We start from the raw sequence: 115,087 nt of genomic DNA, 5'->3' as shown, positions 1-115,087 counted from the left end.
GCACAGTCTTGAGAGGACTTCAGCTGTAGGCCAAACTTAGCCCAAGCCTCTACCCCTCCGGGGCCACCTGTTAAGATTCATCAAGCAATTCATGGATGCTGTGCTTATAGTTGCCTCGAAAGGCCACACCAGAAACCGAGGTCAGTTGCCTCCAGCAGTGTGAGTCTCAGCAAAGAGCACCTGACTTGTTGAGGATACACTTGGATATGGCTTGGGTGGGGCTTGAGTTGGGGTCTACGCCATTTTTTTATTGTTGTTCAAAGAATAATTTTTAAATGCTAATTAAAACTATACTGAAATTTAATTTTTTACCATTATCAGATTGGCGGAGTTCAAAAAGTTTGCTGATATACAGTGCTAGCAACCGTATAGTGAATCGGGAATTAGACTGCTGCTAGTGGACATGTAAATGAGTCCAAACTTCATGGAGAGCAATTGACAATTACTATCCAAATTTAACATCCCTCATTTAGAACAGAAATAACTTCCCTTAAGTCTTTAAGGTCTTTGTTTGCCTAATCTATCAGATCCCACATCCCTGTCTAAAATTTAACTTGGTTACCTTGATCCCTGACACTGGATTAAAATCTATCATCTAAACTCAAAGCAGATATGTCATTATTGAGATACTCCTTTTCCCAATGAATTCTTTAGAAGGAAGACATGATATAAAAGGCAAAGAGAAGGAAGTTAATAGGCATTGCTTATTTATTCATTCTGTAGGTGCGTGTGTTGAGAACCTACCAGGTCTCTTAAAAGCCTGCCATGTAGCAGGTACTGTTCAAGGATCTATGGTTGAAGTACTGATCAGGACAGACGGTGGTGGAGCTTAAGTCTAGTGAGAAAATGTGTGATAAATGTTGCAATTGGGAAAGATGGCAGTTATTAGCTGGAAACTTCATATAGTCAAGAGTTAGAAACCTGAAGCTTAAAGAATTCGCCATCCCAAACAGAGCTGGGCAGGATTGGTGCTCAGGCATGGAGAACAGGAAGATCTGGGCCAGAGAGAGCACGGTTCATTAGAATAACTGAAAGAAGTTCAGTGTACCTGGAGTGTGTGAGAGGCAAAGTGGTGAGAGAAGAGGCTGGAAAGGCAAACAGCCTTAAGCCATGGAACCCCTGTCAAGGAATTCGAACTTCATCCTAAGGGCATTAGGAAATCATTAAAAAATTTGAAACAGGAGAGTGATATAATCAGATTTCTAGGTTTTTTATTTGTGTATTTTGGTCTGTTGTTTAATTGCAGTGTGGAGCATGTGTTTGAGGGGAGAAGGCAGAGAGATCAGGTATAATACCCCAGAAGAGAGATGCTTGTAACCTGGTCTTGTGTTGTGACAAACAGGATCAGAGATACTCGGAAAGGAGCAATCGTGGTAAACCTTAAATCTGATCATGACATTTCCATGCTCGAAACTCTTCAAACTTCTCCCATTGTTCTGAGGATAAACTTTCAAAAATTCTTAACATGGCTTAAAGGGACCTTCGTGCTTTGGGGTCCCCCTTCCCCTTGTGCTCTGTCCCTCTCTGTTCCTTGTACGTACTAAGCTCTTCGGACTTGAGGGCAATCACATATAACCTGCCTAGAAATTTCATACAGGTCATAACTTTGGTTCACTGAACAAAGTGGATAATTTAAGAGATATATAGGAGGTCAAATCAACAACGCTTGGAGAGGAGAAGGACATCAAGGATGAAACAAAGGCTTCTGGCTTGAGTTACTGGTTAGTTCAGGGAACATCTAGAGTGGAGGCAGAGAAGATGGTTCAATTTGGCTTATATTGAGTTTGAGGTGGTTGCCAGTTATCCTAGAAGAGATGATAAATATGCAATTGGATCTAAGTACTTAGCACATGCCAGATTCTGTGCCAGACATTTTCACATATATATTATCTCATATAAATAACTAAAGTAAAATGTAGATTAAAAAAAAAAACAAATTAACTATATGATCTAATTTTACAGTAGGCTCTACAATAATTATGTTAATCTGGACTACTCACATCTATTCATCTGAAATGAGAAATTTATTCTGAAGATGTTAAAAACTATCTAATGATTTGAATCACTTCATTTCCAAAGTACCCCTATGGAACAGTTATGGTAAGATGGGTTGGTGAATAATTTCATGCTCATGGAGCAGTTTCAGCCTGTTCTAGACTTTTTCATGAGTAATCATGGAACCCAGCTTATTTTAAATAAGCTCAATAGAGGTCAAAGGGAAAATGTCCTACCACTTTAACTTCCAACAACACTCCTCATTCCATAATACTTTCTAGACCAATTTCCGTAAGGACTTCCACTGCCCGCTTTGAGCAGTTATTAAAAGCCAGATCTGTGAAGTATTTCTTCCACCTAGTTTATACATTTTATGCTTCTTTATATTGTGTCCAGGTACAACATTAGCTTTCCAGAATACATTTCTGCTGTATTCTGCAAAGACTCTTCAAGACTCGATAAGTTCCCCAGAAACAGAACTCAGCTCTTTGCTTCATAATAGTTTAGAATAATGTGTCTCAAAGTTGATCTGTAGCCAAGCGCACTGGCGTCAACAGGGCTGCGTCCTTGAAGCACAGGCTTGGCTCCTTACCCCCAGATTTATTAAGTCAGCATTTCACAAGATGGGCCCAAGAATCTGCATTTTAAAAAACTGCTCAGGTACTATTTATTCACGCTCAAGTTTAAGAATTTGGATAATTTTTTTTAAGTAAAGTAGATAATTCTCATTACACATCTTGCTAACAGAAATAGTTATGGAATACCTTCCCACAGAGAAGTCATATACCAGAACAATAAATAGATTAAATAAATAAATATTGGAATCGTTTGTTAAAAACAAGAGACTGAACACTTTAATTAGACTTTACGAAAGGTTTTAAAAGATGCTACCTACCTACTAACTGCTACTAGAATAATTGCTAGCGAACTGAGTTGCAAATGTTTTACATGGAACTACTAAACACCCGATAAGTATTTGCTGATTACAGAAAATAATATGTAAATTGTAAGGGGTAATTTAAAATTAAGATGTTTTCCTGAGAAGTGGGAAGATTCACATTTCAAAGTAATTCCCATGTTATAAGTTTTTAGTTTTTAGATTTTGTTTTCTTTTTTGTTTGTTTGGCTTTTGGCAAGTGCTTTTCAAAGATGTTTCCTAAAAGGAATAGCAGAACTGACTCATTGAATTAAACTCTCAATTATCACCCACAAACCTTTATCCAATGTCTGAATCATTAGTCATAGAAAGACGGTATAATTGTATAAATATGTATGTATATGTTTATATACATTTAATACTCAAACCATATAGTGATATTTAGTGTGATGAAAACTCTTTTGTTTTCCAAGACAAATAAATATATTATTTTAAAGATATGGGCCAAATCAAGGTATATGAGACTAGATCTTTGCTTAATCTGTATTTTGTAAATTTAAAAAACAAAAAGAAGAAGAAGAAAAAATCCTTTCTGTGAACTTTTTCATTCAAAAACCTGTATTTTTTTTAAATTCAGATACTAAAAGTTTAATCTTTAAGTACTTTCCTTTTGCAAAAATAAATAGAAAATTCTATTATCCACCAATTAAACATAGGTAAGAAGTAACAGACATTGAACAGAAGAGAGATACATATTATGCATGCAAGGAAAATTATAACTTGGGGTGTTGTGGGGGGTGTGCTTTGATGTATAAAAGAACTATTGTCAATGTGAGACAAAACCTCCCCAGTACAGAACAGAGATAAAAAGGAGGGAGCTTCTAGCAGATCAAGGTCAACCGAGATCTATGAATAACATAAATGCTATTAATCTAGTACCGAATGAATTGCAAGAGTTCAGCAGGGTATAGTTATCTGGCAGAGTTCGTGGCAGGAGTGTTTTATGTCACTTTGTATTAGATAATGAGCATATTCATCAAGATTCCTAAATACTATCCAAACTGGCATAGAAGAAGCTTTAAGGAGCTTGAGAGAACAAATCAAAGAACTAGATCTGAGGCTCAGAAAGGTAATAGGGATGTTCAAACAGTGCAGCAAGTTTAGATATCTGCAGGCATCCGTACAATTTCACTCTGCAGGAAACAGCGTGAGAAAGGATTTCTTAGTTGGATAGCTAGCAGCTTATTATGTATAATGTCGCCTCCCTCATTATGTCCTAGTTTACTGGTGAGAAGAGATGTAGACAGCAATACCTTAAAAGACTGTATGCTGAAAAACATGGAATTCTTTTCCTCTTATGACTAATTTAAAATACAAAATAGTTAATTCTCCTTTCTTCAGGAAAACTCAATATAAAATCACTAAGTATCATTCTTTTTTTTTTTTTTTCCAGATCCCAATCTACCTAAATGTTTGGGATCCCTTTCATCCAAGTCTTATTAAAATATATGTTTGTTGAAATATATAGTAAAATATATATATTTACATTCCAAGCCCATAGCTTTTAAAAGCCCAGTTATGAGGAGTTGAAACAAGGAAAAAGATGGGAAAAGAAGAAAAGGAAGAACTGAGAAGAAAAAAGAGACTTGTAACTGATGATAGTGTTAATCCAACAGAAAATAGGAGAAAACACAAGAAAGAGAAATAAGAAGAGAAAAAGTAAAAGCAAGGAAATAACATAAAGATGAATTTTTTAAAGTAGACTACAAAGTAATACACTTCTAGCTAATGGATTGCACTTCCATCAGCCCAATAAGGCATAGAACCTTACATAACTGCACTGAAAACTCAAAAAGAATAAGCACCCTAGATTACTGTCCTATAAATGACATCTTATTTTGATTGTAGCTGGCAAGATGTACTGAACACCTACCATTTAGACCCTATTTCAACCTTATTCATTCATTTATTCAACAAATATTAAATGCTTTGAATTAGGCATCAAGGATACTGCACTGAATAAGACAGACACATTTCCTGTCCTCGTAAAGCTTATGGTTTTCAGCTCTACTTTGATGGTTATACTGAGCGGACAGTGCTCTCCAAACCTCATGTCTACTCAACCTCAGAATGTGACCTTATTTGGAAATTGGGTCTTTGTATATGAAACTAAGAACCTTGAGATTATGTCAACCTGGATTTAGAGTAGACCTTAAATCCCATGACGGTGTCATTAGAGGAGCAGACACAGAGGCACAGTGAGGAGGAAGTGATGGGAAGTTGGAGGCAGAGATCGGAGTGATGCATCCACAAGCCAGGGAATGCCAAGAATTGCCAGCGCCTACCGGGAGCTAGGAGAGAGGCACGGGATGGTTCTTCCTCGGAACCCCCAGAAGGAGCCCACCCTGCTGACACCTTGATTTCAGACTTTCTGACCTCTAGAACTGTGAGAGAATAAATGTCTATTGTTTTTGGTCACCCAGTTTGTGGTCATTTGTTAGGGCAGCCCTGGGAAACTAACACAATGGTGAAAGTCAGCAGCCAGACTGCAGCCTCCCTTATCCCAGAGGGCCACTGAGCATGTGAGTGGCCTGAGGAAACAAAGGTGCCCGTCTTTAACAAAATGCTCAGTCAGGGACCAAAGAATGAGGGTGGGTTCACTAACAAATGTGCAAACTATTAGGGTTGGAAGGGATTTTGATATTGTCTGGAGTCATCCTATTTATTTTAGTTTAAGAAACTGATGTGATCTGTCGTTTGGCTTTCTTTCTCCTTGGCCTCAAGTGAGATGCAGATGGTCTGCCCTATCTCAGGCAGGAAATCTCTGTCTGGCTGACACCCTGAATGATTCAGCTGGATTCCCGGGGGCGGGTGGGGGATTTCTTGCAAGTAAGATAGCAACTATAAAATCCATTTATTCTACAATTATTCTAGAGTACCTACTCCATAAGACACAATGGGAGAAGCAAGAAATATGAAGTCCTGTCCTTTAGAACACATACACAATCCCAGATATGAGACATTACTTTTAAATCATAAGTGAAACGGGTGTATTTTTTGTTTCTTTGGGTTAAAACTAAAGACTCAAAACAAGGCAGAAGAAAAGGAAACTGCGGAACATTCCATCGGTGGCATTTAAAACCAGGGCAGGACTTTCTTCTCTGGCTCATAGTGGACCAGTTCTCCTACTTAAAAAAAGGAGAAAAGCAGGACCACACATGCGCGTGCGCGCGCATGCACACACACACACACACACACACACACACACACACACACACACACACCTACTTACTGATGTTGAAGAACTATGAAAGTAGCCTAGAAATCGAGGGAGTCGAAATCCTTGAAAGAAGGAAATCTCTTGAGAGGCTAGGCAGAAGGGGGCTGCTGATGGGCAGGGAAACTGAGCAAAACTTTGAGCAATGTCATGGGACAGGAATGTCAAAATTGAGAGTTTAAGACTATCAAGAGACCCAAGATGAGAGAAGCCAAGGTCCTAGAGAGAAGGGAAACACAGGAAAATAAGCCTGATAGTCCGAGCCACTTTTCCTCTTGAGACAGTCATCCACTTGTCTGTGGTACAAGCCAAGAGATAGAGAAGCTGATCCAAAAAGTGCCTGCTAAAAGGCTGAAACACTAAACAGACCTATTGGCAGTCTCACTGTGCTGGGAAGATTAAAAAAAAAAAAAAAAAAAGGAGTTAAGGGGCTGCCAAAGCAGAGGTGCCCAGGCAAACACTCCAGGGTTTCACTTGAGAGTTTCTATACCTTAGAAGGGCAAACCCAAAATAGTCAAAGCCTTAAAGACTGAGATTCAGACTCAAGTCAGTTTGCTCCCCTGATTGGATTAAGATGATCTGCTTCTCTACTAACTGCCTTTCAGAAGCTAAATAATATTCTCTCTGAAAATTTTTCATACCCAAGTTCCAGCCTTCCTTAGAAGATTATCAGACACACCCAGAGATAGGACTAAGAGAAAAAAACTATAATAGAACCAGACCCAGTTGTGATTCAGGTACTGAAATGATCAGACCCAGACTGTAAAACAAGGACAGATTTTTTTCCTGCTCCACCACAGATAGTTCATAAAGGATCACAGAAGAACTTGTAATGCATAAAATTAGAGTGAGACCTTGCCAGGAATCTTGGTAACTCGGAAAATGGGCTTCTCCTTTGGAGGCCGTTGTTCTGCATGGAGAGGCCTTGTGAAAAGGAGGGAACTCAGACCAGTGCCCCAGAGGCTCATTCCTTTACCTCTTAGTGGTTACTCACGAAGCCAGTATCTCCCCAAACTCCTGGAGTCCTGAGTTGTTGCACGGTACTTTTAAATGATAAGGCTGAATCGTGTGCGTGGTCAAGTGAAGAACAGGGGCTCAGAATATCACCTGAGAGTGTCCTATGAGTTACAGTGGAGGGCGAGAATCTAACAGACTGTAAGAAGAAAGAAAATGGAGTTCCTACATACATTGAATTAATATCCTTTTATTTTTATTAATCAGAGTTAAAGGAGAACATAGGACAGGGCACTCTGAGAAGTTTAGTCCTCGCTCCTATCTTTTCATGCCCCCAAGTTTATTAAGTTGCAAATTAAAGAATTAAGAATAATAATAATAATAAACTCCCCATTACTTAATTCAGTTTACTTTCTTTGGTGTTTTCTCTTTCATCTCTCCTTTCTGGGTTCCCTCTAGGAATATTGTTTTTTACCTTCTTCCCCTTAAAGCTGTGCACACTGTCCCTCCCATTCCCTAAGTCCTGGCACAAGACTGTGCCTGAAGTCACAGCTTCTGGGACCCAGATAAGCATGAAGGGAACTGAGGAGCTCCCGGCTTTCTCCAGTGCCCTGTCAATCATGCTCTGACCTAAGCAAGAGCTCTGCCCCTGACAAGTGCACACATGGGCAGTGAACCCTTTGCTCCCTTGTACCAGAACAAATGACAGACTTTGCTCTGGTCGCCACATCTGTGCTCGGTGTGTGTTTGTAAGCCGAAACAAAAGAGAGGGTTTCTACCCTCTCTCTCTCTTCCCGTAATTACTTTTAGTGGTGAAGCAGTTAATGTGATATTCCTCCTCTTGGCTCCAAGTTTTCATTTTTTATTGGCACTGTTTTATCCCTGGAGACAATAGCAGATTGTTTCTGCTGTGCGCAGAAGGATCTTGTTCTGGCAGGCAGGCTTTCAGTCAACAACTTAACATCCTCGGCAAAGAACGTGCGTATGCCTTGTTCGAACCTGACTTTCAAGTGTCTTTTATAAAGACAATCATCCTAATCACAACCTGCAAAGGCATTAGGAACTTGCACAAAACTGAAACCAAAAATGCTCTAAAGAGAGTCTGAGGGAGAAGAGAGTGAGGAAGCTCCAAAGGATAGGAGAGTGAGGCCACCATCAGAAACCTTAGACCAAAATGCTCCTGACCTCAGACTCTCTTCACGTTACCCCATTAGAAAAAGCCCTTGTTTTCCTCATACCTCTGACCTAGGTAACAGCCTTAAAACAGCTCTATTGGGTAATCTCAACTGCAGCAATCACCCCAGATGAGGAGCTTTCCTGGCAGGAAGGGAAGGGATTCAAAGCAATTCGGAACTCCCTACTGGGGCCTAGGGTTTGTCCCAGCCAGCAGTTACCCCCTGAGGCCATGGTTCCTCCCCCACTAGCGGCCAGTGCACTGTCACTGAATGCCAGGGGGAAGAAAGCACCATCTAAATCACCTCCAGGAAAGGCTGGGGTTAGAAGGCGTGTGGGGACAGATAACACAAAAAATCCGAACTAAGAGAAACAATTACTAAGACCTTTATATGGTCACAGTTCATAAAGCACGAAGCATTTTCACCGACCATGGCTCAAAAATGTATGTGAAAAAGACAGATTTTAAAGATAAGGAAACAAACTCATCAAGGTAAAAGACTTGCCAGAGGTCATATGGCTAGTGAACTACAAAGCTAGTTATTAAAATAAACTTTCCGGGAGAGAAAAGACAAATCTGTCATGCAGAAAAATTTCAAGTAGTTTATGGAGAAGCTCTGCCCTCGAGGCGGTGGAGCACATCCCCCTCTCCTCAGGTGTGGGCTGCGCTCAGTGACAGAGCTCACAGTGGAGGTGGCTAACAAACAACCTCGAGCAGGTGAGCAAGGTCAGTGTCAACAGTGGTAAGGCATCTCCATAGCATGTAGCCTTGATTTGATGTGACGACAGTGGCACTTTACCTCTGTGGCCTTTTCCCCCCAAAACCCATAACCCCAGTCTAGTCATGAAAAAATCATGAGACAAATTCCAAATGAGGAATATTCTACACCGACCAGTCCTCCTCAAAACTGTCCAAATTATTAAAGACAAGGAAAGTCTGAAAAACTATCACAGCCTAGAGGAGCCTAAGAGACATGATGACTAAAGGAAATTTGATATTCTAGATGGAATCCTGGAACAGAAAAGGACATTAGGTGTGACCCAAGGAAACCCGAATAAAGTACGGACTTTAGTTCATGATGATATATCAGTAGTGGCATATTAATTGTAACACACGTATCATACCAGTGTAAGATGTTAATAATAGGGAAAATTGCATGCTGGATATGTATGAATGCTCTGTGGTATCTTCTCAATTTTTCTGTAAATCTTAAACATTTCGAAAATTAAAAGGTCATTTAACTAAAATAGGTTCTCTGCCCCAACCCACACACCTTTCCATAAAGAGCACACTGTTCTGCCTCTTATTAAGCAAGCGTTTCCTTGCTCTGCAATTCATTTAATGTCTAGCTCCCCTACCGGACACTAGATTCTGAGAAGGTAGAGACCGTACCTATTTTTGCTGGGCATTAGACCCCTTGCATTTGCATACTGCCTGGCACATAGTAGGTGCTCAATAAATATATGCTGAATTAATGAAACTAAGTCCAAAGGTGTCTAAAACTGGTTTGTCTAAACACAATAAATTCAAATATTCGATCCTAGGTCAAAAGGATGCTAAAATATTTAAATTATCGAGATGAGAAAATAAGATCCCAGAGCCTATTTCAATCGTTAAAGTGTTAATTCCAGCAGTGGAGTTGAATATGGACATTTAAAAACAAAGGAGAAATGAGAGCAAGATTATAAACATGAGTTGGAGCTCACGTCACAAAGAAGAAAAACAGAATAGTCAGTGCACTTCAAGATACATATGAAACGATGTAGTGTCCCATTAAAAGCCGGGTTATCGGTGTGTACTCACAGAAATACGATATTTGTAGGCCCACAAGTTATCCTTTCACTCTCCTGGCTTCTTGGCTTTATTCAAAATAGTTTACAGCTCGAGATTGCCTGCAGAAAGAAGACAAATATTAAGATAATTACAGGATAGATAATACTCCATATGAGGAAAACTTTAAAAGCTGAGAAAATTTAGCCAGAAAAGGGAAGAGCTAATAAGTGACTCAATAACAATTACTGAACATACACCAAGTTTTTGTAATGAGAGATCTGACCATTTCTGTGGCTTCTCAGAAAACCAGAGAAGAGGAAAATGAGCTTAAATTGCAATGAGGCTTTCTCATCAGTAACTTTCTCTTTGATATCCTAGATAGGTTTAAAATTAGAATAGTCAACCATTTGGCATACCAAGAAAGAAGAGTGGCCGTCATGAAAATCTCTTATGCACTTACCAATCCATGATTCTACTGTTTGACTCTGTATTGACTCCGAACATGCATTAAACAATGGCCAGAATTCTTTCTTCCATCACCAATCAAACCGCAAACTTCATGTGGTCAGAAACCATTTATGTTTTGCTCACCTCTCTCCTCAGCACCTAACTTCAGTGCCTGGCAGTTGGTGCTCAATAAATACTTGTTCAACAAACAAGTTAATAAGTAAATCAGCCTTGAATCATGAAAAAGATGATCAATTATAATCTGCTGTTTTAGACTTATGAAAACATGAAGTAGAAGAACGAAGACCAAAAAAAGATCTACGGCCATGACACTCTGCACAAGCCCAATCCCGTCTGATCTCGGAAGCTCAACAGGGTCAGGCTTGGTTAGTACTTGGATGGGAGACCACCTAGGAAGACCAGGTGCTGTAGGCGTAAAAAAAAAATTAAAAAAGAAAAAATAAGGGATTGTAAGCTGACAAGGTCCTTTCAATCTGTGAGGTCAACCAAGAGTTGCCTTGCCTAAAAAGAAAAAAAAAAAAGTTGCTATCGTTGATTTCTATTCAATCATCTAAAAGAGCTTAAATATTCTTTTTAAAAGGCTAACAAAGTGCCTGACACATTGCAGGCCCTGTGGCAAAGGTATTTAATATATAACCCATCTCACAAGCCCTTCTACAAAGTGACACTGATCCATCTCCATTAGCGTCTGTATTCCCTTTTCTTGAACCTAGGCTCACCTTGAAACTGTTCTTAATGTTGCAAAAATGTTGCATGACTTCTGAGGCCAGGTCATTCAAGGCAATATATGGCTTCTGCCTCTTTCTCTTTCTGTCTTTTAGGATGCTTACCTTGCAACCCAGCCACCCTGTTGAGAAGAACCCCAGGCCACATGGAGAAGCCACATGTGGTGGCACCAACATTAAGCACTAGGCATATGAATGAATGAGCCTTCTGATGATTCTAGCCCCCAGGCACTGAGTCTTCCACTTGGGGCCCCAGTCATCCTGAAGCCATCTCTCCCATGCTGTGCCTGAATTTCCAACCCACCAAAATTATAAAAGGTAACATATAATTTTTATTGTTTCAAACCACTAAGTTTGGGGTAATTTGTTTCACAGCAATAGGTAACTAATTCATGTACTTACTAAAAATGTTTATTTGGCTTATTCTTTGAATATCCCCAGTTTAACTGGTCAAATTTGCTGAATGCCTACTCCTATGTGTCTGTCACAGTATTAGGGACTATGAATACACACAATTGAGTAAGACAGGCCACTCCCTTCTACTAGCACCTATAAGAGGAACAAACACAAAGTAAAAAGTTACTTTCAGAATAATACGATCTATCGTATTTATTACATAAGTGAGTTCTTCCTGGCTCAAACTCGGATCCTGAACTGGGGAGCTGGCGACTGCTCTGGGTGCCTATTTATTTGAACTGATTGATATGTGGTTTTCCAGCTTTTGTCATGATAAAGGGAACAAGAAATGTGGCTAAAGAAGGAGGCAGACATCATGTTTTCAGTGGGCTGAGGCTCTTGAGGAAGCAGGGAGATGCAGAATGAGGATTGGTAACTGTTACACACCCCAGGCCTGTTCTGAGTCTTTCTGAGGGAGGAGGAGACTAAAAAGTAGAGAGAGTTAAGTTCCTGAAACATCTTGTGAGACCCTCAGCAGCATCGGAGCTGTTAACGGCCCAGGTGGGAAAGGCACCATCTGTAAGACTTCAAGTGTTACTATGTTGTTTATTTCTCATTGAATTAATAGGTTTAAAGTTGGTTTTTTGTTGTTCTTGAAAAATATACGTAACATTTACCATTTTAACCATTTTTAAACGCACAGTTTGATGGCACTGGGTACTTTCACGATGTGCAAATACTGCCACCATTTATCTCCAGAATTTTGTCATCATTCCAAACCAAAGTTCCATGCCCATTAAATGATAACTCCGCATTCCCCCTTCCCCTTAGCCCCCGGCAACTACCATCCTGTTTTCTGTCTCTATAAATTTGGCTATTTGAGATACTTCTTCACAAACTCAGGAGCCTCCCTGGTGAAATCTGAAACTGGTCCTGAATACAAAGGGCAGGGAGAGACCCATGAATGTGGCAGGTTTAACAAGCGAGGGGACTTAGTTATGAGGCCCATCTTTTGTGGCCGCAAGACAGGTAGATCTCCGCCCCCTGGCAACCGGAATCGTAATCATATATGCAGGGGCCTTGATGGGGTTAAGTCATGTTCACAGTTGGGCGGTCTCAACAACACATTGGTCTCTCAAGGCTGCGTCTTTGAAAATGACTCTGGCTTTGGGAATAGTGGATGGAACAGGGGAGGGGTGAGGAGCCAGCCTCTGATTGCCCCCTCCAGCTCATGGGCCAACTGGTGGTCACATCTTCTCAATGACCTCCTCAAGCATTATGAGTGATACCACGCAAATTTACCCTTTTGTGTGTGGCTTATTTCACTTAACAATGTTTTCAAGATTTATACATGTTGCAGCGCAATCAGAATTTTATTCTTTTTTAAGACTGAATAATATTTCATTCTATGTATATACCACATTTTGTTTATCCAGTTATTTGTCGATAGGCACTTGAGTTGCTTCCATCTTTTGACTTTGTGAATAATGCTGCCATGAACATGGGTGCGCAAAGAGCTCTTTGTGTCTCTGCTTTCGATTCTTTTAGATCTATACCCAGAAGTGGAATAACACTATATCGTTGATCTCCTGGATCACTTTCTCAGAGGTTTCCTCAATTCTGCTTCTCTAACCTTTGCTCGACCCTGTGCAAAATCCCATTCTGCCTTCTCAGTGCTCGCTGTAGGGGTCTGAGCTGTTGGGACATATCTTACAACCACAGAGACTGACTAAAGTAAAAAAGTCACATGTCGCCAGCCTCAGCTGGGCCCCCAACACTGCCCAATAATTTTTCCACTGTTCTAGAGCTCCAGGGTCCACCACTTCGATGGCTATTCCAAACCTTCAGCACACTCCCTCAGCCCCACAATTTCTCGGCTCTCATCTCTCAATACCTCTCTTCATCTCTTCTGTCAGGTTTCCCAACCACCATCACATAGCACCTTTATTATTTTTGTCCTAATCATTTTCCCTGGGACTATCGCTTACATACTTCATATTTTTCTTTAAATCATTTAATTTTTAATTTATTTATGTGCAACAACATCCAGATATGTACTACATAAGATATTTTTTTCTATAACACAAGTATTAAAAATGTTCATACATGCACCACTTATATTATTACCATCGGTAAGTACACTATAATTTGGAAAACTGTGTTTAGTAAATGAGAAGATTAAAGGCATCGAGCAAATGCCTGCTCAACCCCTGTAAGCACTCCTAGATCCATACCCAGGAGATTCCACCACCTTGAATCTTAATTCTCACCTATTGTCCTACTAAGAAAACCTATCCTCCCAGATCTTGACCCCTTTCAGCTCTTCCTGCTCCCAGCTCTCTCCCGAGGACTCCATGGCCTGTCTCTGCTTCAGCCTCTAGGTCCTTCTGCTGTATCCGCCTCTAACGTTTTTGCTGAGCAGCACTGAACTGCCTGAGCATGGGCTGCTTTCTCTCACCTCCTTTCTATTGCTCAGGCTCTTTGCTCTTCCTGTAATTCCTTTTCTCTATCTCCTCTCTCCATTTCTTTTTTTAAATAAGAATCTGTGGACATAACAGAGAATAAGAAATTTGACTTATTTCTTTTATGACTTCTAATTTTCAGCGGACACAGCATGTGGACAAGTTATATAAATTCGCTCAATTTTACTACAATCCCTCATTATGAGTCATCACTCTTTTATAAAACTCTATTATTTTTTAAAAATATTTTTCCATTCTTTACTTGCATCAAATGCCCTGTGCATTTATAATATTGACAATAACACTAATAAGCCCAAGAGCTCAGTTCTGAGTACAAGGTAAAAGAAATGTGTCAAAAATGTCTTTTGCCACAATATAAAGTCACTCTCAGTAGATATGACATATACTTAATATGTCACATAAGTTAAATATTTAAACCATATCTCATTAAAATAAAACTTCTCTCTAATTTCACCAATAGATAGCTATCAGGCAATATAAATATTTAGAAAGTTCGTTATACTTAATATAATAATCTTTTGATTATCAACTAATAAGTATAGAATTACTATAAATAATATAAAATTATATTATATACTATAACAAAATTACATATATAATTACTATTTACATAATTTTATTCAAATTATTTAACCAATGTAATTTTTCCCAGATGACTTCATATGAGTGAAAACTGTCAACAAGATTTTTGTCCATATCCTGATATTTTCAAAAACAAACAAAAAAGCTAAAACCTAAACTCAAAGCTAATTTTTAAAATAATTTGATTATGTTTATAGGAAAGATATTTCCTGATAGAAACCTAAATCTATGCTTTTTATATGCTGGACAGGAAACAGGCAGCTCATAATTCACTCTGCAAACTTTTAAATTTTATAAATAGAACTTTATAAGTAAGACATTTACGTTTTCTTCCCTTCTACCTAAGTGGTATGCTTATAGTCTCCAAGGGAAAAGAAAGGAGAGAGAAAAATCCAAAGTACTAGGATTGGCTGTAGTGACGGGTTTCCTCCAAGGGGCAAAGCATTGGGCCGTTGGGCCCAGACAGGTCATTCCAGGAAAGAAAGCAGGGAATCAAAAAGTAGACCTGTGCCGGAGGATGCGCTGTGTAGTAAGTTCTCTCCAAACACTGCATTATTTTTTTTAAATAGTATTTTACAGAATTGGCAAGAATAAGCCATAAGAGACTACCCTAGGATTTTAATTTCACTTTCAAGTAGCCCCAACATTTTCTTATAAGGAAACACATCAGCAGATATAAATATTCTCCAGAGCAGGTTTAAAATGCTGTCAAGAATAGCTTCACTGAAACGCAGAAACATGAAAAGGCAAGAAACATTTTAGGGTCAGAGATTTTTCATAATGATAATGTGTCCAATCCACTCTGAGCAAGCATAACAATTATAATACTATATGGCCACTGACCTGGCTTCAAAATATATAAAACAAAAATTAGCAGAACTAAAATCCCAGGGTACTATCGCCAACTAACAGGGAAGCCACAGGCTGCTTTAAAATTTCAGGGAAATACAGCAACTTTTAGCAAACAATGCACGAACTAGTCATTCAAAGTAGTTTCATAGCTTCAGCATTAGATAGCACTCCATTTGTTTTCATGACACCATACTTTTGTGAAGCTGAGTTTTCAGTGATTGCTGTGATAAAAAAGCAAGCACCACTGGAAAATTAATATGGAACAGGAAACAAGAATTGCGGTGTTGAATCTGATTCCAAGGGTTGAGAATTTGTCTAGTATCCAACAGGTGCACACGTGTCATTGGTAAGTAATTGTGCTTGTCTAAGAATAAATTAGATAAAATACAAAATTATTTTTCCTCTAAAATAAAAGGAAAAAGGGCTAGGTTGTACAGGGGTACCTCAGCAACCTCTGTGAGCTGATTTCAGAAAGAACACTGTGATTGGGTGTGATTGTACGTGTTTGAAGTGGGATGTGAAAATGCCTTGTATATTCAGTAAGAAAAATAGAGGGCAGCCCCCCAGGAAGGACCCTCTGATATTACAGTAGGGGTCTTGTTACCTAAAGTGGATTTATTTCTTTCCATCAAGTGAAGATATCAAAGTGGATTTATTTCTTTCCATCAAGTAAGTAGGAGCTGAAACACTCTTTTTGTTTTAAGTACCAGAAACCAATCTAGCTAACCGAAGCAAAAAAAAGATGGAAAGGGTTTAGAAACTCTTAAGGAATCCAAAGATTCTTGAAAACCAGGCTTTCAAGACTCCAGTCAGGGCTGCTCTAGGAACCTCACTCATCAAATGAGTTTGCAGAGTCTCAGTTACCCAAAATTCCGAGGCTCTGTATGTTTAAGCTCTGAATTTCTGAAAGAGAGAATCTGATTGGCTCAGCCTGGGTCAGTTGTGCACCTTTGGACCAATTTAGTTATGGCCAGGAGACTGTAGAAACACGACAGCTGGAATAACACCTCCCAGTGTTAGGTGGAAAGTTCTTCTTTAAGAACCAACCAAACGTAGGGGACCCGGTATTTGGGATATTCGTTTTCCCACAAAGGGAGAAAAAGCACAGTTTTCACCTACTGGTTCCTCTGAACCAAGGTCCTCATTTAAACTTAGTTTTATGTTACAATATTTTTTTTCTCCACGAAGGAAACTACTGTAACAGCACTGACATTTATGTCACAAGAACGCTGTTGAAATTTGAGCAGGAACCCCTTCTAGATGTAATAAATCTTGATGGAACTAATCTATAAAATGAACACCGCCCTCCAAAAGGTTGATACTTAAACTTTTATATGAATTTTAAGATATTTCATTTTATTTGAATGTGTAAGGTTGTGATATAAATTTTTGACTAAGTTTTTATGCTAATAGCTATGTAAGGAGATTGAATCTCAGGTTACAAATTCAAGTGGGAAAACTATTTTTCTATAACTAAACTTATTTTGATTCTTGAGCTCTCATTCCATTAATGACATAAAATTAATGCTAGTCAAGCAGAATTTGCTCAGCCAATTTAGAATGTTTTTCCCATCCTCTTTCTATTTCTCTGAGATTTGTGTCCACGATTCAGAAGGACCTATATAACATTCAGGCATAGGGTCGGAGGGCACTTGGGCCTGTTGTCATAAGCCCTTGCTGGGATTTCCTGCTGGTCCTCGTTTAGACTGTTCCCTAGTATGAGACATCTATAGTCCCAAAGTACCCTGGCTATAGTCCCAGCTGCTCCACAGTCTAAACTCCTTGGCTGTTCCTCTATATCTCTCCTGTCCTACCCTTGAGGCTCTGCATGTCCTACAGCCCTCTCTGCCCGTTTCTGTGCCCTTCTCAAGGACAGAACAAGGTTTTAGATGCTTTCCCTGACACTTTGCCTTAACACTGTGACTCACATCACAATGTGAGAAATCTGTCACTCTCTCATAAACAGTTACAAAGCTACGTATGGAGTTCTTCATTCTCGTAACTATGGCTCTCTTGTCTACCCTCTTCTTGTAACTTTATCTAGTCTTGGTGGGTGGACTACCTGGATCTGTCCAAATTCTTCTATGCCTCGTTTGCAGCATTGTCTTACTTCAGTTCTTCAGAGTACTGATTTTTGAGACTGATTTTTTTAGAACCCAAAACTCGTTTTTGCTTCAACTGCTCTATCCCTGTCATGAACGTCAATGTGTATTTGAGAATAGGAAATTGAACAATGAATTTTTTTCCTTAGTCAAGCCCCTTGTTAGTCCTTGCATTGCTGCTCTAATAGCCAAACACTGAGAACTGTTAGTATTACCTTCCCTGCTGCCTGACTGGAGGGTGTATGGTACGAGTCACAAGAAGACCAAGAAAAGAAGTATAGATTAATATTTTAGGTCATTATCTCATTGCACTAAAGAAAGGTTTGCAATTATTTTCGATATTTCATTTCAAAATAAGTATTGCATTAAAAATATAAAACATTTTCCTAAGCTTACCATAAATAAGTGATATAGAACATTTGTTAATGATGTATCAATGAACAGTAAACCTATTCATGAAACCTCTGACCCATTTTTATTTTGGGGTTTAGTTTTGACATATTGTGACAAATTTAAATTTGGCATATTTGTTAAAGATAATGATGTTAGTTAAAACATTTCTTAAATATATTTCCAGTGGGACAAATATAACCAACGAGAACCCAAAGGTTTGCCCTGCCTGCATGGATATAGATCAGAACTGCAAGGATTCCGTGGGCATCAGCCACAGCGAGGGCTCTTTCCACTGAAGGCGCATTTGCAATTTGCTGAGAGCTAAATATTCTGATCTATATTGGACCAGGCCCACCCAGGCTGCCTGCATTCAGCTTTTCGACGCACTTAATCTATCCCAGTCCCTCCAGCACCATTTCTTTGTCTCTCAGGTGACTTTTTCCTGTTCTGGTTTCCAGAGCCAGGTGACCTAAGTCATCCTGGCACATGAGTCCTTATGTAAAAACGTGAAGGAAGAGGATCACGACTACACCTTGTCAACTCATCTCAGCTTGTAGCACTGCCAAATTGAGGGCTAGAGCTCACTTTTATTTTATTCTAAATGCCAGTGAATGGTGCCACCTCTGAGTGTCCTTTACCCATTAGTCTTTTCCTCACATTCTGTCTGCCAAGTGAGGTTTTTTGTCAGAGACATAACGCAGAAGGCAGCACTGAAAATCACTCAACTACTCAGCTGGACCATTAGTCTCTAGAGCTGACCAAAGAGCCATGATCAGAATTGTATCTTCATCCTTTTGGCCACTGTTGACAGCACTAATGTGATATTTCATACAGTTTATAGGCCATGATTTGCCACTGCTGGACAATGATTATATTCACTATTTTATTATTATAAGCCTGTTATGAATATCTTTAGAAGGTGTTTTTTTCTTCAGTTGAATTTTTTCTATTTGATAAATTCCCTAAAATGAGATTATTAAAACTACTACAAACTATAATTATGATAATTATATAAAAATAAAATTTAGGATAAAATATCGTTAAGAAAAAAAGAGAACACAATTTGCCTGAGAAACTGCAATAACTATGCATGAGGTCAAGACCTGGAAGGAATGTGCCCAAATAAAAATTGTATCAAGATAATGTTAAATTTTGCTGGAACTTTTTAAAAAGACAACTTTAGTATTCTAATTGTAGGGGCACTTGAGTTTCTCATTGAAAAAGTATTTATTCTTATTCTTTAAAGAGCATGTGGAAAAAGAATGGCTTTTCTTCAGAGCATTGTAGCTTTTTAATAAATAATCAAACTATACTTGTATTGTTTGCATTAAATCTCAAAGTACCCTGTTTTTATGGTACTGCTCTTTCTCATAAATATGCACATTTAGGGGGTTGTAATACTGGTTGATCTACTGATTAAACATATTTTAATAATAATTTTTTCATATTTTAGTCTTCACTCATTCATATTTGAATTTAATTTACATCTTCTGTGTAAATTTCAGAGGAAAAAGAAATAAACAGTAAGAAGGAAATAACACTGAAGGTTACATGGATTTGTTTTGTGTGGACAATAAAATATTTCCTCTACTTGTAAAATTATCTTAAAAAATAGCTAATAGCATTAATGCACTCTAGTTGCCTACTATAAATCAAAATAAGAGCGATCTCAATCTTTTCTTATTTTTGCTTCCACGTATCACTATGTATCACTTTATCCTTACTTCAACAATCAGTTAAGCTTTAGCATTAAATACGTTTTTGTTTTATGTCTAAAAACTTCCACATAAGTTAAAGTAGATACCATTTAAAAAAATCAAAGTGTCTAATTCATTTCATTCTGAAATCACAGTACAGTTGACCCTCTGTATCCCCAGGTTCCACATGCATGGATTGAACCAACCATGCATAGAGAATACGTACCTCAGAGATATTACAGGTTCTGTTCCAGAGCACCACCATAAATCGAGTATCACAATAATCTTTTTGCTAGTGGAGGGTCTTGCCTTCAATTTGTAAAAAATGCACATCTGTGTAACACAATAAAGTGCAATCAAATGAGGTATGCCTGTACTCAGGAAAAAAGAAACGTTACGTTGTTGCTGACATGTACTTTGCAATTAGGTCTGCTATGGTTGTGTTTGTATCGAATATCTAAAGACATTTTTTTCCTGTCATTATTCCCTAAACAATACAGTATAACAACTATTTACATAACATTTACATTGTGTTAGATATTATAAGTGATCTAGAGATGATTTAAAGTATAAGGAAGGATGTGCATATCTTATATGCAAATACTATGACATTTTATACAAGGGACTTGAGCAACCGTAGATTTTGGGATACGAGGGGGTCCTGAAGCCAATCCCCTGTGGATACCAAGAGACAGCTCTACCAAATGCTGTAGACTGCTGCTGTGAATGCTGTCTTTTGTTTTTGTTTTTCATGGTTTTTTGCTTTAGAGTTAATTGTATTGTGTGTGTGTGTGTGTGTGTGTGTGTGTGTGTGTGTGTGTGTGTGTGTGCTGTGCTGTGCTGTGCTGTGCTGTGGTGTGCTTCCCACCCTCGTGAGGCTCAGCAGGGAAAATAAAAAGAAAAGGAAATTACAACAAAGACGTCTGCTATCAACTTGTATTTGCCAATCCGGAAGGGGCTTTTACAAATAGGCCACGTCATTAAAAGTTTATATGGTAAATTCAGGAAGGCTCATTCTGAGAGAACAAGAGTGAAGGATTTTATAGAGCATTCTGGATGCACAGATGCATCAGGCAGAACTGGAAGCTTACATAATCCTCTACTCTCTCAGATACTCATCTACCACTCAATAAACATTCGGTTATTACTTACCTTTAAGTAAACGCATCTAATCATTTTTCTTCTCAAGGATCAAAAAAGACAACTTGGTTACAAATAAGGAAGTTATTTATTCCTCATCCCGCTTTCCAGATATGTGAATGCTAAAGAAAGCCAGACCTGAGGGGTGAGAGCGATGTAAACTAAATTAAGAAATTCAGCAGTACTTTTTAGTCTGTTTATTTAAGAATGTCATCTTATTCATATTAAATTTTTTTCAAAATTCACCCCAAAATCTGTGAAATGATCAGCAACAATATACAATAGAGATGAAAATTTTAAAGATTTTTAAGAGCATTTTTAATTTTTTACTGATGCAGGCACCTAAATAGATGTTCTATTTACTTAATAAAACATAAAATACTTTTCCAATAAAAGCTAAAAAAAAAAACTGCCTCCAAAAATGTTGCTAGCTTGATTTTCCAATTATCTCTGGAAAAATTCAAGGTATACAGGTCCCATTGCACATCTGGACTCTGTCGTCTCATAATTCAAGACCACTACAGTATTTCATGTTTCTCAGGATACTCTTGCTCCCTTCGCTTCATCCTCCATCCTTGCTCTTATCACCAGGGCTCTGTCTTTCATACGTTCGGCACAGCTTCAAGCTCAGGGCTTAAAGACCATAGGGATTTACCTGCTTCTCTCTGTTAGCATTCTTGAAATACATTGAAATAAATAACCAATGACTGTAATCACTTGGATTTTTCTACAGTGTAAGTTACTTGTAAGGTTAAATACTTACTTCCACGGTCACATGAGGATTTCTTGACTTTTTTTTTTTTCTGGTTTAGATTTGAGTAACTAACTGCACAATTGAAATCCTTGTTATGACAAGTGATTTTTGAATGAAACCTGGACATTTTGTATTATGTTATGTGATTCTGGTTCTTATTTAAACCTGTTTTAGTTGGCTTTCTCTGGTGGCAGAAAGGAACGGCTGCTTTGTTACTGCCAGATGAGTAGAAGTCCAGGTCCGCACTTGGCCGGCACTGACACTCAAGAAGGGAGCTCCCTCCTTGTAGCTGAGGAGAGAAGGGAGTTCCGGCTGCCCGCATGGTGTCCACTGACACTGAGTGGCGTGGCCTTGTTATCACTGGCAAAAGGCCTGACTCTCCACTCAGAGTCCTCCGACACCTAACGCAAGCCCCCTACATGGCCTTCTTAGCCCAGAGGAAGGTGGGGTGTCCTGTCGCAGCCTGGTGAGTGTGGAAGTCTAGGTTCCCCACTTTGTCAGTGGAGGAAGGAATGAGACCACATTTTTCTGTGTTTAGCAGTTGGGTGGCTATCGTCCAAAAACTTTCTGTCTTATTAGGTTGCCCTTTCTTGGTCCTCTGGTAGAGAAATCAGTTTTTCTGGAGCCTATTTGCACTGGTGCCTTTGGTGTGTCCAAGTCACTGGCTTCTTCTGCTCTATATCTGACATATCCAAAACCAAAAAACTCGAGGAGCTCTTTCCTGTGTCATTCCTGGGTCCAGAGTCCCCATCTGGTCTGCCTTCTTCTCTCCATTTTTTTCTGAGGTGTATTTTATATAATCTCCAGGTATAATTCTAACAAAATATGTACAAGACCTATATGAAGAAAATTATAAAACTCTGATGAAGGAAATAAACGAAGAACTAAATAAATGGAGACATTTCCCACGTTCATGGACAGGCACATGCTATATTATCAAGATGTCTATTCTTTCCAACTTGATCTGTAGATTTAAAGCAATCCTGCCTAAGATGGACTTTCACATATTGGGTCAGAACTGCTTTGAAAGCAAAATATTTGGGCTTGAAGTTAAATGGAGCTTGTGATCATTTCACAATGGTACAGTTTCTTCAGATTTTGTTCTAGGTGAAATGAAATCGGTTAAAGATTGTAATTGAGGACTCCTACTTCTAGGAAATGGAGTAGCTATACTTTTCCTATTCTTCCCACGAAGTACAACTAAAAACCTTGTTTTTGCTACATCCTGCATCAAAAATGCACTACAAATTTTGATGGTTTTGATTTTTATTTCGTTCAAAATATTTTAAAATTTCTCGATATTTCTTCTTTTATGCATGTGTCATTTAGAAGTATGTTTGAGGATTTTCCAGTTATCTTTCTGTTACTGATTTCTAGTTTAATTCCATTGTGGTTTGAGGACAGACATTGTAGGATTTCTATTATTAAAAAAATTTTAAGGTGTGCTTTGAATGTCAGCTATCTTGGTGAATGTCCCATGTGAGCTTGAGAAGAATGTATATTCCGCTATTATCAGATGAAGTAGTTTATGGATGTCAGTTATATCCAGTTGATAGTGTGGCTGAGTTCAACTACTGTCACATCCTGGGACACATTTTGGTCCTGAACCAAAGGAAATTAATCTCAAACCCAAATCATTTTGGTCTTCTCTAAACCTACCCAGGCTGGATAGTCTTGTAAAACCCTGATCCATTTCTTCTCAATAACCTGGTTCCAGAGAACTTCTCATCAAAATGGCGCTATAAAATCATAAAGCAAGACATTTAAATGCTGCAAATATCAGATCCTGGAATAGCCTAGCTCCCAAAGGCCTTGAAACCACAAGTCATCTTCATTTAGAGACTAAAGAAACAAGGAAATAAATATTGGTTTCTCAAGAGAAATAAACTATGTCTGCAGTACTCTCCTCTGAGAGCTGTCTCTTGGACTACAGAGCAAAAGTCACCCTATCTGAGACATAATACTTGAGACAAGAAGTTATGCTGACATCACAGATGCAGGAACATCCTAGCAAAAAATGTACGTGGAAAATTATGTAAGAGCATACAATAAACTGTTAACAGGACACTTCTGCAGAGAGAAAAGGAGCTGGGAGATATGTGAAAAGATATGAGAGGTCTTTGTATTTGGAGAAGAGGGTACCTGTGCCACTGTTGGCTTCTGAAGTCAATAGTATCTGCAGTGGCAAAATGAGTGGCTCGCAATGACCCGTGAAAAACCTTGAATTTTTAAAGGTGCTTATTACTGTGTGTAAGGCACATTGGAGGCTATGAAGTTACAGTAGCCTAGATCCTGCTCTCAAGCAGAAGTGATGAGGCATGAATACAATTACTGTGGCACACAGTAGAAAGTGGTTGAAAAAAGAGATGCAGATGAAGAGTGATGAGAATAGGAAAGACAATTACTTCCTTCTGAGGAGGATCACGGAAGGAGAGCATCATGCAAGAGAGGGCGAAGTATGAAAAGTTTAAACGTATTTGCATGTTTCTTTTAAGATCTAGTTCTAACGTCACCTCTGTAGTAAAAGGGTGCCCTGATTCTCTCAAAGTTCAGTTGCTTGGACCCATGATTTTTATTCCTATATCACACTAGTTTATTTCCCCATTTATAAACCTTCCTCCATTAGACTCTGAGTGAAAGGGCAGAATGCATTTTACGCACACAGAGCCTGGCACTAGCACCAATCCATCCATCACACTCGTTCATTCGATTTTTCCAGTTCCGTGCTAGGTGTTGGGAAGGCATGCAAAGTGGAGTAAGATATAGTATCTGCCACTGAGGATAATAAACAAAAATGAATAATGACAGTGCAGTATCATAACTGCCTTGATAGGAATAATGCACAGGGCTAAGGGAACCAGAAGGACCAGAATCAGAGTATGAGGATAAGAGAGAAAGGCCTCTCCAAAGACACGGTGTTTAAGCTCTTTTTGAAAAACGTGGAAATAGGGTAGGAGAGGGATTTCATGGGGAGGCAAGAGCATCATCCTTTAAGAACTATAAACAGGCACTCAGAAATATTTAATTGACCAGAATTATGATCAGGGGAGAGTTTAGGGGACTTAACTCCCATCTAAGTATTTCCCTTTCACAGTAATAGACATTTCTGAAAATAAACCCAGGATTAAGAATCCATGATTATAGGAGAAAGCTGGTGATGCAATTTATCCTAGAATTAGAAACCACCTGCCCACCAACTTATTTTCTGATCACTTCCCAACCAGGATTTCAGTGTACTGGCTCCCTGAGTAAAAGCAATAAGTTACCAATCATCTCATTATCTCACAGTGAAACTGAACGACTGGCCTCCAGGCCAAGAGAGACCTGTGCGAGCTTCTCTCTTCCTACCAGCTGGAGTGCTTTATTGCTCAGTAAACAGGCAACTCCCTTCCTCTCTTTGTGTGATCATGTCCCTTAATATCCATTGTCATCTAAACAACTTCTGCTTTAATTCCTCTTGCTGCGGAGAAGATATAAGGAGCCAACGCTAGGTCAACATGATCCTATTATAATCATGCTTCTCAAAGGGGCTGGCAGATACAATGCCCACATCAGGCATGGGCTTATTCCAAGTCCTGAAGGCATTTGCTCACGCTAACAGGCAGCCTGGTCAGGAAACACACCGAGCAAAGATGTAATAATGCCTAACTTTTTCTTTTGCGTAAATCTCACCTAATCCTCAGGTACATATTTTGCTTCCCAAAAAACAGGTAAGGAAACTGAGACTTTGGTTAAGCAAATTGCCTGAGCTTGCATGAGAGTTTATATTTGAATCCAGTGTTAGTCTGGCTCCAAAACCCAGTCTTTCTGTTACAAAAAGCTGCCTCTCTATAATCTATAGGTTCCTTAAGGATAGAGAAGGGAACATGCTAGTGGGAAGAAATTCTATTTTTTCAGGTAAGACAAATCAGCTACATGATAATCCAATTCTGCTTGCTTTACTGGATTACAGAGAAAGAAACTGCCTTCTCGGCACAAACAATTCCATTCTGCCACAAGGAACACAAACTGCCCTACAGAGCCATGTTTCATGTATAAAGGCATGAAAACCAGAATGACTCTCATTTAAGAGAAGTCACAAAGCAAGAACTCAATAAATGTTCATCAACTCTTTAAGATCTACTTTACCTGCCTTTCCTTTCTTTGTAAGTCTGACTGATACACTGATACCAACGCTTGTAACTTTCTATCACCTGTATACCAGGAGCTAGATATGGAAGATGAGAAAGGAATCACTACTGGTACGTACTACTGAGACTCAAATTCCAGAACTTCGAACTATGGGAAGGAAATGTGCTGTCACGGGGCAGATATATTGCACTGGAACTTCTGGAAATTGAAGCCAGAGTGTTAATCCCGCCCCCGACCCCATCCCCACTCCAAACTCAGTTGATTATAATGCAACATATTAAGTAACAATCACAGCTAGAGAGGTCCTAATAATCATTCCATCAGGAATTCATCCCAGGAGATCCAAAAGGATTAGGGAGATATAAGATTCAGATGTCTTTTAAAAGTTCATAACTCTCAATGAACTGATGCTACATGTTTTTCAGTCTGCACATTTTTAAAATCTGGATTTAGGAAGTGATACTTCACACTTATTCGATCACCATCTATTATTTTATTAGGATGAGATGTCACCAGTATTTACTAATGATTAAGAGTCTTTAGGTCTTATCTCTGAATAAGATGGGAATTAAAATTTTGGAGCCCAAATTCCATAGATTCTATAGCCAAACCAAACCATTATGGAAGAATTCAGATGGCTGAGAAACTAACTTGTTGATGCAAAAGGAATAAATATATTTCCACGCAATGCATTTATGCACACGTGTATAAATACATTGTACCTCTGAAGAGTTCATGCTTTCCAACAAGGTTATTTGCCACTTTTCATATTCTGAGGGCAGAAGCTTCCCTCTAAATTTCTTCTGCGCTTTGGGCAAACTTTTGTTTTAGTCGCTATCCAACCTAATTTCACACCAGTTATTTTCATCTCAGATCTTGAAAGGTCTGCCATATGAACACGTGAGGCAAGGTAGTGATTATATACTGTGGATCTTAAACTGATTTTCAAAAGGATGCATCACAAGCTCACATTTTCACATCTATAGAACTTTATTAACAAGTAAAACACATCAGCATGTTTTATATATGGGCAAGGACATTCCTATAATACTATATGGCACGATATCATCTAACAGTTGAACTTTATCAAGAATGAGGTTTTAAAAAATAATACACTGATATTTCATATGACTATTTGAAGAATAACATTATTAAAATAACATTTAACAGCAGTTTGAAAATATAAAGCTCATTGTTTACTATTTACCATAAGCTGGAATCATTCAAATACAACAATTTCTATTAAAAAAAGAAGATACTATGCATATTCTACAAACCTAACAAATGGTTGGCTAGGAAAGACTGTGACAATAATTGGCCCCTGCCCTAATACCGCAGTTCCTTCCTCAAAGGGCAGGAGGTTTAGGCAGTCACTTCTCAGTCCAGTACACAGTTACACATATGGTAATCATATAATCTGTCCTCTAAATTTTAACACTTTTGAAAGGAAGAAGCCCTATTTAAGCTGAGAAAATGGGAATAACCAGGACTGTTCTGAGCAAGATCAGGATATCTGTCACTCTAGTTAAATACAGTATCAAATGCAATATCATTACTTTTGTGCTTTGGGGGACAGTACGGACCAGATGAAAAATAAATTAAGGAATCCTAAATTTTTCTCCAATTAAACATTTTGGACTTCACTTTTCCTGTTATAAGAAATGTTAGTGATTATTGTTTTAACAGGTTAAAATTCACGAACAATCTCGAAGGCGTGAGATATTGCATATAAGCTCGAAATAAAAGGCTATGGAGATTAGTATTTTTCCTAATAAACAGATTTTCATTTTTACTGAGTGTAACAGGATTTGACTTTACTTTTAGATTTCTAAAACATATCCTTAACACAGAAAAATATATTTTTAGTTTATTTCATAAATACATAAAAATGAATAATCCTGGCCACAACTAGCTTATTCAAATATAACAGAAGTAACTTATTTTCATTAATTTCCAAGCCCAAGTTCACATTCATTCAAAAATTTAGACACCCCAAGAAGGGTTTTGATTTTCAATCTCTAAGGCAGAGTGCAAAGTGGTTAAGTGTCCCCAAAACATCCCAGCAGCTGTTCTATCCACACTCACAGAAAATGAAGGGAAATATGCAGAATTTGATAAATTTGAAAGGGGATGTTAAGTTTTTAAAAATAATATTCCAATTCCCCTGCTCGGATGAGATTTAAGGCTACCACTGAACTGTACAAATTATAGAGGATTAGGTAACATGCACACTTGAATCTTATAGACCTGGGGGAACAAAAATCAAAACAACAAGTGAAGTTGCGATGTTGGATCAAAAGTGACATATCCATATTTGGAAATCAAGGATGAATACCACAAAAACTAAAATAAACTTTTACTAAATTGAATGTAATGCCTGATCTAATATTTTTAAATTAGCATGCATCATAGCTTAATTTCATTTGAAAATTATTAAAAGAACAAAGTATAGGTCTATAGAAAATTAATGAGATAAAGAGGAGATTCGGCATGAGTTTATATTTCTTATAAGTACATTCTAATTGTAATTAATTTCCAAATCAGGCAACTAAATTAAGTATTGTTTTATTTACCCCATGGTATTGTGTTACTTCAAGGGGTGTAACATTAGGTACTTAAATCAACAATAAAAATTTTCTGCAGGAGAGGAGGCTCAGTGAAGGGAAATAAAAAATAGGAGGCTCAATTAGCAAACATAAAACTGCATGTTTTATTTATTAAAGACAATGAAATAAACAAGAAAATACAGATAAATACAAAAGATGTTGTAAAACATAATAGATTTTATTTTTTCAGAAATGGAAAAATGTCCCTGAATAGTTTTAGATGTATCTTTTAGTAGTAGTCAGTGTCTAATAATAAACAATCAATTTTATGTTCTATTTAGCTGTATTAAATGATTTCTAAGTTTAAAGATGAAATAATTCCCATCATTTTGAATGTTGGCTTTCAAGAGCAAAGATATAACTGAAAAGAAAAACAGATGAGACATAAAATGATTTGCAAAATGTAGTAGCTTGTGAATGTAGATTCCAGTTGTAATAATGATCACATACAGACACTCTCGCAATACACATATACACCCCACATCCCTATATTCCACAGATACATTTCTCAATTCAAGATATGATTTTTACAAGTTAATCCTACAATCATAAAGCAAGAAGCTATTAAAGTACAAGTTTTTATTTGCTAAATTTAACAAACTAAACATCTAAAAGTTATTAAAATGATACTGAAAGATACTTTTATTGGCTTTTTAAAAGACAAATGCAAATGAGGACATCTTAGTCAAAAAATTAGTTTTCAAAAATGTCTTAAATGAAATAAATATAATATCTAATACAATCTCTTCCTGTAAGAATCTCTAAGACGGGCAATGCTAAAAAGCCAAGCTTCTCATTTGATAATCCCTAAAACTGGCATGTCCCTTAAACAATTTTTTTTTCTTATAAAGAACATGTAAAATACCCATATTTTCTTATAATTTGCCCTAAAAGAAACTATCTTTAACATCCAAATTTTCTCTATATATTAAGTTCACTTAATTTAAAATTACTAAAAAGATATCTAGAGACAATTTCTAAGAAAAAAATGTGGAAAGTAACTTATGCATGGTTATTTACAGAAAGAGCTTTGCTAATGATGTAAAATCATATTCAAAACTCTGACAAAGCCTTTCTAAAAATCAGCACTGCAAATTTCAAAAAATCTTTATACCTAACAAAGGATGTTTCATGTATAGAGTTACCAGATGAATCTAACAACCAGAAACTAAAGCATTTGACATGGTTAATTTCATTTTTTATTATATTAAACTTCAGGTCAGAAGTCAATGGCATTTACATGCTGGAAGACTGTTGTTTATCACTTAACTCTTTCAATTATATCACTGATTAACCAAATGTGACTGGACTTCACTGCTACAACTTTATGGTTTCTTTCAAGTGTATGCAAATCTTTTAAATGCGCACATATGCAAATGTGCAAAACAAATGAAATATAAATATTTAAGAGAATGAACAGAAATGGCTATTAGGCATAAACCACCCTGCCATTCAATTTGAGAGCTCTATCTTTTCTTGACTAATGTGTCTTCTGTTATTAGTGGTCTTCTATATCCTATTAAAGTTGTAGGTTTACAGATGATCTGGAATTTCACATTGGCATAAGAAAGGAATGTATGGTTGATGCAAATCTAGGAACAAAGAAAGATTTAGTCTTAAAATGTATTAAGTTGCAGTTATATAAATGATAATACTATAAAACCCCAATTTACAAAGTATACCAAGTATGTAATTTTTTTATAAAGATGACAGAATAGCCTATATCAGAATATATTCCCAAGTTTAAAGCTTCTATAGGAGACCATCTAAAGACATTTACATTATATTTTAGACTCTTGAAAATGCAAACAAGATAATCATACTGACTACCCACAGAAAATCATTTAAATTAGTATAATTACTTTGACTTTTATCATACAGTTAAAACTGACAAACTCTTAATGTCACTGCATGCAAAGACATTTTACTCATTAAAGAGAAAATGGGACATCTTTGCGGGGAGATCTTAATGGAACATTTTAAACTATAATATACTATAATATGATCCAGAAATACAATTGTATTCATTGTACTCTACAGTAGAAATAAACTGTTAGCTTATGTAAAATTCATATAAGTTAAAAATAAAATTTAAGCAACCAAATCACAAACCATATAATTTATGTATAAAAAGAAAACTTAGTATACAACAACCTTGAAAAGCTTTGTACTTGTGGATAAATCCAGAAATTAAGTGTTTTAGCAGACCGTTTGTTTAAGCAGTTCAAATACTTTAAAAGTTCAAATCATTTATAGATATGAATTGTATGGTACTTGCTTTCAAAAACAGGGTAGAAAGTAGAGATGAGGTCTCTTTATGTAAAAATATCACTACCTCCACAATAAATAAATGCTCTCACTATCTACATGGCCTCCAGAAACTCACTGGATACCTAGTAAGACCTTTGCTGATTTCTTTAATTATTATTTACGCAAGCTGTAGCCTTCATTGTTAGTACAAACTGGCACATGTTAAGAAAACAATAACAGAGCTCCTATTTTTTTCACAAAACTTTCTTTCCTTGATCTAGTTTGTTAAGATCAATGCATGGCAAACTGCTTTTCAATCACAGAATTTTTTTGTTCTTTTCACCAGATGTCGAAGTGGATTTCACATTGTTTCATGCAAAATGCCCATCCCTTGTGTGTAAATGCTTTATCATATTTTTTCATGTCTTCAAATTTTTTGCTGGTAGTTACTTCATAAATATACTGTGGTCAAAGTTTCAGTTTACTCATTATACATTTTAAAAATTAAAATTTATGAAATTCAATTTTAAAAATCTATGTGATCTTTAAAAGTTCACTTTATTAAATTTCAATAGGCTGATTGTTAACAATATTAAGTGTGCTAAATCTGAGTAAATAACATGAGTATACATCAAGCATTTAACATGCATCTGGTAAATTTTAATACATAAAGGGAATAAACAGTTAATACATTAATATTTCTTACCTCTATAATAAGAAGAAATATCTTGTTCTATGAGCAGCTGCCATACTTTCAGACATGTTTCTGACTTTTAGATAATTAACAAATCCTCTGAAGAAAAGAAGCAGGCCTAAGAAGGTTAAAATAATAGAGATATTATTTTCTTATACAGAAAGGGGGCATGATATATCTAAAATAGACAATTATAAACAAGATCCTCTTGGATTAAGAAATTTTATCTATAGAATTCCATTCATTCCATAGTACATTTTGCACTATAATGATAACTCCATCATGAGGAAACAGAACTTACTGCCACCTAAAAAGTCTTTCGATTTATTAAGCCTAAGGATATCTGAAGTAGAAATTAAAGTAAAGCAAATCCAGCCATGAAAATCCAGAATTACACAAAAATACATTTAAAAAATGATAGTAAAGTTACCTAATGCACTTAACTGATTCAACTCATAGAAATCCCATTTTACCAAAATTTTCTATTAATATAGCTACTAAGCAAATTAAGGCATATTTACTTATATAAAGTATTCAAGAGAGAAAATGTGTATGTTAATGCTAACAACTGTGGGGTAAAACCAATAAGCCTGACTAGCAATAAATATATCAAGTGTCTGTCATCAGTGAAATCTGTATGTGAAGATATGTGCATTATGTAAAAAATTTTAATTATTAGTTCTTATTTTCAAGTAAAAGCAAAAGACTAATTTACAATAAAAATTAAGATAAAAATCAGGAAAGACTTGAGAAGTAGCCACTCTAGTAATTTCTTAAAGGAACTGAGTTATATCTATCTCAGCATTCTTCTCTGTAAAAACAGTACTTTTAAATAATAACCACTTACATCACAGGTATCTAATAATTAATAAAACAATGCCTGTGAAATGCTTCAAAGCTTCAGATGGAAAATATTAACTAAGTATAAAAAGCAGTACCATTAATAGAATTAAATTTTTGATATACTTAAGCATATAATTCTAAGGGAAACATTTATTAACCCCAGTAAATTTTTAATCAGGTAACTGCAGGGGACAAAAACAGAAGATCCCTATGCAGGTAACTTTTCTTTTACAAGGAAGAAGAGTTTGTCAATTTAAAATGTAAAGTCTCAAACTAAATTTGTACCCCCAACTCCGAGTAATCAAAGTACTAAAAAAAAGAAGCATGTTTATAATAAAGACAGAAGATATATACGATGACTTAAATAAGTATTATAAATTTCAGCTGAATCTGATCCCATCTGCTTCCCAGACCTTAACTACTTCCGTTTGTGACTCCCACTCTGAATTCCACCACGTCTTTCCAGATGCTGTTCAAAGATAATGGGATTGTGATCCAAATGTAAAAGTATTAATGAAAAGTGCAAACTAAAATTATTTGTGAAATCGCCTCTTTTGTCTATGAAGCTATTGTTTCTAAGACACATTTTGTTCTCCTCGGGTATTTTCTAAAATAAACCAATTCATACCTAGAAACCAATCACTCAGTAGCTACTGCTTCTGAGTTCTACAATGTTTTCAACATTCTGCTCATGGATTAAATTTTCACGTTGCCCTAAATGTTCGATTATGGCTCTAATGTAGAAATTGCACTTGTCCTCTGCATTCCTCTCTGTCCCACTCTGTTATCTTCCTAAGATCCTCAATCCCTTAATAATATATAAGCAAATATACTCATTTAATATGCTTAAATACCTAAACAGACTTTATACGTTCTTTCACTTTTAAGTAAGAATCTCAATAAAAAGCACAGAATTCAGGTAGTCAGAATACAAATAACAATATAAAATCTGGCTAACCTCCGTATGTCTTAACTCCCCCCAAAAATCACAACACTAGAATAATTTTACTATTTTTATTAAAGAAAGAATCCAGATCTCTAGTGACCTTAAATGACCACTAAGAATTTGTGTCCCACAAAATCCTACACATCCAATAGCAGGACGAAAATAACAACTCAAGGAGAAGACTGCCACCTACTGAAATGCCATTATTTTCTAGTACAATTAATTTTACTAAAGAAATGTAGGCTTTAAAATTCTATATAGAAATAAAATGTGTCCTTCATGTCAGTAAATAAATTTGAAATGTGCGTTAAAGGTAAATGTAATTTTTAAGATTAACTTAATTATCATACATCTAAAATGAAAAACACAAGGGAACAAAAAATAGAAATCCATAAAATTTATCAATTTGAATAACACGGCATGCTTTATAAGAAGATAACTTTTAAGAAAAGTACAGTGATTATTAGGCATGAAGCCTTTCCTTATGTCTCTCTGGCTGATTAATGATTAATGCAGGGCAAATTTCAAAAGTATAAAGAATGTTTCAGTGATCCAAAAATAAGAAAATGGATAGAACATTCACATTTAACTATCTTCCTGTCAACATTTTCTAAGATCATTAAAAGAAATTACGTACGTATATTTTCCAAGATAAAACTGAAGACAATTATTTTTCAATCATGTTAGTATTTTCAGGTTTTATAGTGTTCAACTGTCATTCAATCTGTATTCTTTAAATTGAATAGCTCTGTATTTTAAATCTAAGAAATCTGTAGTATTATGTAGAATTACGCGAACAGCTGAAATGATATGTGTTTGGATATGAAATTTTACAGAATAATTATTTCCACATAAGTTGTAACACAATTTATAACTTACAATTTTAGGAAATATCAAAAATAAAACTAAATGCAAACTAATCAAAGTGAAATGCACTGAGAATAGGCTTACCAAGTACAAGAAATATCCACCAAAGCCAATATTGTCCATTAAAATATCCAGTAAAATAGTCAGAAAACTATGGAGTAAAAAATAAACATATTAATCATATTTATGTACCTAATTTGAAAATCATAGATTAGCCTCAGTTTCAGAATGATTTACTTTAAGTAATCTCTTAGCACTTAAAAATAGCACAAAAAGAAAAACAAGAAAAAACAATGACATATATATAATTATTTGATTAAAAAAACATGGCAAACAAACATATGCAAAGTATTTTAGAAACAAAAATTAGTTTCAAACTGCTTGTGAGGAAAAAAAGGTAAAAGCTATATATCTGAATCCAACATTTTCTCATTAAAAAGTCCACGTCAGTTCTTTTTTCATAATCTCTCAAAGCCATGACTACCATCCCAAATACACTACAGCAACCCGCTGCTTCAGATATTAACACCAAAAGCCACATTAGTTTAATCTTATCAGATGGGGATGTTCTGCTGACCTCTAAAAAGAAGAGCTTTTGACCTTCTGTACACCCCCTACTGTTAATCACTGCCAAGAATACCAGGCACATAAAGACCCCCAGCTCATTAGAGTCTTTTTATTTTCAAACTAGTTGCTCCAGCATTCAGTTCCTAACAGTGAGCTGAGAACAGCTAAATGAACCTTGAAGTGGCATTTCAACAGTTCCTATTAGTGGCCATGGTAGGCAGTTTCATATTCTCTGTGAAATAAGAATATAAACAGGCATAGATAGAGACAGGGTTTGATAATATTGGACAAAGGTACTTTTCTATGATTAGATTCTAGTCATTATGATTTATTATATTTTTTTATAAAATTATTGGGGTGACACTGATCAACAAAATCCAGTAAATTTTAAGTTACAACCCAAAAGTATGTCATATATATATTGCATTGTGTGTTCACCACCCATAGTTGACCCCTTTTACCCCTCTTTACTTCCCCTCACCCCCACTTTCCTCTGGTAACCATTAATCATTTTTAAAGTTTTTTTTTAAAATATCAACCTAATTTTCTTCAGTTACTTTGGCTATTACTCTTTAGCATCTAATGATGCATCAAATAATTGTTTTCAAAAGTGTTTATTATAATCTATTCTAAAACTACTAAAAATTAGCTTGTTTTATCTACTATTTCCATTGGTCTCCAAACTGAATCTGATTTAACTAAAAATGATTTTGTTCAGTATAGATTTGTCTTCCAAACTGAAATTAATTAAAAGTATCTATTTCCAACTTTATAGGTCATTATTTCCAACTATTCATTGGCAATTTCCATAAAAGCTTAAAATCCTATACTTTTGGTAGTAACAAAAATGCTTAAAAATTATAAGTAATGTCACTATTGAGGAAAGATAGATACTAAAGATTATCTAACTGTTTTTTAAAGCTTTTAAGTATTTTCACAGGAAGTATTTACAATTTGTAAATGAATCATGATCTAAATTCTCAGGCTCAGAGTTTTAGAAATTTCAAAGTTTAAAAAATTCCTAATACCATTAAAGATGCAAATCCCCCATTCACTGACACCTTTAAAATGTACAATGAACGGAGAACTAGAAAATTGGGAAAATATAACTTGTAAAGTAGGATTGCACTACATTATTTTTAATCAAGTGATTAATAATTAGAAATAGAAAGTTTTCAATTAGGTTTTAGAAACTATAAGGACAAGAAATAAAGAACCAAAGCAATACATTTTTAACTTTCTAATTTCAAAATATATTTAATATATAGTCTTAAGTGGCAAGAGGCAACCAGAAAATTAGAACAATGTCATTCATCACCCAAGTTATTTAACTAAAGCTATTCTTTATTTACTCCCAAGTGAAGAATATCATTACCTTCACCTCAAAGTCAAAGAGAAAGACTCACTATGTAAAAAAAATAATGAGCTTTTGGGCTCATTATTAAGTTATCAAAAATGCTGTAAAATACTAAAAATCATATGGCTGAGACCAATTGCTGTTTCTTAAAATAAATAAATAAGTTATGTTGACTGGCCAATCACAGGCAGCAGAAATCAAATTGTAAAAAATAAATTAACCAACAAGAATTTATCCGATTTTATTTTATTAATATAATCCAGTGTTTTATTGTTTACATTCTGTTTACTTTAAAAAAAAACTTGTTTTTAATAAAACACATATACATATTTAAAGAAACAATAAAAACATCAAAAGCCTTACTTACACACACACCAAAAAAACATCAGAATCTTGGGCTAAAGATATTTACACTAAATCTGAAGTTAATGACAACTCAGAAATGAAAAGGAAAGCAGCAGTATGATTTACACATTACTTATTGTCTAATAAAAGGAAACACCAGGCTTTTAGGAGAAAACCTTTCTCTTAGCACTGACTTCCAAGGAAAATTTATTGCTTGGTGCATTATAATAAAAGTCAAAGTACAGAGGCAGTACAGAATTAGGAGAACAGGCACTGAATTGAGACCAAGCTAAATCCAGCCCACATAGAAACTGCAGGACATTAAGCAAGTTATTAGACTCTTTTTATTCTTAGTTTAATCATCAATAAATGGTTGGATTGTCACCAGCATCACTGATACAGATAGGGTTAAAGAATTTAGTGTTTGTAACAAATTATGCCTGGAACATAATAAAGTACTCAGTGAATGGCAGCTATTATTATTTTATACAAACGGTTTTAAAAATTCCTTTTCTTACATCAATTCTCAATAAATACTACTGGTATAATATTAACCTTAACTCAGTAAAGATATTTTAAAGGGAAACTAAATAGTCCTGGTGATCAAACTTGATGCAAGTACATACTTTACAAAACTTTCAGGAACTCTTTAAGTTCTAGTTATAAAGTTCCCCATCTTATCACATTAACTGGAGTTGATTGCTAGATAATATAACCTAGGGTTCGGTTCTAATGCTCATGATGGTAACCCATTTTACATTTTTTAAAAATGAAATTAGAACTCAAATCTGCCAGGGGGCAATTATTACAATGGCTCAAGTTTTAATCATTTCAGAAGAAGCCAATCCATAGGTCTTAACCAAGAATCAACTGATTAATAACCAAAAACCTATGATCTGGTTTTAACAGAGGGAGTCAGATAAGATTACTGAACCCTGCCTGGGAAGTGAATAAATAAGTTTAAAAATAATGAAGAAACACATTAAATTCACAGTTTAAAATATTTTTGGTCTACGGCCATGCCACCCTGAACAAGCCCGATCCTGTCTGATCTCGAAAGCTAAGCAAGGTCGGGCCTGGTTAGTACTTGGATGGGAGACCACTTAGGAAGACCAAGTGCTGTAGGCGTAAAAAAAAATAAAAAATAAGGAATTGTAAGCTGACAAGGTCATTGAGGTCAACCAAGGGTTGCCTCGCCTAAAAAAATACATGTTTTTATAACAGGCACTATTTTAATCAATTTGGTAATGTAAGTACACAAGTGTCTGAAGTACTTAAGAGCAGTTGACATATCAGCTATGTGATTCTACTGACAATCACAGGAGGATGTGACTCATTCAATTAGAAATCAATGTTTAAATAAATATGATTTATAGAAATATATATTTTATTAAATGTATATTAGCACTTAAATATATGGGTAACTTTTAAAAAAAATTATGAAACAGTAAATAAAGCCACTTTTGAACATTCTCCTAGGCCTTATCCTAAAGAAACTAAAAATAAAACTGTAAAAAGAAGTCAAAAGCAGCCTTCAAGAAGCAAAGGTGAAGAACTGGGAAAGGTTATGCTAACAATAGTACTGTCTATGCAACTATTACAGAGAACTATGTTGGACTAGAAGAGTTGTTGAGATACGAGAAAGAAAAGGACTTAATCCTTGTTGTCTCCCTACGCACTATCTTGTACATAAGAGGTACACAGAGGGTGATTTCCAAAAACAGCAGGAAAATGAGAAGGCTTAGAAAGAACATAAGAAGGGAAGACACTGAGTTCTGATAGCCACTTGAAAGACCTATACTTTACTTTTGATCTCTTAATGTTATGAAAAAAAGAGAGAGAATGAGGAGATATTTAAGTCCATGATAATTTTACTAACCAATAGAAATTTTTGTTTTAACTGATTTTAGGCATGCCTGTACCATGTCACAATAGTGGTAGCCACGAGTTACTGAGCATGTATATTTGTGCAGCAACTTGGCAAGATACTTCAATTATATTATTTCCATACCTCACAAAATTCTTGAAAGGCAGCTATTATCAGCCTATTATGAAGAAACTAATGCTCAGAACAATTTAAAAACTTAAAGTTAGAATAGTGATATAAAAAAGATGAGATTCAAACTTAATTTTTTTCTGCTTTCAAAGCTCTTTCCATGTACACACAGTAGTCCTCCCTTATCTGCGAGGGTTATGTTTCCAAGACCCTGAAACCACAAGCAGTACTGAACTCCACATACGTTTTTCCCATACATACATACCTATGATAAAGTTTAATTTGCAAATTAGACATAGTAAGATTAACAACAATAATAAATATAACAATTATAACAATATCCTGTATAACAATTACCATAGACTGTACTAAGAGTTAGGTGAATATGGTCTCTCTCTCTCAAAATATCTGGAATTTTCCACTTAATATTTTTGGACTGTGGCTGACCACAGGTAACTGAAACAGCAGGAAATCAAAACTGTAGATAAGAGGGGACTACTATATTAACAGGCTATCATAAACACAGTTATAAACATTCACACCACAGAGATCACTATAATAGTTAAGTCTAGAAGGTATAAGTCTCAAAATAATTGAATTTATATGCATAAAATGAACAGTTATGAACCACACAGGGAATTTCATATATTTTTAGAGATAAAAGTGACAGAGGTTATTATCAAGACACTCACCCTGACAATAAGGATCCATTTGATCAATGAAAGGCCAAATCCACAGATGGCACCATACCTTCCGGCTATGGTATTGGTGATACAGAAGGATAAGCAAAATCCAAGCCAGTTGAAAATAAATGCCACTAAAAGCAATAGAAACAGTTCTTTTAAAACCCATACTTTGGAAACAAATTAAGAGAGACTTGATATTAACAATACTTCACTGTTCAATGGAAATAGCAGTCCCCTTTCTTTTAATTCTGTACCAATTAAACCTTCTTTACAGACTGTGTTTTACCTTTTGCATGTTATTTACTATACATCAACAGATGGGTAAGCTTGGTTTCTTGTCAGTTGGATCAATAGCAATAAATTCCTTAAAGTTTATCACCAATGGATGAAACATTTTTAAACCAGATAAAAACCAGGTCACAATGTAGCTCCCATGTGATCCCACCCAAGAAGCTCAGCCTAAGCAATAGCCAACTAATCAGCCAATATTAAAGATGAGCCAAATAAATTATAAAATCAGGTTCCAAGAGCAGATATCTTCATTGCCTCTTCTTCCTCCTAACAAAACCTTGTTTTATCCCTTCCCAGACTCTCCGGGGAAGGCTGGACCCTGCACTTAGCCCCAAAAGGTGGGTCCCAAGTCATCTGGGAAAATCACAAGAGGCCAAAACTCCCTGCCAACAATTTTTTTTTTTTAATAGGACTTCCGAAAAACATTTCCTGGTTCTTAAAAACACAGCAAGTAACAGTGGCTCTAAATTGATCTGTTGAAGCTGGGTGATGGATAAATGTAGATTTATTATACTATTGCCCACTTCTATGTAAAAAGAAAAGAAGAAATGGCCCTCGCCCTTTCCACTAGATGTTTGAACATGAGACCTAGAACTGCTGCAGGGATCTTGCTATCAGCCTGAGTATGAAACCACCTCTCCAAGTGCGGGAGAGTGAAGAAAAGCAGAGCCACCACACTGATACTTTCTGTGCCTTTGTACTACACATCCAAGCACTGCCTATCTTGTGAGATAATCTCCTAATTATTTAAAACAGTTGAGTAAGGGTTTTCTATTACTTGTAGATGAAACCATTCTGAAATAGGTCCTTGAGATATAATCAGAGTGCCCTATTTGTGCTCAAGTTGTCAACATTACCAAAATAACGATAGTAATAATATTAATAAAACTTCTAAAGATCAATGGTCCTGTTCAGTGCCCATCCTCCTGCCCTATATATCTCAAACTAACCCTCAGAGAGAACAAAGTAAATTACCTAGAGAAATTCTGACTTTTCAGAATTCTGAAGACAAAGGGGAAGCACATTAGGTTAAGATTAAATGGAGTAGCTATTTCTTTGAAGAAATTTCCCTACTTTAGTTAATTTCTTCCTTCCTAATGCTTTCTAGTCTCAGCTTTCTCAATCATTTATGGGAAGCTGTATTATACAGTGAAATAGTCAGAAGAACAAGTTTTGAAATAAGAGAACTGTATTTGAGTCACAGCGTACTCAGTCACTAGATATGTGACCTTGGATCCTGCTGACTTCTGTGAGCCACTGTCCACAGTTCCCAGATCTGTAAGTACCCACTTCACAAAGTTGATAAGAGGATTAAGTGAGATGATGAATGTAAAGAGCTTAACATAGTACAGAACGTGGCACATGGTGATTCCTGAATAAGTGTTAGTTATCATTATTACCTATACAAAATGATCTCTTCACCTTACAGAGTAGGTCCTATCTTTTCTGGAAAAAAAATTTCAGGAGACACCACTGGAAATAAAGCCTATTTAACTTTCCACTTTTTCTTTTTTTAAGCCTAGATATGGATCAGTATTTTGCTATCCTCTATATGTGTGCTATCCAATGCCACGAGTCACACTGCTTCTTCCTTGTGCCCCAGGAACTCTTCCTCCTCTATAACGGCTATTTAAATTTAAGTCAAATAAAACTAAATAAAATTAAACATTTAGTTCCTCTGTAACTCAATCCACATTTCAAATGCCCAATAGTCACATGTGGCTTGTAGCTACGATATTATCAAACAGCAGAGATATAGAATGCTTCCATCATCATAGAATATTTTATTAGAAATAGCTGCTCTATATCTCATTGGCTAATATTTGTGTTAGCTATGTAGGAAAACACATAACACTTAGCTAATCAAAAAATAATTTTATATCTATTTAAAATAAAGAATTTACAACAATGAATAGCAGTAGAGATTCCCAACTGGTATGGCACATACGAGTTTGTGACAGGCTGAGCTATTTCTCTCCTTGGCCCTCAGGGCAGGCAGGCGAAGTCTGGGTCAGAAGACAGAGTGCCACCAGCCCTGAGCACCTTCTTCCTTTATTCCAGTGTGCTGTCAACATTTTATCATTTTGTAATCATGCTGTTAAAATATAGGAAGCACTGAGGCAGAAAATAAAAAACAAGAAAATATTCCAAAAATATATTCTTACCTTTCAGTATGTGTACATTTAGCTTTGGGAAAAAAATAATTCAAACGCTGTCCAATTAATTTCTTCAAAATCAGACTTACCTATATCTATTATTCGTATCATTGTACCCACACCAGAAATAAGATGCAAAAGAACAAAAAGTGTTTACTGAGCCATCATGTTTTCTTTTTGCTCTCCACCAGTGGTACGGATTCCTATAAACTGTGCTCATATGATATAACTTGTTATGGACTGAACTGTGTTCCTTTAAAATTCATAGATTGAAGCCCTAATCCCCAATGTGCTGTATTTAGAGACAGGGCCTTGCGGGAGGTAATTAAGGTTAAATGAAGTTATAGGGTAGAGCCCTAATCTGACAGGACTGATGTCCACATAAGAGGAACAGACACCAGACAGCTCTCCCTCCACATACATGTATAGGACAGGTCATGTGAGAATATGGCAAGAAGACAGCCATTTGCAAGCCAGGAAAAGAACCTGCACCAGAAACCAAATTTTCTGGCACCTTGATCTTGAACTTCTAGCCTCCGAATCTCTGAGAAAATAAATTTCCATTTGTAAGCCACCCAGTCTGCGGTATTTTGTTATGGCAGATGGAAGAGACAAATACATAATTTAACCATCTTTAATTGGTTTAATCACTAAGATAACAGTGAAGCTGGTGACCACTTGTGCATAGATAGACTCACTTTTTATGTCCTTTGGCCTATAAGATAGAAAGTAAAGCTGAATATATCTTAAAAGTACAGAAAAAAAAGAATCATTCAATTCTGGACCCTCTATGACATGTCAGAGTTGGGGGTGTGGGGAAGAGAATTTAATAAAGGTACTCTAAACTGTAAACATGTAAAATCTATAAAAGAAACAATGTGTAGTAGAGGCAGGAGAATATATAGAGGCCTAGGAAAGAAGAGAAGAACATTTTTCTTTTAGCTCTACTTCGTTCATGCTACATTTCCCTGGAAATCTATGGTAAAATAAGGAAGCTTAAAAGGTACAGGGCACCTAACTCCCCACAAAGCAAGGCCAAAGATAGAACCCAAAAAAGCAACACACTTATATAGCCTATATTCCTTAGGAAATGTAAGATTTGGGGACGCAAACAGCAAGGAAGCAAGGAAACAAACTCAGAAAAATTAGTGAAGTATGCTTAGTGCTGCTCTGATTCTACTTCTCCACATTCACCTTCAGAGTGCTCTTTTTTGGAGGAAAGCAAATCAGGAAGGGTCAAACAGGTTAATGACATTTGAAATAAGGCTGACGACCACATTAAATCACATTACTTATTACAACTAAAAAAGGTTAATTCCCAGTTAAGGATGGAGAAGAATATTACCATCACCTTCACTTAATAAAACTCCATAATTTGTGTATTCATATATTTTCACTCATTTGATCCTCACATTAGCTCTTTAAGAAGGGCAAGGTAAGAATTAATTCCATTTTACAGAAGGACAAACTGAGACTTAGAACAGTTAAGCTCCACATAAAGTCGCAAGGCAAGAAAGTGGTATAGCCAGGAATGGAGCATCACGTCTTTTCCCCCCTTATATAGTTATCTTTTTACCATCTATACCTCCCACTTACCCAGAAAGGTTAGCAAGATAACCTAGAAAGCAATATTGTACACTATAGTTTCTCTATTAAACAGTATAAGGCTATACTTTCAAATTTGCAATAACCACAAGATACTTATTGATTAAAAAGGGGGAAACAGTACTTCATAGTGAAGAGAGCTGGCAGACATCAACTTAACCTGAGAATTAATATCACCAGTAATAAAACATATGTAGATCATACTCTGCCCCCCCTCTGCCACCCCCTGATATGATGCACTAAGGACACATCATTTCTGTAGTATTTCTGGAGAAGGGAGAGGGGAGAGATGAATGAGGAGAGGGGATGGAGGAAGAGGGAGGGGGAAGAAAGGAAAAGAGAGAAATGCATAACCTGAATCTAATCATGAGAAAAAACTAACCAGTACTCTTCAAGAAGAATCAAAGTCATAAGAAACGAAGATTAAGAAACTATTCCGGATTAAAGCAGACTAAGAAAACATGGCAACTAAAATCAACATGCAAGCCTGGATTAGAATACGGACCAGAGAAAAGACATTAGTGGGACAACTGACAAAATTTAAATAAGGTTTGTAAATCAGTTAGTGTATTTTGTTAATATTAATTTACTAATGTTGATTACTGAACCAAAGTTACATAAAATGTTAACACTTGGAAAAAAGCTGGATGAAAGTTACATAGGAACTGTATTATTTCTACAACTTTTTCCTAAGTTTTAAAGTATTTCAAAATAAAAGTTTTAAAATTAAAAACCTTGATACCTGCTTTGATAATAAACAAATGAAAATCACAGATGAATGAATATATACATAATACGAACATTGAGAACTTAATTTTTTGATCACAGAAAAATCTTCATTACATATAAATGTACCAGATTTCCAAGAAAGCAAGTTCTCAGCAAAGAATAATCAATTTCACTATACTTAATTCTGAACTTAAACAGGGGTAAATTTTGGTCCTATTCTTAGGCTTTTTGTTTAAACTATCAGCCATTAAGAAAGACATGAAACTAATAATTTATTAGTTTTAAGACATTTCCACTAAAATTATAATCAGATAAAAATTATTTCTCTTATAAGTAAAACAAATTCAATAAAATTTAATACTTCACAAATATTATGAGTTTCTTAAGGTACAGTTACAATTCTTAGGTGTTCCCTTTCTAGATTCATTTACAACATGTAATGTCTTCTAAAAGCTATGTAAAAACACAGCTTTGCATGCATAGAACAAATCATTAATGTATTTTTTCATTATGTGTCATATGCAGACAACTCCTTTAATAACTGTAACTTACCTACTGTGACTTGTCCACAGTAGGTAAATTTACTGAATAAAGATCATTGATCATTAGGCAAATACAAATTAAAACCACAATGAGATACTACCGTACACCTATTGAAATGTCTACAGTAACTCTCATTCACTATTGGTGAGAATGCATAGCGGTATAGCCAACTTTGGAAGACAGTTTGGTAACTTCTTACAAATCAGAATTCACATTTCAAAACACTCTTTTCTCTTCAAAGGTACAACTAATTTAATTTCTCTTTAATTATGTTATCCTCAAGTCTAAAATGGGTGTAATGCAGATGATTAATTATTACTATAGCACACTGATTAACATATGATACAAAAGGCTTGACCCTGGAAGAAAAAAATTCTAAATAGAGCCCATTACATTCATTTTTAAGTACTAGAGTTCAAGGTCATTTTCAAATACTGTCAATTATTCAATAAGCCAAATATTAATTTCTAGCTTTTAACTGATAAATAACTAAATTCTATTCCACTCTCTTAGAGAGAAAATCCGTTAGGCATATAATAGGCATTTTGTAATGACACTTTTAGGGATTATGAGAAGCTAAAACATTATCAGGGATACATATATTTCTTTCTTTACATTTTCTGAACATGAACATGCAATTATCTTACTCAGTTTAGGTGTAAACTTTCTTTAGAGTTACATGTGGTAAAAAACAGAAATGTGGATGTTGAAAACAGAAAAGGCAAGAATTAAACCAACGAAAGGTTGTAACTGAAATATTCTTACTGATATAATGTAGTTTTATTTGTACAACTTATATAACCTGAAATGCTTAAGTTATAAACCAAGTAAAGAAAATCTATTTCTGAATCTTAGAAATAGACAATAGAATAGAATCTATATACTAGCTACTGGACAGTTTAAGGAGAATGGAAAATACAGCAAGTTGCAATTTGTAGAATGGCCACTAGATGGTAGTGATTACAAATAAATCTATGCTTAGTAAAGCAAATAAGCTCAGGCACTGGCCTACAATCCACCAGAAAACAATATGTAAAGAAATAAAGATGAGAAACAATTTATAATTTTACTCATAATAGTGCAATATTTATAGAATAAGCAAAAAAATATAAATTGCAGAAACATAATTCAGTAAAATTTTAGTAAAAGTCACAAAATTTACATTAAATATATTAAATATAAACACATATTTATATTTACATTAATTAATATATGATCACTGGCCAAAAATAAAGTCAACTAAGCTTCTACATTGTAATGCATTTACAACACTGTTACATCAGTGAAATGTTTTCATATCTAAAAAAATAAAAACTAAAAAGATGATAGTAGGGTTTAGTAACTACAGAAATGAAGAAATAATACTTAAGCTTTGAGTCAAATAATTAGATGGTATAAAAAACATGTTTTTATTCCTAAGAAACAAGAATTTATACTACAAATAATACAATAAATTTAAATTCGTCTCTAATTAAGAAATCAATGTTTACGTGACTTCTTGTAAACAAAATATGCTACAAAGTGTGTTATCAATGTAAAAGGTTACCAGCTGAATCAAAACTAAAAAAAAAGCCAAGGTTCACTAGACTAACAGTAAAAAACAGTATTTATAGCCAAAATGTTTATTCATTTCCTTTTCATCACACTTAATATCGTATTTAATTAGAAATTGTAACTAAAACAAGACTTAAATATTAATAGATTTGAAAAGAAAACTATAACTGCCAGCCCACTATCACCCCCATTTCAGAGTGGTTATCTACTTCTATTCTTCACAAGATGAAATAAAAGGAGGCAAGAAATCATTCCAAAATGGAGGAAAAGATGAGTGAGTTTCCAGACTCAAAAGTAACTCAATTCGGGAAGTATGTATTTTCTATTTTTAAAGTTGAATGTGGCACTTTAAATAAACTATTCCTTGGTTTTATTATCAGAATAAATCATAAATTAAAATGAATTAAATTAGCTTTTTATCAAAGGTATGAAAACTTGATCATTTAACTAGGTTGAAAGCAAAAATTAACCATATCGTAGACTAATAAATTTACTTACATTATTTAATATTAGGTTTCCAAAACTTATTTTAGCAAACAGTTTATTGAATTTCACAATATTAGTTATTGAGTTTACTATGTGCTAGTTAGGAATTGAAATAATAGAGACAATAACAGTCATCCCTCAAGGATCAGAAGTCTACTTTGTAAGTCAAATATCAAGAATTTTGCAACATTTTATAAAATATTGCTTAGGTTTCTGGGCTTCTAACTACTCACCATTTCCCCTAAATAAGACTTACTCTTTCATATTTCTGTGTCTCAAATCACATGTGTTCTAGTTGCCTAAACTATTTCCTTTTTCAACTTCTCTGATTTAAAGACACTCAAATGGCAGTCCTCTGTCCCCAAAGCAGAATTTATATTTTCATTCTACATGTTCCTCAGTGTTGAATGGACATTCATCCTTTCTCATACAAACACATATTTAGCATAAATATGTCTGTATATCTCTATACAATGAGCATCTTAGCATAATGACTATAATACATAAGTATCTGCTAAGTGTTTAATAAATTCTAGGATTTGTATTGTAACATACAATCATACTCAGCTAATAGGGGGAACAATTTACATTTCAAACCTGGTAGATACCTGCTAACGACACTTGCCTTTCTTCACTGTCTATAGTATTTTAAATATACACAAAGCTAATATATGCAACAACAACAAAAAAGTTTGCAGAAAGATGATCACTTACTAAAAAATGCCAGCATGAAAATCCCATCATTGCCCACTCTGAGCTGGTCTGCATCACTGAAGTCATCTCTTGGTGGACACTCTTCCTCCTGATTCTGCAAAACATACAACAGTAGAACAGCTCACTAAAAGAATTATAACTTTATTATCTTAAATGTAAGGATAAGAATTCAAGTCTGCGGCCATGCCGCCCTGAACATGCCTGATCCCCTCTTATCTCAGAAGCTAAGCAGGGTCAGGCCTGGTTAGTACTTGGATGGGAGATCAGCTAGGAAGACCAGGTACTGTAGGCGTAAAAAAAAAAAAAAAAAGAATTCAAATAAAATCTACTATCCTCAATTTGTTGTAGAGACAAAAATAATGAGTACAATGTCTAACATATAATAAGCACTCAAAAATATTAGCAAGTATTAATTTTTCATGGGCATGCCTGAAAAGAGTAACTTTAAAGGTAAACACAAAAATAAAAATTGAATAATATCGAATTAATGAAAATAATATCAAGGAAGACAGATGTGACACTGCTGCATTAAGTGTCAAATGGGAAACAGGAACTTTCATAATCAGTGGTAGAGTATAAATTGGTACAATCTCTGGGGTTCGCAATGTGGCAATATTTATCAAAAATAAAAATGTACTCACCCTTTGACCCAGCAATTCAGCTCTTCAAATATATTGTACAGATAGATATACACATTTTTTCCCACTTAAATTCAGGGTTCCACACTGTGTGTGGAGGCATCAACTGGCCCCCCTTTAAGTTATCCTGTAGTAACTGAGGCTCAGAGAAACTGGTGTGAGAAAGTGCTAATACTCTGGCTACTACTACTGATGTGAAAATAAAGTTTTTGTTTCTAACTCAGCAGTGTCATGTCTTCTGCCAGCATCCACAAAACTAACAAGCTAATCAGGTAGCTCTACTAGTAAAATCTCAGATCATTCACAATTCTTGACAAATTAATGAAATAAGTTATTAGATATATATCTGGTGAAATTCAAAAGGCAATGTAAAAATTTTAAATAGAAAAAAACAAAAGTTCTTAATATTCTCATGTCAGTCTCTAAAATACCTTAAATGAAAATCATTTGTATATCTTTTGTGTACAAAAATATACTAACATATTAATGTATTTGCTTGTAAATGTAGAGAACTTCTCTGAAAGTATATACAAAATCTGTTATCACTGATTGTCTCTAATACCCAATGCATATTGATGAAATATCCATTCTACACAAGACTTAGCTTCCTGGTAGCTGGGATATACAAGAGTACATAAAGATGCTAGCTTTTCTGGAGTCTATATTCCAGTTATGGGAGCCAAATAACAAACAAAGACATAATATGTTATTTATACAATTATTAAAAGGTATAAATGCTCTGGGAAAAAAAAAAGGAAAAGATGGTTTAGGAACGCCTTGAGCTTATGGGTTACAGTATTAAATGTGATAGTCAAGAAGCCTCACTGAGATATAACACTTGAGCAAAGATTTAAAGGAGAATAAGAGAGTTAGCTATTTAGATATCTCAGAGAAGTGTTTCAGGCAAAGGAATAAGCCAGTGCCTTATGAGGACCTAATAAGTAAGGCCCTAAAGTAAAATCATACCTGGCACATTAGGGAAACCACAAGGTTTGACTAGAGTAAATAAGAGACCCAATGAAGGACTTTGGATTTTACTGGGATACTGGGAGGTATAAAGTTTTGACCAAATGAGTGACATGACCTGATTTACATATATATTATCTCCACGTTACATATACATAATCTCAGTTGGGTGTTAATGTTTCAATTTTTAGTGTACACAGAGGACCAGAGAAGCTAAAGGCCCTGCCCAAAATCACATAATTAATTAGGTCAGGGCCGAACTTGAATCCAGGACACTGACACTCTTTCCATCCAGCCATGGTGGTCTCACTTACATATATGTTGTTTTCCTAAAAGAAAAAAACTTTCAAAACCACGTTGCTCATATTTGGGTAAAAAAATCCTTAAACTCTGCGAATGTATCCTAGGCAACCTTCTTATGGTATATGTAATGACTGGCAACAATTAAATACATATTAATAAAATTTTATATAATTCCAAGTTAACTGATGAAATAAACATTGAAGTACAGTATTAGCCCCCAAAACCATTGTCAATATGATGGCAAAAATATAAATATTTCATACTCTTTTGAAACAGCAGTCCAGAGATTTTATCATAGGACATCATTTTTAAAAAGATAGAAGACATATGCACAAAGATGTCTTTTACAAGGTTAACACCAGCACGCAAACACACACACGACCTAATTGTTCACTAGAGAGAATGGCCACTAAATTATAGTATATCGAGTCCATGGAATTTCATTCAATCATTAAAAGAACAAAAAAAATTACATAAAATGTTTAAAAATAAAAGAGTATTTGCAATAATTTCAACTACCTTAAATATTGATTTAAAAATCCTAAAATTGGTAAAAGACACCAAAATATTTTAAAATAAGAGCTGTAATAGATTCTATTCTAGTATTTTCTTCCTCTTAATTTCCCACACTGGTTAATGTAAAGAAAGCATTCATTAACTTAATTAACCATTATTTCTTAAACACCAACATGTGGCAGATAATCATTTGGTGCTGGAAATGTAAACACATGGTCCTTGTCCTAGAGTTGCTCACAATTTATCAAATGGTAATTTTTATGTCAAAAGACAAGTTACTGACATACAATTTAAAACAAGTTACAAAAAAAGAACCCTACCAGGTTATGAGACTGATGAACAAGAACAAGGCATGTTCTAAAAGTTTTATAATGTGAATTATTTGAAATTCAAATATTTTCCCTAGAAATATTAAAAATGAGTAACCTGTAATATACATGCAACCCTAAACATTAGAAATAGAAAACAGTGGAAAATAGCGTTTCCAAGTCTCCTGGCCACCTATGTACTCCCAATGAGAGTGGATTCAAGAAATAAGCTTTTCAGCTCACCCAGCTGATTTATTTACAACTAACTACACAGACATACCTCATTTACTGTACTCCACTTTACTGCACTTCACAGATGTTTCATTTTTTTACAAACTGAAGGCAAGACCCTTCACCAGTACACAGATTACGACTCACTTTATTGCAATACTCACTTTACTGTGGTGATCTGGAACTGAACCTGCAATATCTCCAAGGTATGCCTCTACTCAAATTGCAAATAAGACTGGTTTTTTATCTGAATCAGATATAAAAACACACTCAATCATTCTTTGCAGAAAGAGAGTCATGGAGCACTGGGTTAGAAACCGATGAATTTAAAAGGTTTTTTACAAGGACCTAAGTTTGTCTCTTATGTATAATTCTATTTTGCTTTCCATGAAATTGTCCATAATCCTCTCAAGCTAGAATTAGAAAGGTATCAGAAGCAGGTAAAAACAGAAAACTTCTCCTTCTAGACATGTGCCAGTTCAGGCCGGGTTATCACATAACTTTCTAAAACAACACACTGGAAATGATGACAGGGAAGGGTTGGAATAGTTACACTCCAGAGTTTTCTCTCCAAAAGGTAAAATCATCTTTATCCTTTTCTCAGAGCACAGAGAGCAAGACTTAATGCTTACTACTTTCTCTTCAGAGTTCTATCCTATTGCATGGAAGTTAGGGCAGTAAGGACAAAAGGTCCACGGCACCCTTTAAAGACCTTTGCCATTTCCAAGGTCTCTAGGGAGACATCACCTCAGAAAAAGAGTTACTGTCCCTCTACTTCATTGAGAGTGTGTGCATGTATACATATGTACAAACATGTATGTGCTAAGCAACCTAGAGTTGATTTTGACAGAAGCTCTATACTTCATACATCTATCCTCTTCCTCTTATGATTCTCCCCTCCCAGCGTCAAAAATCTTTATTGACTGAGCTATATTTATGCCACTGTCTTAATAGGGACTTACTTTCTCCCTAAGAATAAATAATTTGGAGTTTACTGTCTTTACTTACGTGCCCAAAGCTATTTATGCTGACATTTAACTATGAATGTTGGAGGATGACAGTGGGAGCAGGTATGGAAAGGGTTGTAAATGCTGATGAAAGAAACCCAACCAGGAAAAACGCTCACTTACCAGAGAATCTACTTGCTGGCTTTGGCCTGATGGTGCAAAGAGGAGAATGCTGTACATAGAAATTCTCTCTCAGCCCCTTACCTAATTCTAACTTTCCCAAGTGATTTCTTTTTCCTGAACAAAATAGGATGAATTCAGGGATCTAAAATAATGTCTCAAAGTCTGAAGCAAGAAAAAAGGCAACAAACCCTAGTCTTGCTTGCAGCCAAACTAAAATGTAAATAATATCTGGCTATATACTGGCATACATGCATTTCATTGATTCTCCATTACTGAGACAGCCATTCCTTTCACCAAAAAAAGAAATTACACATACTTATATCATTGATTCTCTCCATTGCAAAGACAGAAAAATGAGGAAGAAAGGGCAGGTAGAATCCTTGACCATCATTCAACATTCTAGAATAGCATGTGTTAAAAGGACCAAAAAAAAAGCGAACTGACAAACATAATTTGAAGGCTTTTAACTTATTTATCTGTGCTTTTTAATATACCCTGAGTTCATTCATAGTTTCTAGACTATGCTAATATATAAAACGTGAATAGGAAAAGAGATGATTTATGATTATAGTGACAGACCATGGAACGTAAACTATTTAAGGAGAGAAATAAGGACATCAACAGTGTAAAGGTTGATGTACTTGAGGTCTGGGTGAAGGAGGACTATTAGAGTGGGGTTAACTCGGGTGAGTCAGAATGATGGGAGGGGAAGGTCACCACATGAGACGTCTGAAATCAAAAATTTAAGAAATGATCATTGTTTTGGTAAAGATAAGATCTAGGATGACCACAAGCTAAGATGGGATAAAGGGGAAGATCAAAAGAAAGGGAAACAGAAGTGAGGTCAAAGAATGAAGAAGGTGAATTTAACTAGGAGAGTGCCAATTTCACTAAAAAAATGATGACACACAAAAGTATTAAAATACTTTTAAAAAATCTACAGGCACAAACACTCAAATACAGACTACTATTTTTGATATTGCTAAATGTACATATTAATAAAAATAATATTCCTCTCAAAAAAGGAATTTTTCTTACTCTTTGAGAAGTTTCTGCGGCTACAGCTGCCATTGCAGCAGCTTTAGCCTTCTCAGCTTCATCATACGTAGGAAGAGAGGTGGCAACACTGTAGGGAGGTGGCACAGGATAAAACTCACTGTAAACTTCTGTGTCTGAAGAGAAAACATTTAAAAAGGATAACCATTAAAATTAACTATTTGATATAATTTTTATAGCCAAAAACATAATTTAATAATTCACAACAGGCCACTAGAGAAGTATTAGTGCTTTGTATTCCTATGTTATAAGCTATATATATTATTTTAGTCCTATATTTATTATAAAGAAAAAAGACTGATAAATATTATCTAAAGGCTGATATACAAAAGAACAACCTCAAGGATGAAATTTTGAAAAGGAGTGCAAGACAAGAGAAGTAAGCAATAGTGCTATGCTGAAAGAATTTATTTTACTTGCGCATAATCTCAATCAAAAAAGTGAAAATATAGGAATAACAGCTTAAATACTAACCATTTAATATACTAGTCTATGTACATTAATCTTAGCAACTCAGGTTCAGAAAGATTAAGTGATTTGCAAGTATCACACAACCAATTAAGTGGCAGAATCCAGGGATTTCCTGACTCCAAATACTTTGCTCTAATAAAATGAGGTTAATTTTTATATACCTCAGTTTTAGCAACTGCCCTAATCACAAAAGCAAACTCAGTACTTCTCTTTGTCAAAAGATTAATATTTAACTCTTTTTTACTCTTCTCCCTTTCTCCTCCCATTTTTCCCATTAGCTCCTTTTGATTTTCTTTGTACGAATAATTTTTATCTCCCCAATATTTGAAATATGATCAATCTCCAGAATTTTATTGCAATAAGTAAAGACTGCTTATTGGGGGGGGGGGGAACTGTATCATTTATTGCCAACATAAGTAGTATAAGTAAAATGATACTGGCCAGTCAACTGATGAGGCTTAGGCTAGAATCAGTGACATGAAAAAAACAGGTCTATTCTAAAAATAGTGCATACCAAAATGTTTGATATCACTTCTGTGATTTCCTCTCTTATAACTACAGTATTTACATTCTCTATATTGGTTTATAATTTTCTCTACCTTTATCAAAATTTCTTGCATTTCCAACATGAAAACAAACACATTTTACTTTAGCAAAACTTTTCCTATTGTCTTTTATGTATATGTTTTAAAATAAGTTTTTTAAATGCTGTCTATAAAAACTAAAGTTAGGTCATTTTTAATGTAATGAGAGGAAGTGGTAATAACAATGCAATATAGTATGTCATCGTATTATCTACCATAAGGCACAAGAGTTATAAATCTTACAAAAGACTTATTATTAGGATATAAAAGCAGTCGAGTAAATAGATTTCTTTATTTGTGAAGACCAGAGTAGAAGTAACATTTAAGTGAAAATAATGGTTATGAATGTTAAGGCAATAACATTAAAATGACAGATTTTTTAAACTGGAACAATGACATACAGAACCCATGGAGATTAGATCTTTTATATTAACAACAGATATGTAAGTTTTTGAAACGTTTCAACATCTAAGAGAGAAAAAATATTCCCAGTAACAGATGGAAGTTGGGAAGCAGCAGTATACTGTCTTTAATTTTCACTTGTTAATTTTATTTTTTTTCTTCTACCTTTTAAAGCAGTGGTTCTCAACCAGAAGATTTAAAGTCTGGGGAGCTCCAAACCCAGCTCCTCTCCTTGGAAGTTATGTTAACTCAGACAAATCACTTAAACACCATGAAGTTCTACTTCTTCATCCATAAAACTGGCCCAGCAAGGCTATTATTTACTATTAAGGGATGAAACAGATGAGCATTCAAGAGGACTCTGTAAACTGTGAAACATTCTACAAATGTCACCTATTACTAATGTAGCTAAGATCTATGAAACCAGCTATGAAGTTACCTACTGAAGAATATAATCTCCACAGAAAACTGACACTGACCATGTTTAAAATAGAAGAGTGACCAAGAAGGTGAAGAAAAATAATATCAATAGTTTTCATTAAACAGAGACCCAAAATTCTAGAATTACTCAGTTCTTGTGTTCTATCATAGTCATGAATGGCCTATTAGCACAAGTGTAAAACATAAGAAAGTCCAGTAATGATAAAGAATATTGTAATAATAACAGAACATCTAGATATTAGGCTCAACTTGTTTTACAGTTGGAATTTACCTGCCTTTAAAAATGTCGTGCTACGTCATCAAAACTATTCTAGATCATAAAAAATGATAAGTTTCTCAATTCATTTTATGTTGCTTCCATAGTATTAATACCAAAACCATAAAGACAGTACATAAAATTACAGATTCCAGTAATAAAGCTACAAAAATATTAAATAAAATTTTAACAAATCTATATCCGGAAGAGATTAGAATAGAAAGACAAATAGAATCTATTCCAGGACTACTGGGATAGATTAGCATAAAGAAGAAGAAATCTATTAATAACATATTTCATTACATTAAAAACTGAAGGAGAAAAAAATAACAATATAATTTTATGATGTTACCAAAAAGATGACTCCAAGGTTTCTGGCCTGGGAGACATTTATTGAAATGGGAAAGAATGTCAAAGGAGGAGGTTTGATGGTAGAGGAAAAGGCAGTATGCAGTTGGTTGTGGTGGTTTTAAACCTTATTCTATTCTTTGAAAACCATCCCATCAAGAGGTGGAGACTAATTTCTTGATAGTCTTGAATAACCACTAAACTCAGTGACTCACTTCTAACAAGTCAAATGTGGCAGATGTGACACTGTATGACTTATGACGCAATGTTGTTAACAGGTGATGTTAACAAAATTGGCTTTCTCTCAGAATGCTTCCATTTGGCTTTCTCTCAGAATGCTTCTTCTTGGAATCCAGGCTCCATTCAGTGAGGAAGCCCAGGCCACAACAAGAGGCTGCATATGCATGAGGCTGATAGCCTCTGCTGAGGTCCTAGCTGAAGCCTGCGTCAACTGTCAAACATGTGAATAAGAAAGCCTGCAAGGTTCCTCCAGCCCCAGTACCATCGGATAACAATTGTGTGAGATCATAGAAGAAAAGTGCATAAGTAAGCCCAGTTCACCCCCAAAACCATGAGAATTAATAATAATAAATGACTGTTACTTTAATCCAGTAAGCCTGAGGCAGTTTGGTAGAAGCAATAGCAAAAGCAGCCACAATGAAGAGATTACAATTTCACTTTGAGTATCGTCCATCATCCAGGCATGGGCATCAACAGAATTTTCTTTCTTCAAGATTACCGTCAAATAAATCTAGGATAGCAAACTCATTGCACTACTCTGGAAACTTGAATAGTTAGCCGATAATACATTTTAACAAGCACGAATCCAGCTGTTAAATCTTAGAGCCAAACACAAACCTGATATAAACCAATACAAAAACTGTGCATCAAACTGGGTGCTGAACAAGTATATTGATCAAATAACATTATATACAAATAAAAAGTATAAGCATTTACTAATTTAACTAGTGAGAACACCTCCATGGAGAAGATGATTTTCACTAACTACATAAAAAAGTAAGTGAATTTGGTGTAAAAAATATTGAGTCTTTTTACACATCCCATGTGATCTACATAAAATTTGGACAAGTAAAAATGGTAACCAGAGAAAGCTGGCATGCGTATGAGAAAAATAGATGACATTAATTATAGAATAAGAGATAAAGAAGATAAAATATTCTAATGAAAGATTTTTTGCAGTAAAATGTTTCTCAATAACTGATCTTTTAAATGTTTCATAATGAACATATAAAATATTTAGGTTATCCATAATAGTATACAAAATAATATCTGAAATACTATATAATGATTAAATTAGCATTACGGGGGGCAGGGGCGGATATAAATTGTGGCCAGAGAAAGAGAATTAGATACGGGTAGTTCTTCAGAATGACCTGAAAGGATAAGATGAGCAAGCAAGAATCACTGCTTTATTATCATGTGTACGAGATAACAGTATGTATACCTTTTACCTCCATTAATAATACATTCCCACTCACACTCATCATTAATAATCTGTTTTATAACTATGTAAGTAGGTAAACACACATATGTAGATCTACATGTGTATATGTATGTATATGTTTATTTCTTCCAAAAGTTATATGCTAGTATATAGAGAACAGATTCTCATAAGCATAAGAAAGTTTAAAAATCTACTTTTAAATTAATTTTTTAAAAGAACATTGAGACATACAATGTATGAGATAAATATTTTACAAACTATCCTTGGGAAAAACTTTTTTTAAAAAAATGTATAAAATCAAACAAGCTCATAAAGAGAGATGATAACTACATAGAAACATATTGGTAAAAAACAAACAAAAAACCTAAACTATTAAAAACATTATTTACTTCATTGATGTTTCATACTAAAACAATAATACCTGAAGTTGTAGGTACTTCCACAGTAATACTACTATAAGGTGGAGGAGAAGGGTCGGTTTCAAGTCCTGATGCTGAAGGAGCAGTCTGCATGATCTGTGGTATTGGATTTGAAGCTGATGGTTGCTCTATAGCAGATGATTCTGAATTATCCTCTTCATTGTGAAGCTAAGAGAACAAAGGAAAAAAGAAACATTAATGTAATTCTATTATTTAATTAACACCAATTTTTAAAGATTGTTGCAGGCAAAGGATCACTTTTTATCTAAAAAACAAAACAGCATTTAAAAAGATGAACAAAATATTGAAGAGACAATCAGTCATTAAGAAGTTTAGTTCTATTATATTAGTATCTAGAATAACTGGAAATGTAAACTGAATTAATGAAATGACCATGTATAAACATTCCAAAATGTGAAATGCTCTAAGGAGGCTTTCCCGTGTATCAAAAAAAAAAAATAGTCATTAAGCAAAATGAGTCAACGTGTATATAAAATTCTGGAAAAATGTCCTTCACCACGAATGCGTTGAAAGTGCTAGTTAATAAGTTGAGATCTTCAATCATTTAACTCGTTTAATCCTCACAACAAACCAATGAGATAGAAAATGCTATCCCCATTTGACAGATTAAAAGAAAAAACCTGAAATATCAGGACTTTAAGTAACTTGTGAAACATCACAACAGCTAGGAAGAGAAAAGCCAGGAATAAAACACAAGTAGTGTGGCTACAGACTTCTTACTCCATTTACAGCAAACTTTTAAATGATCATTCACTAAGAGCTGATACTAACTACACACAAGCAAACTAATCTAAGGTGAACCAAGAACATCAATACTCTAAAACGTGACTCATTAAAAAGCTACTATAATTGATCCTTAAATATATTTGGAAAAGAGCTCCTATTAAAATATATTTAAGACACTTTTAAAACAACCAGAACCTTGATTTGAAGAGAAACTACAGGCTTTCGACATTCAATTTTCGTTTTGATTTTTTCCTGTTACTTTAAGAAATTCAACGTTAAAAACAATCCCTCAAAGAAATTTTATCTGTACATATACAAACCTGAGTGTTGTGATGTAATGAAACAAACAGACATGCATTTTTGGAGTTTAGAAAGAAGAGCATGCCAATTCTTCCTCCATCTTTTAGGGGCTTTGATAAACTTATCTTCTGTGTGCCTCACCATCTCCACACGTTAAGTTCTCAATGCAGCCAAAATCTTCATAGAATTGTAAATAATATTTGGAAAGAATCTAGTATAACACCTAACAGAGAAGACAGGTAATAAATGCTAATTCCCTCTTCTTCCCCCTTATTTAATATACTTTATTTCATGAACTTTATTATTCGAATAAGTAGTTACTCACTCACCTATAAGGAACAAAAAATTTGAAAAGTAAAAAATGTTAATTTACTTCATTGCTGTTTGCATGTGTCTTGTTAAGTGATCACACTAGCAAAACAATTTTGTGAGTTAATAAATGTATTATAAATTTTAACAAAATTGTCAAAAACATACCTAAAATCATTTTTCAAGTTAATAAGACAAACTTTCCCCATAACACCAAAGTTTGTGTAATAAAATACACTCAGAGGAACTGAATTCTAAAGTCGAATAATCATAAAGTGAACTCTGTATGAGTATTACATTTACTTGCAGCACTTTTCCAAGCAGGTGCTAAATGACCATCCTCCTGACTAGCAGCACCCTAGTCCAAAGCATGTGTCACAAAGCACCTCTCATGTTTCCCATTACAAGGTGCCCAGGAGAATTCCTAGTTTAGTCATCCTTGATCATACTTTTAAGAGCAAAAATGTTAGATGAGCAAAGTAAGGCAAATAAACGTCAAGTACAGATATACGTTTAACAATATTAACAAAACAATTCAGCAACAGTGAAGATAACAAAAAGAGGAAACCACTTTTCCAAACTACTGTTAATGCTGCAAATGTAGATGAACTGTACAGAAGAAAAATATCCTGTATGACAAAACATTTCTCCTCTAGTTCTTCACAAGAAACATTCCTTATGCATCAAATACATAAATATGCTCCCCTTCATTTTTAAAACCTGTCGATTTATTCAAATAACTACAATAAAAATAATAACTACAGATACTTTTACATATGATCTCAGAAGTAAAGCTCTGGAACCTGTAAAACATACCCTAATTTATTTCAACTGCCATACCTAACACCTCCAGTTTTATTTTACAAAACGGTAATATACAGTGAACATTTGCTATCTGCCAACAGTGAAATTCAGTCAATAATCTCTGCCCACTATAGCAAAGACTTTCCAGTTTGCTTTAAATACAATACTGTAATAATTTTGGCGCCTTGATAAATTAACCTACTTTAATTGCCTTTTAACTAAATCCATATGAGGGTTCGAATCAAATTATGTCTTTATCAAATTAGACAATGCCATTCATGGAAAACTTTCATTTAGCACACTGTCCAATGGTTCTATTTTACTTTTTTTAATGGTTACCTAAAAAAAAAAAAAAAAAAAGGAGGGAGAGGGAATGGAGTGGGATCTACATATATATACAGTAATGAACCAGGCTCTGTGTCCTACCCATTTATACATCACCTCAAAAGTCATCCTCCCACCTTGTCCTATTTACGAGCCTCTTCAAAAAAAATGTGGGCAAAAACATATAAAAAATGTCTTTAATATAGTGTCCAGGGTGATGAAAAGTTGCATACAGAACCACAATTTTTTTTAATTTTTTAGGTGAGGTAATCCTTGGTTGACCTCACAGATTGCAAGGACTTTGTCAACTTACAATCCCTTATTTTTTTTATATTTTACGCCTACAGCACCTGGTCTTCCTAGGTGGTCTCCCATCCAAGTACTAACTAGGCCCGACCCTGCTTAACTTCTGAGATCAGACAGGATCGGGCTTGTTCAGGGTATCATGGCCATAGACACAGAACCACAGTTTTTTAGCCTGAAGGGAAAAAAGTTGACAAGAGGGTTTTGTTGTTGTTATTGTTTTATGCCTACTGCACCTGGTCTTCCTAGGTGGTCTCCCATCCAAGTACTAACCAGGCCCGACCCTGCTTAGTTTCTGAGATCAGACATTGGCTTGCTCAAGGTGGCATGGCCATAAACCATGGACCGTGGCTCCATTGGGGTGAAAACCCAGGATCTCCTGAGTGTAAAGCAGACGTGCTAACCACTATACTATGAAACCACGTCCAAGAGGGCTGTCTTAAATATATCTGTAGCCACTCTTTATAGATAGATATATAGTGAATGTTTTCAATGATAAGAAAACTGTAAGCATTATAGTTAACTAGCTGGAAGTCCAGCCTTCCCAAGTATAAACTATTATTTCTTTTACTTTAATAGGCATGACTCCTATACTGTAGTCCTTCACTCTATCTTAAGGTAATAAAATATTAATGTAATAACCAGAAGCTTTGCTTTTGAGAAGGTAGGGAACTTCACTCGATGCTTTCTAAACATACCAAGATGAGAATGTATGCATACGCCATAAAGTGTTGTTCAGCGAGAACTGCCCTATACCAGAGCCTGGTGGATTAGCCAGTACTATCGCCTTTTTTTCATTTTTCTTCTTGTTCCTTTTCTCTTCTTTTTTTGTTTCAATTTAGGCATTGTCGGAACTTCAGGGAGATAACTAAGATTTTTAAAAGTTGTTTTAAAAAAAAGCATCTGAAAAGCTGATATATTTTGTACACTACCATATTCTGACTATATTTAGTACCAGAGGGCAAAACTGGGAAGAAAAGTTAGTAGCTGCAAGGAGATCAATATTAGCTCAATAAAAGAACTTTTAAATTTTTTTAATTAGAATTTTTTAATTATTAGAGCACCAGTTTTTCTCTGGGGCAACAAATATTTTCAGGCAGTTTGGATGATTATCTGGCAAGGCTACTGTATAACTAGGATGACCATACACCTGTTTTTCCCCAGACAGTCCACTTTATGCATATTGTTCCAGGTCCCCACTCAATTTAACATTTCCTCCACCCCTTTCAGTCTCAAAAAAAATTGTATGTCAACCTACATATAGTAGGATTCTTAGTATGATATTAGAATAGATGACAATGGTTCCTTCTAACAACAAGATAACAAAACTCTAGTAAAAGCCTATGGTAGTCTCTATCATTCAATACTGCTCTATTTAAAACATCTGATTTAGAAAAGAAAAGAGATTAGGGTTGCAATAAAATCAACTGGTAGAGTTAAGCTATTCATTTTAGTAACCCAAGAAGAAAGTGAGCGACCTTACCTATGCTCCAAGGGATAAGATAAAGTAATAGCAAGTGCTAAGGAATCGCTGCAGACAGCCCAAGCATTCAAAACCAACAGCTCAGAAGATAGGTTTCCATGAAACACTGATGCTTGGCAAATGGACCTAGACTTTCTATCAAATAAGTGAATCATAGCTGTCTTCCTCATGCACACACACATATACCATTACAGAATTTCTTAATTTTAGGATTTTTTCCCAAATATATTTTCCACTAAAACTTTGCTGCCTCTGGACACTTCCGCTAATGAGAGCTAGCATATAACAAAGAAAAAATATAAACAATTAGGAAAGAATATATATGTAACAAATTAATATTAATTTAAAAAAAAAAAACTGCAAGCTAGCAAATCATGCCTAATTTTCAGATTCTTCTTTTGAAAGTACAAAAGTTTAGTCATGTTGCTACATTTCATAATACAAGCATATTTCTGCTAGTAAAAATCTTTTGTTAGTACAAGAGAATATCATCATTTCATGGTGTTCCACAAAGAGCACCATGAGCTCCAGATGCTCCATCAACTGAACAGGTATGCAAAAAGCTGTTTAAAACCAAGTGTCATCAGATATTTTATCAAGACACAACTAACTTTTCTTTTAAATAAGAGTTTCTGTTTCGTTTTTAAGCTGCTATCGTCTATTCACGATAAGTGAAAGAAAGGTAGAGAATAGATACGGTATAACTGAATCTTTAAAATAATAAGAGATATTATTTGTGTAATAAATATGGCTAATTAAAATTTCTGGAAGGATACACAAGAAACAGCAAAGACCTGCAGGAGGGGGGAAGATATTCCATCATTCTCTACTATTTGAATTTTTCACACTAAACATAAATTCATTTGAAATTTTTAATGAAACCTCTAATTTCTGGTTTTGCATGTCTCAGAAGCAACAACGTTAAGGCAGACACTATATAAGCTTTTTTCATATGAAATATTATGTAATATCATAATAATAGTTCCTATAGGTTAATGCATATGCAATTTCTCTTGAAAAATGACACAATCTAGAATTATAACACAAAAAGTATAAAGAAAGCAAATCGGAAACTGCATCTGTTTTTTTAAGGTAAATAAAGAAAGGGATAATTAATGTGGAAATAAAGTGATTAAAGAATAGAAGACAAAGTTTATACTGCCAAACTAGACTTTTTCTAAGCTTCAGACCAGTATATCTATTCATTAATTCATTTTTTTAATTAAAATCATTGGGGTGACATTGGTTAATAAAATCAAATAAGTTTCAAGTGTACAATTCATTTCTTAAAAGAAAATTAAACATAATCACATACAAAACGGACTCTGGGCTGTGTATGTTCAATTCTTTGTCTCCCCTATTGCACTGCCTAGCTAACTTCAAGCTAAACAACTTGTTCAGATCTCAGGCTTAAAATCAAGTTCTCAGGAAAGCCTTTCTTATCTCCTAAAGGTAGATTTGGATTCTCTGACATAATCTTAAAGTACCCTGTTCTTCAGAGCAGGTATCACAATAGCAATTATTTATGTAATCATCTACAATCTCTTTTCCCAGCTAAAGTAAGAGCTCTACAAAAGCCAAGGTTGTATATGTCTTTTTGAACACTGAAAATAAAAGCTCCAAAGTCTTGGTTAAAATTAAAAGAAAATGCAATATAGGTCACCGTCATAGTAGTATAAAATGTAAAGCCTTGAGAGAAAATAACCTTGTTAACTTAAGTATTTTAAGTCTGTAACAGCCAGTTATTACCTAAGTAAGTGAAAGGAAAGGAGAAAGAGCATTTTCACATTCCAGAGACCTCCAAGGAACAAATACGCCAAACAGATGGATTAAAGATCTTATATAAATTTGTATTTTCAACCTCTGGTTAAATTCCTTTTTATATGCTAAAACTGCAATTAAATATGCCAGAGCCTAAAATTCCATCTTTGAATACAAACTGCTCTCTATATGGCACACTCATGAGTTGCATTCACTGTCCTTTAATTACAAGACAAATACTTGACCTGATTCTTAAATTTTTATAAAATATCAACAGAAAGATACTCTTTTCAAAATTCTATTTAGTTTACTCAGATTTTACCTAAGGAAGACCTGTCCTTTGATATTGTCTTTATCAATAGGACAATATGATTTTAATAAAGATTATTAACAGCTTGTTCGATCTCATAGCCCTCAAAAGAAAAAAAGAAAGAAAAGAAAAAAGACTGACTAGAAAAATATCTGAGTGTGCTGGGTTGGCACCTTTTCAAACTTTCTTTCATTTAAGGTTGTCTGCCTTCAGGGCGCTGCTCCCCCTGCTGGCTTCCACTTACCTTCTCAAGGTCTCCTTATAACCTATCAGTCTAGCTCACATCAACTTAGCATGAGAAGAACATAATGTATGCCTATAAATGTCTATATATTTCATCATAGGAAATTGTTCAGCCTCATCTTTGTGCTTTTATACCAAAATACATGTTACATATAATACATTTTAAGTTTACTTTTTAAATACTGCATTTTTCAAAGTCTGGCCACTAACTTGGGTTTCTCTCTATCTACAATGCAAGCAGCCTTGCCAAATATATTTATTAGTGACCATACTGTGGTCTTAAGAAATTAGGTTATCTGTGGTAGACATGTGATTATTTCCCTAAAATCCTTTTCACCCCTCTTTCACTACAGAGTCACAGTGCAGGGGTTCAGAAGAAGGCACTCCAAGATGTGCCTTGGTGGTATGCAGATTATTCTGAGCTAAAGACAACCAAGGCCGTGCAGACTTAAAAAAAAAAAAAAAAAAAAAAAAAAAAAGCTCCTACCTGCTCCCTATCTAGAAGAATTTAAATTAGGAGCCTGGCCCACAATAAGAATTATCACCAGAAATGACTTTTTAACCTATCTATATGGCAGAGCAAACTAATAATTACTGAGTATGTATTCTCTCTGCAATTACCTTCTAAAGCCCCAAAGTGTAATACCTCACCTCATTCCTAGCTTAGAATGTCTTATACACTTTGTCTCTAAACTTCTCAAGTATGCAGGGTTCCCATACATGTATACATAATTAAATTTGGTTATTTTCTCATATTACTCTAGCTCATGTTTATTTGATTATTAGACCAGCCAAAAGAACCTTGAGACTACAGAGGGCAAACTTTATTCTCCCCAACAAGAGCAATTTGGGTGGGACTGAACCCACTCTACTCCATGACTAGTCCCTGACTATCTAGGTCAATCTGGATAATGCTCTTCTTTGGCACAGCAACTGGTTCCCAACCAGCATGGCCTTCCTCCTGGGCAAGATGCCTGAGTCAAAGGTGAGCAATAAAACACGCTAAGATGATCCACTCCAAGGACTTCCAAAACTGCTGCGATCGTCAGCGGGAGAACTGATGACTAGAAAGGAAACAGATAAAGTTAGGAGAGAAATGAGACCCTCTCCACCTTCCTCAACACAGCTGAGGAAACACCACACACTTTTAGTATTTGTGTAAATCAACACAGATGAATAATTCCAAGACAAACCTGCCTTCCATCAAATTATGCTTTATTAGAAATAATGATACAGAGCAATTTTAGTATTTAAGATTTCCTTAACTGGCTTGGGGACCATAATTTAGTAACCTCACTAGAGAAGATGCTCTTGTGCATTTATAAAAGCCAGAAGAAATTATAAATGATAATGTTTTAATTTATAAACTATTCAAATCCTGAATTTCAAAATAGCCCAATGCTCTGGTTTTCACAAACTAACACACTGGTATCCTACCGAACTTAGGCACTGATGAGCATAATGGTAATGGCAATTTGTAATGAAAGGTTTTATTCCTTTCTCTTTCCTTAATCAAATTACATAAAAATGCTTTGACGGATTCTTCAGAAAGTTTCTGATTTGCATGCACCAAAACAAGTCAGAAAACGTAGTAGCTGCTAAAGTTGAAAAAGCAAAAGTGGCTTAGAAGTATAATTCATAATAAATAACAGAGTTCTCAGACATTAAAGATAGCAAAAATATCAAAATAGATATCATCAGGCTTGAAATATGTCCCCTTTCAGCAATCATAATGTGAACATTCAAGAGGCTTTAAAAGCAAAACTATTCGGGCACAAAAATGGAAAACAAGAGCTAGTAAATTCTAATTACAACCATTTCCTTCCAGAAAACTACCAGTTGCAAGTTTATGCTGTCCTTCATGAGGCCCTGGAGGCTTAGGGACCTTGGCAACCTCTAATTGGATTTAGGGATGTTTCTACTTTCCCAATCAGATAAGCTTCTGAAATTTAGAAAATATGCTTTATTCACAGAGTTAAGGACATAGAGTAAGCTCCACATTAAATGCACAGTCCCCCAACCCACCCAGTTTTTCTTTTACCAAAAGGCAGGAGAGAGCTTAGTCAAGTAATGGGTGCACTGAACATCTCAGGATCATATATTTCCATGATTCCCAGGTGTTTTACACATAGTAGGAACTTGAAATATTTAATCATTCAACTTTTGAGGGCAGTCACCATCACTCAATAAGCAAATATATGTTCCCAGAAGTTTAGCTAATTAAACTGTTTTCCAAAAACCATAGATCACTGAATTACACATTCTAAACAAGAATATAAATGCCAACCCCACGTCATCCAAGTCTTTAGAATAACTACTCTAAAGACGGTCATTCTTATCACAGCTAGACAAGACTGCCAACATTAGTCACAAAAATGACAAGGAGCTATATCCTCTCCCACACAAAAACAGAGTTGACAAGGCGAAGGTCACTAGATTAGAGACAGAGACTCTTTACACAGTGATGAAAGAGGTATCAGTGACAGAGCACAGAACAGTAAAAAGTATCCAGAGGACTTTTATTCATCAAAAAAAAAAGTTTACTATTGAAGAATATAGTACAAAAACTAAAAAGAGGCACAAAAAGGGTGATCTATTGATACAGGTTAGTAAAAATAAAAACTCCAGGAAAAACAAATATTATTGGACAAAGAAAATTAATCGGCAGTACACAGGAGGAACATAAATTAATAGAAAAATAGTTCTAATAATTAAAGAAATAAAAATTGTGTGTTAGAAAGAAATAGAAATAGAACTGTTGCTACTAAGAATAGAAATTCATTTAAACACCCGGAAGAGCAATTTGGCAATTCCTAGTAAGGCCAAACATGGGTAGTACTCAGTAATTCTACTTCTAGATGTCAACTCTAGAAACTTTCACACTTGCACATAAAGAGACATGGACAAGAATGCTCACGACAGTACTGTTTGTAATTCTGAGACACTGAAAACAACCATCTGGCCAGTAGAAAATAAATATTATTCCATGATTCATACAGCACACACACACGAAAATTTTAAATTGATGAATTAGATATGAACCACCATAGATAAATCCTGAAAACATGCTAAGTGAATATAGCAAGCTGAAAAAGTATAAACCAGCAAAATACTATAACAAATACAATTTCACATAATTTAAAACTAAATATCTACTTTATACAGACACACATATGTAATAAAAGCATTCACAGATATATACACCAACTTCAGACAGTGTAATGGGAAGAGAGAGGGGCAAGGCACGAATGTAGACTTTAGTTTATCTTTCTTTAAAAAAATTTTTCAAGATCTAAAACGAATATGGCAAATATTAACATCTATTATCTCCATGATGAATATAACTATCTTTTAAATTGTTTTCTGTACTTTTCTTTATGCCTGAAATGTTTCATAGTTTTAATGTTTATTAAAAAACCAAAGTTTAGCTAGGCAAATTGTCTTCCATGTATAAAGTGTATAGCACCCATGCATCGTTGGAAAAAACTACTCTATGATGAAAACCATGCAATTATAAAATTGATCAAATAAAAAGCAAATAAAGAGAAAAGCAATGGGAAAACATATGGTGCTTAGCACTGTATCTTTTTAAATATAGAACTAATGCTAAATATAGAGCTAAAGACTAAATGCTGGTAAACAGAGAGCAAACATTATATACCCCTGAAAATATAAAATATATGCAACATAAAAATCAGAAACTAGGGAAAGAAGAGGTGAGAAGTAGTATTAGTACCACTCATCTCATATTTCAAACCAGGGACTTAATCTCGAATATTCAAAATTAAAATATGCTTATCAATAACAACCCACTTTAATATTTTAAAATATTTTTAAATAAAAGTAAATTAAAATAAGCAGTTTTTAAAATTACTCCAAATTCTTACTGATTTTTATACTCTTTTCTTAATTTTCATGAAATCCTACAGAACCTAATGGTTCTGTAGTTTAAAAAGAAAACTTCACCTAGAATTCAGCAATTCTTTAAGGTATTCTCCTTGTTAAATTAAATTTAAACAAAATCGTATTTCATATTTTCATTTCTAAAAATAGCATAAATAACATTATCTCATTCTTATATAATCTTATCCCTATCTATGAGCACAAATGGAATGATGTTCTACAAATATTAACATAAATTATTTTTGGCTGGTAAGATTTGGGTGTCTAGATTGATTCTTGCTTTGTGCTTATGCCACCTGTATTTTAAAAAATAAGTATATATCATTTTTTATAAAAATAAAAAAGGTTACAAAAACATTCACACTTTAGCCTAGTAATTCTCGCTTTGACTACACTCCAAGAAAACTAATCAGAAACTTAAGAGTTTCTTTTTTTTCATGATTTCAAGTATTCTTTATTAGATTCCAATTGTGTCACATAAACGTCCTCTAATTTTAATTTTTTTCATCTAAATTGATTCTTGCAATCAGGAAGAACGCACTTATTTTTTTCTTCTTTTAACTTCTTTTCAATCTAGGTGCTTGAATTTGAAGTTTAGATAATAAACATAACTGTTGTAGTCATGGTTATAATCACTTTTTTTTTCCTTTCTTTTTTCAATTACAGTTGACATTCAATATTATATTAGTTTTAGATGTACAGCATAGAAGTTAAACATTTACATAATTTACAAAGTGATCCCCCACCCATTAGTCTAGTACCCACCTGGAACTATAAAACAGAATTTCTTTATAAAGCTGTTCATCATAATGTTGTAATAATAGAAAACTGGAAATAATCTATTCATCCAAAATAAAATAAAAACACTATCAATATAATAGAATATTATAGAGCCATTTAAGATGGTGTTTTGAAAGGATACTTAATAACGTAAGGAAATGTTCATGATACAGTGTTAAAGAAGTTAACAAAATTGTGTATATGTATGTGTATAAAACATATATTATTCCAATTTTAAATAAGAGAAAAATGTTAACAGTTTCAAAACGACAACAGGCAAAATGGATAGCACTACCAGTTGTTATTTTCTTGTTTTTTTTTTAATTTTCTGTATTTTTTCCAAGTTCTCTAGAACAAAAATGAAAGTAAAAAAAATTCTCTTGTTCTTAGTGTAGAACAGAATGTGATATGTTAAAAGACATTTCCATGTATGCTTAAAGGAATAAGCTTCTGTAAGTTAGAAAACTGACATTTGTGAAATTTCTCACAGATTCCACACCCATTCAACAACCTTTTATAACCATTATCATCTTTACAAGAAAAGAAAGTCGGGTACATAAACTCAGATATTATCATGTTTGTTATTTTCCATCAATCGGTTAACAGTACTAACACACAAAGTCACAGCAGCATGTATCTATTTTACTGTGATGATTTTCTAATGAAATCCATTTTTGAGGTCACAATGATTCATAAGGGCTTTTTGTCTCCCACCTAACAAGAGTTTTATTCATGGTGCCCTTTTGCCTTAACTAGTTGTTAATCACAGTATATACTGCCTACATAATCTACAAAGGCATTGTGTTTTCATAGTAATATTATCTCTTAGGACTCCAATTGTAAGGATGGCACACTAACATCGTAAGCAACACGCCACCAATGTTCCAACTGCTTTATCTGACAATCCAACTGATAAAGGACTCGGCAAACTCCACAAACTCCACATGGAAATGCTCATTAAGCACCCAGCATAGCAGCAGTAAGCTACTGTGGCAATAAACGTTGTTAGTTGTCTTCCACTTTATGTGTAAACAGTGGTTCCTCAATCCAAATGAAACTTTAGAAATCAGATAGTTTCACAATATTTAAGTGCTATATAGTAGGAAAGTGCAAAAATAATAGGGACATGTCACAAGGACATAAGAATAGATGGAAGATGTTCCCACTAGTCAAATCTAGGGTGATCTGAACCTCAAAATAAATAATGATAAGGTAAGATTATAACCAATAGAATAAAATAAAAATCCATGAATTCATATTGACATAAATAAATAAACTTAAGGCAAGGGAAAGTTTTTCCTTATAGAATTCTAAATAATAAATGTAGAACAAATGACAATTAGAAAATCACCATTTGACAACGACCATAATTATAACTCTTTTAGGCAATAATAACCTATGAATTCTAAAACCAATGAGTGAAAATATAATTTTTTTAAAGGACATTTGTGGGGTATACTACAAAATAACTGACATGAACCTTTCTAAAACATTAATATCATGAAAGATAGAAAAAAAGATTAAAGAACTGTTCCAGGTTAAAAGAGACTAAGAAGTATAATATCTAATCATGGACTAGAGCCTGATCTAAAAAAAAGGTTTTTCTTTTGCCATAAAAGGCATTAGTAGAAAAACTAGTGAAATATGTTTAGAGATTATAGTATTGTTTCAATGTTATTGATTTTGATAATTGCACTTTAGTTTTAAGAAAATGTCTTTGTTTTTAGAAAATATACACTGAAATATTTATATAAAGGGATAGCATGTCTGCCATTTACTTTCAAATGTTTCAGAAAAAGTATAATGTCCATGTGTGTATATATATATACATATGTACATACATAAAAAGAATATCACAAGCAAATGTGGTAAAATATCAATATTTGAGAAAACTGGATGAATGCTATAAAGGAATTATTTGTACTGTTTTCTCCACACTTTTCTATAACGCTAAAATTATTTTAAAATAAAATGTTATAAGCAAAATGAAAAATATAATGCATAAAAACAGATTAACTTAAAACTACAAACCAGCTTCTAACAATTCCCACTCTATTGCTAGAAGCCTTATATGATCATTAAAAAGCTCTATACCTTCAGTTACTTCACAAAATGATTTTTTAACATTTAAACAAAATCCAGTTTTCCCAGATGGACTACACTCCTCAAAGACCTTTAAACAAGAATATTAATACTCAGCTCAAGATACTCTTATCTGGAACAAGACAACAAGGAAGTTTTGGAATATTGCCAATTCTAGATCAAGAGCCTCTCTTGAAGTTCACATTGTTTATACAGCCTGCCAGACCCTCTCTCATCCTGATCTTATTTATTATTACTATTTGCGAGGTTCCAAATAATTTCCCAGTAAGACTTATTAGCCAGCTCCCTAGCCACAATATCATCCTCTCTACCTTAAATCCTACTATAATACAAGACAGCTAAACCGACTTAATATCTCAGCTATAAAACAGGACAGAAATGATATCCAGAGTTGAGTAGTCCAGTAACTAGAACATTTCTCTTCTTCCCTGACCTGAGTATCATCCAGAACTGTTTCTACATCTTACTTTCTGGTCACGATCTCCTGCCTTTTACCTTTCTCACTCCCTTATTTCCACTAAGTCTATTCCTTGGGCCCTCCCTTTGCTGCCACTTGGTTACTTTCTATTCTATGTAGCCTGGACTATATAGTGAAAATCTTGCATGACACTCACCCTCAGTTTCCTAGTTCCCACATTCTCTGCCACACCTATTCCACTGACACCCAATATGGGACGAGTCTGTCTACTATCTCTTGGTAGAAGAAGGGAAACAAATCCCATAACTTTGTAGGTTGGTACCAGTACAAATTGAGTTTCTAATCCTAGTAGGGCTGTCAGAACTAGTCGTCATCCTGGCAGGTGTTTCAGCTCCACCGCTCTCCTACTCCCCACTTCCAACTATGAAACTCTCGGTCAAAATCTTTGCTTCCTAATTCACAGAGAAAAAAAACAGGTTTTCAAGCAAAAATTATCCCCCCTGAATCTCTAAATTTAGCATTATGGCATTCATCCTAACTTATATTCTTTATTCCTAAATGCCAGAGAACTGTACAGAGATAATCCTGCCTCCCAAAGTACTGTTTTTCCTTTAAATAACATGTCTCCTTTTCTCTACTTCTTTCTCTCTATTCACATATATATTCTATTCACACCATACTTAAAAAAAAAAAAAAAAAACCTGCCCCCAGCTAAAATTAAATATTTTTTCTCGTGATTTTTGAACTATTTTCATCTCTCCCTTCTTTCCTTCAGATCCAAAAAAGATCTATCCTCATTCTGTGCACTTCTAATGCTCATTTCCACCCTAATACATTACCATCTGGCTTTCGCTTAAACAGCTCTTGCTAAGAATGTTGACCTTCTAACTGTTAAACCCAAAAACCTTTTTTCTGTCCTTGTCCTAAAAAAAAATCTTTAATATATTCAACACAGTTGAGTGTATTCTAACTGGTTTTTCTTAGCTTCCAGAGAACTACATTCCATTCTGGTTTTCCTCCTACCTTTGACTATTCATTCTGTTTCATTTTGTAGTGGCCCTGATTTTCTTCTGCCAATTTTAAAGAGTCTTAGCTAAAACTGAATCCAGAGCTATAGATATTACCTCTGGCAGAGGTACTGGACAGAAACTGAAAGGTGTGTAACTGGTTTGATTTAGTTTCATTTGCAAGGGCATAAGGCCACTACGCCCATGTGATATTGTTAAAGTTACTATTAAAAGCATTCATCATTTTAAAAATTAGTACAGTGTACTCTGGTTTGATTTCACATTTTTTACATGATCAGGTAGTTGCTACACAAATAAACTAAAAAAGAAGATAATTCGATGCCAGAAGACCTAAATTTAAGATATAGATCTACCACCTGCTAGCTGCATAACCTTGATCTTTGAGCTTCATCTTCTTTCTGTGATTCGTTAATTTTCATTCAGTCGGTCAGTCAGTTATCAGCTGCTCAACCAATTTTACTAAATAATATGTTCTAGGTACTATTTTGGGCAGAGGAAACAGGCAAAATCCCAATCCATCGATCCCTAGAATGTCTAACTTCTAATGACTAAGAGCTCTGAGGCAAGGCCATAATACAGTGTGACTAGGGCTACAACACAAGAAATAAAGGAAAATAAAAGTTTACATATTCTATCATAAGTAAACTAGAGAGCTAAGACCAGCAAAGAACCAGGCCTGAAACACCAACTGCTTCACAGAAAGTTTTTTCTTCCCTCAGAAAACAGAGAAGCTAGTAAGAGAATCCTCAAGCAAAACTACACAGAGTAATATCAATTATTAAGATGCTGTTATTGATGATTCATCCAGGAAGCACAACAAATGCCAAGATGCAGGCAATAGTTAAAGGGCTCATCCATCAAAATGTTATATGCCAAAGCAAACCCTCAAAAATTGGCTGATAAATCTAAGAACATAATCTGAATAATTTCATAATATCAGAAGCCAACCCACCCCCCTTCTCTCTCTCTCTCTCTAAAGTAGCAATCATGTGCCCCTATACTGATTCACCCTATATATTTATTCCTGTATAAATAATACTTATTCTCGTGTTACAATGATCATTATAATGCCACATTTCTAAAGGTACTAGTCAATACAAAAACAGTTACACCAAAGTTTTCCACAAAACTTTGCATAATTGGCATTTTCTAGAAAAAATTACATGAATTCTATTACTGCATTAATTTGAACTAGAAGTAATGATGCACAAGACAAAAATATATTATAACTTTAAAGAAACCAGAGCAAAAATACTATCCAGAGAGAAACTGAGTAGGTAATTCTCTGTGGTACTCAAATTCCAACTGTCAGCACACATGGTAAAACAAATTTACTAAATAGTTTTGGAGGGGAAAGAAAAAAACCCGGGTATCTAAATGTTTAACTTTACATTTTGCTTTAAAGAGAAATCTTTGTTAGTTTAATAAAACACTGACAGACAGACTTAAAACTATTTCATTATACAATAACTTGCTTTTAACAAGATCAACGAAAAGCACTGTATAATAATATATTATGTACAGATAAATGAAATAACAAAATACTGGTACACATATTTTTGAGCCTACTCAATCACCAACACTGGGCTAAGAACAGAAGCACACTAGTTAAGTTAGTACACAGGAACTAGAATAAACTTTTCAAAATTGAAACCTAGGCTCCAGCACTTACTAACTCTGTGACTGCCTAAGCCTCATTTTTATCTATAAAGTGGGACATGTTTTCTCATGGCTTTTGTAAAGACTACAAAAATTAACACCCGTACATACTTAGAATAATGCCTGACATAGTAAAGGCCCAATAAATGTTAGATTTTTTTTTTAAGTACTCTCTCTCTCTATATATATATCATCTACGTTAGTTCCTAGAATAATCCTTTGAGGTGAGTATGATGGAACAATTTTAAAGTAAACTGACATACCTTGTTAGAGGCAAAGAAAGATTCAAACTCAGTTTTCGATGACTCTAAATTCAAGGTTTTATTTCAGGATGCCTCCAATAAAAATTTACAGGTAGTAATCTACCCCGCCTCTATGAGTGCTTTTGTTGATTCAAATACACACATCTTTAAATCTACTCTTCTACTTCTCTTTGATGCTACTATTCTAATCCAGGCCACCATTATTCCTTACCTAAAACTACTGCTATAACTTCTTAACTAAACTGTAGACACTGACATTTGGGAAGCCATGAATGAAAAGGTTAGCTCACTAAGAAATGACCCAACACTGAAAACCACCAATCAACATGTCAAAACACAAAAGCACAACATAGACTATAAACAGGCAGAGAAGGAACACCGAATTTAAAGAAAACCTCCAACGTGAAAGAAAAACAAAACAAAAATATTAGGAAGAAAGTTAATATAGGAAGTAAAAAACAAAAATCTCAAAAATCTAGTTAGCTCAAGTTCCAGAATGACAGTGTAGGGCCCCTACAGTCCACTCTTCCCACTGACAGTAACTATAAACTTGCAACAAATTTTTTTAAAAATTAAAAAAAAAAAAAAAAAAAAACCCAATTACCTGAGCATTCTGAACTAAAGAAAATAGAGAAGGGCAGTTAAGACCTGGAGAAGCAACCTACACAAGTGAAAGTGCCTCCCCCTGCTTTTTTTTTTTTTTTTTTTTTTTGCAGCTTTGCTCTGAGGCAGAACCATAGCTATGAAGAAGCACCACGGCCTAGGCTACTAAAACTCTAATAGAAACCTTGCAATTTCTAGCCAGAAGCAGCAAGGAATGGAGTCCAGGCAGGCCAGAAAGTGAGGGGAAATCATTAACCCTCAAACCAGGCATGTGTAGGACTGACCCAAACAGATTAGTAAGGGCCTAAGAAATTAAGCATAGATTTGAACCACTAAACAGAGTGTGAGATACTGCTTACAATCTAAAGTTGAGTTGACTGCCTCTAAAACAAAATATTTATATTCTCCAAAGGACCATAGCAAAACTCATAATATCCAGGATAAAATCTGAAATTACTAGAAATACAAAATACTAGGAAATATAAATCAGACTCCAGGGAAAAAGCAATCATGAGATGTCAATTCCATGACTCAGATTATAGTCACCAAAGACTTTAAAGTAGCTATTATAACTGTTCCATTAAGTAAAGCAAAATTACCTTGAAATCAATGAAATGACAGGGACTCTCAGCAGAGAAAGAAAAAACTACAAGAAGAACCAAACAGAAATTTTGGAATGAAAAAAAAAATTATGTGAAATAAAAAATCCACATGGGATCCACAGTCTAATAAAAATAACAAATGAAAGAGACAGTGAATTTAAAATTGATACAATGATTGATAGAATTTACTCATTCTAAAAAAAAAGGGATTGAAGAAATAAATAAGCAAATACACAAAGAGCCACAGAGACTTTTAACATTTATAAGGTCTAAAAAAACATGTAATTTGAGGCTCAAAGGAAACAAAAAAGAGAATGAAGCAGGAAAAACTTCTGAAGAAATAATTTCTATAATTCTTCAAAGGAGTGAAGGAAGTAAATTTATTAATTCAATCTCAGTGAGGCTAAAATAAATTCAAAGAAAACCTAGGTACGTCATAATAAAACTTCTAAAAATCAAAGATAAAGAAAAGTTATTAAAAGTATCCTGAGGAAAAAAAATATATTATATACAAAGAAACAATGATTCAAATAATTACAAGTTTCTCAGCAGAAACCATGGTTATCAGAAGAAAATGGAACATCTTAAAGGGCTGAGAGGAAAAAACTTAGGCAAGAATTTTACACTGAAAATATATATATACATACTTCAGGAATGGTGGCAAAACAAAGACATTTCAAATAAAAGAAAGATAAGAGAATTTATTAGCAGCTGATCTGTACTTTAAGAAATGAGAAAGGAAGTTCTTAGGCTGAAAATAATAGATAATAGAGAAATTCGTTTTTTTGAGATGCAGAGAGAGCATAGGAAGTGATAAATGTCTAAGTATATATAAAAGATTTTTTCCTCTTAAGTTTTTAAAAATATGTGTTACTATTTAAAACAAAAACTATAACATTGTTAGAGTTTTCAATGAAGGTATAGGTAATATATATGATAACTATAACATCAAGGTTGGTGGGGGTAGAGAGTTCACAGACCTATAAAGTTACAAAGTCTGACATTTTACGTTAAGTGATATGACATTAACTTTTTACTGTCATCATACAGCAAGCAAAAAAATAATAATGTAAAGAAGAATAGCTAAAAAGGCAACAGAAATATTGAAAGGGACACTGAAATATTTTTTAAATCAAATGATCCAAATGCAGCAAAAAAGGGTAAAAGGAGGAACAACAACAAGCAAAAAAAAATAGAAAGATAATGGTAGAAGTACACCAACCATATCAATAACTGCATTAAACATAAACACTCCAAGTAAAAGGCAGAGCTGTCAGAGTGAATATAAAAGCAAGATCCACTTACGACTACCAAAAAAAGACACAGTTAAAAAGATTCAAACCAGATGAAAGTAAACAGAAAAAGATATGCCGTGCAAAAAATAAAGAATGGCTGTATTAATAAATAAAAGACTTGAAGACAAAAGAGTACAACCAGAGATAAAGAGATGACATTTCATAATAATAGAGCCTCAAAATATAGGAAGCAAGAAAATGAGATAATTAAAAAGAGATAACTCCACAATCATAGATTTTAAAACCCCTTACTCAGCAACTAATAGACTAACACGAATACAAAAATCAGTAAAGACACAGATCAGAACAATAGGATAAACCAACTTGATCTGACATTTATAGAACACTATATACAATAATAGAAGAGTATACATCTTAAATGCACAGACTACATCACCAAAATAAATATACTGGGCCATAAAACAAGTCTCAATAATAAAATTAAAAGAAATAAGATTAAAGTGAGTGTATTCTCTTACTACAAAAAAAATTTTTGAAAATTTTAAAAATTATCTAAGAAAATCCCAAATAAATGGAAAATTAACACATTTCTATTTATACATTGTTCAAAGAAATCACAAGAGAAATTAGGAAACATCTTTACTGAGTAACAAAAATATTACATCAAAATTTTCAGGATATAGCAAAAAATGAGAAGAAAGCTTATATTAAGGGGGAAAAAAAAAAAATCAATGACCAAAAATTCTACCATTAAAAGCTAGAAAAAAGTAAAGTAAATCACAAAAAAGGAAAGAAATAATAAGGAAATATGTAAATGAGGTCAAAGCAGAAATCAATAAAATAGAACACAGACATTTAACAAAGCCAAAGGCTGGTTGGTTCTCTGAAAAGATCAACAAAATTGACAAAAATCGCAGACTATTCAAGAAGAAAAAAAGAGAGAAAGCAAATCCCTAATATTAAGAATGAAAAAGGGGTTATCACCAGAAACCTACAGACAGTAAAATGATTTTTTTAATTATGAACTCAATGACAACAAATTAAACATATATATATATATATATATATATATATATTTTTTTTTTTTACCTCGAGGCATTTTTTTCTTGAAAATCTACTGGGAAATATGTTCAACTAAAATAAGGGAGTAAATCAAAAGAGGCTCCGCTTAGCAAAGTTATGAAGGAAAAAGTCTCAGTATCACAACTGTGCATCGGGCCTACATAACAGTACAGACAGAAACAGGAAGATGGAGGGTTCTAGGAAGAATGTCTTCAAAGAAGTAAATAAAGAAACTAATTATCTGAAGCATTTGACTACACAAAAAGAAAATATAGCTGAAGAGCAAATTTCGAAAAAAACACCAGAGGATATGCAAAGAATTAACAATAGAGTCACAGAAAAATAAAGATTTAAAAATTAGAAAACTCCATGAAAAATTTAAAGTTACAGAAAATACACTATCTGACACAGTAAACAATATTTATAGTCATAAAATGTAAATACTAATTTCTGATTTAACTAAAAATTAGTTTTCCATACCTTTAATCCTCACAATAATTCTATGAGATAGATACCTGTATGATCCTTATTTATAAATGAGGAAGCTTTAGCAAAGAGAGGTTAAGCAATTGGCCCAAGGTTATATTGCTTGTAAGTGAGGAGCCAAGATTTGAACTCACGATGTGAGACTATGAAATCATCATTTCGGAAGGGAAAGCAGGCCATGTAAGAAAAGTAAAACTAATAAATCAACAAGTAACTGAATACTGTGTTAAAAATATAGAGTCAAACAAAGGAGTTAGAGTTAAAGGTTAATTTCTTTTAAGGAGAAAGGCTTGGAGGAAAACAGGGATGGAAAAGGAGACTGCTATTTCTCATTTGTCTTTTGGTACTCTTTTTAACTTTTGAAACTGTATACTTGCATTATTTTGATTTAAAAAATATATGCTGGTCAAAGAAAACCTGTCACAAGCTGAATTCAGCACAATGAACTAAGTTGTGGACCTTCTTTCATTTATTAGCTAGGTAATTAACTAGCTATTCCTATACCTAAGCTTTCCATGTCTTGCATCACAATGAATAAAAGAAAGTTAACTATAATGAAAGTTCTTTTTCCCAGGATCTTTGATACATTTTAACTCAGCTGATACATTTAGAGCAATAAAAAAAAATTTGTCCTCCAAGCTTTGCTGGGTAACTTTGAGCAGATTCTCTCTCAGACAATCTGCAACAAAATGAGAAGGTTGAAGAAAATGATCACTAACTACTTTCACAATATGCAAACAGTTTATTTTCCTTCTTTCCATAAGTAGACCAAATAACCTAACCCAACTATTTTGCAAGTGCAAGCCATCAATCAGATGAGAAATTATAAAAATACCAGAATTCATCTAAACAGATTCCCTGGCACTATTCTGTAAGCAAAGTACATACCCTAATTATGGAAATCAAAAATATCAACATTGTATAGGCTAGGCAATACATTGTTACTTTTACATGACAGAACTCTATAAAACTGTTCACCTTATAAATATATACCAGTAACCTCATGCATACTCTTGAAATCAGTTCAGAAAGACATTCACTTAATTTCTTCAATAAGTACTATTTACTGCATACCTGTAATGGGCCCACAAAACTATGTTATATACTATTATAAATAAAACATATCTATGCCCTACTTCCCATTGAGTTTACAAAATAACATACCATGGAATAAGGACTATGATAGGAATAAGTGCACAGTGTTAAAAGAACACACAGAACTTGTAAGTAAAGGGTGGGAAATGGGAGGTGGGGAGGTAGAGGGGTGAGGAAAGGTTTTCTGGAGCAAAGAACATCTAAATAGATTTAAATAAAGAACAGGAATTAGTCCTGGAGGAAGGAGGAAGAAAAGAGAAAAGGAGAATAATATCTTCAAAAGTCAGAAAGCAAGAGAGACCACAGACGGTTTGGAGTGATGGCTGGAGAGGGGCAGAACAAGATAACAAGGTCTCAAGTGTTATTTCAAGACTCTTCCCCTTTGGGGAAAAATCTCACAAAACATCATGCTGATATGGGTGAAAGCTTTACTCAAGTGAGAACAAATGTTTTATAAAAACTGTCACTATTGGATTTCTTCAGTCTGACATTCAACAGGCTACAAGTCCTAAGAGCCTCAAAATTAGTGAAGAGGTAAAACCATCCAGTTTATTTCCTTATTCTCAAAGCCTCTGCCAAACAGCATGATTGCTTTACATAATGTAATAGGTAATTCTGGAGAAATATCATAGACAAACTAAACCACAGCACATTCCTAAACTTAAAATGTTAAATTGTTCATGCTCAAACAAATCTTAAAAGCAAGCAAGTCAAAACCCTGAAATTATCTGACAGTACATCTTAGATGACTGCAGCATTTCCCAACTTGCATTTGGCATGTCTTTAACAAGAATTTTACCTACACCTTAATTCCAGCTAAGTGATCAAACTTTTGAAGAAACCATAACAACATGGCATGAAAACACAGACGCAGGCTGATTTACAATCATGTGATAGGTAGGCTAGCCTTAATTACAATGATCTTGTCAGTAAATTTACATTTATTAAATGTCAGAAGAATGCATTCCATATTTAATCTAAGGCCTACATACATAGAATATGCATAAAATTCTAAAATAACACTACTAATACAGAGACAGAATGCAGATCTAATATTAAAGAAAAATAACCATAAAATAGTCACTAAGTAATCAGTATAAAACAGATGAGGAAAATCAAAGCAGTACCCACAACTCCAGTTAAAGAAAGTACTAAATAAGCAGGGCCACTGCATATGACTTCATAGCTTATTTACTGAACTGTAGGGGGTGCCAATCATATGTATGGGGGAGGGGGGAGAGAAGGGGAAAGAGCAGGAAGGGAGGAAGAGAACGGGGAGGGAGGGAGAAAGAGAAAGACACTAAGCAATATATACATGTTAAGCTGTAAGGTAATAAAAATAATAAACCTTAGAGAGCCAAAGTCTCAGTAGCAATGAATATAAAAATAGAAATTAGAATAAGATAACATACGCAAAGTTTTGAGTCTACAAAATTGGTCTTGAACGTTTTTATCAAATATTATCAAAGCGCCTACCATATGCCAGGTACTGAAAGAGACAGCAGACAAAAAAAATCCCTATCCTCATGAAGCTTACACTTAGGGAAAAGGTGGGGGAGGTAGGAATTAAATAAGAAAAATATTTAGAATTTCAGTTGGTGACAAGTATTATGGGGGAAAAAAATAAAATAGGGGGAAAAATTAAAATAGGGAATGGTATTGTGATGGGGGTGTAATGATTTAAATAAGGTGATCAAGAATGGCTCAGTGTGGTGAGCAATCCAACAAAATGAAGTTTCTATCAGGCATGAGAAACTTGTCTACCCCATTCTCACAGAAAATTTTATACTCTATTCCACTATTCATTCATCTCCACCTCAATTCTAGTGACAAACTAGGTGTCTGCTAATTACCAGGTACAAGTAAGTGATGCGAAAAAACTTTATCATATTCCTAAGGGTTTATTTCAAGACTAGGTGAAATAAAAAATTAATGTGCCAGAAGTATCCTACAACAGGCCCAAGCTTCAGGCCTGTATGAGGCACATTCCTATCACTCACCTCAGGGGTGGGTAAATTATAGCCAGCAGGCCAAAGCCAGCTCACTGTCTGTATCTATAAATAAAGTTTTATGGGAACACGGCTACATTAATTTGTTTACATATTTAGTATGAATACTTTTTCACTACAACAGCAGATGTGAGTAGTTGTGACAGACCACATGGCTTGGAAAGCCTAAAATATTTACTGTCTGACCATTTACAGATCATTACCACCACCACCACTACCACCCCCACAATGAGACTACTTTCAGGGGCATCTTTATGAGCACATAACAGGTATAGCCACATGGAAACCTGCTTCAGGAGGGCCCCATACTTTTTTAAAGCTCCGTGGTCACCATCTTGAAATGCTTAATAATTTTATTTTTGAATCTGAGTTTTAAACGAGAACTCCAATAAAACAAAAAAGCATGTGCCAGCTTACAATCTCAGCTCACAAGCAGTTTGTCTACCCAGGAAGGATTCTCAGTCAGCTGAAACCCCTGGATCGCCTTAATCTCTTCATCCTGTAACCATGAGTATGGCAAGGCAGTGGCCATCCACATCCCAGTGTGGCATCACCATGACACATTTGTATGTAAACCAGCAGGGTCTCTTGCCTATCACCAATTCAGGTATTAAGCAAGTCCTAATGTGGAGACTACAATCTTTGGGGGGTTGTCTGTCTGCTGTGAGTTGAGAGAGGATCCTGCATTTTCATTTAGTATTGAGACTTACAAATTATGTACCTGGACTTGACTGCTTTCTTGAAACAAAAATTAAAAACTAAAGAAAGCTATAAATGAGTTCCATTCTATAAAATTCAGCATAAAATTTATTTGTTTTGTCTCATTCCACCCTGAGCCATTCTCCTTTACCTTGTTCTAGCCACACAGTTTTATTCGCATTTCTTAAACCAACGTACTCATTTCCACTACAGGTCATTATCACACCTGATATATTCATCAACTATAACATTTCAATCAAGTCTCAGTCTGAGTGTCAGAGAATGAATGGAATTCCCAGATTATCCTGATTCCAGTCAACTGAGGCGGTCAAACTGACTGATGTGGCATATCATCTCCAAAGATGGCCACCATCAATTCCTTGCCTCCATGTATGCACATGCCTCTCCCTCACTGAGAGATGAAGTTTATTTCCTTTCCCTTTAAATCTGAGGTGGACTTATGTCTACTTTAACCAACAGAATGCAGTAGAAATGACATTCTGGACGTCGAAGCCTGTATCTTAAGAGGAACAGCAGCTTCCTTCTACAATATGAGAAACCAAGGTCACATTGATAGGACACGTGAAGAGGGCACAGAGAGAAGTAAAATGATCCAGTCAACAGTCTCAGCTGAGCTCCCAGTCAATAGTCAGCATCAACTGCTAGCCAAGTGAGTGAGCCATTTTGGGTGTTCCAACCCAATGAGTCCCCAAAATAGCTACAGTCCCAGCTAACATCACATGGAGCAGAACTGCTCTGCTGATCAGAGCCAACAGGAGGGACTCTTGAAACATAATAAAACGTTTGTGTTTGGAGCAGTTTGTTACAAAGCAATGTAAAACTGAAACACCAAGATTTGAATATCAGATCCATCACAGCTGAGCCTATTATTTAACCTCTTGATGTCTCATTTTTCTCATTTGCAAAATGAGGATCACAGCATTATCTATTTCACAGAAGTGTCCTAAGGATTAAATGTGCTCATGTGTAAAGTGCTTAGCAGAGTTCTCAGCTTATTCCCGACATAATGCAAAGTCATTATCGCTCTACTGCTACAAACAATGTATGATAGGATGTATTATTAATAATGATAGCATGTATTATTAATTCCATCAACCAGCTTCATCTTCTTTAAACCACCTATTACTACCTAAAATTATGCTTATTTATCTGCCTCCTCTTCACAAAAGTATGAGCCATGAGACAAGAATTAACTGTCTTGTTCACCAGCACCTAAAACAGAATTTGACAGATTAAAGATACTTTCATAAATTATTATATATTGAATAAATGAAGAAATGAATCCTAGGTCTTGATATCTAAAAAGTGCTCCCACACATTATTTTAAGCATAAATCTGACAAGAGGCACTCAAAACATAAAATAAACACATAAACTCTATAATGCAGTACTGTCATGACATAATGCCAATGCATTTACTTGTTACTGCACAAATATTACACCATTACTAGATTATGTACTGCTCAAATATGCCTAAACTATGAGTAGCATTTGATTTAGCATTATTCAGGTGTGCTAAAGTAGTTTACTCATTTACATAATTTTTTTTAAAAAAATGAGCTGCACCCAAATCAAATCAATGACACGCTTATAGTAAATATCAGCAGATGCACAGAAATAGCCAGAGAAACTTTTAATCTGCTGTCCATTCAAAAACAAATTACCTTGGCAACACAAATTAACATACTAATCTTCAAACTGTGGAAATTTGGTATAAAATATACCTGAATGTGAATTTCCTCAATTACAATTTTTTAAAACCTATTTTAAAGATGAAATAAAGATCAGACATTCACAGAACCCTCAAACATCTCTGAGGAAAAGCACCAGTTTAGAAGGTATAAAGACACACAAAAACATAATTCGGTATGACAAGTTCTCCAATACTGTGATTCTCACCTTTTCCTCTGCCCAGATGATGACAGATACAAGAAACTCGCCCTGCCTCCCTCTTCCAATTATAGTTTTGTAGGAGTTTTTACCTTTAAGAACAGAATTTTATGAGGTAAACAAACCAGAAGGGTGTGTGGTACAGAACTTCAGATGAGAAATAAACATATGTGAAGAGAGAATACATTATGGTTGAAGACCTAATAATAAGTAGGTTCTGCTAGACTCCAGAAGTTAGTGCATAAAAATTAAGAGGTGGGATTGTTAAAATATAAGGAAAAACCAATACAAGGAACTTGTACATATAGAAGAGAAATTCATACTTCAAAAATCCAATAAGCCCACCCAAATAGCTAAAATTAAAAAGACAGACACCAACAAAATTTTAGAAAGGTAGTGGAGCAACCACAACATCCATACATCGTTCATAGTGAAAAATGGTACAACTACTTTGGGGAAAAGTCTGGTGGTTTCTTACAAAACTAAACACACACCTACCCTAGTGCCCAGTAATTCTACCCAAGAGAAATGAAAACATATGTCTACAAAAATATTGTTTGAAAATATTCTTAACAGTTTTATCCATAATAGCCAAAAACTGGAAAGAACCCAATGTCCAAAAGAACAATGAATAAACAGAGGTATAATGATACAATTTATATAATTCATGCAAAATACTATTCAGCAATAAAAAGGGGTGACCTACTGATATACACGATAGCCTGGCTCAATCTCCAAAACTTGACTCAGAGTAAAAGCAGCTTTGCAGACTATATGCTGTATGATTTCAGAAGAGACAAAACTAATTTAAGGTGAAAAGAATCAGAATAACTATCACATGGGGAGTAAGAATTGAAAGGGAAGAGCCATGAGGGAACTTTCTAGGGTGATAGTAATGTTCTGTATCAGGGGCCAGTAAACTTTTTCTGTAAAGGGCAAATATTCTAGGCTTTGAAGACTGTCTCAAATTCTCAATTCTACCTCTGTAAATGAATAAGTATGGCTGTGTTACAATAAAACTTTGTTTACAAAACCAAGACTTGGAACTTAGTTTGCTGATTCCACTCGATATTTTGAAAGTCGTCTGGGTTAAACAGGTGATTTGTCAAAACCCATCCAATAAGATTTGTTCACTTCACTATTTGTCAATTTTACCCTAAAGAAAAAGAATCTTAAGGAAATATTAAACTCTAAGCTAATGGTAAGCAAGCAGTTTGCACTGAGGTACATTTATATCTGCAACTTACTTTGAAAGCATCAAAAAAGTGATTGACAGGTGTACAGTAATACAAATATAACAAACTGTTGGTAACTGTAGACCCTACTTGGTTTATGGAAGCTAACGGTACAAGTCTTCCAACTTTATATATTCGAAAAGTTTAATATTAAATATGGGGACAGAGGGAATTTAATAAGATGTCACTGAAGATTTTTGAACAAAAAAAATGAAAAATGTAACTTACATTCTATAAATATGACTCATGTAATGCAAATGATACCCTGAAGGAAGTTCAGATGAAGGAAGAAAGTAGTAACTAGGCTACTACAATAGCCCATGCCATAGAAAGCATCAATATTTAAGGAGTTAAGTACAAATTAAGTTCACGAAGAGAGAAAAATCAGAGCAGAAAGTTTCTTCTTAACAAGGTAGGAGTTTCAAGGAGAAGATTCAAAGTGTCAATATGACAAAAATGAAGCAAGACAAGAGCTGAAAAGTATCCTAGATTAGATTAAGCAATGGACAACCCTGATGATGTAAAAGAGGCGTGGTAAGAATATAAATCAGATAAAGAATACTGGTAAGTTAAAAAGAAACAAGTGAAGATCAAAGGAACTGAACTGGGCCAAGAAAAGAAAATAATAACTAAGAGCAACATAAGGTGAAAGACTGCAGTACTTTTTTAAAGTGGAAAACAAAAGTGAATAACTGCACCTAAAAACTCAACGTATATTATCTCATCCAGAATACGTTCTATTGGGTAAGGCAGTTCACCGTGGGCCTGAGTGTCCCTGAACATTCTTGTTGAGTGTGACAGTCTGTAAAGCTTATCCATTTCCTGATACTGAGTGGATTCATATAATAAGTCACAGAGGTAACAAAGAAGGTCAAGGTTACCACAGCATGTTACTGCCCTCCCAGGGAGAGGTGAACTAGCTTGTTTGTTGTTTTACAATGTTTGCTGCTTGCTAAAAAAGTACTTGCACCGTTGCTCTTGAGTTCCTCAGTTGTGACCCACTAGTGCATCCATGTAGACCCATCACGCTCATGGGACCTGGGTGCAAGGAAATCTTACACAAATATGCTGATATTCATGCAGCTGGTCGTGATAATGCCATTTGTCGCTGACCTGGGAGTCTCCTGTTCTCTGCCAGCAACCATGAAATATTAACAGATTAACTTATTAGCTTCTAAATATGGTAAAATAGAATTTAAAAACTTCACAATTCTTGACATGAACAACAAAGAACTAGTTGATATTCAGGTTACTAAATAAAACAAGACACAAAGTGGTCACCAATAATAACTGAAATATATAAAATATTTTATACTTTATTTTATATTATTCATAACAATACTTATTTTTCATGTACCAGTCTCTATGCTCTAATATGTATTTATAAATTCTCTAATAATCCTAATGAAGTGAGTACTAATATGAGGAAATTGAGGCTTCAGTTCTAAGTAACCAAACCAAGAGCTCATAAATTGTAAACACAACCTAAATAAAAGCCCAGATGACTCTGTAACTTGTGTTTGTTTTTTTTTAATCATCAATAGTCAACCTTCGTATTAGCTGATTTATCAAGGGCAACTCTCATTCTCCGGATACAGAGCTAAGTATATAGATCATCACAGAAAACGAACATTTTGGAAATGTCAATATAATCTTAAATTTTTCTTTAAAAATCTGTGGCCAAGATTTAAGAGTTTGGTTAAACAAATCCAAATCAACAACTTCATAGCAGAATTTCTCATGGTTTTAATATGTGAATGTATGTTTTAATATGCTAATATGTTATAAATCTTCTAAGACTCTTATCACTCAGGAATACAGTTTGAGAAACCTACTGCTGCAACATAGAGTGCCAATATAACAGAATACCTTTGAAATCTTAGTAGTAGTAGCTTGGTACAGGCACATAATCCTCTAAAATAGAAAACATCAAAGTTAGAATGTGGCTTAACAGCTTCAAGTCAACTACTTCATAGTTTGGCAACACTGCTCATTTCCTACCAAAGAAAACAATTTCTCATAACACAATGAAACTACATATAATACCTGGCTTTTTCTGAAATTAGATGGGTAATGGTCAAGGCTTTTTGTAGCTCTACCCAATTATCCACTGTTTTACTTAACAAAATTTGTACCCTTTTTAACTTGGGAAGGAAAGAAGACACCACAGAAAAAAGTTTCCTCATAAAACTTGTGCACTGGTTAAAGGTAGTAAGTCATTCTGACTGTTCTGGTCATCACTGCTAACTTTCCAATATGGAAAGCTAAATTTTAACTCTACCAGCAAGTGATAAATTAACATTGCATACCATTTCACCCCTAAGCATGCTTGCCTATCTCCTACTTCAGTCATCACTTAACACTCAACAACTGAAATTGTTTACTGCTCAAGTTTATTAAACTTTCCAGAGTTTTCAAAACACCTGAGCTAAAGGCAGCCACACAAAACAGTTGTGTTGAGCCACAACTGCAGATTGGTCCCTGGCTAAATAGTCTACTAGAGACCAATTCAGCAGCTTCTCTGACATATACCTAGATATAATTATTGATGAGGCCATTTTTCAACAAAACCAGGAGTTATACTAGACAGATGAAATTACTGTATAGTAACAGGAATTAAAATCTAAATTTAAACTATGCTAAGATTCTTAAACACTTTGCCTTACAAGAAAAACAAATTTATGGCCCATCTACTTAAATCATGAGTAGTATGATTTAGAAGGACTGATTTTTGCCCTTTGCTCTGAAAGAATGCCTCCACCCATTCAAAGTCTAAGACACATTTCCAGTTTGGAAAAAAAAAAAAAAAGAGCATTAAAATGTAATATTGTCTACTTATTTTGAAATGAGTTGTAAAGAAAAAAAAATACCTTAAAACTGAGAGAACAAATGTCAATATTTTGGCGTTAGGCATTTTAAAAGATAAGTCAAGTCTTAACTAGTGATAACTACTGAAAGCAAATGTGACAATATAATGAATTATTTTAAGGCACAGCTACATCACTTAAAAATGTTTAGTGACTTGTGTATGAGAACATAGTTGATTCTCGTAAAACCCCCAAAGAGAAAAAATTCAAATCAGCTAATGTCATTAAGGGAAACAAATAAGAAACAAAAATACATTACAAAGAGAAACAAGTCCCACTGGTAATAGTATTCAATATTTATCTACTGTATTTTATTTTTGTTAATATCTGCAAAAAAATAAAAATGCTTTCATAAAAAAATAAAACCACCAAAACTGTATACACTGACACCTTGAAAAATGCCCTACCTGCTATCAACAATATTTTCCAAACTGTCCAGAAAATACTGATAAGTTTTCACATAATTCAGAATATGGATCATTTGGAGGTACAACAGGATGTAAAGCAGATGAAATGGATTTCATCTTTCAGTAGCCTTCATTATTTGTCAAAACACTTATTAGAAATTCTTAACTCACAACTGTTTCACATGTGCAGGTAGGTTTAAAAGGTGAAATCTAACATATATACATTTGTAAAATGTCACAAACAGTACTATTAATTGCAACATCAGCGCTACATATTGTTTTTCTCCTCTCAATAAACAGATTTAACTACTGACTCAAAGTTTACAAAATAACATGTTACCTAGCTGCAACAAAATAGTCAACTATTGCTGAGTCCATTTTATTAATAGTGTTACAATAGGAATTTCCAATTAGAAAAATTAGACACTGAAAATAGAGAAAAACTTTTCACTCATTTCAATATACAAAGGTTTATATGGTTAAGCTGGAAAATATTGTACTTAAGGAAAAATAATTTTTCCAACAAGATTAGCATTTTTCTAGTAAAATTTCCTGTTTCTCCTCGCCTACCCCCCCCCAAAAATGGGAAAGAAAAAATACATTCACTTTTAATATTAACAAAATGGAAAAGGACAAAAATGACAAAGGTTAACTAGAGCTGACAGACGAAATCAGCATCACGACTAGTCTCTACAGTTGCACAATTTTTAAAGCTACATTTGTTTTTTGCCAAATCCACATCCTACCCTACGTAATGCTTACATCCCCTTTCCCCACACCCACTCCGTTTATGACGGTGATAACCTTTGCAGAAGGTACGTTAAACTCAGTACCATTTTCAGTAGACAATCCACTAGAATGTCTCAGAAGTCACTTGGTCAGGGAATAAGGAAATGACCCAGAAAGTGAGAAATAAAACAGATATAAGTTTTAATTGGGGGGTGGGGCTACAGCAGGGTGTAGGATGCGGGTGAGGGGTGGGGAGCTAGGAGGAGACGGGCGTGGAAATGGAAGGGTCTCAAAGGAGTCAGAGACAGCCTCCACAGGAGGCGTGAAGGAAGCAGGTCCGGCCAGAGGAGCCTCTCCCCTCTCCCGCCCGCCCCCCCTCCCCAAAAAAGGCCAGCACGTCACCTCCGGGAATAATCCGAGGCAAGAGACTCGGCGACACGAAGGGAGACAGTCCCGGGATTCCCGGGGGCCGGGGCGGGGGCCTGGAACTTACCACCTGGTAGCGGCCAGTCCCGGGCTGGTGATGATCCATCCTACCCGGCTCGGGACCCGGCTTCCCAGCCGGCGAGTCTCCTAGGTGCTCAGCCCCCTCGGCCACCCCAGTCGACGACGTCGTAGCCGCAGGGCTCCTTCCGCCACTGTTTGTGCCGCCGCAGTCACCAGGGCAGGCCGCTTCACTTCCTGTCGCTCCCGCAGCAGCCGCGGAGACCTCCGCCTCTGCCGCGACGCGGTGATGCTCCGAAGCGCAGCGCGTGCTACTGAGCATGCGCGGGATGGTCGCGCATGCGCGCTGGGTCCTCCGGCGTCCCATCCGCGACGCGAGTTGCGGGGGTTGGCTGGGTGGGAGGAGATGGAAAAGTAAGACAAGTCAGAGGAGCTGTCTAGGTTGTCACCCTGTCAGGAGTGGGCGGTGGCAAAAGGAACGGAGAAAAAAAAGTCCTTGATTGGTCTTTTTTATTGGACGGTGTGATCCCGCACCCTGGGGAGTGCGGGATCACACCACGGCAGAAACAGATGTGGAGGACAGAGCGAACGCATTCGTAGAATACCTGCGGACAGGTCATTTACCGACACTTCTCTTATTACTCACCCAACCTAAGACAATGCAGGGAGATCCATCTCTAGGACATTTCTAAAATGCTCAAAGTCATTAGTGAGGTAAGAAATATCTTTTAAAATATTTTTTGTTTCCCGCTTGGTAGTGAAAGACAAGAATCCCAACAAGGACTCTTCAGCCATACTCATCTCAAGGAAAGAGACCTCTAGAGCCTCAACTTACTGGAAGTATACAAGAAAATATTGAGATAAGATAGGACCATTTTGTTTTCATACATAAATAATTTGGGAGAGTTGAACAGCAAGAAATCACTTTGCGTGCAACATTGTGAGACTATCTCGGTGTCTGGTTAACAACACATAACCTGTGTCCACCTAAGAAACCCGTAGAGAATTTTTATTAATTTGAGCCAAACTGACAACGTGTGAGAAAGATCTCAAATACTCCAGTGAATAAGAGTTTTGCGGCTGCTTTTATGCATTTGAAATTAAGGAAGGGACATAAGGCAGATTGTAGAAAACAAGGCAGGGGTTGGATTACAGGATAGTTAATAAGACGATGTGCTCTCTTGAGAGTTACTACCCCTTAGAGATGTATTACTTCTGTTATTTCAAAGGTGTGTTAACCTAAATGCACAAGAACAATAGACAGGGCTAGCATAAATTCTTTCATTAACGAAGTTATAGGTCTGACTACCCACCAAGACCTGTCCAATTAGGACTTTATGATCAAATCACCCTGTGAGGTTACTTTCCATAGAACCCCTTTTGTTCTGTCCACGTGTACTGTGTGTATCTCACAGGGTACAAAGCATGTTTATCAAGTAGAAGAGTATGATGGGGCAGCGTAAAGTACATTTTATACCCTGATTTTGGATTTTAATAATATCTACAAGATAGCTTCACAGCAATGCTTATAGTAGTCTATGATTGAATAATTGGGTATATAGCTAACCAAGCTGACACTGAAAACTATCCCATGTTTATGTAAATACTACAAGCTGAAATTGTCTCTGTATGATAAAGGATAAAGACAGGAACAAAAGAAAGGGAGGAGGTACCAGAGAGTTAGCTTAGAGGTAAAAACAAATTCCCATATTAAGTATTTCCTAACAGCTACATTTTCTATACGTACTTTTATATACATGGAGTCATCATCAGGCAACAATTAGAAAAGATTTGGATTCTGATTAACCATCTCAGTGCTAACACTGTTTTATTTAGCATTTTAATTGTTCCTTTGTTTAATCATGAACAACAACTGTGAGCAAATTAACAGCTATTTTGCTTTAGGAGATACATATTTTACACTGGACTAAGTCATTAGTTATTGAAATGGCCTTTAACTTGAGTATAGAAGGCTGTTCTCTGACCGTACATAATGAACATTATGTGTTGTTATTTGTCTTCTTTTTTTCTCAGCAGGGCTGATAATCACTTTCATCATAGAAAGTGCCATAGGGTTGGCACTGAGAATATTGACTATTATAAAAAGTTTTCTTGACTAACTAATGTATGATCGTGTTGTAAGAAGACAAATACTATATGTATACATGTGGGTGTGGGTGTGTGTATAAAATACTGGGAGAGAAAAATGTTGTCTACACTTCAAGGTTTCCTTAACGTGGTAAAAATTGTTTGCCATCTTTCTTCTATAACAGCAACCAGGCCTCATTTTTTAAATAATCTTGTCAAGTAAGAAATGTCCAAACCTGTAGATAATTTTTATAAGAGTTTATTTGAGCCAAACAAAAAATGTGTTACAAAAACACACACACATAAATATTAACACATAGACTGGAAAATCAAAATGCTTTTGTTTGAATGGGACAGATGATTTGTCTCACTATAGGCCCTTGAAATTTCCTTAGAACTCAATTGTCTATAAAAGACAATTTCATGGAGTTATAAAACTTTAGAATTTGTATGGCCCTTCCTGATAGCCCATCCCAAAACCTTCATTTGAAGGTGTCACCGTTGCGGGTAATCTAGGTTCCTTTTGCCTCGCTGGCACTGAGAGCCTCGGTCCTTTCCACCAATGCAATAAAGAATTACAGATCAGTGAAGATTAGGAAAAGTAAGTTTAATTAAAGTATATTTCAAGAGAGAAATATGCTATAGAGAGGGCTATAGCTTCATAAAGGTGGGGAGGTCTGTCTTATATTTGGGCTGATAGGTGATTACAAGGGTGGTGCTAGCTGATTGAAGGGTGAGGTAGTTTTGATTGACAGTTGACTGTTATATAAGATATTGTTAACTACATGTGTTCCTCCCTGGAATTCAGTCTGTTATAATTAGATTCATGAACTTCTGGCTATATGCATGATATTATAATGATGGTGTAATGAGGCTGAGTTGAAAAGAAGGTCAGAGTACTCCTTACTGCACATTTGTTGCTGGCCTAAACCGATTGCTATGCTATGGTCATTTATATCCTTGTACTCTAGGATGCAGAGGTTATTGTTATTTGAAAAACGAGTTTTTCTCTGGGAGGGCCGAAGGGTGGCCTCTTGGGTTGGGCTATCGGCATTGTCATTTCTATGGTTATGGATCTGGGCTTTTGCTCCTGTTGCTCATGGCTACCTAACTGCCTAACAAAGGTATGGAAACTGAGCCTCAGGTAAATGCAGTCATAGAGTGATATCTAGCTCATTCCACTTCCAGCTGTATCAAATGTGGTAACTCATAAACAGTCCAAAATACTCCATTGAGTGTTCCCACAAAATCCAACAAGAAACAGCCCTCCAAAATAGTACTACTAAAAATCAAAAATATAGAACTCCAATACAAAATGAACTCAACATGTCAACATTTTTTATAGAAGAAATGCTATAGTTAAGTGTATTACAATCAAAAAGGATAAATTCTAGAATAGCTGCTAAGCCTTTCAGGAGTTCCTACTCTGGAACAAGTAAAACATGTATTTTTTAGAATACAATAAGTGGGCTCTCCAAAAATATCCAGTGTTCCCCGCTTATCAACAGTTTCACTCTCTGTAGTTTTAGTTACCTTTGGTCAGCTATAGTCCAAAAATATTAAATGGAGAATTCCAGAAATAACTCAAAAGTTTTAACCTATATGCTGTTCTGAGTAGCATGATGAAATCTCACACTGTCCTGCTCTATCTGGCATGAATCACCCTTTTGTCCAGTGTCTTTGGCTTTTATGTGCTACCTACCTATTAGTCATTTAGTAGTCATCTTGGTTATACTGTTGAGGTATCACAGTGCTTGTGTTAAAGTATCTCTCATTTTGCTTAATAAAGGCCCTAAAGCGCAAGAGTGGTGATGCTGGAAATTCAAGTATGCAGAAAGGAAACTGTAAAGTGTTTCCTTTAAGTGAAAAGGTGAGTATTATACAATAGGATATTTTGGGAGAGAAAGAGAGAGCTACCACATTATTTACAAAATTTTTGTTACAATATATTATTGAGATTGCTGTATTTTATTATTATTATTAAGCTCTTACTGTGCCTAATTTATAAATTAAAATTTATCATAGGTATGTATGTATACAAAAAACATAGTGTATATAAGGTTGGGTACTATCCGCAGTTTCAAGCATCCACTGGGAGTCTTGAAACATATCCGTAGTGAATGAAGGGAACTAATGTAGTCTTGGAAAACATATAGATACCTAACATTAGTTATGTGGAGGAGGAAGAAACTTTTCTCTATCTTCAAATTTCTTTCAGCTGGTCTAACAATCAAAGAGAATGAGATAGATTTGCAAGGGAAAATGACTAAATTGAATTATATACATTTGTATGGATTTCCATATATATGAGAAAGTCAGAGACCCCACATTGCACTAGACGTTCGAGGGTAAAAAAGAAAAATGTGTATTTATGACATTCTGAGTTAGGGATGAGGTAAGGTGCCTTGGGACTTCAAAGGGTCATTGCAGAACAAGGAGAAGAGCAGATATTTAGTAAATAGAAGTTTGCCCTGCCCTACAAGGATGTCAAGAGGTTATCTCTGATAATCTCTTATTATGGGCAAAACCCCTAATTCAAGTTCTTCAAGGTAGTTGAGGGGCAGAAGTTTCCCTTAACCCACAGGGTCTTTGTTCCCGCTAGCTCAAAAAATCTGCATACCACCGAGGCACATCTTGAGGTGACTTGTGCTGAACCCCCACATATGTATTTATTTTTTAATATTTCCTGAACCCCCTAAAATGTACACATTAGGATAAAATGTTTTATAGCTCAGCCAGCAAAAATCCTATAGCATAAGGTCAATGTCCTATGAGTAATGTTGACATAAGAATGTACAAACTTGTCGAGAATTTTCAAGAAAATTTATTTGAGCCAAATAGAGAATACACCTGGAAGGAGGACATCAACAGACTGAGAAAAACGCTTGTCAGAATGGCAGTGTGCAGCTTCTCTTATCCATTTTGAATTAAGAAGGAAATGTAAGGAAGATTACATGAAGGTGGGAAAAAGCAAGGTGGGAATTGAATTATAAAATAGTTAACAAGATCATGTGCTCTCCAGGGTGGTTTTGATTATTTAAAGGTGTGTTAACCTAGGTGTTTTTTGCTTCTGAGTGGTCTGAAAAGAGGCATTTCAAAGGCATGTTAACCTAGATGCATAGAAACAACGGACAGGGTTTGTTTAAGACAAAGATAAACCTTTTATTAAAGAAGTTTTATGTCTGGTTCATGACTACTCACCATGACCTGCCCAGTTAGGAATTTATGATAAGGTCACCCTGTGAATTTACTTTCTGTAAAACCCCTTTTTTGTCCACACAAGGTGTGTAATTCATAATTGTACAGCTTAAAGATTATTCATAACTGAAACCCATGAGACCAGTACCCATATTAAGAAATAGGATATTTCCAGAACCCTAGAAAGCCCTTGGCTCACTTCCTCTCTCTACCTGCATATAAAGTTTAGCCATATCCTGACTAGTAGCACCATAAATTAGTTTCAAATAATTTATAATTTTGACTTTATATACATGGAGTCATACTATACGTACATTTTGAGTATGATTCTTTTTTTGTTAACTTTATATTTGTAGGATTCATATTATTGAGTATAGTTGTAATTAGTTCATTTTTATTGCTTTATAGTATTTGTAGATGAAAAAAGAGTTTCTAGGGCAAGTCACCTCACAGGGTGATCTGATTATAAATTTTTAACTGGGCAGGTCATGGGGTCATGGCGTATAGTCATGCCCCAGGTGTATAACTTCTTTAGTAAAAGGTTATCTTTGCCTTATGCAAGTGTTGTCCATTGTTTCTGTGCATCTGGGTTAACACACCTTTGCAATAAGCTATAACCACCCTCGAGAGCACACAGCCTTGTTAAATATCCTGTAATCCAATCCCAACTTGTTTTCCCTCACCTCCATGTAATCATCTCTCCTTAATTTCAAATGCATAAAAGATGCTGCAAAACTATCACTCTCTGGAGCATTTAAGATCTTGCTTCCTGGTATATGTCATCATTTCGTCTCAAATAAACTCATAAAAACACTCAACAGGTTTGGACGTTTCTTATGTCAACATATTCCATTGTGTGACTATATCATACTTTATTTACTTGTTTTACTAAATGTATACAACTGATGGACATTTGTGTTGTTTCTAGCTTGGAGTTTGTTTTAGTTTACTAGGGCTGCTGTAACAAAGTACCCAAAACTGAATGGCGTAAGAAACAGATATTATCTCACAGTTTTGGAGGTTAGAAGTGGGAGATCAAGTGTCAATGGGGTTGGTTTCTTTGGAGTGATATGAGCAAGAATCTGTTCCATGGCTCTCCCCACTAGCTTCTGGTGGTTTTGTGTAATCTTTGTTGTTCCTTGGTTTGTAGCATTACACCGATCTTTGCCTTCATCCTCACATGGCATTCTCCCAGTGTGCATGTCTGTGACCAAATTTCCCCTTTCTAAAAGGTCACCATTCACATTAGATTAGGGCCCCACCCTACTTCAGTATGACCTCATCTTAACTATTAACATCTGCAACAACTCTATTTCCAATAAAGTCACAGTCTGAGATACTAGGGGTTAAGACTTCAACATATTAATTGGAGGGAGGGGCACAATTCAACTCTTAACAGGGCTATTGTGAACAATATTGCTAAGAATATTCTTGCACATGTTTTGGTGAATATATATATTCATTTCTGATGAGTACATTCCTACAGTGGATATGCTGGATTGTAGAGTATATGTTCAGCCTTAGTAAATTCTGCTAAACAGTTTTCCAGAATGGTTATATCAATTTTGGCTCCCATGATTAGTATATGAGAATTCCAGTTGAGCCACAGACTCACAAACATTTGATATCATCTGTCTTTTTTATTTCAGCCTTTATGATGGGAATATAGTTGTATCTCATTGTGATTCAATTTGGATTTCCCTGATGACTAATACAATTGAGCTCCCTTTTATATCTTTATCGACTGTCTGGAGATCATCATAGCCTACTGTACATGTGACCAGCATCCATATAAAAATTCTCGACAGGTTTGTATGTTATGTCAGCACTACCCATAGGACATTAATATTGCCTATTTATCTCTTGAATTGCATGACATTTTCTTGGATTTGCAACAACTCATTATTTTCCCATAAATAACTGGTGCTTTGTCAGATAGATATAGATAGATAGATAGATAGATAGATAGATAGATAGATAGATAGATGATAGATGATTGATAGATAGATAGATAGATAGATAGATAGATAGATAGATAGATAGATAGATTAGATAGATAGATGATAGACAGACAGATAGATAGATAACTCCTTTTATTCCTTTTGACATTAGGAACCAGGCTTCATGTAAGTAGACAGGTATAGTTGATTTGCTTTACTTTCTGCCTCCTCCTCTTATGCATGTGTTTACAATACCAAAGGTGGGGGTTCATATTCTGTAATAGGAAAAGGAGGAATAAATTGCAAAACTATCCATCAACAACTGGTCTTTAAAAAAATTTTCTTTTAATCTGGCCTTTACTTTCGGGGAGTGAGAATGTGCATGTTTCTCCATATGAGTGTCAGACTGTTTATCTCTCTGTGTCCATTTCTTTCAGTGTTCTCTTCAGAAGGCTTTATCTATTTGGCCTGCTCACCTCTCTTCTTTACAGTTTTTTTTTTATCTGGGCTTACTTCTCCTACCTTGCAAAGCTTGCTTCAGAGAAGTATAGGATATGTCCACTTGCAATACTTAACACAGAATCTTGCATAGAGTAGGCCTTCATTGTTGATTTGTTGGCCCTATAATTGATTGAAGCCTTCATTTTATTGCTATACAATAGGTGCATAGCATTTGTTCATAGAATGCTCTTGTTTTTTAAGAATTTTAAATATCAACAAGGACATATTCCAAGAGGTAATAAAACTATCATACTTTATAAATGAAGCTTAGACAATCTCAAAGAGTTTTCCATGACATTTTCCCCAATTTACTCTAAATGTAAGTAGAACTAGGTTTGACCACATAAATGACATGTCATTAATAACCTCCTTCCTACTTGCATTTATTATTATAGATAGTCTTTTATGATTTTTTTTATTGTGGTGCAACACAAATAACAAAATTAACGATCTTAACCATTTTTAAGTGTACAGGACAGTGGCATTAATACATTCATATTGTTGGGTAACCATCACCATTATTCATCTCCAGAACTTTTTCATCATTCTCAACTGAAACTCTCTACTCATTAAACTCTAACTCCTTTTTCTCCTCTTCTCCCAGCCCCTAGCAACCACCATTCTACTTTCCATATCTATGAATTCGATAATTCTAAGTACTTCATATAAGTGAAATTATACAATATTTGTCCTTTTATGCCTGACTTATTTCACCTAGCATAATGTCCTCAAGGCTCATCCATTTTGTAGTATGTATCAGAATATTGTTTCTCTTTTAAGACTGAAATTTTATATGTAAATATAGATATATCACATTTTATTTATCCATTCATCCGTCAATGGACATTTGGGCTATTTCCACCTGGGTTATTTTATTTAATCATCACAATTACTACCTATGGTAGACCTGAATTTAAAAGCTGGTTCTATAGCTTACCAACCCTGGCCAAGTTGAATTTTTCTTTGCATATTCATTCCCTCATTTGTAAAATAAAAATAAAATCGCTCACCTCAGTGGACTGAAATGAGGATTTAATAAGATAACAAAATACCTAGTATAGTGCCTGCCATACGGTGGATATTCAATAAATGGCAGCTAGTAACATGATTCATCTTAATAGTAACAATTCAAGAGTCTGTTTCATATCTTCTAGGACTAGTCTAGACTAATGTATGCAATGTATCTCTTGCTTCATAAAAAGTCATCTTAGGTCATACATACGTGGCATATCCAAAAGATATTTTTAGCTTCTGGAGTACTGAAATCAATGAAGGATAACAAGAATCATTTGTGAAACATGTACTTTTTATTCCACCCACAATCTATTTGCCAACATCAGAGAGATTAAAGTGTCAGTTCAAAGAGTTCAGTTTTATGGAGTACTAATGATTTGTCTCTTCAAGGAAAAAAATGTTTAATTTTATTTATCTGACAAATAAGTAAAATCATTTCTTTAAGGAATTTGAGCTTAATAACTTATTGGTAATAGAAGCATCTTCAGACTCAACTAAGACCAATCTCATTCTCAGGGTGAGCATCTGGGAAAGTAAATGGCCAAACATCTCAGGAGAATTTTTTATGAACTTTTATAATAATTTAGTTTCAGATTATTTCTAATATAAAATACTAATATAAACCATGAAGAACTTTTAAATATGCCTTATCATTTTAATAGCTAAAGCTTTATAATAAGCTTTTTTTCTGAATATATAAATTTTGAATATACAAAAAAACAGATAGACAAAGATTTATTTCTGGGGTTTTTTTTCTAAGCATAGTTTTTTGAGAGGCCAAGAGAAGGAAACATAGTGAATGAGTCTCCATATTCAATTTTATATTCTTTTCCCAGTTAACCTTATACTACAGTACCCCACATAGGATTTTTCCAAAGTAATGAGAAATTCTTTATTAACATATTGCAAGAGAGTAAAATAGCAAAACAATTTGAGAATGTGTACCTACACCTAATAGGGTTGGTATAAGAATAAAATTTGTTAATCTTTAACATTAAATACATATAAAATTATTGAATATATATAAAGTATTTTAATAGTGCCTCACATATGCTAAGCATTCTATAAATGTCACCTACCTATTATTATTATCATTAACTATTAAATACCCTTAATGTGGTACTCAACAGAAATCTTAAAACAAGACATATAATAATTGACTAACTACACTTAAAATCTGTAACGTTATTTATAGAAAAATCATTTATAATGCTTTCTCAGTTTAAATTTTAATATCTATAAAGTATATCAGGTCAAGTAGTATGACTTCTAATCCCTAATTTTTAATTTATGGACTAGGTTTGTGATCTTATTTTTCACTTGTCAAATACAGATACATCTTTACCAAAAAACATAATTTGTCAGAACTTTTAATGAAAATTGCTTAAAAATGCAAGTTAAAATCAATACAATTTAAACTTCTCTTCGCTAGTCTACTAACCACTTGTTCATATCAACCAGTTCAACAGCCATATAGGCTAGTGGCTACCATGTTGTACAGAGCAGACATCGAATATTTCTATCACTCTAGAAAGTTCTATTGGACAGAGTTATATTATAATCTCTAGGCAAAAAGTGGCATGTTTGGATTATGCATCAATTCATGAGTAAAGTGCTTTTGCTCCAATTTCATTTAACTAATTATACAAATTTAGTAATTTAAAATTTTTTCTAATATGATCCAAGTTTGATATCATTTGAGACCTAGACCTAGATTCTCTATGGTAAGGATCAAATACAAGAAAAGCAATACGTGTGTGTAATATATAGATTTTATTTCATGTTTTTCTTCATTAAGTGAAAAGCTTCTCTCGCCATACTTAACAAATGTTTTCTTTTTAAATAATAATTTAACAGATTAAAACATTTTTATAATGAAAAATCACAACTTATTTAGAAGTAGAGAAACTAATATAATAAACTTTCCTGAATCCATCACCCAGTTTCAACAATTATCAATCAATGACCAATTTTTTTCATCTATAACCTACTCTCTCTCATCCCCCAACCTCCACTGGATTATTTTAAAGCAAATATCAGACATAAATTTCATTTGGTCTGTAAACATTTTAGTAGATATCTCTAAAAGATAAGAACTCTCTTTTAAACATAATCATAATATCCATTACCGTGGCTAAAAAAATCTACCTATCAGTAATTCTTAATATTATCAAATAAATAGTCATTAAACAAACAAAAAGAGTCAGTTAGTTTTTCTGATTTTTACATCAGATTTCAAGTTTGAGAAGCACATGTGATATTGTCATCAATTCAAGGTTACTGATCATTTTGTGTCAGAAGCACTATAGATCAATATTCAGGAAATGAGAGTAGTATGTTTTACTAACTATTTGCTCACAACAAAACAAAGCTTCATAAATGAACTTAAAAAATAATCAATAGAAACAAAAAATACTTAAGCTATCAAATTATTCAAAGTAGGCCAAATAATCCTAATAAGGTAAACAAATTACTTCCTCATATCCATTAGAATGGCTACTATCAAAAAACAGAAAATAAGTGTTGGTGAAGATGTGAAGAAATTGGAACACGTCTGTACTTTTGGTGGGAATATGAAATGATATAGCTGCTATGGAAAGTAATATGATGGTTCTTCAAAAAATTAAAAATAGAATTACCATTTGATTCGACAATTCCTTTTCTGGATATATACTCAAAAGAATTGAAAGCAGGGTCTTAAAGAGATATTTGTATACCCGTGTTCAGGGAGCATTATTCCAAATAGCTAAAACATGGAAGCAACCCAAGTGTCCATGATAGGTGGACATATAAACAAAATGTGATATATACATACAATGGAATATTGCATACCTTAAAAAGAAAGGAAATTATGACATATGCTACAGCATAGGTGAGCATTGTGGACATTGTGCTAAGCAAAGTAAGCCAGACACAAAAGACAAATACTGTACAACTTCATGTACATGGGTAGTTAGAGTAGTCAACATCATAAAGACAGAAAGTAGAATGGTGGTTGTCAGAGACTGTGGAACGATAAAATGGGGAGTTATTATTTAACAGCATAGAGGTTCAGTTTTGCAAGATGAGAATTCCAGAGATGGATGGTGGTGATGATTGCACAACAATATAAACGAACTTAATCCCAGTAAACCATACACTTAAAAATGGTTGTGATGGTAAATTTTGTTATGTGTATTTAACTGCAATAAAAAATTTGGAAGAAAAACAAGTGAACACGCTACACTATGCTATTTGCATACAGAGACAAGATAGATTAATAAATATTTTGCATATGTATTTGTGAATCTAGCATAAACAAGTATATAAGTGATTCCTGTATATCTTGAAGGACAGTATTATATAGGAACTCGTTTTTGCTTAGAGATTTTCCAATTTCTAGTTAATATGGAAAAATTTATTAATAGTACAAATGTAAGGAAAACATAAAAAGTTGATGATAAATACCTGCACTGGTGGATCAAAATAAGTTGTTTTGCTTCTCTAAAACATCCTATTCACAGGCCAGAAGAGATAGAGAATGGATTGTGAAACCTTCGATCAATTTAGCACAGAGATTCAGATATAGGGATGAAAAGAGAAAACATACTGTCATTTGGATTGGAGTTACTAGTTGAATTTACTGGATGCATTAGGAAATTTGATAGCCATCGTAGGATTTTATAGTAAAGAGAAAGATAATCAAAGGAAAGGCCAAAGAATCAAGGATACAGATAACAAATAAGAACAGGAAACATAGCTGAATATAAACCCAGTTGATTCTGATGAAGTATATGTGTAAATTTGAGTTAATTTTATTTTTAATTTTTTTAATCTCTAAATATATAAAATAGGCTATATGAACTCTGAGATCCTGTCCATTTCTAAGTTTAATAAGTTTCAATAAGTTTTCTAAGTTTCTAAGTCTTTTGAAATTTCTAAGTCACTTATATACTTATACTTTCTAAGTCTTTTGAAATTTTAATTTGCATTCTAACATACCTTCCATGGGAAATAACTTGTTGGCTTTTTAATGTTTTTAATTCAATGATCCAGTAATTCATACAGGTATTTTTTCTTTTACAAAGTGCCTACAAAAACATCTTACGCCATTGTGGTATATTGTGCAGTCACATGATGAATCAGACACCTTGCCTGCCTTCAAGGATCTCAGAATCTGTAGCAAGGACAGACAGGTATACAGGTAATTTTTTTATCTTAAAAAATAAGGATGAATAAGATTAGGAAGTAGGCTAAATGAGTTCCAGGTAGGAGGAGCTCTGAAGATGCACAAGTAAAACCCAGGAAAAAGAATGTACGGTGCCTGGAGAAATTACAGGCAGTTAAGTATTCTTGGGGAGAAGAGTGACGAGCAATTGGGCTGCATGGTTAGAAGTGGCCACATACTTAAGAATTCTACTTGGCATGCTAAGAAATTTGGATTTTATCCTGAAGGCAAAAGAAAGTCAGTTAAAAACTCAAATGAGGAATATGACAAGGATTAGGTGGAAGTGTATTCAGGAGGTTGGAGGTACTTAGGGCAACTGAAGGAAAGTGATAGTCACACTTACCTGGACCAAAACAGGGACTATGGTCACACAGAGGCAGAACTAGAGCCCAGAGATATGGAAGAGTTAGAATTGGCTAGATGTGGTGAGGGTCCCACCCCAGGATTTAGTAAGTGGGACCAATATTTCAATAAAATTTCCTAGGTAATGCCATAGTTTAATTAGGTGTGGGACCCAGCAGTGCAGACTTCTTCTCAAGGAGTTTGAATGTCAAAGAAAAGGAGAGAAGATGGCAGTTAGAGGGCTGAAGGGCTCCTTTGGTTAAAAATCAAAAAGCCTTGACTGTTCACATGACAAAGAAAGAAAGAAGACCAGCAGGAGGGGAGAAGCTGGAGGAGCCAAGGTCATGAAATCTATTTTGCAGGGAAAAGATTTCAACAGAAGGAGGATCTCAGTGCAGAGACAGGAACTAAAGAAGAAAGGATAGGAACAGAGACACAGACAGTTAGAGAGAAGGGATAGGAACAAGGTTGAGGGAATTCTACCTTGAACCCCCTCCTTCTTTCTCAGTGATAATAGGTGGTGAGCACCCAGTACCCTTTCTGTAAAGGCTAAGGTTCATGAATAGTAAGGACCATGTAGATGAGAGCAGGCTCACAAGAGAAAGATAAAAGCGCTATTTTATCTCGGGGAGCCTTGTTGAGGAAAAAAAATTGTATTTACACTGGTACCAATGGGCACATTCTGATTTTCTTCTTAGAGGGTTTCCAGATTTAGCAAATAAAAATGCAAGACACCACCCCCCCAGCTAAATTTGAATTAAAGATAAACAGTGGATAATTTTTTAGTATGACTTATGCAATATTTGTGACATACTTAAACTAAAGAGTTATTAGTTATTTGAAATTCACATTTAACTAGACATCTTGTATATTATCTGGCACCTTATATGAGAACTAGAAAAATCAGATGTATAGATTATGACTTAATACTTAAAGTTAAGGTTGAAGTTTTCTATGAAAATCCTCTTGATTTTTAATGTTTCTTTGCGAACAAGACGTACTGTCAGCAGCTGACAGGGCCATAAACACATGCTTATATATAACATGGCAAAAACTCAAGCAAGATTGATTAGCTTGTAGCTGCTGAGTTGCTTTTTCCTATCTGCTTCTGCCCTCCTTCCAGGCACATCTACCTTAACCTCTGACTCCGGGAATCAGTGTTTTCTATCAGTGAATCATATGTTAGGTTTTTGTTATCCAGATCTTAAAAAATCGTTTCTCTTATATTACCCTAAATCAGCTACCTTGATATTAGCTTTAAAAAATAGGGTAACCAACTGTCCCGGTTTGCCCAGAACAAAAGGTTTCCCAGGATTTGAGATTTTCAGTGCTAACACTGGAAACATCCCAGGCAAATCGAGATGGTTGGTCATCTGCCTTGACCATGGTAGATTCTTCTAAGGCAATGATGTCTCTATGTTGATTATTAACCTTTAATTCTTACAAATAATTAAAATTTTTCCTCCTCAAAAACTTTGTCTTCATTACTTAAGTTATCTTTCTCCTTTATATAAAAGGTAATAATTTATAAAGGAAAAGGTACATTTTTCGTATTTTATGCCATATCTCAGTTCTTAGAACATTGTTGGTGGAAAATGTCAATTATAAAACCATAATTTTATTAAGCTAGTTATTAGTGCTGCCATTTTTAAATGATTGGGTCAAAAAAAGAGTTCTTCCTTATATATAGGCTGATTTTATCCTTTATATGCCAATTTAAAGTTACTCTATGATCCATGAATAATACACAATGACACAATACATGTATTTATCCGTATAAATTTGTCCTGAAGGCAAGGGGAAATGCAAGATATAAATGACTGGTAACCTGTATAATTTTCAGAACTCATAAATTTTACTTTTGTATCTTGAATTATCTTCACACAAACTTTAATGAACCTTGCATTCCACTGGTGCAAGCATATCTTTACCACAGGGCAAAAACAAAGAAATCATAATTTTGGAATACTGCTTAGATCAATTAAAACCTTCATTATGATGGCAATGTTAGGGTCCTGATTTAGTTATGAAAGGCTAGCTGTCAAACCAATATTGATTGTCTTCTTACTTAATAACAAAACTTTGATTTTTTTTCCAGGTAGCAATATGACCAATTAAAAGACTCCTTTTACAACCTCCACTGAAGCTAGACACAGAATTCAGAAAGTCTCCTTAAGAAAGAGATACCCATCTTGCATGAACTCTTTTTACTGTCTTTCCTTTCTCTTGCTTGCCTGAAACTCAAACATGGTGGATGGAGCTTCAGCAGCCATCTTGGGTCATGAGAAAAACCTTTAAGCTAGAAGCCATGGCTATGAAAAGCATGGATTTTCATAGGAATATAAAAATAGGTTTAGTTTCTGATTACTACGGCGCCACCCTATGAGATCTAGACTACCACCCCCAAACTTCTTTTCTGAGAGAAAAATAGTTAAAGATCCTGTTATTCTTATGATTTGTGACTAGATATCAAATGTAAATCCTAACTGATAGAACTGTTAATTGTGAAAATTAATAAAGGTGAGGTATTGCTTGGATTAGTAATAATAGTAAAACTTATTGAGTGTTTGCTGTGTACTAATTTCTGAAATATTTTTTAAACATTATTTAATCCTCATAAAAACTTTATGAAGTAGGTATTATATATACTCCATTTTTCATATGGAGAAACTGAGCTCAGGAATGTTAAGTAACTTGCTCAAGGTCACAAACTAGAAAGTAGTGGTACTGGAACTCAAAACTGGACTTTGGGTGATGAGCATGCAATAAAGTATACACACATTGAATTATTATATTGTACACCTGAAATTTATGTAATGTTATTAACCAATGTTACCTCAACATTTAATGTAAGAAATAAAAGACTGTTACAAGAGCCCTGGCTCTAAATTTCTCAAAGGTGAAAGAAATATAATCCTAGTAACAAAGCAAAGATTCATACAACTCAATAATTCATACAACTCAACAATAATAATAATAAATAAAATCCAATTAAGAAATGGACGGAGGATCTGAACAGACACTTCTTCCAAGAAGACATACAAATGACCAACAGACATGAAAAGATACTCAACTTCACTAGCTATTGGGGAAATGCAAATCAACACCACAATGAGATACCACCTCATACCTATTAGAATGGCTATTATCAACAGCACAAGTCATAGCAAGTGTTGAGGTTGTGAGGAAAAACGAACCTTCATATACTGGTGGGAGTGTAAATTGGCACAACCACTATGGAAATCGGTATGGAAGTTCCTCAGAAAACTAATAGAATTACCATAAGACCCAGCAATCCCTCTTCTGGATATTTACCCAAAAACCTGAAAACATTTATCTGCAAAGATATATGCACCCCAATGTCATAGCAGCATTATTATTCACAGTGGCCAAGACATGGAAGCAACCAAGTTTCCTACGATAGATGACTGGATAAAGAAGCTGTGGTACATATACAATGGAATATCACTCAGCCATAAGAAAAGATGAAATACTGCTGTTTGCAACAACGTGAATGAATCTTGAGATAATCGTGCTAAGCGAAATAAGTCAGAAAAGTTGAGAACCATATGATGTCATTCATATGTGGGAAATACAACTGAAAGCAACAAACAAACATGATAAACAAAGAGAAACTCATGGACACAGTGGATTTGTGGTTACCAAAGGGAAAGGAGAAGTGGGGAGGTTGATACGGGGAAAGGAGGTCAAATATTTGGTGACCGAAGGAAATCTAGCTTTGGGTGGTGTACACACAATGCAGTATACATATGACATATTGTTAAATTGTACACTTGAAACTGATTTTATTAACCAATGTCACCCCAATAATTATAATTTTAAAAAGCTAAGATTTTATAATTTTTAATACATCAATCATTTGTGAAATTATCATTGTTTATCATGAGCTTTGCTCTTTAATAGAAATTATGTAGAAATGAATAAGACATCCCATTTTTATAGCACCTACTTTAGGAGAAAAGAATCATCTAAATATTCCTAGGAATCTGCTTAATAATCCTAAGGAAGTTATGAAATAGAAAAAGTTATCTTTCCGAGCCCTTGAATCCTCTTTAGTTCTTTCCTAATCTCCTGTTACTGGGAGAGCTGTTACCTGATTATGCTATACAGGATTCTAGAAGGCTCTGTTCACATTGTAGTCATCATTGATTTGTGGCTTTCTGGCAGATGGCAGTAAAATGTGAGAAAGTGTTTTTTTCTAAGTTTCACAAGGACATTTCACAAGGACATTTGGGCTAGTGGCAAGGCTGATTACATGCTTCTGCTCCTCTACTCTGGCCACTGTGACTTGTAATCATGGACCGTGGCTTCATTGGGGCGTGAACCCAGGACCTTCTGCATGTAAAGCAGACGTGCTAACTGCTACATTATGGAACCACATCCTTCTTTGTCATTTTTTATGGCATTCTGTTTTTGTTTTTATTTTTTAGATGAGAAAAGAGTTAAAATAAGGAATATAGAAAATAGAATCATTTCAACCAAGCTGTGAAAATTATTAACATTATGAAGTTTGTGCCATGTGGAAAGACTCCATTTTTGTTCTAACTAGCCTAGAAAGTTAAACTTTTTTGACATTTCCGGTCCTGTGTTGTTACAAGCAAGGAAGGCAACTACCGAAATTACACTTTTGAACACATTTGTGTCTTTCCACAATGCCAGGTTTATTAAGAGGAACGTTTTCAGATAAACCAACCAGGTACCCACACAAGTTAACATGGAATGTACAAAGTCTTACACGACAGAGCAAAGGAATAAAAGTCCTTAGCATCTCCAAAGCGAGCTCTGTTGGCTGGCAGCACCAGCTGTTCAGTGGTTCCAAGCCAGTGGCTATGATTATGGGTCAGAAGGTCAGAGTTTTCGGCTCTAGCACACCTGTCCATTATGCTATGTGGTCAGGCTTGTGCATCATCTGTCTGGTGTTCAGCTTATATGGATCTTAGAAGGTGGGATCCTTATGCTTATAGCCTCCTGCAGATGGGGGCTTATCCAGAACAGTGAAGTTTCTGTGGTTTGGGATGGTCCAGTTACACTCTAAGGGGGTCCCCATTATGTGCCAGTTGACATTACTGTCATAGCTCCTATGGAATCCGTTTTGTAAAATCCAAAGAGTCCTTATTTCTTTATGCTCTATACATGTGTCAATGCCTGGATATACATTTGGACCTCCAGGTAACCCTCTAATTAGTCCCTGAAGGATTCATGTTCCAGGCCTCCTGATTACCCTGTGAAAGACTCATGTATACATCCATCAGACATCCATTATCTAGCCCAGCCTGGGACTGACCAGATCTCCTGACACCCATCTTCCTGACCACCTGGCATCCATCATCCTGACTGCCTGATATCTGTCCACTTGATAATTGTCCTAGGCCAATCCTGGGCTAAGAATGCAGGACTGATACTTCTCAATAATGTACTTTTTACTATAAGAACTTTTAACTTTGCTTTCTTCTTTGAACTCTTCTGGGGGTTTGCCTAGCTGTGTATCCCATTTGCAAACTCCAAGACTCTTGAATAAATATCATTTATTTCTAGGAAAGCCTCCAGATTCTTTTTGAGTTCATTCAACATTGGAGTACAATGTCTTGGAGGAGGTTATATATGAGGCAGGATATTAGTTTTTGGAGATCAAGTCAGGAAGAGATGGTTGACAACTCTCTTTGGAGAAATATGAGGAAATAATACGCTTACACACTTTCTAAGATCACCCAGGAGAAACGTAGGATCAGATTTCTTTCTTTTTTTTTAAGTTTATTTGGGTAACATTGGTTAACACAATTATATAATTTTTGGGTGTACATTATAATTTGACATCTCTATATTCTATTGTGTGATTACCACCCAGAGTCCAGTTTCCTTCAGCTACCACATATTTGATCCCTTTTACCCACTTCACCCTCGCCTAAGGATTAGACTTCTTACTTCTCAAAGTAGCTTCATGACTGCCCTTGTTTGCATCTATGGAACAAGTGTTTTTGAATTCAGATACAACTCGAATATGTAGATTAGGTTACAGTAGGCATTAGACAATCTAATGGATGGAAAACGGTTTCAAACAAAATAGACTATTTTCTCATTGCTGAGCTCTCACCAATACCAAAAGACCAATTTAGATTTCATTTTGTCTTCTAATTTTCTGGCTATAGGATTCCTTAGGTTCAGAGATAATTCACAGTGCTTCACAGAAATGATAGCTATTTGCTCAGTTTGTTTTAATATTATGCACAATAATAATTGAGATCAACACACTTCATCTGTTTCTTTGTTGTTTAAGACCCTTCCTTTTAACTGGGCTAAATTTACACTTTGTAGTTCTTTTTGTTTGTTTGTTTTTTGTTTGATTGGGTTTTTTCGGTTTTTAAGTCTTTCCTAAAAGACCAACCAAGCAGCCAAAAACCTTTACATTTTATCTAGCTGTCAAATTAGCCTCAGATTAGTCACACTCTCTCTTTTGTTATTCTTAAAATAATCTAACTCTAGAACAGTTTGGGCAAGGGCAAATATCACAGCCTCACCCTTCATTTCGTCTGGTTAGCCAACATTTTTATACAGCTAGAACTGCATTTAATGTAAAAATCAGGGGCACCTGGAGTGTTGTTTAAGGAGAATAAAGGACAATCTGACCCTTTCTTTCAAAGACAAAAGAGGCTAGCATGTACTGATTATACAGACACAGATCAGAAGCCTGTTTCTAACAGTGGCTGAGCCACTTCCTCCCTCAGAAGAGTCACTGTCCTGAGTCACTGCCCCACTGTTGCCAGGTGCTTGTTTGCTAAGTAGTAACACACTCCACCCCCACTTCCCCACACAGAGTTCTGGGGAATTGCCCTGATTTTCAGCTCTGCTGTGGTGGTTTGTGACTCATTGTCTTTTGTCTTTAGCGACATTTTAAGGAGACAGGAATAACCCCTTTTATTTTATTTTATTTTATTTTATTTTTGTCATTTCTCTTGTAGGCCTCCTTTTATTTATTTGAACACAAGCTATAATCAAGTCTAAAATCAATAACTTTGTTTTCAACGCCATTTATATAAAATTGGCTTTCTATTCTGCTTCTCAGTTAAAATATTTTCTTTCCATAGTGGGTAAAAAATAGTGCAGGAGGATCTTATTTCCCATTAGATGCTATCAGTAAGTGTCCAAAATAAGGAATAGAATTGCAATCCCAGGAATTTTATTTAGGATCTGTTTACCCTTAGCTTTACATACAATACCTCTCCAGGAAGACAAGGATTGCCAGTGCAAGCCAGATTGTAGCATCTGATTTTTGCACTATTCTGCAATACCAAGTGATTTTTTAAAAAGATTTTAATTACAGTATATTTATTTCTTTGTTTTATTGTTATTGCTTAAAACTCATCATAATGAAATATCCATCTTTCAAAATTTAAAATCTCCTTACTAATATTTTATGTTAGAATTCTTGGCATACTCATTAGCAATTTAACCTCCCATAAGGTGGAGAAACTCATGTGGATGGGCAATGGAAGATATGTCTTTGTGTATGTACTTCTATCACCAACCATGGAGCCAACTGGATTAGAGAATTTTAAGCAGCTCAATTTTGTTGGAACATAAGGTGTGAAGGTGGAAATGGCAGGAGATGATGTAAGAAAGTGTTAAAAGAACTTAAATTTTATTTTAGAGTTTGTCATAGGTCTAGAGAGAAAAGCTGGGTGTAATCTAATTTTAGGAAATCTAAACTCTAAATTACATCAATTTTGCTACATTTAAGAAACAATATTTCAAAAAAATTAGAGGAAAAAAGTTTAAGGTTCCTATGTAGTTCAAGAAATATATTTCTCATTATATAATTCACACTAATACTGAGTAGATATTCTACATTATAGTGTTATTGGTTTAGTATATGTGTAAATGAATGGGAGATATCAAAAGAAACAATGTGAGTCAGGAAATTTTTTGGTAATCTCACATTTAAATGATATATATATATAGTTTTGAATGGAATATTATCTATACATACACAAATCATATATAGCACATAAAGCATATAGCATATGCTTTTTTATGTAGCATATAAAGCATATAACAAGACAATGTCAATAGACAGCAATATGTCCAAAGGATGAATTTAGATTATTTTTTAAATACCATACATAGCAACTTGTTTCTTTCTTCCTTCCTTCTTGCTTCCCTTCCTCCCCGCTCCTTTCTTCCTTCCTTTTCTGTTATATGTGACCAAAAAAAAAATTTTTTTTAACCATTAGTTAATTAATTTAGGGCAAGGGGCAGTTTTTGGTTCTTGGGGTTGGGCTTTTTGGCGGTTTCCTTTCGGGCTTGCCTTGTTTGTTGCTTTTTGGCGGGTTGTTCTTTTTTGCTTGGGCCAATGAGGCATGATTGTGGTGTCATTGCACATATAACCTATGGACCAGGTAACAAGATGGCATCTATGACACAGTGAAAAACTCTACCTAGGACCTGGATGAAATGCATGTAATATAGTTTACTTAAGACAGTTTTAGAAGCCATCTAAGGTAATTATCCTGGAGTTTCAGGTGGATGTGGTTTAAATAAGAGCAGCAGCAGATCCAGGTTTTGTGGAGGCTGAAACTCAATTTGGGAGGAAGACTCTACTTAAAAAGAAATAAAACTGACAAATGCAAAACTATAGTCTCTCCCAAGGCCTTAGAAAAGGCTTATGCAAGTAAGGGACTCTAAAGCTTAAGCTTAAGTCTGCCTTTCTCCAATGGGCAACTTTACCCTGACATGGCAGGACCTTATCCTGGACAATCACAGAACCATTGCCATTTCCCTAACACATATCCTCTAAGAGACTCAAAAAGCCACATTTTCTGCTCATCTGTGCCACAGAACATGGGAAAATGATTTAAACAACAATTTTATCAACTCTCCCAAGATGATTACATAACTAGTACCACTCTATCTAGATGCATAGCAAAGAAGTTAATTCACTGCATTCAATAGATGCCTTAATGCAATAGTGCAATAAGGCCTAATTCTCCCACAGAACTAGTTGAGAAAGGGTGCCGTAGCTTCATATCTTCTGTTATTCTTTGCTGAAATTTTATCACTAGACATTACACAATAAAATATATAAGACAAATATGTCAGAATGCTCATTTTTGGTTTCTTCAAAGCCAATTTCTATGAAACTAAGTCATCATTGTAGAGCATGGTCCCAGAAATAGTGTGCTGGCTGGAAAATTACTGCTTGGCTATCACCCATGGGAACATAGGTTATCACCCATGGGAACATAACATTCTAACAATAAGCTTTCTGCTTCTGTACCCCGACTTGCACAACCGACTTGTGGGTTGACAGTTATTAAATAGAAGAAAAATAGACTTTTGTGTTCAGACAGAATGAGTTTAGGGCTTAAAAATCCTGTACCTCTACATTTTGGGTCTCCTTAATTTGGGGTCTGTGTACCCCTGGCAGCCCCAGCTGGCTGAATAAAGAGTGTGTTTCCTATAACTCACTGGTTTCTGGTGGTCCATGTGTCTATTGGGGGCTCGCGGCTACAACAATAGGGCTTACTCAGAGTGGACGCATGTAGGCAGATATGCTCCTCTGGTTAGTATCAGAGGAATAGTATCAATAATTAGGGCCAAGAGAGAAAGATGAGGTCATGAAAAGGAAGTGAGGAAAAGCATCAGGCACCATGGTGGTTAGGAAGGTGATATCAAATCTAAACACAGAGGAAATGTTGCAACCGGTGTGTGCTGAGGACACAGTGAAAGCACACTTCTCTCATTTCCCATGCTGTTCTAATGTTTTCTCTCAAGGAGAACAATCTTTTGATGGACAATCATGAAATGAATATTAGCAAAGAATAGAAACCCACAATTAAAGAAGAGTTTTCAAAGAACATGCCAATCCTCTAAAGAAGATGAAATCTCCTAATCTGGGTAAGTTCCATGTCACCAGTGGGACATAAAGCATAGTTACATATTAGCTATGCCTGAGGGAGAAGACATCTGGGAAGGATTCTCAGAAAAGGCAATGCTTGAGATAAATCTCAGAGATAAATAGAACATTGTAGATGGACAAGGCAGGGTGAAAAGGTAAAGCAGTGTAAACAAGAACTTGCATGGGTATCAGTGATGCTCGAGCAACTGTGAAAGAGGGATTCAGGGCAGGAGGAAAAGATTATACAATGTTCAGAAGAGATAAGATCATTCCACAAAGTCTAAAACAGTTGATCCCAAGGAAGATTCTAAATTGGATTATTGAAGAATGCTTCATGTCTTTCTAGTTCCCAGCATGGCTTAACTCAAAAAGATCACATTCGAAACTAATCTCTCCAAATCCCACAACCTACTATTCATAACTGGTAGTAGCAGAGAGTGTCTGTGTGCTTACAGGAGGGGGAGGGGAGGAAAGAAGAAGAGGGGCATTGGCTAAGGGGCTGCAATGGAAGCTAGTATAACATGATATCGGGGGTAAAAGCAGGTAATGGAAAGGCTATGGCAGTGGGAGATTTTAAGGCCAGATGATTGAGGAAAGAAGAAGAAAAAAATGTGCCAAGTTTCAAAAATGTTTTTAAAAAAGCAGAATACAGTACCAAACATATGGGTCTCAAGATAATAATAGCAAGTGCAATTTGGGATTAAAAATGAGAAGAAGGAGAGAAAGGGGAGGAGACAGAGGAAGCAGGTCCTGAAGAGTTACCCTAAAACACTGGTTCTTAAATTGTGGACCCCAGATGATTATCACACGAGAACTTGTTATAAATACAGATTCTCAGGCCCTGCCCCAGAGCTAGTGAATCAGAAACTCTCAGGTGGGATCCAGTAAGCTGTATTTTAACAAGCCCACTAGGGGATCCTGGCACACACTAAAGTCTGAGAATAGCTTCCCCATTGTATCAGCTGGAGTTTGCACCTTGCTTTAATGGAAATAGGGACCTCGGTCTAACTCCAAAGGCCAGTTTCTGTCTTGACTGATGTATATTAAAGGTTTATATTTAAAAAACATCCACATTTTTTGGCATCATATTTAGATTTCAGGGATCAGACATGGATCCTTTTGTTAAAAATATCTGCTGCAGAAAAGAATGTCATTTTTCTCTAACCACCAAGAGTTACAATGGGCTTTTTATAGCTCTGAAAATAACCTAAAAAGAGCAAAGTTAGTGAACTTGCTGCTGATTCATTTGTACCAACCAATAAAATTTATGAACCATAATCAATTTTACTTCAGCTATTATGTCATGACATTAGGTAATTATTTACAACAATGCTTCACGAAACCTTAACGCACTCAAGTATAAAGGTTGCTATTTGTGTATGTCATAATAGATAATAGGTTTCACAGCATATCCTCTTCTTTTTGGACACAGAAACTTAGAGAACAGAAAGTACACTATAAAACAAAATACAATCTGATTTAGTACACTGATTATTCTCCTAGCAAATCCAATCAGCAAAAGACTAATTGATAAAATAAATAAATAAATAAATAAATGATTTCCTTCTCAAAGGGTTTACGGGTCAGGGTCCAGGATACAGAAAACATGCCAGTTATCTGAAAAGAAAAAGTTCAATATAAAGAATTACTAAGTAGTAGAAGGTGCTCATCTACCAAAATGAGTCCTGAAATGTCAAGTGTTAAAAAAGCAGCTACTATCTGTAGGCTGTGAGAACATAGACAATAAAAGAACCGAGTACCAGGAGAAGACTGCCCCCGACCCCAGGCTGAGTGTCTAACCTCTTCAGAGAGGAAGAAGCTACCATAGCAACATACAGCCTACCTGTGGCTGAAGAACTAGCCAGAGTATAGGCTAGCACTGTTTTGCAGAAGAGCCCACCATTGCTGGGAGATTGTGAGTGGGCTGGAGCTGATCTCTAGAAGTGACACAGCATTGCCAGAAGGTGTAGGCAGGCTAGAGTTGCTCAGATTTGGCTTCTGGGAGATCATGGCCATAGGGCATGGCTGAAGTCAATCTGCACAGCCAGTTGCTAATATCCTGCTCTGAATAATATCTAAAAATTGGAATCTAAAAAAGAAGTATCTTTTTCCTGTTATTGCCTGATGGCCCACACCAGCGCCCCCTACTGGCAGAGAAGCCTAACATTCTCTTAAAGGAAGAAGTGTGAAACGTTTAGAGTCCAGCTGCAGTATCACAAAGCAGGGCAAAGAATGGTGGGTTTGGAGTGAGAGACAATAATTTGATAACTGTATAGCCCACCCTTTGGCTACTCAGCTGCCGTATACACTTTTCTACATGAATTTAGACTTCCACTCAACAACGAAACAGCTCAAGTTTTCCACCCGACATGAGATGTGGTTATTCTTTGTGCATGTGAAAAAGTTCTCACCCTCTTACCAAAATGAGAGATACACAGTTCCAAGAGTTATTGTAATTACTGTATTGTAATTCAACCATAGACCCACTGAATAATCTGTTTTCTAAGGCTAAATTGTAAATTTAATCTTCAAAATTTTTTATGTAAAATAATAAATGAGAGAAAATCACTAATATATACAAATAAATGCATACACTCAGCCAGCAAATAGAAAATATACAAAGCTACTACAGACCTTGTTTCCGTAATTGACTATGCGGCTATAGTTGATATCTATGACTTTTTTCTTCTAATGTCTTTTCCATATTTCCGTTGTTCTTAGGAAAAATATCAGCTGGCTGGGGCTCTTTACCAGTTGGAATAATCCAAAATTTAATTCCCGAAGAGTCTATATTCTCAATAATCTTGTTTTATTCATTCATTCATTTATTTATTTTGGGTTGTTGAGTTTTTCATTAACCTTAGAGCATGAAAATACTAAGAGGTTTGATAGAATCACTATTTTGTCTGCTGGTGGAAGAGTTCCCTCCTGGAACTAAGTCCTATAGACTAGCAGAACTCAAAATTACTGGGACATGAAGCAAAAAAATTTAAATGTAAATTTAAAAAATCATGAAAATACTGAAAGAAAACATGGGTGAATTCCTCTTTACCCTTGGTGTAATGAAAGACTTCCTAATTGTGACTCAATATCAGAGACAATAAGAAAATAATTGAATTACATAAAAAAAATTTTCAAATTTGCATGACAAAAAATTGTAAACGAAGACAAAACATAACTGACAAATTGGGAGAAATATT

At 35.0% G+C, this 115,087-nt stretch overlaps 1 protein-coding gene, 2 long non-coding RNA genes and 4 pseudogenes across 4 annotated transcripts; 4 read left to right on the top strand and 3 right to left on the bottom strand.

Moving 5' to 3' along the window:
* The first annotated feature begins 10,813 nt into the window (after window positions 1–10,813).
* LOC111736675 lies at window positions 10,814–10,932 on the top strand (annotated as a pseudogene).
* Window positions 10,933–26,744: 15,812 nt separating this feature from the next.
* On the bottom strand, window positions 26,745–89,066 carry NDFIP2 (Nedd4 family interacting protein 2). The gene is made up of 8 exons (XM_011355479.2): window positions 88,734–89,066; window positions 56,545–56,710; window positions 52,139–52,272; window positions 47,009–47,102; window positions 38,937–39,061; window positions 34,064–34,130; window positions 31,336–31,441; window positions 26,745–29,971 (listed from the first exon to the last, which is right to left on the bottom strand). The coding sequence occupies exons 1-7, from the start codon at window positions 89,049–89,051 to the stop codon at window positions 31,338–31,340; spliced, it is 1,008 nt and encodes a 335-aa protein (XP_011353781.1). The 5' UTR covers window positions 89,052–89,066; the 3' UTR covers window positions 26,745–29,971; window positions 31,336–31,337.
* On the top strand, window positions 37,258–37,376 carry LOC111736693 (annotated as a pseudogene).
* LOC111736731 lies at window positions 47,182–47,300 on the top strand (annotated as a pseudogene).
* On the bottom strand, window positions 48,665–52,131 carry LOC111736642. The gene is made up of 2 exons (XR_002779225.1): window positions 50,135–52,131; window positions 48,665–48,941 (listed from the first exon to the last, which is right to left on the bottom strand). It is a non-coding gene; the product is annotated as an uncharacterized LOC111736642 (long non-coding RNA).
* LOC111736719 lies at window positions 59,365–59,483 on the bottom strand (annotated as a pseudogene).
* Window positions 89,066–105,262, top strand: LOC105289002. Of its 2 annotated transcripts, XR_002779224.1 has the most exons (5): window positions 89,066–89,398; window positions 92,562–92,642; window positions 95,620–95,778; window positions 101,535–101,608; window positions 104,073–105,262. It is a non-coding gene; the product is annotated as an uncharacterized LOC105289002 (long non-coding RNA). The 2 variants fall into 2 exon arrangements; XR_895633.2 differs by lacking the exon at window positions 101,535–101,608 and having other exon boundaries at window positions 89,076–89,398.
* The last annotated feature ends 9,825 nt before the right edge of the window (window positions 105,263–115,087 follow it).

The sequence above is a fragment of the Pteropus vampyrus genome, unplaced genomic scaffold, assembly GCF_000151845.1.
Source record: "Pteropus vampyrus isolate Shadow unplaced genomic scaffold, Pvam_2.0 Scaffold21, whole genome shotgun sequence".
NCBI classification, from domain to species: domain Eukaryota; kingdom Metazoa; phylum Chordata; class Mammalia; order Chiroptera; family Pteropodidae; genus Pteropus; species Pteropus vampyrus.
The sequence above is the reverse complement of the archived record's forward strand: the minus strand, read 5'-3'. Positions and strand labels throughout refer to the sequence as shown.

Bases quoted from the DNA above. Each gene is read 5' to 3' on its own strand.
- NDFIP2 (XM_011355479.2), bottom strand. From the start codon at position 89,051: ATGGGACGCCGGAGGACCCAGCGCGCATGCGCGACCATCCCGCGCATG. The intron at 34,131-38,936 runs GTGAGTGTCTTG...TTTACTCCATAG, and splicing joins AATGGATCCTTATTGTCAGG to TTTTCTGACTATTTTACTGG. The intron at 31,442-34,063 runs GTAAGCCTATTC...TAACCTTCTTAG, and splicing joins GTGGATATTTCTTGTACTTG to GCCTGCTTCTTTTCTTCAGA.